This window comes from Canis aureus, chromosome 8 (genome assembly GCF_053574225.1).
Source record: "Canis aureus isolate CA01 chromosome 8, VMU_Caureus_v.1.0, whole genome shotgun sequence".
NCBI lineage: Eukaryota > Metazoa > Chordata > Mammalia > Carnivora > Canidae > Canis > Canis aureus.
Window position 1 is genome coordinate 60,648,283 of NC_135618.1, and position 135,308 is coordinate 60,783,590.

At 49.8% G+C, this 135,308-nt stretch overlaps 11 protein-coding genes and 1 pseudogene across 29 annotated transcripts in view; 5 read left to right on the top strand and 7 right to left on the bottom strand.

The window, feature by feature from the left end:
* Window positions 1–11,255: 11,255 nt before the first annotated feature.
* On the bottom strand, window positions 11,256–19,943 carry ZNF668 (zinc finger protein 668). 4 transcript variants are annotated; one of them, XM_077907385.1, is made up of 3 exons: window positions 19,398–19,943; window positions 13,161–13,824; window positions 11,256–12,697 (listed from the first exon to the last, which is right to left on the bottom strand). In XM_077907385.1, exons 1-3 carry the CDS (start codon window positions 19,429–19,431, stop codon window positions 11,485–11,487), a joined length of 1,911 nt encoding a protein of 636 aa, XP_077763511.1. In that variant the 5' UTR covers window positions 19,432–19,943; the 3' UTR covers window positions 11,256–11,484. The 4 variants fall into 4 exon arrangements, with proteins under 4 accessions (XP_077763511.1, XP_077763513.1, XP_077763512.1 ...); XM_077907387.1 differs by having other exon boundaries at window positions 13,161–13,829; window positions 19,398–19,942; XM_077907386.1 differs by lacking the exon at window positions 19,398–19,943 and adding an exon at window positions 19,214–19,351 and having other exon boundaries at window positions 13,161–13,829.
* A 26-nt stretch (window positions 19,944–19,969) lies between these two features.
* Window positions 19,970–28,748, top strand: ZNF646 (zinc finger protein 646). 2 transcript variants are annotated; one of them, XM_077907383.1, is made up of 3 exons: window positions 19,970–20,265; window positions 21,445–26,840; window positions 28,147–28,748. In XM_077907383.1, the coding sequence occupies exons 2-3, from the start codon at window positions 21,527–21,529 to the stop codon at window positions 28,266–28,268; spliced, it is 5,436 nt and encodes a 1,811-aa protein (XP_077763509.1). In that variant the 5' UTR covers window positions 19,970–20,265; window positions 21,445–21,526; the 3' UTR covers window positions 28,269–28,748. The 2 variants fall into 2 exon arrangements, with proteins under 2 accessions (XP_077763509.1, XP_077763510.1); XM_077907384.1 differs by having other exon boundaries at window positions 20,228–20,367.
* On the bottom strand, window positions 28,615–34,919 carry PRSS53 (serine protease 53). 6 transcript variants are annotated; one of them, XM_077907392.1, is made up of 11 exons: window positions 33,458–34,919; window positions 32,521–32,541; window positions 32,256–32,418; window positions 31,899–32,164; window positions 31,622–31,776; window positions 31,240–31,459; window positions 30,340–30,490; window positions 30,006–30,250; window positions 29,780–29,925; window positions 29,333–29,549; window positions 28,615–29,115 (listed from the first exon to the last, which is right to left on the bottom strand). In XM_077907392.1, the coding sequence occupies exons 1-11, from the start codon at window positions 33,513–33,515 to the stop codon at window positions 29,006–29,008; spliced, it is 1,752 nt and encodes a 583-aa protein (XP_077763518.1). In that variant the 5' UTR covers window positions 33,516–34,919; the 3' UTR covers window positions 28,615–29,005. The 6 variants fall into 6 exon arrangements, with proteins under 6 accessions (XP_077763518.1, XP_077763516.1, XP_077763517.1 ...); XM_077907390.1 differs by having other exon boundaries at window positions 29,819–29,925; window positions 32,256–32,541; XM_077907391.1 differs by having other exon boundaries at window positions 28,615–29,057; window positions 32,256–32,541.
* Window positions 34,920–35,060: 141 nt separating this feature from the next.
* VKORC1 (vitamin K epoxide reductase complex subunit 1) lies at window positions 35,061–37,098 on the bottom strand. Its single transcript, XM_077907395.1, has 3 exons — window positions 36,854–37,098; window positions 35,977–36,086; window positions 35,061–35,501 (listed from the first exon to the last, which is right to left on the bottom strand). The coding sequence occupies exons 1-3, from the start codon at window positions 37,024–37,026 to the stop codon at window positions 35,293–35,295; spliced, it is 492 nt and encodes a 163-aa protein (XP_077763521.1). The 5' UTR covers window positions 37,027–37,098; the 3' UTR covers window positions 35,061–35,292.
* Window positions 37,099–44,769: 7,671 nt separating this feature from the next.
* BCKDK (branched chain keto acid dehydrogenase kinase) lies at window positions 44,770–49,058 on the top strand. Of its 2 annotated transcripts, none has more exons than XM_077907396.1 (12): window positions 44,770–44,897; window positions 45,475–45,857; window positions 45,977–46,045; window positions 46,137–46,247; window positions 46,574–46,621; window positions 46,702–46,821; window positions 46,904–47,002; window positions 47,195–47,268; window positions 47,573–47,701; window positions 47,791–47,891; window positions 48,351–48,509; window positions 48,603–49,058. In XM_077907396.1, exons 1-12 carry the CDS (start codon window positions 44,792–44,794, stop codon window positions 48,860–48,862), a joined length of 1,659 nt encoding a protein of 552 aa, XP_077763522.1. In that variant the 5' UTR covers window positions 44,770–44,791; the 3' UTR covers window positions 48,863–49,058. The 2 variants fall into 2 exon arrangements, with proteins under 2 accessions (XP_077763522.1, XP_077763523.1); XM_077907397.1 differs by having other exon boundaries at window positions 47,791–47,880.
* Window positions 49,059–52,390: 3,332 nt separating this feature from the next.
* KAT8 (lysine acetyltransferase 8) lies at window positions 52,391–62,924 on the top strand. Of its 2 annotated transcripts, none has more exons than XM_077907398.1 (11): window positions 52,391–52,631; window positions 53,994–54,068; window positions 54,148–54,323; window positions 58,203–58,256; window positions 58,357–58,521; window positions 59,296–59,385; window positions 61,598–61,738; window positions 61,836–61,929; window positions 62,023–62,173; window positions 62,313–62,467; window positions 62,753–62,924. In XM_077907398.1, the coding sequence occupies exons 1-11, from the start codon at window positions 52,421–52,423 to the stop codon at window positions 62,815–62,817; spliced, it is 1,377 nt and encodes a 458-aa protein (XP_077763524.1). In that variant the 5' UTR covers window positions 52,391–52,420; the 3' UTR covers window positions 62,818–62,924. The 2 variants fall into 2 exon arrangements, with proteins under 2 accessions (XP_077763524.1, XP_077763525.1); XM_077907399.1 differs by lacking the exon at window positions 52,391–52,631 and adding an exon at window positions 52,692–52,779.
* Window positions 62,888–67,193, bottom strand: PRSS8 (serine protease 8). The gene is made up of 5 exons (XM_077907400.1): window positions 66,823–67,193; window positions 64,910–65,072; window positions 64,326–64,597; window positions 64,072–64,238; window positions 62,888–63,944 (listed from the first exon to the last, which is right to left on the bottom strand). The coding sequence occupies exons 1-5, from the start codon at window positions 66,905–66,907 to the stop codon at window positions 63,636–63,638; spliced, it is 996 nt and encodes a 331-aa protein (XP_077763526.1). The 5' UTR covers window positions 66,908–67,193; the 3' UTR covers window positions 62,888–63,635.
* Window positions 67,194–69,765: 2,572 nt separating this feature from the next.
* PRSS36 (serine protease 36) lies at window positions 69,766–79,579 on the bottom strand. Its single transcript, XM_077907077.1, has 13 exons — window positions 79,449–79,579; window positions 79,237–79,331; window positions 78,755–79,126; window positions 75,894–76,060; window positions 73,345–73,594; window positions 73,117–73,246; window positions 72,542–72,798; window positions 72,294–72,457; window positions 71,747–71,984; window positions 71,474–71,615; window positions 70,970–71,235; window positions 70,771–70,892; window positions 69,766–70,295 (listed from the first exon to the last, which is right to left on the bottom strand). The coding sequence occupies exons 1-13, from the start codon at window positions 79,577–79,579 to the stop codon at window positions 70,017–70,019; spliced, it is 2,613 nt and encodes an 870-aa protein (XP_077763203.1). The 3' UTR covers window positions 69,766–70,016.
* Window positions 79,580–106,382: 26,803 nt separating this feature from the next.
* On the top strand, window positions 106,383–117,543 carry FUS (FUS RNA binding protein). Of its 3 annotated transcripts, none has more exons than XM_077907401.1 (15): window positions 106,383–106,516; window positions 108,087–108,111; window positions 108,205–108,359; window positions 109,488–109,632; window positions 109,825–110,015; window positions 110,213–110,420; window positions 112,030–112,064; window positions 113,535–113,567; window positions 114,631–114,734; window positions 115,249–115,378; window positions 115,855–115,956; window positions 116,094–116,217; window positions 116,523–116,623; window positions 116,937–117,084; window positions 117,343–117,543. In XM_077907401.1, exons 1-15 carry the CDS (start codon window positions 106,504–106,506, stop codon window positions 117,380–117,382), a joined length of 1,554 nt encoding a protein of 517 aa, XP_077763527.1. In that variant the 5' UTR covers window positions 106,383–106,503; the 3' UTR covers window positions 117,383–117,543. The 3 variants fall into 3 exon arrangements, with proteins under 3 accessions (XP_077763527.1, XP_077763529.1, XP_077763528.1); XM_077907403.1 differs by having other exon boundaries at window positions 109,825–109,991; XM_077907402.1 differs by having other exon boundaries at window positions 109,491–109,632.
* Window positions 117,544–124,149: 6,606 nt separating this feature from the next.
* Window positions 124,150–135,308, top strand: part of TRIM72 (tripartite motif containing 72) — a 22,141-nt gene continuing 10,982 nt past the window's right edge. Inside the window, exons 1-2 of one of the 5 annotated variants that reach the window (XM_077907407.1) lie at window positions 124,150–124,576; window positions 134,871–135,030. In XM_077907407.1, the coding sequence (XP_077763533.1) occupies window positions 134,873–135,030 (158 nt within the window). In that variant the 5' untranslated portion in view covers window positions 124,150–124,576; window positions 134,871–134,872. Of the gene's footprint in view, window positions 124,577–125,253; window positions 125,422–126,602; window positions 126,788–134,870; window positions 135,031–135,308 lie in introns of those variants that run through there. The other 4 variants (XM_077907405.1, XM_077907404.1, XM_077907408.1 and 1 more) reach the window with 4 other exon arrangements.
* Window positions 126,118–127,934, bottom strand: LOC144319394 (apoptosis-associated speck-like protein containing a CARD). 2 transcript variants are annotated; one of them, XM_077907411.1, is made up of 3 exons: window positions 127,491–127,918; window positions 127,154–127,207; window positions 126,120–126,637 (listed from the first exon to the last, which is right to left on the bottom strand). In XM_077907411.1, exons 1-3 carry the CDS (start codon window positions 127,762–127,764, stop codon window positions 126,378–126,380), a joined length of 588 nt encoding a protein of 195 aa, XP_077763537.1. In that variant the 5' UTR covers window positions 127,765–127,918; the 3' UTR covers window positions 126,120–126,377. The 2 variants fall into 2 exon arrangements, with proteins under 2 accessions (XP_077763538.1, XP_077763537.1); XM_077907412.1 differs by lacking the exon at window positions 127,154–127,207 and having other exon boundaries at window positions 126,118–126,637; window positions 127,491–127,934.
* Window positions 129,280–130,008, bottom strand: LOC144319395 (ORM1-like protein 2 pseudogene; annotated as a pseudogene).

The window sequence follows — 135,308 nt, forward strand, 5'->3', positions numbered from 1 at the left end:
CCTTGTAAAGCAGAAAAGTGAAGGGCATGGCTTGTCCTTTACCCTAAATTGCAGAAGTTGTACCCAGAATTTCTGCTCTAATCCTATTGGCCAGAATGTAGTCACATGGCCAAGAAATAGAATCTTCACCCTGGGCAAGCTTTTTGTCCAGATAAAAGTTCTAGGGGAACAGGGGAACTATTCCCAGGAAACAATCTAACTGTGGAAGAATGAATATTGGGGGGCCACCAGCAGTTACAGCCATACACCATTGGTGTTAGCCCATCCCAGTTGTAGGAGTTTCCTATTACTGCTGTTACAAATTACCATCAACATAGTGGCTTAAAACACCATACATTTATTCTTTTATATTCCCGAGATCAGAAATCCAAAATTAGTTTAACTGGACTAAAGTCAAGGAGTTAGCAGGGCTGGCTCCTTCTGGAGGAAACATTTGCTTGCATTTTTCAGCTTCTGTTGGATGCTGTATCCCTTGACTAGTGGTCTCATCCTCCATTTCAAAGAACGTTATTCCATCCTCAGCTTCCATTGTCGCATCACCTTCTGCTCTGATTCTGACCTTCCTGTCTCCCTCTTATTTTTTTTTTAAGATTTTATTTACTTATTCATGAGAGACACAGAGAGAGAGGCAGAGGGAAAAGCACACGCCCTGTGGGGACCCCGATGCGCAATTCTATCCCCAGGGCCCCGGATCACGGATCACGACCTGAGCCAAAGGCAGACGCTCAACCACTGAGTCACCCAGGTACGCCCCCTGTCTCCCTCTTATAAGGATGCTTGTGATTACTTTGAGCCCACCCAGATACTCCAGGATAACTTCCCATTTTACAATGCTTAATTACATCTGCAAAGTCCCTTTTGTCACATAAAATGATATTCTCAGGTTCCAGGGATTAGGATGTGGACATGTTTAGGAGGTCATTGTTAGCCTACCGTACTGCCTCATTCTACATTTAAGTCATTCATTCACTTATTCATAAAAGGTTTATTGAGCAAGAGTTACGTACTTGGTATTATGGAAAGTGCTGGAGAATCAAAGGTGAAAATACAGACAAGGTCTCAGCCTCTCATGGAGTTTATATTTTGGAAGGACAAAGAAATAACTAAGAGAGACACCTGGGTGGCTCAGTGGTTGAGCGTCTGCCTTTGGCTCAGAGTGTGATCCTGGAGTCCTGGGATCAAGTCCTACATCAGGCTCTCCACAGGGAGCCTGCTTCTCCCTCTGCCTATGTCTCTGCCTCTCTCTGTGTCTCTCATGAATAAATAGATAAATAAAATCTTTGAAAAAAGGAAAGAAAGCACTAAGGTATCAAAACCATGACATGTGTTATTAAAAATTAAGCAGCATGCTATGACAAAAAATGACAAGGAGTTGGAGATGTCTGTGCTAATAGGTAGTCAGAAATGGTTTCTTAGAGAATGTGACTAATCCAAAGGGCAGACCTGAGAGCTCAGTGCAGAATAGAGCTATGGAGGATTCCTTCTAGGCCTGGAAACGTAAGGGAATTTGCTTAGCTGGATTCTGGAATTGCTTTGGATCAGTGACTCCTTTTTACCTTCCATTTCTCCTAATTTTGAACCAGAATGTCTATATTATCCTATACATGTCCCACCATTGCACATTGGGAGTACATGACTCGTCTCTTTAGTGTCAAAGGTCCACAGACGGCAGGAATAGTGCTCCAGGAAGGATTATACCCAGAGCCCTCATCTGCATTTACTTTTAGGTAATGAAATTTAGAACTTTGGGCTTGATAATATTTGTATGGGATTTTTTTGGACTCTGACTTCATACTGTAATAGGATGAGACTTTTTTTTAAAGATTTTATTTATTCATGAGAGACACAGAGAGAGAGGCAGAGACACACACAGGCAGAGGGAGAAGCAGGCTCCTTACAGGGAGCCCGATGCGGGACTCGATTCCAGACCCCGGGATCATACCCTGAGCCAAAGGCAGATGCTCAATTGCTGAGCCACCCAGGAGTCCCGAGACCTTTTTTTTTAAACTATTTTTAAAAATTTATTATTCGACAGAGAGAGGAGGTAAAGAACACAAGCAGGTGGAGCAGCAGGCAGAGGGAGAGGGAAAAGCAGGCTCCCTGCTGAGCAGGGAGTTGGTTGTGGGGCTCAATCATAGGACACCGGGATCACAACCTGAGCCGAAGGCAGACACTGAACTGACTGAGCGGCCCAGGTGCCTCTGGAATGAGACTTTTAGGGACTTGGGAGGAAGTGAATGTATTTTGCATGTGGAACAGATACAAAGCTTTGAGGGCTAGAGATTGAACTGTAGTAAGGAGAATAATGGCCTCCAAAGATTCCATGCCCTAATCTCCTGTGAACATATTACCTTAAATGGCAAAAGGGACTCTGCACATGTAATTGAGTTTACTAATTGGTTAAACTTAAGGAGAGCATCCTGAATTATTCAGGTGGACCCAATGTAATTACACGAACTCTTAAAAGCAGAGAAGCTTCTCCAGCTAGCAACAGAAGAGGAAGACAGAAGTCAGAGAAATTCAAAACAGGAGGATTCGATGTGTCATTGCCAGTTTTGAACCACCTCCCCCAAACACACACCAAGTAATGTAGACAGCCTCTAGAAGCTGAGAACACCCTCTGACTGGCAGCCAGCAAAGAAAATGGACCTGAGGGGATCCCTGGGTGGCGCAGCGGTTTAGCGCCTGCCTTTGGCCCAGGGCGCGATCCTGGAGACCTGGGATCGAATCCCACGTCGGGCTCCCGGTGCATGGAGCCTGCTTCTCCCTCTGCCTGTGTCTCTGCCTCTCTCTCTCTCTCTCTGTGTGACTATCATAAATAAATAAAAATTAAAAAAAAAAAAAAAAAAAAGAAAATGGACCTGAGTTCTATAGACAAATGGAGCTGAGTTCAGTGAATAAGCTGGATAAATCTTGAAGTGGACTCTCTGGGAGAGCCTCCAGATAACAGCCCAGATTGGCCAAGACCTTGATTTTGCCTTTGTGAAACCCTAAGTAGAGGGCCCATCTGAGTCAGCCTACACTACTGACCTTCGGAACTATGAAATAAGCGCCTGTGTGGCTCAGTCAGTTAAGTTTCCGACTCCTGATTTCAGCTCAGGTCATGAGCTCAAGGTCTGGGGATCAAGTCCCACGTTGGGCTCTGCACTCAGCGGGGAGTATATTTCTCCCTCTGCCCCCCTGCTGGTGCTCTCTCAAGTAAATAAATGAATCTTTTTTATTTTTTAATTTATTATTATTTTTAAAGATTTTGTTTATTTATTTGACAGAGAGGTAGAGCCACCAGCAGGGGGAGCTGCAGAGAGGGAGAAGCAGGCTCTCCACTGGGGATGGACCATAGATGGGGGCTCAATCACAGGACTCTGGGATCATGACCTGAGCCAAAGGCAGACACTTAACCGACTGAGCCACCTAGATGCCCTGGGTAATGTTCTTAAAATGCTAAGTTTGTGGTTATTTAATATGTAGGAATAGAAACCTAATACAGTGTGACTGGAGCTGAGACTTGAATGAAGAGAAAGAACATCAGGGATGAGCAAATCTAGGGCAGTGTGTTCTATCCCCAGGGAAGAGCAAGTGCAAAGGCCCCAAGAATGGGAAGAAACAAACAAATTTCTTTGTTTGCTGGAGTCTGCTAAGTAGTAGTAGGTAGGTAGGTCAGAGCAGGGATAGGGGCTGAAAGGAAGGATCCCAGGTGGAAGGATTTCTGTTGAGAGTGGACTATGTGTAGATAATTGAGAACTGGCCTCCAAATTTCCTTGGTTGAATCCAGAATGACTGCCCCACCTACAAAGCTTGATGCCTTCCCCTATTTCCTCCTTGGCTCTGGTCCTGGAGCATTCTCTTGTGAGAAGCCTGTAATTCATCCAGCCATTTGGCCGGGAAGGGGATGATGACCGTAGTCCATAATACAGACTGAGAAGTGATGCTACTGCTCCAGCTGCAGGGCATATGATTTTGCATTCCCAAGGTATACTCACTACCTGGGACCATCCTGGTAGATAGCCAGGGAGGCAAATGAAGTTAGGACAGAAGAAAAATGAAGGCCAGAAGTTAGACTGGACATTTTCCATATAATAAAACTGGACAAAGACATCACAAGAAAACTACAGATCAATATTTCTTATAAGAATCCTCAACAAAGGGATCCCTGGGTGGCGCAGAGGTTTAGTGCCTGCCTTTGGCCCAGGGCATGATCCTGGAGACCCGGGATCGAATCCCATGTCAGGCTCCTGGTGCATGGAGCCTGCTTCTGCCTCTGCCTATGTCTCTGCCTCTCTCTCTCTCTCTCTCTGTGACTATCATAAAAAAAAAAGAATCCTTAACAAAATACTAACAAGGGGATCCCTGGGTGGCGCAGCGGTTTGGCGCCTGCCTTTGGCCCAGGGCGCGATCCTGGGATCGAATCCCACATCAGGCTCCCGGCGCATGGAGCCTGCTTCTCCCTCTGCCTGTGTCTCTGCCTCTCTCTCTCTCTCTCTCTGTAACTATCATAAATAAATTAAAAAAATTAAAAAAAAAACAAAATACTAACAAACCAAATCTATCAATATCTAATAATTATTATACACCATGACCAAGTGGGATTTTTTTCCTCAGGAATGCAAAGTTGGTTTAACATCCAAAAATCAATTAATGTGATTTTTTAAAGTTTTATTTATTTAAATAATCTCTACACCCAATGTAGGGCTTGAACTCATAACTCTTAGATCAAGAGTTGAATGCTCTTCCAACTGAGCCAGCCAGGCACCCTTCAATTAATGTAATTCTGAATATGTTTTTAAAGATTTTATTTATTTATTTATTTATTTATTTATTTATTTATTTATTTATTTATTTATGAGAGAGAGAACATGAACGGAAGGGAGGAACAGAAGGAGAGGGAGAAGCAGACTCTCTACTGAGCAGAGAGTCCTACATGGGGCTCAATCCCAGGACCTCAAGATCATGACCTGAGTCAAAGGCAGACACTTAACTGACTGAGCCGCTCAGGCACCCCTAATTCTGAATATAATAAAGAACAACATTTGACACAATCCAACACTCTTTAATTACAAAAATAAAAAGGCTTAAGAAACTAGGAATAATATGAAACTTCCTTAGCTTTCTAGGTATCAAAGGGCATCTATAAGAAATTCATAGTTATTATCATACTTAAATGATGAAAGACTGGATGTTTCCCCCCTGAGATCAGGGTATCTGTTCCCTTTAACATTGTACTGAAAGTTCTAGCTGGAGCAATTAGGCAAGAAAAAGAAATAAAAGACATCCAGATTGGAAAAGAAGAAGTAGGGATCCCCGGGTGGCGCAGCGGTTTGGCGCCTGCCTTTGGCCCGGGGCGTGATCCTGGAGACCCGGGATCGAATCCCACATCGGGCTCGCGGTGCATGGAGCCTGCTTCTCCCTCTGCCTGTGTCTCTGCCTCTCTGTCTCTCTCTGTGTGACTATCATGAATAAATAAATAAAATCTTTAAAAAAAAAAAAAAAAAGGAAAAGAAGAAGTAGATTACCCAGATGACGTGATCTTGTATATAGAAAACCCTTAGGAATACACATACAAAAACTATTAAAGCTAATAAGCTAGTTTAGCAAGGTTGCAAAATATAAGACTAATGTACAAAAATCTGTTTTACTTCTCATTACTAGCAATGAAACAATCCAAAAATGAAGTAATAATGCCATTTATAATAGAAACAGAGGGAATAAAATACTTAGATATAAATTTAACAAAAGGAGTAAGATTTATATACTGAAAATGACAAACACCCTGTGAAAAGAAATTTAAAATTGAAATAGATTTTTTAAATCTCAAGTTCATGGGTCCTGTGACCCATTAAATGACCCATTTAATATTGTTAAGATGGCAACACTTCTCAAACTGATCTACAGATTCAATGAAATCCCCATCAAAATCCTGGCTTCTTTTTCTTTTTTGAAAAAGTTGGCAAGTAGATCCCAAAATTCTTATGGAAACGCAGGAATCCAGAAAAAAATGAAATGGAAGAATAATTTGGAGGAATCACTTGATAAGACTTACTACAAAGCTACAATAAGCAAAGTAGTGTGGTACTAGCATAAAGAAAGCAAAGATATAGATAGGTAGATGATTGAGATAGATAGATAGATAGATAGATAGATAGATAGATAGATAGATTCACTCATTCATGGAATATAGTTGAGATTCCAGAAATAAACTATGTGTGCAGTTACTTTATCTTCAACAAGGGTATCAAGACCACTCAATGGAGAAAGAACAGTCTTTTTAACTAATAGTGCTGGGACAATTGGATATCCATGTACAAAAGAATGAAATCAGACTCCTCTCAAACACATACAAACATTACCTCAACATGGATCAAAGATCCAAGCATAAGAGCTTTTAGCTATAAAACATTTATAGTTTACAAAATATTTTATAATTTTTTAAAAGATTTTAGAGAGAGAGCATGTGTGCAGGGGGTGGGGGTGGGGGGAGGGGCAGGTGGAGAAGGAGAGAATCCTCAAGCTGACTCCTGGAGCTCCATCCCAGGGCTCTGAGATCACGACTTAAGCCAAAATCAAGAGTTGGCTGCTTAACTGACTCAGACACCCAGGTGCCCCCAAAATTTTATAAATTTTTTAAGCTTGTAACTTTATAACTAGATTGTAAACTTTATAAATGTTTCTAACACTCTTAGATAAAAACATAGGCATAGGGATCCCTGGGTGGCGCAGCGGTTTGGTGCCTGCCTTTGGCCCAGGGCGCGATCCTGGAGACCCGGGATCGAATCCCACGTCAGGCTCCCGGTGCATGGAGCCTGCTTCTCCCTCTGCCTGTGTCTCTGCCTCTCTCTCTCTCTGTAACTATCATAAATAAATAAAAATTAAAAAAAAAAACATAGGCATAAATCTTCATGATCTTGGGTTAGGAAATGGTTTCTTACATATGGCTCACAAAGCAGAAGCAACAAAAGAAAAAATAGGTAAATAAGATCTCAAAATTAAAAACGTTTGTGCTTCAAAGGGCATCCAGAAAGTAAAAGTTGGTTAAGCAGCCAACTGTTGATTTTAGCTCAGGTCATGATCTCAGGGTGGTGAGATCGAGCCTCTTGTTAGACTTAGGTGCTGAGTGTGGAGCCTACTTTAGATTCTCTCTCTGTGACCTGGATGGCTCATTAGTTGAACATCTGCCTTTGGCTCAGGTGGTGATCCCGGGGTCCTGGGGTCAAGTCCTACATCTGGCTCCCCGCAGGGAGCCTGCTTCTCCCTCTGCCTATGTCTCTGTCTCTCACGAATAAACAAAAAATCTTTTAAAAAAAATCTCTCTCCCCCTTCTTTTGCCGCCCCCCCCCAAAAAAAATAAATTAAAAAAAATGTATCTTCATGCAATGGACTATTATTTGACAATGAAGAGGAATGGAGTACTGACATATGCTACAGCATGGCTAAACCTTGAGAACATCGTGCTAAGTGAAAGAGGCCAGTTACAAAGACCACATATTGTTTGATTCTGTTTGCATGAAATGTCCACAAGGGGCAACTCTAGAGGGAGAAAAAGTAGATTAGTGATTGACTATGGCTAAGGGAAAGGAATTGCGGGGAGGGGGAGGTTGGTGATAGGTAGTGACAGCTAATGGATATGGAGTTTTTCAAGCGATGGATCTAATTCTAAAATTAGATTGCGATGGTTGCATAATCCCATGAATATACTAAAAACCACTGAGTTGGATAATTTAAATGAGTTAATTGTATGGCATGTTAATTATATCTTTATAAAGCTGCTAAAATAATTTTTTTAAAAAGTCAGATTGTCTGAGTCCTTAGAAAGCAGGAACTGGGGCTGGGGTATGGGATGTCTGGGGTATCAGAGAAGGACCAAGGGATGGGTGCGCTGTCTGGTCCCAGGAAGGGAGCAGAGGCTGTGGACCCCTTCTAAACATTTCATAGGACCCGGTTCATCCTTCTTTGTAGATACTCATGGGTATATGTTGATCAGGGTATATGGTATCTCCATTCCAACTTTTAAAAAGGTGCCTAATCATTCCCAACATAAATCACCCTGCTCAAGGTCACAAATCAAGTTTGCTAATTAGCAAAATCCCCGTTTCCAATACCCCAGTCCAGTCTGTTTCTGTCCTGGACTCTTGTCAGCCTTTGGGTCCAACCTGGACAGGTAGAAGGTCTGGGGTCAGTGCTTATCCTGCTTTGGGCAGTGAGTGTCCTTGGACAAACTGGTGTCTCTTCATGCAGCCATGACACCCTAGTCCCTGCTCTTGCCATGTGGGCCCTCTGTCCTGCCATGGGGAGCAAGAATAAGAACGTTTTCTAAAGCTACCGTCTGAGGACTGGGCATGACAACCCTGAGTGAAGTCCCTGACATCAGGGAGATCCTTGATACTTCTGCTCCTGAAAGCCACCTGGTGTTAACAGTCCTGACTCTCCCAGCTGCAAAGTCCCCTACGACTGGCATGTGGGCCTGGAGATGGGCTGTGCACTGGTCACTTCCTGAGGCTGCCAGCTTGGTCTAGCGCTGATAAGAGCATGGAAAGGAGGATCTGCTTCACTCTAACCTTTGACTTCATTTTGGCTTACAAATTGGGAAGGACCTTGTGGCTGAGCTTTATAATCCAAAATCAGTTCTTGAGTGTTCTTCTAAAGATACTCTATAGGAATTTGAGTACTAATGTGTAATTTGGCCCAGATGGGAGAATACTAACCACCTTATTTTTCTCACTTGACATATTTTTGGGGTATCTTTCAACAACATGGGTTAATAAGTCTCATTTTTTTTTAAACAGCTGCATAATATATTTTAGAGTGGCTAGCCTTCATTAGTCCTTTGCTAATGGACACTTAGGGTATTCCTGGTTATCACAAATTTTGCTGCACTGAACAATGTTCTCTTCAATTTTGCCATGGAAGTGGAAAAAGAACTCTGGTGTAAATTCTTTGACGAGTGCTTGCCGAGTCAAAGGGTATATGCATTTAACTTTTTTTTTTTTTAAGATTTTAGGGATCCCTGGATGGCGCAGCGGTTTAGCGCCTGCCTTTGGCCCAGGGCGCGATCCTGGAGACCCGGGATCGAATCCCACGTCGGGCTCCCGGTGCATGGAGCCTGCTTCTCCCTCTGCCTGTGTCTTTGCCTCTCTCTCACTGTGTGCCTATCATAAATAAATAAAAAATTTAAAAAAAGATTTTATTTATTCATGAGAGACACAGAGAGAGAGAAAGAGAGAGGCAGAGACGCAGGCAGAAAGAGAAGCAGGCTCCATGCAGGGAGCCAATGCAAGACTCAATCTCAGGACCCCAGGATGACGCCCTGGGCCGAAGGCAGGTGCTAAACTGCTGAGCCACCCAGGGATCCCCTGCATTTAACTTTTTAATACATGATCAAATCATTTTCCCAAATGGTTGTACCAATTTACACTAAACATGGGGCTTCTTTTTCTTTAGTTATGTAGCAGTCCAGAAAATGGATATGATTGTAATTTAACAGCCTACTTTCCCCTACTGATTTGAATAATCATATTTATCATAAACTCCCCAAAATAAGGCTGTTTCTAAATCTTTCCCCCCACTCCATTGGCTAATTTATTCTTGTGCCAATAATAACCTGCTTTAACTTCAGTGTGTTGGTGTTTATCTAGTATGTCAAATACATCACCCCCATTTGTTCTTAAAAATATATTACATAGGAATTTTGGGTGTTCAAGTTGTGTTAAAATACTTTTTTGGGAGTGCCTGGGTGGCTTAGTCCGTTAAGCCTTCGACTCTTGATTTAGGCTCAGATCACAATCTCAGGGCTGTGGGATTGAGCTCCATGCTCAGTGCAGAGTCTGCTGGAGATTCTCTCCTCTTTCTCTGCCCCTCTTACCCCCTCCGCACTCATGCAATGCTCTCCAAAATTTAAAAAAAAAAAAAAAAAAAAAAAAAAAAAAAAAAAAAAGGACACTCCGGTGGCTCAGTGGTTGGGCGGCTCCCTTTGGCTTAGAGCGTGATCCCAGATTCCCGGGATTGGGTCCCACATCAGGCTCCTTCCATGGAGCCTGCTTCCCCTCCCTCTGCCTGTGTGTCCGCCTCTCTGTGTCTTTTATGAATAAATGAATAAAATCTTTAAAAATAAAATAAAAAATTTTAAAAATCTTAAAAAAAAAACCCTTTTTGGATGATACTGAGTTTAAGGATTAAAATTCCTTTTTTAAAAAAAGATTTTATTTATTTATTAATGAGAGGCCCAGAGAGAGAGAGAGAGAGAGAGAGAGGCAGAGACACAGGCAGAGGGAGAAGCAGGCTCCATGCAGGGAGCTACCTGGGCTGCCTTTTTAAAAAAAAAGATTCTACCCATTTATTTGACAGAGAGAAAGTGAGAGAGCACAAGTGGGGTGAGCTGCAGGCAGAGAGAGAGGCAGAAGCAGGCTCACCACTGAGCGGGGAGCCTGATGTAGGGCCTGATCCCAGGACCCTGGGATCATGACCCAAGTCAAAGGCAGACGCTTAACTAACTGAGCCACTCAGGGACCCCAAGAATCAACATTTTTTGATAATGTCTTTCCATTCAGGTACATGGTATGTCTCCATTCAGTTAGGACTTAGTGATAGGGGCAGTCCAGGTGGCTCAGTGGTTTAGCGCCGCCATCAGCTAAAGGCATGATCCTGGAGACCCTGGATTGAGTCCCACATTGGGCTCCCTGAATGGAGCCTGCTTCTCCCTCTGCCTGTGTCTCTGCCTCTCTCTGTGTCTCTCATGAATAAATAAATAAAATCTTAAAAAAAAAAAGACTTAGTGATATACATTTCTTCATATGTGTTTTGCATATTTCTTATAAGGTTTATTCCTTCACCGTTTATGGGTTTTCTTGTCACTATGAATGGAACCCTTTTATCCCACGAGTAGATTATTGCAGTATACAGGAAATGTACTGATTTTGGACCTCAGTGTATTATCTGTAAAAGGACAGAAATACTCAGTAAAAGGTTTCCATGATGAAATAACAATGGACTAAACAAAGATAAGTAGATTTGTTCATTTTTGGACTTATCAGTGACTTTAATACACTTTTGATCATCAATAATCCCCAAGAAGGGCACAGGGAATTTCCTGCACTTCCCTGACCAGGGAACCTTTTGTCAAGATATTCTGAAAATATATTTTGGGAAACATTGCAGCCAAAGACCCTCTAGTTTCTAATCTGTCATTCTAGCAGTCTCACTGAACCTTATCTGATGCCCAAAATCCCACTCCCTTTCCCCCAACTGAAACACAGAAGACAACTCAGTGTCAAAGTAAATGCTTTAATGAGTGTTACTCAGAGTGACACGTGTCTCTCAACAGCTGCTGCCCGCCTCCATTGTCCCCAGCTCTTTGTTGGCAAGGAAGAGCTAGCGGCCTGGGGGGGGGGGGGTGGGCAAGGATCTGGAGTTTAAAGAGTGAGCTGGGGCAGAGAGGTTCAGGAGGCCTCCTAGGAGGTCTGGGCTCCTGGGAGTGAGGTGTAGGGGACATGGGCCTCAAGCTGGTCCCTCTTCAGGCATTCCTAGCAAAGCCACAAGGGGCTCGAGGGGCGTGGGGGTCCCGATGGACACAGGGTGGGTGCGCTCGTGCTTGCGCAGGTCGCTGGCACTCAAGAAGGCCTTGGGGCAGTGGGGGCAGGTGTAGGGGCGCACAGAGCTGTGGGTGCGGCTGTGTTTGCGCAGCCCTGCCCGGTCAGAGAAGCTCTTGCCGCACTGGGTGCAGGGAAAGGGCCGGAGCTCTGGGTGTGAGCGCTCATGCCGTCGCAGCAACGTCAGAGTGGAGAATGTCTCCTTGCACTCCCGGCACACAAACTGCGGTGGCTTCTCATCCACCTCCTCGCCCCCCACCTCGCCTGCCCCTCCCAAGGGACCAGGAGCCTCCCCAACCCCAGCATCTTGGCACTCCACGTGTTCCACCGTCATGCCCACCACTTGCCACTGGGTGGCCATCACCCCACCTGATTCCGGGGGCAGCCCCAGCAGCCCTGCCGGAGGGTCCCCTAGGCCTGCACCTGCCCCCGGGGCTGCAGAGCCCTCGCCCGCCACGCTGACCGGCAGTGCCAGCCCCACTACCAGCTCCTGTTGCGGGGGAGCCCCTGCAGCCTCACTACTTCGATGGGTCCGCTCGTGCTTCCTCAGGCTTGAAGATACCACGAAGGACTTTCCACAGGCATTACAGTGGAAGGGGCGCTCACCTGAGTGCACCCGGCTGTGCTTGGTGAGGCTGGCTCGCTCGGCAAAGGCTCGCCCGCACTCCTCACAGCGGAAGGGCCGCTGACCTGAGTGCACCAAAGCATGGCGCTTGAGGTCCCAAGACGCCACAAACGTCTTGTCACACTGCAGGCACTTGAACGGCCGGTCACCCGTGTGCACCCGCCGGTGCATGGCCAGGTCTGCAGGCTGCCGGAAGTCTTTGCCGCACTTCTCGCAGCGGTATGGCTTCACGCCCTCGTGCGCCCGCTGGTGGCGCCGGAAGCTCGAGGGGTCGGAGAACATGCGGCCGCAACGTGGGCACAGGAAGGGCTTCTCGCCGGAGTGCGTGCGCTCATGGCTCTGGTAGGAGCTGAGCTGCGTGAAGCCCTTGCCACAGGCTGGGCAGCGATAGGGCTTCTGTGCCGCATGGATGCGCTGGTGGCACGTGAGCGAAGATGAGCGGGAGAAGCTCTTCCCACACTCCGAGCAGAGGAAGGGGCGCTCACCCGTGTGGGACCTGCGGAGTACGGAGGACGGGACGTGAAGGTGGCAGGCCTATCATCTGACCCCTGCTGCCTGTCTGCACGGTACGGCAGGGGCTCCCGACATCCCTGGGGACCACGAGGCTGCACCCCAGAGTAGGAAACCTTCAGGATGGGTGCCTAGGTCCCAGAGAAGACCCCGCTCTGCACACCACAGCCAGGCTCCACTCCCACCTACTGGCCTCCACCAGCGATCCTCTGAGCTGCACAACTTCCAGCCCTGCCCTCTCTCCAGCTGTCCAGGGACCCAGGCCAGTTAGGTCCCAGCAGCTCCCTCCCGACGCAGTCTGCCCCGCCCCGCCCACCTTCCCATTGGCTGAGACTGAGGCTCCGCCCCAGGCCCTATTGGCCACAGGGCAGCCTTGCCCCGCCTCCGCCCCACTGGCCAGCTCTCCCCGCACCCCCAGGGCCCGGTCACCCCAGTTCAGGTGTTCTCACCGCTCGTGGTTGCGTAGGTCCTTGAGCTCGGCGTAGGCCTTGCCGCAGCGCTCACAGCTGTAGGGCCGCAGGCCTGCGTGCGTGCGCCGGTGTTTGCGGAACACCGAAGGGTCAGCGAAGCTCTTGCCGCAGTCGGCACAAGCATAGGGCCGCTCACCAGTGTGACCGCGCTGGTGAATCTTGAGCTTGGAGAGCGCGCCGTAGGCCTTGGGGCAGTGAGCGCAGCGGAAAGGCAGCTCACCAGCGTGTGAGGCCAGGTGCACGCGCAGGCACACGGGCTGCATGAAGCGGCGGCCGCACTCAGGGCAAGGGAAGGGCTTTTCGCCAGTGTGGCTGCGACCGTGACTGCGCAGCTCGGGTGCTGTTTTGTAGGCCTTGGGGCACAGCGGGCATGCATAGGGCCGAGGCTTAGCCGATGCACCTGACACCTTGTCCCCGCCCGCATCCTCTGCTTTGGGTTCTGTCTCTGGCTTCAGCATCGCATCCGCCACCTCCTCCGCGCAGTCTGCAGGACCATGTGTGGCAGCATGTCGCGCTGCCCTGGGCGCATTTGGAAATGTCTTAGTACAGGACAGGCACTTGTAGCGGCGGCCGGAGCGCTTGTAGCCAGGGGCAGAGGACGGGGCCTCCGCAGACTCCACCTCCATGGCTTCAATGGGCGGAGCTTCTCTAGGAAAGAAGCAAAGTGAGACACAAGCCACATCTCTCTGCAATTTGCTAAGGCCTCAAAGGGGGAAAATTCTGTCTTATCTGCATTTCCTGCCAGGGATGGCCATATCCCTCCTTCCAAACATTCCTGGCTTGTACACTCTGCCCTGGATGTCCTCCCTGGTCTGTTCATTGATGAAAGAAGTTGGTCCAGGTAACCTCAGAGGGGCTCTAAACCCCGTTGCATTCCCCGACAGCCCAGATTCCATCCATCTCACCATCTTCCTCCTTCAGCTCAGGGTCTAAGGCCTGTGCCAGGGCACAGGGTCCTATACAGGCTGCAGGCACAGAGGCTACCCAGATGCGGGTCTGCCCTGAAGGCTGTCAAGTGCCCAGGGAAGACAGAGGTAGGTCCAGAAGAAGGCAGAGCTAGTGGGCTAACTGGCGACTGGCACTGTCTGTCTGAAGTGATAGGTCCCCAGCGGATGTATTTTGTCTTTCCCCTCTGGTTAGTCAGAGGCAGCAACTGTTCCCACTGAATTCTGGCCTTGCACAGCTGTAAGGGACTCCACCCCAGACAGGAATCCTGGTCCACCCTCTGCTCTGGCATCGCTGTTGGGCTCCTGCTCCCATAGCTCTGGTAATGGGGAGCTCATTACTCTCAAGGCAGCTTGAGCCATTTCTAGAAGTTAGAAGTGTCTCAGTCATAATCAATATATCTGATTTAGCCTGGTCTCCTGGGGCACTTGCTCTAGCTAAAGCAGCTTCTTTCTCATTCAGTGCCCAGACACCCCCCACCCAGCTGCTCCTGGGGATCATGGCTGGGAGGAAATAGGATTAATGGATGCATTAGTCTTAACACCAGCTCATCCTCCCTAGGGGATGAAAAGAAGAGGATTATGGGCAGATCCACTTAGGGAATGCTCAGCACCAGCTGCTGGGGGCGGCCAGGGTGAGGGGGAAGGATGCAGCTATAGGCAGGGGAGGGAGCCAGGTGTGTCCAGAAGCTAGGCTGGGAGGCAGAAGGCCTGAATCTAGTGCTCCTTTCTAGACCTCTTTCCTCAGCTGTATACCTCAGAGGTGGGTAGCTTCAAAATTATGACCCACAGGAGCCCTTGGGGTAAGTGGCAAGGGCTGCTGCATCTTTAAAATCAGCACTCTTCTACCTAGTGGCCCAGCATCAGTCTTCTGCCCCTAGACACATACATGCTATGTATACAGGCAGCCAGAATCTTCTTCGTAAAGTTTCATGTATCCCCTGCTCAATAACTTTCCATGACTTCCATCACATCATGCAAACCCTTAGGTCCTTCCTGTCTATTACAAATCCCACCAATCCTTCCTTTGAGCCCCACTTTCCCCAGGAAGCTCTTCCTGCATCTCCTCTATGGTTTTCGGCCCCAATCCCACACAACTCTGTTCCAACCTCAGCTTGTTTTTTCTTTTGTTTGTTTGTTTTGTTTTGTTTTATGTTCCCTCCCCCACACTTTTCCCACTAAATGCTGGGGCTGGAAGGTGAGTTAAAGGGCATGAGGCTTAACCTTCCCTGGGCTTGAAACCCCCTAGAGTTTCCAGAGGATCCTTCGCTATCTCTGGAGGAGGCAGTCACTACCTCCTTTCCAGACATCTCTGGACAGTCTGACTGGTGAAGTTTCTCTTTAATAAAAATGATAGTTCATATTTACTGAGCACTTGCTAAATAAAAGGCAGTATCCTAAGCTCTTTATATGTATTAACTCAAACTTCATGTCAACACCATGAGAGTTCTGTTATATATATTCCTTTTTTACAGAGAAGGAAACAGGCCCAGAGAAACAATGTAGCTTTGTGGTTAAGTGTCCCATCTCTGAAGCCAAACTGCCAGGCTTCCAATCTTGTCTCACTCACTTCCTAGCTGTAACCTTGTGCCATTTACTTCATGCCATAGTACCTCAATTGTCTCATCTGAAAAATGGAAGTAATATTAGTACTTACTTCACAGTGTTGGGTGAGTTATATCAATAACTGCCCTAAACTATTAGGAGTCTTCTTAGAGCCAGACACTTTGCTGAGTGTGTTGCTACATTATTTAATTCTCTCACAGTTTCCTAAGATGGAGGTTCTTGTCCTCATTTTATGAACAAATGAACTGAGGTTCTAAGAGGTTTAGTGACTAGCCCATGGTCACAAAGCTAGACTCATAGCTGGGACTTGAATCCAACTGCTTAACTTGCCTTGAGTTGCTGGGCTCTTGATTGGCTTTCTGGGCTTCCCACACTTGTCTGCTGCCTGGGCCAGCCCTACACTTACCAGAACACTGAGTTCAGGCCACATCTTATCTTCTCTCATTCCCAGGGAACTGCCTTGAGACCAGAACCAGCACCCTTTATGCTGCTGTTTCCCTCTCAGAAGGCTTGACCCCTGGGTTCCAAGCTCCAAGCCTCAGTATTTCTCTGTGAACCAGAAACCAGATAGCTAGAGGTATACATCTCTCCTCCTAAAGCACTTCCCTGAGGAAAAGGAAGGGACACACCAGGTGCCCAGCTCCATGAAGAGCAGAGGACCACATAGGCGAAGCCCTAATTAAAATCCTACCATTAGCTCACTTCATTGTTCACTAAGGGCTCTTCCACCCATCACTCCCTAGACTGATGTTTCTCCAAGTCAGATCTGTGACCCCCCTGCCCCCGCATGAGAATAATCATCAGGGAATCTGGGGTTAGATTCACAAATCTGTACTTCAGATACACTCTTGGGGTCATGCCAGCCAACACAGAAGACTTAAGAACCAAAGACTTATCCTTAGGTCTTCACAAAGCCTCTGAGAGAGGCATTTTTACTACACCTCTCTTTCAGATATGGAGATTAAGGCCCCCATAAGGGACAATACTTGTTCAAGGACACCTAGCTAGTCAAGAAGCCCAGACTCAAATCCAAGTCTTCAGGTGCGTGGGCTGGGTTCTTTCTCTACCAGTCTGTATTCATTTGGGTTTTATGAGTCAACTCAGGAGACTTTCCACTGCTCCTAGGACAAAGGCCAGGATCTTTTCCCTGGCCAGCAAGGCTCTAACTCTTGCCTACCTCACTCTCACTCCTCTTTGTGGTCTCACTAGGCCTGACCTACACAGGCTCGCTTTCCCTTCCAAAAAGAGCTAAATTCTTTTCCACCTCAGGGCCTTTGTACCAGTAGTTTCCTCTGCCAGAAACACTGTTCCCGGAGGATCACTGTGTAGCTATCTCTTTGATTTCATTTGGGCCTCAGCCCTGTCACCTCCTCAAAGGATTTCCTGACCACCTTTCTTAACGCTATCTGCATCCTTGTTCATCACTGTCCCCTCCTCTTTAGTCTCTCTTATGGTGCTCATCTGGATAACATTCCTTGCAAGCTTATCACGGGCCAGGTATCATTCTATGCATTTTGTTTGTATTACTCAAGCTAAGCTTCACAATTGCCTAGAAATTTCCAATGGACTGAAGGTGCACATGCATGGAGAAGACCATGTGAGGACATAACAAGAAGGTGGACATCTACAAGCCAGAAAAAGACTCCTCACCAGGAGCTAAATTGGCCAGCATCTTGATCTTGGACTTCCCAGCCTCCAGAACTGTGAGAAATAAATTTCTGTTCCTTAAGCCCCTCAGCCTGTGTGGGGTTTTGTTGTTGTTGTTATGGTTGGCCTGAACAAAGTTAAACAGTATTATTTCCCCCATTTTATAGACAGGGATACTGAGGCACACAGAAATGAAGACTGGTCATGGCCATAACTAGTTTTCAAAGCCAGGTGGTCTGGCTCTCAAACTTCTTCGTTCTCTCCTGATTGTTGCTTTGGTAGCACTTACACATTTTATGGCTGGATTATTAATTCTTGGTCTCCAGCAGCACCAGAGTCTAGGCTGGCAAAGAGCCAGGAACCTTTATTATTTTGTATCCCCTACACCTAGAACTGTGGCTAATGCCCCAGAACAAAGTAAATGAATCAAGCTCTGAGACAGAATTCAAACTCAGGTGGGGTGGTATGTTCTCTGCCTCCCCCATAGTAGGGGTTTGTGAGAATATCTGTCAACAACTATTTATTAGCTGAATTTCTCTGCTGATCCAAGTTCACAAGGTCCAAATATCACCCCAATATCCCACGGTGGCTTCATTGCTCTGGTGAGGGAGGCTTGACTTTGCTTCCTTCACTACTGGCTTAGAAGGGAGATGCAGGCCTGCTGCCTGCTGCCAGAACAGCCTGTAAATGCCAGAGATGCACTGATTTCATTCCCAGACAACTTAGGCTAGGACCCTGCAAGCTGGCATGAAGTGAAAAAGGAATCACTTTTTATCCCTTCTGCACCTTGGTCTCCCCATGTGTACACAGGTAGCCCTGAGACCTGCTGAGATGAATAGGGAACTGTGAACCATGCAGAAGTGAGTGCTAATCATCTCCTAGACCTCCAAACTGGCCAATTCACAATCTAACCCTAACCCACTTCTTCAGCCTCAGCTCCCGCAGCAGTGTCTCCGTCCCAACAGCAAACTAAGCTCCAGCCTCAATTCTCAAACTTTGTCACCTAAACGCACCTCCACCTGCAGTTCTCTCTTATCTCCGGAGCCTCGCTGGCCTTCTCCTATGGGGAAACTCTTTTGCATCCTTCAAATGCCCCCCTTCCCCAGTGCCCTCAAGAATACTTAATAGGCAGTAGAGGTAAGGGTGCCACGGCGTTCTGGGCCTCAGTTTTCTCATCAGTAAAATGCGGTCTCTGAAGTACGTGGGAGTTTTTGAAGGGCGTTAGGGCCTAGGAGACGCGCTGAGAGGGGGCCTAGGGCTGCAGAAACCCTGCGCCTCCCGCTCCCTGCAGCTGTCCACACGTCGCCGCCCCCACTAGACAGACCCGCAGGGCACAGCCCTGGGCGGACTCGTCTCGGAAGGCTAGCAAAACGTTGCCTTGGAGAACGAGTCAAGAAAGAGCGAACGAAGAAGAGAACGAGCAAATGAATGGGCCAAGGGCCGGGCGCTGGACAAAGGCCTGCAAGATGGCGTTCTCTAGGACCGCGGGAGGGGCGGCCAGGACCTCGGCCGGGGAGGGGTGGCGCAGACGCCGGGGACCTGGTTAGGCAGCCCGCGCGCCTGGGACAAAAGCCCGCAACATGGCGGGCTCTAGGACCCCCAAGGCCCGCACCGCGCAAGGCGGGCAGCCGCGCCGGCCGAGCCCCGGCGTCCGCAGCAGCCGGCCCGCGGGGACAGCCGGCGGGTTCTAGGACCCGCTGGGCCGGAGCCCGCCGGCGCCCTCCCGGGGCCGCACTCCTCCCGCCCCGCCCGCGCTGCTCGCGCCAGGCCAACCCCATCCGCCCTCTGCAACCACAGAGAAACTGAGGCCTCTCAGACTGCGTCCGGGCTGGGGCGGCCCGGGGGTCCCCGCGGCTTCCCACTGGCATTTCCTACCTTAACGAACTTGGGCTGGCTCCGCGGCGTCAGCGGCGGCCGCTCTCGCCGACGGAGCCCGGGACACTGCCAGGGAGAGGCAGGCACTAGGACCCAGCGGGGGGGGGGGGGGGGAGGGGGAGGCGGGGCTGGCAAGCGGAAGTGGGCGGGAGCTCTTCTCGCCCGGGAGGAAGGCAAAGTTTACCTGGACACAGCAGGCGAAGGTGGCGGAGAAACATCTTGCAAGGGTTTCTGTGGGTGCTAATGACAGGGGACGCCAGGCAGGTTTACGGTATATACCGGGCCATTGCTAGCTTGGGGCCAGATCACCAAGAACTGGAAGGCGGGAGGACAGAAGGGCCATGCGCAAGCTTTGTAGTACCCAAATCCGCTTATACTCCACCACGTTTCCCTCAGTACACGGAGTGAATGAAACTCCCTCCATCTGCCTTGGGAAGTTTTTCAGGGAGCCGCACGAAAAGCGTCGCTAAAGTACCGAGGCTAGCGCAGCAGAACCCTTTTTTTCCTCTTCTGCTTTGAATCAATATGCACCGGAACAATTTTAGCAGCTCTTGCCGGAAGTGTGGCTAAGACTAGCGCAAAACAGCGCCGTGTTTTGACCCTCGTGGGCGGGGTCAGAATCGCGCTTCGGCTCCCTCTCCCTTAGCCCCGGAACTGTGTCTGTGTAGAAGCGCTGCTTGGAGGCGGCACAGGAAGTGTTCTCGAGGCAGAGGTTTCGGGGGGAACCTTTTGCGGCTAGGACACTTCCTGTTTCCTAGTAACAATAGGAAGTGTCCGCGGAGCTGGGGGTAGACTCTGGCTCCGGCCAGCTGCGCCCTCTTTCCTTTGCCTCCTTCCTTCTCCCTTTTCTCCTTTCCTTCTTTCCATCCCTTCCCGCCTCCCAGGAGCCCTGGCGAAGTGTGCGTGTGTGGGAGCGCGAGAGCCCCCCACAGCCACCCCTTGGGGCGCGCGGCTGCAGTTAGGGTGAGGGTCCCAGTGCGCAGGCGCGCTCCCGTTCGCGGTCCCCAACGGACTCACCCGCGGCGGGAACGAAAAGGGGCCACCCGAGCGAGGTAGGGGTCCTGAGAGGAAATTGGCCGAGGAGATGAGTGAGGGGAGAACACCTGGTTGGTGGTTGATCAGGAGAAGGGGCTCGAGCGAAGGAGCTTTGTGAGGTGAGAAGTCGCGAAGCAGGTTGAGTGAGGGGGTTTAGATCCGGAGGTTTGAGTTGTAGGCGCGTAGGGGTCCCATGAGAGTGAAGAATCAGAGTCCGCGAAGGCCAAGGTGATGGAAGGGGCATGGGGGCCTGCTATGGAGAGAGTAAGGGCTCCGGAGAGAAGATCGCCGGAGTCACTGGGTTTGCTCCTGTGAAACTGGGATAAGAGGAGCAGCAGTGTGTTGCGAGGATTAAGTGACACAAGAATATTCTTTACTTAGCACAGGACCCCGCGCATGCCCAGTAATGCCCAGGTAATGCCCAGTTAGCGTGAGTTGATGTCAACATAAGTATTTTAAAAGGGGATAGGAGAAAAAAAATGAAAAGGGTATAGTGAGGATGTGTAAGAAAGAAAACGGTAGGGGGTGAAGACCAACCAGAAATGGGTTGGAATTTTCCAAGATGTAAGATAATTTGGGTTCAGGGGCAAGTAGGTGAAGGAGGTGGCTCACATAGTCTTTCAGTGACCCTGAAGGAATAAGAGGTTGGGGGAACAAGCCAGCCCTTTCTCTGAAGAGGGCTCCTACCCTACTTCTCAGGTCCTCCGCTGTCACCTGGAGAAAAAGGCTGCTTTTCAGTGTCTCTAGGCTGTGTGCTGTTTAGCTGAGGGATCAGGGAGAGAAGACTGAACTTCTCATATTGAAGGTCCTAGAAAAGGTTCAGGTTTCCTTGAAGAGCTCTCAGGAGATAGGTTGGTTGGTTGGTTGGTTGAGAAGTATACAGAAAAGAGGGTTAGAGACAGTAGGTTTTTTTGGATTCGGTCTGTGAACAGAGGTAGGTAGGACTGTGGTCAGAGATAGGTTGCATCCCTCTAGACTCGTTTCCTTATCTATATCTCTAGGGATGAGTTAGGCCTAGGAGCTTGTGTGCAAGGAGGCCTTAAATGATGCTTTTAGATTAGATCCAGAAGAAAGCAAGTCCCTGGGGATTACTGCTTGGGGAACATCTCTGTGACCTCTCTGAGCTTGTTGCTTATAGAGCCAAGAGGCAAAGTTAACTGAGGCCTGCCTTCTGACCGCTGCCCGCCTCTTCCTAGGCCTTGGTCCCACCACCAGAGGAAGATGCTGTTGCCACCTGCCTGCTCTTCCTGAACCTCCAGGTTTCTGCCACACTGCCCCATGGAGGACACACCCACCTCACTCAGCTGCTCTGACTGTCAGCGCCACTTTCCTAGTCTCCCAGAGCTGTCCCGGCACCGAGAGCTGCTCCATCCATCTTCCAAGCAGGACAGTGAGGAGGCAGACAGTATCCCTCGGCCCTACCGCTGTCAGCAGTGTGGGCGGGGCTACCGTCACCCAGGGAGTTTGGTCAACCACCGGCGGACCCACGAGACTGGCCTTTTCCCTTGTACCACCTGTGGCAAGGACTTTACCAACCCTGTGGCCCTCAAGAGCCACATGAGGACTCATGCTCCTGAGGGCCGCCGGAGGCGCAGGCCTCCCCGCTCCAAGGAAGTTGTTCCACGCCTGCAGGGAGAAACAACATCCTCTGATTCCAGGGACCAGAGGCTCAGCCCTGGGGAAAGCTGGACAAGCCAGGAAAAACCTGTTGAAGAGACATCTGGCTCTGGGCCTGAGCCCAGGGAAGATCCATCCACCAGACAAAGAAGCTGGGAAAGCCAGCCAGATTCCGAAGAGGGTGCGGAGGGCTGGGGGCCCACCACCAATTCTGCGAGAGCCACCCCGCTGCCCACCCCAGCCAGCAGCCTCCTTAGCAATTTGGAACAGTATTTGGCTGAATCAGTTGTGAATTTCACAGGGGGCCAGGAGCCGGCTCAGCCACCTCCTGCTGAGGAGGAACGGCGGTACAAGTGCAGTCAGTGTGGCAAGACTTACAAGCATGCCGGGAGCCTCACCAACCACCGGCAGAGCCACACCCTGGGCATCTACCCTTGTGCCATCTGCTTCAAGGAGTTTTCTAACCTAATGGCTCTGAAGAACCACTCCCGACTCCATGCCCAGTATCAGCCTTACCAGTGTCCCCACTGTCCCCGTGCCTTCCGGCTCCCCCGAGAGCTGCTGGACCACCAACAGTCCCATGAGGGGGCAAGGCAGGAGCAGCTATGGGAAGAGAAAGGGATGCCCACAACCAATGGGCACACAGATCAGAGCAGCCAGGACCAGCTCCCTAGTACACAGATGCTGAACTGCTCCGGGGAGCTCAGCACCTCTGGGGAGCTGGAGGACTGCGGCCCTGAGGAGTACCGGCCTTTCCGCTGTGGGGACTGTGGCCGTACATACCGCCATGCCGGGAGCCTCATCAACCATCGTAAGAGCCACCAGACAGGTGTCTACCCCTGCTCCATCTGTTCGAAGCAGTTGTTCAATGCAGCTGCCCTCAAAAACCACGTGCGGGCTCATCACAGACCCCGGCAAGGAGCTGGGGAAGATGGGCAGCCATCAGTGCCATCAACTCCCCTGCCTCTGGCAGATAGAACTCACAAAGAGGAAGAAGTCCCCACCACCACCCTGGACCACCGCCCCTATAAGTGCGATGAGTGTGGTCGGGCTTACCGCCACCGGGGGAGCCTGGTGAACCACCGCCACAGCCATCGGACTGGAGAATACCAGTGCTCCCTCTGTCCCCGCAAGTATCCCAACCTTATGGCCCTGCGCAACCATGTACGAGTCCATTGCAAAGCCGCTCGCCGCAGTGCAGGACCAGGGGCTGAGGGACCCCCCAGCCACCTCAAGGTAGAGCTCCCTCCTGACCAAGTGGAAGCAGAGGCAGCCCCGCATATGGATCAGGGGCATGGGTGCAAACATGAAGAGGAGGCCACAGGTGTCTCCCCAGCAGCAGAGAGGACAGCACCACAGATGTGTAACCTCTGTGGGATGCTCTTTGAAGACCCTGAGAGCCTTGAACACCATGGCCGGACTCATGGGGAAGGGGAAGACAGTAGGACAGAGACCAGGGTGTCCCCTCCTCGGGCATTTGCCTGCCAAGATTGTGGGAAGAGCTATCGCCACTCAGGGAGCCTTATCAACCACAGGCAGACCCACCAGACAGGGGACTTCAGTTGCGGGGCCTGTGCCAAGCACTTCCACACCATGGCTGCCATGAAGAACCATTTGCGACGCCACAGTGGGCGGTGGAGCAGGCAGCACCGGAGGAGGGCTAGCAGTGCTGGCAGTGGCGGGGAAGCCAAACTCCCATCAGGCGGGAACTGGGCGCAGGAGTTGGTGGAAAGCAATGAGGGCCTGGACGATCCGCAAGAGCCTCCAGGCGGAGGTCCTAACAGAGCCGAAGGCAGCTTGGAAAGCGACAGGGGCTCTTTGCAGGTTGAAGCCGAAAGAGATAGATGTGGGCTTGAGCGGGCTGAGGCCCATAGCCAGGGTGATAAAGAGAGCAGCGGTAGTGAGGAAGGGCTGGAAAGGAAGGAGGCATGTTTCCTTGACAACTCAGACATCCCAGGCCATGAGGAGAGCAATGGGACTCGCTTCTGTGATGGTGCCACAGGGGTGAATGAAGACCAGAAACCAGCCACTGGCCAGTGCAGCTCCCCTCGCCGACCTCCTGAAGCTGTCACCAGCTGGCAGGCTGAGGTCTCCCACACGTGTTCTGACTGTGGGCATTCTTTCCCTCATGCCACTGGCCTGCTGAGCCATAGGCCCTGCCATCCACCAGGCATCTATCAGTGCTCCCTCTGCCCGAAGGAGTTCGACTCTCTGCCTGCCCTGCGCAGCCACTTCCAGAACCACGGGCCCGGGGAGGCAGCCCCTGCGCAGCCTTTCCTCTGCTGCCTCTGCGGCATGATCTTCCCAGGACGGGCTGGCTACAGGCTTCACCGACGCCAGGCTCATGACTCTTCTGGTCTGACTGAGGGCTCCGAGGAGGAGGGGGAAGAGGAAGGAGCCTCAGGGGCAACCTCCACCCAGAGCCCTCCGCTACAGCTCTCGGAAGCAGAGCTATTGAATCAGCTGCAGCGGGAGGTGGAGGCACTGGATGGAGCTGGTTATGGGCACATCTGTGGCTGCTGTGGTCAGACCTATGATGACCTGGGGAGCTTGGAGCGTCACCACCAGAGTCAGAGTTCTGGGAACACCACAGACAAAGCTCCCAGCCACTTAGGAGAGTCAGATGATGCCATGGGAAGGATTGCAGATGGTGACTGTGTCTTTGAGGGCACAGCAGTGGCTTCTCTCTCTGGGGAGGGTGGGGACACAAAGTCTGGAGAGGGAGCAGGTGCCATGGTTGTAGACAGCGTTTGCCTGCAGGGCGGGGAAAGCCCACCTGAGACCCAACCCCGCCCCTTTCGCTGCAATCAGTGTGGTAAGACCTATCGCCATGGCGGCAGCCTGGTAAACCACCGCAAGATCCACCAGACTGGAGACTTCATCTGTCCTGTCTGCTCCCGCTGCTACCCCAACCTGGCTGCCTACCGTAATCATCTGCGAAACCACCCACGCTGCAAAGGCTCTGAGCCCCAGGTGGGGCTTGTGCCAGAGGCCGGAGGTAGCAGAGAGCCTCCGAAAGTGGCAGAAGGACCGGGGCAGGCAGACATGGGAAAATTCCAGGAAGAACTTAAAGCAGAGCCCTCAGAGGAGGAGGCAAAGGTGAAAGAGGAGGAGTGGGAGGAGGCCTCTGTGAAGGCGGGCGAGGCAGAGCCGAGGCTGGAGACGGCAGAGAAGAGCTGCCAGACTGAGGCCAGCTCAGAGCGTCCCTTCAGCTGTGAGGTGTGTGGCCGGTCCTACAAGCATGCTGGCAGCCTCATCAATCACCGACAGAGCCACCAGACTGGCCATTTTGGCTGTCAGGCCTGTTCCAAGGGCTTCTCCAACCTCATGTCCCTCAAGAACCACCGGCGCATCCATGCAGATCCTCGGCGTTTCCGCTGCAGTGAATGTGGGAAGGCCTTCCGCCTGCGGAAACAGCTGGCCAGCCACCAACGGGTCCACACCGAGCGAGGTGGGAGTGGGGGCGCCCGGAAGCTGACTCGGGAAGATCGACCCTTCAGGTGTGGGCAGTGCGGGCGGGCCTACCGCCACGCGGGCAGCCTTCTGAACCACCGGCGCAGCCACGAGACAGGTCACTACAGCTGTCCCACTTGCCCCAAGACCTACTCCAATGGCGTGGCCCTGAAGGACCACCAGAGGCTGCACTCAGAGAGCCGGCGGCGGCGAGCAGGGCTGTCACGGCGGATGGCCGTGCGCTGTGCCCTGTGTGGCCGGGGTTTCCCTGGCCGGGGATCTCTGGAGCGGCACCTCCGGGAGCATGAAGCAGAGACTGAAAGGGATCAGAGGGGCCTGGAGGGCCCAGAGGGGAACCAGGCTGATGGCCAGGGACTAGAAGACAGATCAGGTGATACTGAGGCAGTTCTCCAGCTGGAGGACAGACCCGGGAGGCTGGAGGAGCAGAATCAGAGCCCCATTGGGGCAGCAGGTTCAGAACCCACTGAGCTAGTATCCAGGGACATGGGGAATGTCGAAGGGAGGCAAGGAGATGGGGGACAGGTGAATCATGGTGAAGGTTGGGTTCCTCTGGGTCATGTACTGACCAAGCCAGAAGATGAGTCAGGGGACAGTATCCCCAAGAGTTCTTGCCACCTTGGCAACAGCCAGCCCAATGGCCCTAGTCTGAGTCCTGTGGAGAGCTGGGACAATGGAGATAGCAAACCTCAGCTCCAGCCAGAGAGTCACCCCTTTTCCTGCAGCTGTTGTGGCAAGATGTACTGCAAGTCAGAAGGCCCTCTGAACTGCCACAGCACCCCCAAGACAGACTGCCACCATTGCCTGCTCTGCTCCAAGGAGGTCTCAAATCCTGTGGCCACAAGGAGCCACAGCTGCAACCACATAGCTGCCCAGACCTTTGCCTGCCCTGACTGTGGTAAGGCTTTTCAGTCCCATCATGAACTAGCCAGTCACCTGCACACTCATGCCAGCAGCCTCAGTCAGGTGCCACCCCAGACACAGGAGGCCAGAGGTACTGCCAGTGGGATTGTGGAAGCTGAGGCAGATCCCTCTGGCCAAGGGGGAATCCAGAAGTCCCCATCAGAACCCCACACAGCCCCAGGAGAGAATGCTGGGAGAGCTAATGGGGGCCAAGGAGTAAAGTCCACGGTGGCTGAAGACGAGGAACGGCCCTTCCGCTGTGCCCAGTGTGGGCGGTCCTACCGCCATGCCGGTAGCCTGCTAAACCATCAGAAGGCTCACACCACTGGACTCTACCCATGCTCCCTCTGCCCCAAACTTCTACCTAACCTGCTGTCCCTTAAAAACCATGGCAGGACCCACACAGACCCCAAGCGCCACCGTTGCAGCATCTGTGGCAAGGCCTTCCGGACAGCTGCCCGGCTGGAGGGTCATGGGCGGGTCCATGCACCTCGGGAGGGGCCCTTCACTTGCCCCCATTGTTCCCGCCACTTCCGCCGCCGAATCAGCTTCCAGCAGCACCAGCAGCAGCACCAGGAGGAGTGGACAGTGGCCAGCTCTGGTACGGGGGCATGAATGGCTTGGGCAGAGAACGGAAGGGTCCCAGAGGAGATGGGCACAGAGTGGGGGGGCAAGGAATGAGGGGGGGAAGGTCACATGACTTCCTAGCGGGGGTGGGGCAGGTGCAGCTTGGATATGGAGAAAATCAGTTTGAGGATGCCACCTTGGGAGGACTGACATTGGAACCTCTGGGTCAGGTGAACAGCCTGCTGGGCTGAACTGTGGGGTGGGGTAGGGTGTGGGCAAAGGCTGAGGCAGCCGCAGGGCAGGAACCAAAGAAGAAGGGGTGTTTTGTTTGAGGAGAGGAGGCAGCTATCTGGCTACTACATCTGGAAACTCCTGATCCAGCCAGTCAAAGAATGATTTCCAGAGAGAATGGTCTCCAGAGAAAGGTGGTGCTCTTTCCTTGAGGCAGGTAGCAAGAGTGAGGAATGGGGTGTGGGAGGCACCCCCAGACTAGACTGCTCTGTGGGTTTTGTGGCTTTTGTGTTGACTTGGCCAGGGAAGCTGGGCCACTGGTTAGCCCCCCAGCTTGCTGTCCCTCTTCCCTGCATCTTGTCTCTGGTCCCCCTCCTCATTGCTTGGAAACTAGATCTCTGGTCATTTGCTACTGATACTGCCCCCTGTCTCTTCTCCCCTTTATTGAACCCTTTCTTCTCTCTGCTGTGCATCTCCTTTTTAGGAGCCAACCAAACCACTCTTTCTACCTGCATCCCCCCTTCCCACCAGCACACCTTTAACTGGAGGACTGAGTCACAGATAATTGTTTCTTTGAAGCCAGGCCCAGCTGTAGCAACAGCAGCCATTAGCCCCTATCTCCCATCGTCTATCAGGGAAGATTTCCATGGAAAGCCACCCCACCCAGCCCTGCTGGAGGAGGAGGCTATGGGGGAGTGGGGCAGCCTGTTTCCTCAGCCTGTTCCTGGGCCCTCGGCTCATGCCGTCAGCCTCCTCTAGAGATCTGTAGGCCTTGTCCCAGAACCCCTCCATATAGTGGCCACCAAGGGCGGGTGTCCCTGAGATGGCTGGTCTTTGACCAGGGACTCAGGGAAGGAGGGGATGGTGAGTGAGAGTGCCCTGAGAGAGTGCTGACACGATGGCTTTCAGAATAAAAGATTTCTCGTGACCTCAAGGGAATGAGCGAGAGGCCAGTCAATGAGGCCTAGAAAAATAATTAGGAGTTCTCACGCAGGCCTCTGGGGCCCCGCGGGGTGCTGTCAGGATGGCCTGTGGGGCTAGGGAACAAGGGGTGCAAGCTGTGTGGGGTTTGCTGCCCTGAGTCAGTGATTTCCTTTCTTTCTCCCCAGGAGCCCCAAAGGCACCAGCAGCAGGCAGAGGGGGCTTGTCATTGCCCCCTCCACCCACCCCCACGACCTCACTTCTGGATCCTTCACCCCAGTGGCCTGCAGACCTCAGCTTCTCCCTCTAAACTTCAAGTCTCCAAAGATCAGAATACGGGCGGGGAGGGGGGGCAGGTTGCAGGGAAAGGCTTGATCTCCATGTTTTGCTCAGGAGTAGTTAGGCTTCCCCATCTCTTATTCTCTCCCACTGTGCAGAGGACCCAGATCTGGCTGCTTGCATTAGGAGGGGGTGAGGTATCCCTCATGTCCCTGTCCTTGAAGGCTTTCCTTTCCCCATTCTTTGTCACTATGCTCTTCCTTATGACCAGCCCTGCAAGAAACCCGGTGCCAGGCTCTGCCATGATGTGGGGCCACTGTCACCAGCCAGATTCCAACACCAGGGAGAGGCCATTCAGAGAGCCACAGGTGGGAATGTTGCCTGTGGAAGGGGAGCCTTTTGCTACAATTTGTAACTTATTTTCTAAAGTCTATTTTGTAACAATTTATTTAAGTTTTAAAAAAAAGGAAAATTGCTCCCCCAACCCCCAAAAAATGAATTTTCAAAGTAAGTGGCTGGTGTGATTGTATCTGAGGGGGTGAAGACTAGGGAAGGCTGGGGACGCCTGCGTCGGACAGCAGAGCTGGGTGTAGGGGAGCATCCACAGGTGACACCTCCCTGTCCTGCAGGGTAGGGAGTGAGGGCAGCAGCTGGTCTGGGCAGGCTTCTTCCCAGAGCCCCCTGGGCTGTTGGGCCTGCCCCGTGCCTGGCGTCACATGTGGGTTGGGGAAGTGGGAGAGGGACAAGGGCAGTGACGCACGGATTGTCTCACTGTGTCTGCAGTATCCCAGAGCCACCTGTTAACAGCCAGTTGGTTTGCCTGTCAGGAAGAGGAAGGAGGACGGGGTTGGCCTCATCCTCAGAACTTTCCTCCCTCCCTGGAAGAAGAGGAAGAAGATGCTACTTAACCCCCATGACATGAGAAAACTGAGGTTTGAAGTTGAGAGGCCTGCTCCAAGTCATAATAATGAAGAACCAGGATTCTGTCCTATCCCAGGGCAACCTAGAGGTGGGTCAGAACAGATCTTTCCCTGGATGGAGAGAGGATGGGTCTAAAGAGGGAAGTGTCAGCAGGGAAGCCCTAGGGCCACGTACTCATGTTGGCCAAGCAGCTTCCAGGCTCAGTCTCAGGCTCCGGCTCCTCAGCAAAATAGACCTGCCAGTCCAAACTGCTGACCCAGCTCTCATAGGCGGGGAGTGCCACGAAGACTGCGGGCCTTGCCGGGCCTTGGCAGGCATCTCCAAAGCTGTGTAGCCCAGCCAGGAACCATGTGCCCCTCACCTCATGCACCAGTGGTGTCCCAGAGAGACCCTGTAAGGGGTCAGGTGACAGTGGGTGACTTCCTCTTCTCCCTAGGCAGCGGTGGGGGCAGAAGGGGCTAGGGGCTGGGCCGAGGCTCTGGCTGCTTGGGAGCCAGCTGGCAGAAAGGCCCGATTTCAAGTGAGAGGCAGGCCTGGAGGCCAAGCCTGGCAGAAGGTCTGTGAGTTACAGGATAAAGATGCCGGGGTCTGTGGAGTGAGGTCTGGGGGACTGGGGCTCACCTCACAGTGGGGTGGCTCACCCACAACACTGGTACACACCATCCCTGGCAGAATGGGGATGTTGTCGCTCCCAGGAGTTGTATGCAGCCGGCTGCAGGCCCTGGGTCCCAGGAGGGTCACAGGCACAGTCTGAGGGGAGCTGATGCCTGTAGGGTGAAGGTAAAGACCCAGCTGTCCCAGCAGCCTCTAGGATGGATGGACAGCTGCTGGGGCCTGTCCTACATACCTGCTCCTTGGCGGGGCAGCCCCAGGACCCAGCCACGTTCCCCGTCAGGCAGATGGTGGTCAGAATAGGGCAGGCAGAGGGGCCGAAGGCTGGGGCCTAGTGTCACAGGTTGGGCCAGCAACAGGAAGGCCACATCGTAGCCCCCCTCTGGGTGGGTATAAGCCCCATGCAGGATGAGTTGCTTCAGGCCTCGCTCCTCTGCTCCAGTCCCCAGTGCTATGGTCCATTCCTCTGGGGTCTGGCGCCTGTGTAGAGGCAGCATCGGGTGGTGGGGCTGCCAGTGAGGGCAGGAGAGGGGGTGGGGGTGGGCACAAAGGCAAGAGAGATGGCTCACCCAATGAAGCAGTGGGCAGCAGTCAGCACTACCTCCTCTGACACCAGGGCTCCACCACAGGCCAGCTTCCCCTGGTGCTTCAGCCTGGCATCCCATGGCCATGGGGAGGGGACTCCTGCCTGGGGACCTTCTCTCCTCAAGGATCCACAGGCTGGAACAGACGGATTACATCACCTGCCTTCTTGCTAAGTGCTTACTGCATGCCTGGCCCTGTGCTAAGCACTGCCCACAATATCCTTTAAGCTGGATCTTGTTACCCTCGTTACCGACATAACCAAAGTTCCAGAGAGGTCAAGTGACTTTCTAGCTCATTAAACACAGGCAGGTTGCTGACTTGAGACTCAAAAGCTAAGACCTAAGCTCTTAAACCCTGATGGTCTAGCCTCATGGGAGTGGCCCTGCTCATCATTCTCCTACCCCATCTGTCTGTACCCCTCCAGGCTTGGACTGGCCCCAGAATTCTGGCTCACTAGTACTGCTCTTACCATCAAGACACAGCTTCCATCCTAAGAATTACTTTTCATGAAATTTGCATGTTAGTCACTTAATGCTAGAATTCTGAGTGGGAGCCCTGCCCTGTCCAATCTCACTGGGTCCCTGCTTGGAAACTTGCAGCTTACCCCTACAACCTTCAATTAGATCTCAGATCCCTCGTATCACCTAAACTCTAAATGCACAGAGTTCTGAAGTAACTATGCCTCTCAGCCCTAAATGGGGGTGTTACTATCTTAGGGGCTGAAAGGGGCCTTAAAAGCCCCCTAATTAGTACATGAACGTTTTGTCCCAATTTTCTATTCTGAGCTGAAACTTGCTTCACTGTGCTTCTGTCTGCTGCCCAGAAGTCCTTATGCAGGCCTGGGTGTCCCGACATGCCCCACTCCTAATGCGCCCTGCTCATACCTACACAGCTGTCCTCATCACTCATCTCTGGGGTCTCTGGGTTCTGGGATAGGAAGACTGCCCCCTGAGCCTGAGCCTGCAGCCAGGAGCTGTAAGCAGCTGTGTTGGTCAGCAGCACGGGAGTGTCTTCTTGGGCACAGCTTGATGCAAAGCTGATGATCCCAGCCTGGACCCAGTATCCGTCAGGCTCGCGGCACAGCACGGGGCCCCCGGAATCTCCCTGGAGCCAGGCAAAGGAGTCAAGGATAGACACTTGAGCCCCAGCCATGGGCAGACACCCTCTAACAGTGGCACTGCCACCCATCCCTATGGATTGAGTACCAAGCCCAGGGCTAGGTCCCCCCTCCCCTTCTGTTCCCTTCCCTTGTCTTCCCCATCAGACCTGACAAGGCCCCTGCACCCCAGGCTGGGCGCCCCCACACAGCATCCCAGGCCGAGCTGGGCTGGCCAGCAGACGCTGGTGCAGCCGGTTGTAGAGACAGTTACATGTGGGGCGGCTGATTAGACGCAGGCGCAGATTTCGCAGAGTCCTGGGAGCTGGCAAAAGAAAGGGGGTTGGGAGACCAAGAGACGTTGAGTAGAGGGACAGTTGGCAGCTGAGGCTATGTGACCTTGGGCAAGCATAGGGCCTCTGGGCTTCAGTCTGGGCCAGTACTTACCACCATTGGTGTCCTGATCCCAGCCAGTGGCCCAGCAGGAGGTCCCAAAAGGAAAGCGATGGGTAGGTTGGGGCAAGCAGAGGGGTGTGTGGGCCATGGGGTGGGCAAGTTGTAGCAGGGCCAGGTCTGAGCCCTGGCTGTAGTGGCTGTAGGCCCGTGGCAGCTGCAGAGCCGTCACTCCTACCTCCTCAGCCCCTGGGCTCAGCCCCTCACGTTGCAGAGAACCCAGGACAACCGACCAGGAGTTCAGTTCTGTCACTGCTGCCCTGAAAGAGGAGGGACAAGGCCGAGGCACTGAATGCAAAGGGGGACAGTGGCAAAAGCCAGAAGCTCTGCCTGACTCCAGCCACGACTCACTTTTCAAAGCAGTGAGCAGCAGTGAGGACCCAGGTGTCCGCCACCAGGGATCCGCTGCAGATGTGGACTCCCCGCCTCCTCACACTCACTTGCCACGGCCACTCGCCAGGTACCGTGATGCCCTCCTGAGGCTCAGGGGGGCCAGGGCCACGCTGCCCACACACTGTGAAGAGGGGCAGATCAGACTGGCAGAAGGCCTGTCCTGTCCTCCCCAAGGCCAGACGGAGCCCCAAGAAAGGCCTGGCCCCATGTCCCCAGAGCTTACCATGCTGAGCTGCTCGAAGACCTGGGAAGAGAGAGACACAGGTGAGACCTGGGGGAGCCTTACCTGCCTAGCCCAGCCTTGGTGGAAGGCATAGGTTTTGGGGGTCGGGCCCTGGGTCCTTGCCTATGACTGCAGCTACCTCACCGGCCCCTCCCAGAATGAAAATATATGAGGTCAAGAAACAGCTTTTATTGGAAGCTATTCAGAGTGTACACTTAGTAATTAATTCTCCTCCCTTAGCTGTGCTCAGCACTCCTGGGCCAGGGTTCAGCTTGGGACCAGTCCAACCCTCCTCCAGGCTTCAGAACCCCCAACTCCAGCCCCCGCCACTGAGTCAGGGAGGCGGCCCATAAATGTGGTGAGCATTAGCTTAATTGTGCTTTCAGCCGTGATGCCTAAGAGGAAGGATTAGAGGCCAACGTCACGTCCAAGTGGGGGAGGGCTCCAGGAGATGGAGACTCACCCCACCCCTGTTCTGACAACTCAGACACCCCCACTTTTCCCAGAAACTGCCAGAAATTCTACTAAAGGATCCCCTGCCTTCCCTCTTTCCCGTCACAGGCATATCAACATCTGGGCCAGGAGAGATGGGACATACGGAGAGACAGGGAGACAAAGGAGCCAAAGAGCTCCCAGAACTCGCCAAAGGTCATTCTGGAAGAGGAGAGGCAGAGAGGGGAACAGGGTACACGCACACGGGCACATACAGATACAGACTCAAGTCTAGCCCAAGAAAGTCACTCCTGTTCTGACATGAGTGGCCGCATACACCTCCCCTGCTACACAGCCAGACACAGTTACATCACCACAGACAGCCTGTCCACCCCACTGGCATGCTCCCTCACACGCACCAAGATGTGAGGCGGCCGGGGCAGAGGGTGGCCCCTGAACACCCACTGCACCACTCCCCTACCCACACAAACACAGGGGTGCTCACCCTTCATGAGGACCACTGCTCCCAGGATGAGCAGCCCGGGTCCCCAGCTCTGCTTCATGCTGCTCCAGGCCACTCTGCTGCCTAAGCTCTGGGTTTCAGAGAGGCCACCTGGGTTTCCCTAGCTCCACCTCTGCTCCGCCCCCAAGTTGGCTCAGAGTCAGGTGTCCTTGCTTTTCCTCAGCCCTGGAAGGGAGCCTGAGCAGCTCCCAGCTCTGGGGCTGTGGCTGTGTTACCCTGGGCTATTCGCCACCCCCCTCTGGGCTGTAGCCATGGCCACATTTTGTGGATTCAAATCCTAGCTGCCCCCATTTACTGCTTGAGTGACCTTGGACAATTAGCCTGTCTGTGAACTCAGAATTGTTGAAGGTCAAAGGGCTTGGACCAGAGTCTGACATAGAGTAGACTTGCTCCCAGCATGGAAGCTGTCCTCTGGGAACTGGGAGGGGCACTCACTTGATTTCAGCTTTCCCACCTCTCTCCCAGGCCCACTCCCAGAGGCCATGTGTGCAGGGCTGGGTATTGAGGCCCGGGGCTCACTGTTACTTGCTGGCAATGAGACTGACGAATCTCAACACCTCTCTGCTGCCTTCCCAGAGACCAGGGTCATAGTGGTTCCCACCTTTCTTGCAGGTGGTGGAAGACTCAGTTGGGAGGGAAGAACACTCAGAGTGCACTCTTTTTTTCTTCCCAACTTCTAACTCAGGTCAGCCCAAACTTCTAGGGAATCCTGACCCCAACACAGATGCAGCTGTGTTAAGAACATAGACACGAGGGATCCCTGGGTGGCGCAGTGGTTTGGCGCCTGCCTTTGGCCCAGGGCGCGATCCTGGAGACCTGGGATCGAATCCCACGTCGGGCTCCCGGTGCATGGAGCCTGCTTCTCCCTCTGCCTGTGTCTCTGCCTCTCTCTCTCTCTCTCTCTCTCTCTGTGACTATCATAAATCAATAAAAATTAAAAAAAAAAAAAAAAAAAGAACATAGACACGAGCCAGATGGCCCCTGTGGATCCAAATCCTAAGAGCCCACTAATCCCTGGCACTAGCTGTGTGGTCTTACATAAATTACTTACCCTCTCTGTCCCCATTTCCTCATCAAGATAGGGATAATACAATTGGATATATAAGGGTTACATGAGTTAACATATGTTCTTAAGCAGTCCTTGGCATGTGGCTAAGTGCTTGGTATATATTAGGAAAAATAAAACAAAAATACTCAAAATGTGTCCCTGGTCTTCCAGGGCTGCCAAGACTGACTTGGGGTGATAGATAAGGCAGCTGAAGGGGTTACAGTTAGACCACAGGAAGAACTTGCCAGCAAGCATGTGCAGAAGTAGAAAAGTAGTTTGCCCATGCAGGCTGTCCCCGAAGAGAAAGTCTGGCTCTCATTGGGCAGCAAGGATGAGCTGCCAGCTTGTTTCTTAGGGGTGGGGCTGATGGTACACCAACTCTTACTGACTATACACGCTGAAGAAGGGACTAACCATCCTTTCTAGGTAGGTCCTCCACTCTCCCTCTCACTCATATGCTTCTAGTACTGAGGAGGCAAGACGGGGGGAGGCCCAACACTAGGGTCCCTCGCAGACAGATGGCTCAGACTTAGCCAATTTATTTAAGAAATTTTATTGCTCAGAACCTTCCCTCCTTGGGCGATGGCAGGAACTTTGGAAACCAGCCCTTGGGGACAGAGCCAGAGGCACTAGGGTGGAGGAAAGAGTGTGGCACATTTGGTCCATTGTCTTGTGTGGGAGTATGGTGGTGTTAGGTTGCAGACTCTTCTAAGGACCCAGACATGGCCCCCTTGGCAGGGCATGAGGTCAGCCTGGCTTGGGTGAGGGCTCAGTGCCCCTTGACCTTGCCCTGCGGCTCCTGGACCTTCCGGAAGCTGAGCACAACCAGGCCCACATTGATGGCATAGGTGGTGATGCAAACGATGCAGAAATCATAGAGTACGAAGAATAGGATCCAGGCCAGGTAGACAGAACCGATAAGAGACACCAGGGAACTCAGCACCAGCAGGATAGATGCCCAGCGGGCCCGGAGGCAACCTGCAAGGCAGACAAGGCTCAGGCATGGGCTTCAGGGACTGGCCACCTCTAGAACACTGCTTTGACTTCAGGGTACCCCCCTAGACTCTGCTGGGTAAGAGTCTCTAAAATGAGAGGCTCTGATGGGCCTCACGAAGGCCTTTGTTCTCCTATCAGTTCAATGATCCCTAGAACCCAAATAGTGAATTTTCCCGCTGAGCTCTACATGAGATGAAAGAGAAGCAGTCCTTGGAGTCCCCTCAGAGAGTAACTACGGAGTCTTTTCCACAAAAGTGTGGAGTCTTAGGATCCTTTAAGAGCCCTGCTGGCTTTGACAGTACCTAAACCAAGTGAGACTTGTTAGTTCCCGCCCCCAGGTGCTCAGCCCGTCTGGGTCACCAAGATTGCCAGGGATGGGGTTGAGCTGGGCTGGCCAAGGGGGAGGGGGCCTGTCAGGAAGAGGCGGGGCCTACAGGGAAGGGGCGGGACCACTCACCTAATAACAGCTGTAAAGTGTAGAAGATGCAACCGAATATGCTATTGGATTGATTGAGGATGCTGTCCTGGCCGAGCACCTGTTCCACCAGTCCAAAGCCCCGGCCCCACCTGGTGGAGGGAAGGGCCCAGGTGAGGAGTGGTAACCCAGTGCCTTGGCCCTGTCCTGGACGGGTGATTTTCTAAAAGCCACCTAGGCTGTACTTCCCCCTTCCCTCCCCATGCCCTCCAGAGTCCAACGGTCAATGACCTCCTCGCTAGCCTCCCTTTGGCCAGATCAGGATTCCATGTCACTCCTGTCCTCCCCTACCTCCAGGCCAGGCCAGCCTGGCCATGGCTCCACCATACACGCCCCTCTTTGCATCCTAGACCTTTAATAATTCTTAAGATGGCAAGGTAGATAGAAAGTTGACCTTGCTTTTACAGAGTTACCAGAGACTGGGCATACAGTGCAGAATCTCTCCGTCCTGGACCTCTAAATCTCCAGCTCCCTGTCCGCCCACTCCCCACTTTGTATTCGACCAACCCCAGGCCCTCATGCATAGCCAGCCCAGCCCTTATCCCCAGTCACAGCCATCCTCAAGCCCATCATCAGTCGCTCTACGCTATTCCATTCCCTCTTCTACCCGGTTACCCTTATTCCTTGTTATCAGGATCTACGTGCTACTCCCCGGAATAAACCCAGTGCCCAACAACACTGTCTACACCCCCTCACCCCAGGCCCCACACTTCCATCTCCAGGCAACGACCCTTCAAGCAGCCCCGCCCCCACGGGTCCGCTCACGGGGCATCCCGATCCCAGGCTCCAGAAGCGGTTGGCAACCTGGCCGCCCAGCCGAGCAGCCCCGTTCCCCCAAGCCTTGCACTCCCGCGCGCACCTGGAGGAGAAAACGCGCGAACAGCTGATGGCGGTGCCCACGTCGCAGAGCGCACGGTAATCCCGGTCCCGGGCGCGCGCCGCCTTCACGTGCAGCGCGTACAGGGAGAGCACTAAGCCCGCGAGGCACAGCGCGAGCCTCACCCATCCCGGGTTCCCCCAGGTAGCGCTCATGTCTCCTGGTCACGCCCGAGGCGCTAGTCCGCAGGGAACGAGCCACGGAGCAGGGGCGGGGCCAGGGTGTGGCCACGCCTTCTCCCGCCCCTCCGGCGAGGCGATTGGCCTGCCTGGCCTTGCACTCCTTGACCCAATTGGTTGTTCCGGCAACCCGTTTAGGCGTGCGGGCAGGGTAGGAAAACAGGGAGGAATGCTGGGAGTGGAAAACCAGATTGGGGGACCAGGGAATTTCAGCGCACACGGCCTGCCTGGCATGATGGGACTTGTAGTCGGAGCGGCCGCAGTGCCTCAAGGGAAATGGAGTCTCCGAGTTTTAAAAAATTATATTACTGCGGCTAACAGTTTAGCGTTTACGCTACGCCAAACTGTTTTAAGCCTTGGCACATCCAAGGCTTAGGGACCGAGGGATCAGGGAATCCAGAAAACGCTGCGATCCAATTAAGAACCAGCATTTTCGCTGAAATTATTATTTCAGATACTATTAGGTCTATAATCTCCAATCCTCATAGTTTGCTCAGCCATTCCCTCCTGCCTCATCAGCGCCACCTGCAGGCCAATCTCCCTCCCTCCCTCTCCTCCGCCTCTCCCTCCTCTCCTTCCCCTACTTCTCTCACCCTTAAATTCCCAGGTCCATTACCACCGCCACACTCTTGACATTATCCTAACTTCTTTTTTCTTTTTAAGAATATTTTATTACTAAAAAAAAATAATATTTTATTACTTATTCATGAGAGACACACAGAGAGGCAGAAGGAGAAGCAGGCTCCAAGCAGGGAGTCTGATCCTGGGATGGCGGGATTATGACCTGAGCCAAAGGCAGAAGCTCAACTGCTGAGCCACCCAGGCGTCCCAGACATTATCCTAACTTCTGTTCTACTGTCGTGCCAGCCTGGCAAACCTGAGTCTAGATCGACCCAAGGATACCTCTTTTCCAAGCCTTCCCTGGGTTAGCTGCACTCTTTCCCTTGCAGACATCACATCTAATGAAGACCCATCTCTCCTATACCTCTCCTTCCTTCTCCTCTGCATTGAAACTTGCTTCTCTTTCCTCATTTTAGAAACAGTAACAAATCTCCCTTCACAGTCAAGTTTTGGGGAAGATTTTACACTTCTACTTTGTACTTACTCACTTCTTCCTTGCTGCCCACCACACCATAAGTTAGTTCCTGCCCCCAAACTCTTCCCTGACAACTAATAGCTGATGTCATCAGAATGCTAAATCCAATGGATGTGTGTGTGTGTGTGTGTATAGTAATTTCTGCATCCAATATCGAGCTCAGATTCACAAACCCAAGATCAAGAGTCTTATATTCTTCCTACTGAGCAGCCAAGTACCCCTCCCATGGATATTTTTGAGTGCTTATCATGCTTGACCTATCAACAGTATTAGTCACTATTGAGCACTCCTGCCCAGGAACTTTCTCTGGATTCTGTGATATTTCACTCTCCTGCTGGCTCTCCTGTCTCTCTGGCTGTTCCTTCTCAGACCCACTCTTCTTCCAGGGAGCATGGTCAACAGAATAATGGCTTCCAAAGATGCCCATGTTCTAATCCCAAGGACCTATGAATATGTTTGGTTCCATGGCAAACAGGAATTAAGATTGCAGATGGAATTAAGATTACTAATCTGCTGGTTTTAAAACAGATTATCCTGTGCATCCAATATAATCACAAGCATCCTTAAAAATGATAAAGGTTGAGGGGCGAAATGAGAAAGGGTATTAGAAGAAGAGAATCAGAGAGGGGACTACAGAAAAAAGGCATAGAGAGGTTGGAATGTTGTTGGCTTTGAAGATGGAGGAAGGAGGTCATGAACTCAGAAATGTTGGGTGTCCTCTAGAAAAAGCAGAGAAATGGACTCTGCCCAAAAGTGTCTGGAAAGGAACTGTTGATATCTTGGTTTTAGCCCAGTGAGACACTTGTCAGACTTCGGAACTGCAAAACTATGAGAGAATAAAGTTGTGTTTTTTTTTTTTAAGTTGTGTTGTTTTAAGTGACTAAGTTTGTGGTAATTTTTTTAATAAAGATTTTATTCATTTATTCATGAGAGACACAGAGAGAGGGGCAGAGATGCAGGCAGAGGGAGAAGCGGGCTCCATGCAGGGAGCCCGATGTGGGACTCGATCCTGGATATCCAGGATCACGCCCTGAGCTGAAGGCAGACGCTCAACCGCTGAGCCACCCAGGCATCCCAAGTTTGTGGTAATTTGTCACAGCAGCCTTAGGCCATTGTCTCATCTCCATTACCCTGTGGGGACACATCAGCCCTAGTCAGTTCTGGAAGAGAATACAGAGTAGTGTGAATACCAGAAGGTGGGAATCATTGAGGGTGTACTGCTGTTCAACAAATCATCACAAAAAAGAATGGCTTGAAATAAAAATGGTCATTTTCTTTTCTTTTTTAAAAAAAGATTTATTTATGATAGACTTAGAGAGAGAGACAGAGAGAGACAGAGAGAGAGAGAGGGAGAGAGGCAGAGACACAGGAGGAGGGAGAAGCAGGCTCCATGCAGGGAGCCTGACGTGGGACTCGATCCCGGGACTCCAGGATTGTGCCCTGGGCCAAAGGCAGGCGCTAAACTGCTGAGCCACCCAGGGATCCCCTCATTTTATTTTCTCTTACAGATTTTATAGGTTGGGAATTTGGGAAGAGAATTTTGGCTGAGAATGCTGGCTCCCATAGCTGCAGTCAAATGATGGCTAATGCTGGAACAATGGGAGTTTGAAGCAGCTGGGGGCTAACCTAGCAATTCTTTCTCTTTTTTTGTAGTCTCAGGATCCATATAGTCTCTCTGTATGGGCTAGTTTGGGCTTCCTCACAGCATGCAGTCTCGAGGCTACAATAGCCAGCTTTCAAAATTGTCCTGAATGAGTTCCATTTTCTAGTATTCATTTCATTCATTATGTAGTCTCTTTCTACACTAGACAGGGCTGACCTGAGCCCATAGGATAATACAGAAATTATGGTGTATTGTTTTAATGGCTAAGTCATAAAGATATTGCGGCTTCTATCTTGTGCCCTCTCAGATCACTGGCTCTGTGTGAAGCCAGTTGCCATGTTATGAGGACACTCAGGCAGTCTAGGGAATGGACCACTTAGTAAGGAACTGATTCCTTTTGCCAACAACCAGCATGAACTTGTAAGGCATGTGAGAGCCACCCTGGAATTGGATCCTCCAGCATCAGTCAAGCCTTCAGATGACTGTAGTTTTAACCAACGTCTTGACTGGAACTTCATGTGAGATCCTGAGCCAGAACCACATAACTTAGCTGCTTCTAGATTCCTGACCCAAAGAAACTGTATGAGATACTAAATGTTTATTGTTTTGAGCCGGGATGTTGTGGGGGTGATTTGTTACACAGTGATAGGTGATTGATACAGGACAGTCAAACTGCCTGCATAGCAGCTCAGGATTCTAGTACAAGCGCTCCAGGGAGTGAAGTGGAAGCTGAATCATCTTTTATGATGTAGCTTTAAAAGTCATATAGTAGGGCACCTTGCTAAGTTAGTGGAGCATTTGACTCTTGATCTTAGGGTTGTAAGTTTGAGCCCCACATTGAGCATACATATTACTTAAATATAAAATGTTTAGGGGATCCCTGGGTGGCTCAGCAGTTTAGCGCCTGCCTTTGGCCCAGGGCGTGATCCTGGAGTCCCAGGATCGAGTCCAGCATCGGGCTCCCTGCATGGAGCCTGCTTCTCCCTCTGCCTGTGTCTTTGCCTCTCTCTCTTTCTCTCTCTCTCTCTCTGTCTCTCGTGAAAAAATAAAAATAAAATCTTAAAAAAAATAAAACGTTTAAAACAAAGTCACATGGTATCCCTTCCACTGTAACACAAGCCTCCTCAGTTCCAAGGGAAGGAACATAGAATTGCATTTTTTAAAATATTTATTTATTTATTTATTTATTTATTTATTTATTTATTTATTTATAGATTTTGTTTATTTTTTCATGAGAAACACAGGGAGAAAGGCAGAGACATAGGCAGAGGGAGAAGCAGGCTCTCTGCGGGGAGCCCAATGCAGGACTTGATCCCAGGACCCCAGGATCACGACCTGAGCTGAAGGCAGACACTCAACCACTAAGCCATCCAGGTGTTTCAGATTTTATTTATTTATTTAAGAGAGAGAGAGAGCAAGTGTGCACATGGGGGACGGACAGAGAGAGAAGAGAATTCCAAGCAGACTCCACGCTGAGCATGGAGTCTGACTTGGGGCTCCAACCCAGGACCCCAAGATCATAACCTGAGTCAAAAACTAGAGTCAGCCACTTAACCAACTATGCCACCCAGGTGCCCTAGAACTCCATCTCTTGATTTGAGAAGTGTCAAAGTAATATTATAAGAAGTTCATGTGCAGTGGGCCATTCTTGGAAATACAGACTGCCACATGGGACAGCGTTATTTTCTCCCATCTCCTCTTACTCCCTACAGGTCACAGCCTCCAACTTCTGACCTGAGCCTAGATCTCTCTCCTCGGCTCCAAACCCCATAATAGAAATACCTCTTGGATGTCACCACCTGGATGCCTCAAGGTCATTCAGATGTAATGCAATTCACCCAAAAGTGAACCCCTTAAACTTCCCCAAACCTGTTCTTCCTATGGGATTTCCCATCTTATTTTTTATTATTTCTTTTTTTTAAAGATTTATTTATTTATTTATGATAGACATAGAGAGAGAGAGAGAGAGAGGCAGAGACACAGGCAGAGGGAGAGCAGGCTCCATGCCGGGAGCCTAACGTGGGACTCGATCCTGGGACTCGATCCCGGGACTCAAGGATTGCGCCCTGGGCCAGAGGCAGGCGCTAAACCACTGAGCCACCCAGGGATCCCCGGGATTTCCCATTTTAAATATGCCCCCTTCATTCACCCAAGCCACTCCTCCTGGACCACTCTCTCAATCCCTGTAATCTATGCAGACCACTACTCTGGTTCAAGCTATCTTCATCTCCTTCCTAGATAAATGCAGTAGTCTCCTTACTATTCTCCTGGGTATACTTGTTCCTCATCCACACTGCAATCAAAGTGATCCTTTCAAAAAAGAATGATTGTAGGGGTGTCTGTCTAGCTCGGTTGGTAGAGCATGTGACTCTTGATCTGGGGGTCATGAGTCCAAGTCCCACGGTTGGTTTAGAGTTTACTTAAAAAAAATAATGAGGGACGCCTAGCTGGCTCAGCGGTTGAGCGTCTACCTTTGATTCAGGGTGTGATCCCGGAGTCCCAGGATCAAGTCCCACATCCGGCTCCCTGAGTGTAGCCTGCTTCTTCCTCTGCCTGTGTCTCTGCCTCTCTCTCTCTCTGTCTCTCATAAATAAATAAACAAAACAAACAAACAAACAAAACTAAAAAAAAAGAGAAAAATGAGCAATTAATATAATCAACACATAAAGTATGTAGTATGTTGGTGACAAATGCTACAATAAAAATAAAAAATTAAAAATAAAATAAAAAATTGAACGGGGTGAGGGGAATGGAGGTGACTGCAAGTTTAAATAGGATGGTGAGGGTGGGCTTCATTCAGTTGACATTTGGGCAAAAGCTTGAAGGAGGGGAGAGGTAAGCTATGTGGATATCTAGGGGAAGGGTGTTCCCGGCAGAGGGAACAGCCAGTGCAAGGCTCAGAGGCAGAACATACCTGGTATGTTTAGGGAGCAACAGGGAGATGAGCCTGGCTGGAGCCGTTGCGTGTGGGGTAAGGACAGAGGGAGACAAGAGGGGGAGGAGTCTTTGGATCTTACTGTAAAGTGAGAATAGTGATCGAAACTGCCTCAGAGGGATCCCTGGGTGGCGCAGCGTTTAGCGCCTGCCTTTGGCCCAGGGCGCGATCCTGGAGACCCGGAATCGAATCCCACGTCGGGCTCCCGGTGCATGGAGCCTGCTTCTCCCTCTGCCTGTGTCTCTGCCTCTCTCTCTCTCTCTGTGTGACTATCATAAATAAATAAAAATTAAAAAAAAAAAAGAAAGAAAGAAAGAAACTGCCTCAGAGAGTTGCTCCGAAGATGAGATTAATCCAACAGGAGGCCCTTAGAGGAGGGCCGGACCAGTCTGAACTGTGACTATTAGGAACCCCGTGGGTGCATGGCCCACCTCCGCCGCCGGGTGACAGCAGCGAGTTCAGGCCGAGCGCGGCTGGAGCGCGCCGGGTCAAATGGGGTGAAGTCCTGCCCAGCCTCCGGGCCGTCTCGGGCCACGCCGCGGCCGCGTGAGCGCGGGTTCTGGCACCCTGCGAGCCCGGCGAGTCCCTTGCGTGTCGGCGGGTGCTGTCCTCCCCACCGGGGCCACCCACCCCTCTCCCCTCGTCCCCCGCTCGAGGCGCGCCTTCCTCCAGAGCTCAGTGGCCTCCTGGCCTCGCTCCCGGATGTCGCCAGGCTGCTGGGAAAGAAAGGGTGGGAATGGTGTGCGGATGCGGCGGAAAGGAGGAAATCCCGAGCCTCAGGGAGCCCTCTCCTCCTGCGCCGCATACAGACCTCCCCAGGCTTCCCCAGGCCTGCTGGCCGGCTGTGGTAAAGGGCCCCACCTCTGCTGAAGTTTAAAGACGGCTCCGAAGATGTTCCCTGCTTCAACTAGTCCTTTTTTTTAATTTAAAAATTAAAAAAAAAAAAATTTAGAAAATACATACCTACTATGGTAAAGAAAAATCTGATCAGTGCAAATACAAGTACACACACACAGTCTTACACGCTGAAAAGTCTCTCCATCAACTCCTTGGAAAAAGTAAATTGCTTTTTCACTGGTTTCTCTGCATTTGGTTTCAACCACCCAAACACTACAGCCACAGGGTTCTAAGGAGCAGATCAAATTAAATCCCTTCAGTGACTTCTTACTGTCTCAGGACAAATGCAGACTCCTTGCCCTTGGTGATCTGGTTCTGGTCGCCCCATTCAGCCCCTCTCCTTCCTAGCCTCCACATGGCTGCCCTCAGATTTTCCAGGCTATCCTCTGTCTTGTCATGCCCTTCCCACTCCAGCTTGGGCACCTGGGCTCCTCCTACTCATTCTGCACCTGTACCAATGTCCCAGATCCTATTTGAGGCTTCCATCATGTGCAGCCTTCTTCAGGATTAATGACGCTGAAGCTTTCCTCTGGGGGAGGGAAAAAACACTCACATAGTGTTAATTCCACCTTGGCGCTGTTCTAGGCACTTGACATACATAAACTCATATATCCACACAACCCCAGGGTTGATACATCCTCATTATACCAACACAGCTATTAAAGCATTCAGTTTTTTTTTAAAGATTTTATTTATTTATTCATAGAGACACAGAGAGAGAGACAGAGGCAGAGAGAGAAGCGGGCTCCATGCAGGGAGTCCGATGTGGGACTCGATCCTAGGTCTCCAGGATCACGCCCCGGGCTGCAGGCGGCGCTAAACTGCTGCGCCACTGGGGCTGCCCCATTCAGCAGTTTTTAAGTAAATTGCCCCGGATAGTAAAAGGCTGAACTGGGATTTGAACCAGCAGTCTGATTTGCCACAAATCAGTCAAAAAATGGAAGGATGGGACCACAGGGAAGGGAACCAGGTAGGGTTTGGTCTGTGTGCTTTACATCGAAGGGTCTTTCCGCCCTCTCCCATTTCTTTCCCAGGAAGCCCATTTTATAAAGCAGCAGACAGAGACCCAGGGAGACCACAGATAACTCCGAAAGAATTGTAAAGGGAGCTGTGGAATTCACTTGGGGGTCCAGGAGCCTCGAGAGGAGTAGCTGGGATGGTCTGGCTCCGAACTACAACTCCCAGGAGGCACCGGGCCCCCAAAGCCCACATGACGTCACGGCGGCAGAGGGCGCAGGCGGCTCGGCTAGCCCGGCCGGTCGACTGTTGGGCCGTTCCGCTCGGACCTCGGGCCCGGCCCTGGCCCTGGCCCCGCGGTAAGTGGAACGACCCGCGCAGACCCTGCCTGCGGAGGCTCGGCGGCGCGTGCTCGTAGCCGCCGCTATTGAGCGGGACCGCGGCGTGCGCGTGGACCGGGGTGGCATCTACCATACAGGGGGGATTCGGGCCGAACCAAGTGACCCTGCGGAGGGGGAGCCCAGACGGCGACTCCAGGGCTGCCGCTTCGGTACAGCCGGCCCCCGGGGGCACGAAGCTGTGTGCCTTGCACGCGCGGGCCACGCTTGTGGGGGGCCCGAGCCTGAAGGCACTAAGTAGGGGTCAGCCCCGCCCCCTGAACGAGGGTGCCCAGGACCACAGGGAGCGAGGCTGGTGTTTTCCGACTGGACGGGTCTGAGGATCCCCTCCCCTCCAGGCACCGGGTAGAGCCTCAAGTTGAAGAGTAGCCCGGGCAAACGAGGTTGTGCAGGCTCGGCCTGTAGGTGTTTGGGGAGGTGGTTGGATGGGTGGGTAGAGATTACCCAGGTCTGATGGTACCCGTGTCCACGCGGAGAGATGGTGCGGATTGTCTGGATTCAGACCCTTACAACTCCCCCTTCCCCGTCCACTCCGCAGATGGGAGCTGCTCCCTGGGGGCTGAGCTCGTCAGCATCCTTGACCTGCCGTCACTCCTGAAGTCGGAGAAGAGCCCCTTGCCCACCCACATAGCCCCTTGCTCCGTTTTGGGGTCGCCTCCGTCCATCCGGTCCTCTGCCCTAGCGGCTGCCCAGTCTAACAAAGAAACAAAGGAACAGGGCAGGAAGATGATACTGGCGTCCGTGTTGGGGAGCGGTCCCCGGAGCGGACCTCCACTCCGGCCCTTGCTGGGGCCTGCACTCTCTCTCCGGGCCCGCTCCACGTCAGCCACCGACACGCACCACGTGGAGATGGCGCGGGAGCGCTCCAAGACTGTCACCTCCTTTTACAACCAGTCGGCCATCGATGTGGCAGCGGAGAAGGTGCGCAGCTGGCCAGGGGCCAGTCTGGGCTGGAGTGGGTGTCCAGGGAAGGGGTGGAGCTAATGTGGTGGAGGCGGGGTGTTGCAGATACAGTGCTCAAAGCCCATCTGCCCCTCCAGCCCTCAGTCCGCCTCACTCCGACCATGATGCTCTATTCAGGCCGCTCTCAGGATGGCAGCCACCTTCTGGTAAGATTCCAGCCCTCTATTTGTGTCTTGGTTCCTGGGGCTCTGGTGCAGCCACTGAGGCCCTGTGCCTGACTTCCCTCCTTTTTCCTAGAAAAGTGCCCGGTACTTGCAGCAAGAGTTGCCAGTGAGGATCGCTCACCGAATCAAGGGTTTCCGTAGCCTTCCTTTTATCATTGGCTGCAACCCCACCATACTGCACGTGGTAAGGTGGCCTCAGGAGGTGTGGGGTTCTGGGTTTTTCTAGACAGGACTGTAGATCAATGTCCCCACTGCCCAAGGGGCACATTGGGAGATGGGACTTGGGTGGCAGAGACTTGCCTGCCATAAGGTTTCAGGGCCACAGAGGGCTCAGACCCAAGCCTTCAGAGGCTAAGGCTGCATATTTATCGAGGCTTGAAAGGCCATGATGAGGATTTAAACCAAGTGAGTTGGGGTGGCTGGCAATCTCTATGGGTAAGCTTGGTGGGTGGCTGTTCTCTATACAGTGCCCACAGCATCCCTGTGAATTCCCACACCTCTTTCTTGCAGCACGAGTTGTACATCCGTGCCTTCCAGAAGCTGACAGACTTCCCTCCGGTGAGGGCTGGGCCAGGGCAGGGTGAGGGGCTGAGAGGTCAGGACTGGAACGTCCATGCTCATGACTCTGTGGCCTGTAGATCAAGGACCAGGCAGACGAGGCCCAGTACTGCCAGCTGGTGCGACAGCTGCTGGACGATCACAAGGATGTGGTGACCCTCTTAGCTGAGGGCCTACGTGAGAGCCGGAAGCACATACAGGTCAGGGGCAGCACAGTGGGCACCCGGGCCTACGGGGGGACTTGGGAAAGGCATGGCATTTCTGAGGCTCCACTCTTCACAGGATGAGAAGCTTGTCCGCTTCTTCTTGGACAAAACACTGACTTCGAGGCTTGGGATCCGCATGTTGGCCACACATCATCTGGCGCTGCATGAGGACAAGGTGGGCTGCTGGGATCTGAGATCTACTAGGTGGGGCAGAAGGGACTGACCCAGGGTCCCCCTTGGACTGAGGACTGGACCAAGGGCCTGGGGAGAGGCCTGGGCTGCTTCAGAGGTCCAGAGATTGCAAGCATTTGGAGGCTGAGGTGTGGGTCGAGGTGCTGCTTAATCCTAACTTTCTTTCTCCTGCCAGCCCGACTTTGTTGGCATCATCTGCACTCGCTTGTCACCAAAGAAGATTATTGAAAAGTGGGTGGACTTTGCCAGGTAAGGCGAGAACAGCTAAGGGGGTGGATATCTTTGGCTGGGAAGGCTTGGGCCTGAGCCTTGCCTACGGCAGGGATTCTCCAACGTGGCACTCTTAACATTTTGGGTCAGATTATTCTTAGGGGCTACCCTGTGCTTGTTAGGGTCTTTAGAAGAATCCCTGGCTTCTATTCAATGCAACTCCCAGTTGTGGCAAGGAAAAATATCTCTAGAAATTACCAAGTTTCTCTGGGCATAGTTGGGGCAGCATCACCTTCATCTGAGACTCACTAGTCTAGGTTTGAACCTTTGCTCCTATCCACAGACGCCTATGTGAGCACAAGTATGGCAATGCCCCCCGTGTCCGCATCAACGGACATGTGGCCGCCCGCTTCCCCTTCATTCCTATGCCGCTGGACTACATCCTGCCTGAACTCCTCAAGAATGCTATGAGGTGGGCTGGCTGAATATGTTGGAAGGGGGCAGACAGGAACTGGGATGAGGCTGGGGTACCACCACCTACTGGTCTTTCCTCCTGCATAGAGCCACGATGGAGAGTCACCTAGACACTCCCTACAATGTTCCAGATGTGGTCATCACCATCGCCAACAATGATATCGATCTCGTCATCAGGTTTGCCCTGAGTGAGAGTTAGGCTGGGATACATGGGAGTTCCAGGCACTGTCTCTGACTTCCTGCATGACCTTGAGCCAGTACCTGCCCTACTCTGAGACTTGGTACCTGGTGGTTCTAAGAATGCCATGAGCTGGATGTGAGTGGATCTGGGGCCAGCTGCAGGTCCCAGAGTGCTATCCTTGTCAGCAACCGAGGGACCTGGAGTGGGGAGTTAGGGTAACTAGTCCACGATGTTGAGTTGACAATAAGTGTAAAATCCCATGAGAATGTAAAAGCAGCCAGTGGCCCAGGTAGAAAAGTGAGGATGGAAGGATGTTACTTATAAAAAAACAAGGCCCAAGGGTCTAGGTAGATCACATTCCATCTTTGGGTGGAAGGGGCGGGAAGGCAGACCTAGCACTATTTGGGAAGTAGTGAGGCCCCCTCACCGTAGCTGAGCCAAGCCCATGTTATTAACAACTTGCCAGGATTTCAGACCGAGGCGGGGGAATCGCTCACAAAGACCTGGATCGGGTTATGGACTACCACTTCACTACAGCTGAGGCCAGCACCCAGGACCCCCGGATCAGCCCCCTTTTTGGCCACCTGGACATGCACAGTGGCGGCCAGTCGGGGCCCATGCATGGGTGAGGCCCCACCTGGCCAGGGTGGAGGGCTGGGGGGATGCTCAGGAGGCTTAAGCCTCTGAAGCCTCTCTCCTCTTCCTCTGCCCATCCCAGCTTTGGCTTCGGGCTGCCCACCTCACGGGCCTACGCAGAGTACCTCGGCGGTTCTCTCCACCTGCAATCCTTGCAGGGCATTGGCACAGATGTCTACTTGCGGCTCCGTCACATCGATGGTCGAGAGGAAAGCTTCCGCATCTGACCCCACAGCCCTTGGCCCACTTGCCTGCCTAGCCTGGGCTCCACACCCTGCCAGGACCTTCTGGGCAAGGCAGGATGCCACCCTGCTCCACATGCTGCTGCATCTTGGGTCTTAGGGCCCCAAATAGATGGAATTACATGGAGCCCGGTGCCACCCCTCCTCTACAGAGGTCCCCTGCTTCCCTGCCTCCAGGCCTTGGAGGAGAGGAAGTGGGGGCCCCTGAGGCCTCCAGCACCAGCTCCGTTATTCTTGTTCCTGGGGAACCCCACCTTGACCTGCTGTTTGTTATTAAAGTTCACATTTTGAATGCCCTTTTGGGCCCCATGTGTGGGGAGGGCAGGTGAGCTTTTGTTTCCACCCTGTTTTGGTTCCCTGGGCCCTTGGGTTTAAGTAGCTTATGTCCCAGTCTCTAACTGTCCAGACAGTCTAGTAGGCCAGGTATAGAATTGCCCCCAAATCTCTTCATTTAACAAATGTTTCTGGGCCCCAGGCAGTATCAACAGCCCAAGTTGGCACAGCTTCCAGGCCTCAGTTCTGACCCTCCCTTCCTGGCAGTCACAGGTTCTGGAGGTGAAGGTTACCAGACTGGGCAATCTCCTGAGCCACCTGATTCCTGAGCTTGAGTAAGATTAAAAATACTGCCTGCCAGCTGTGCTTGCTTCTGCCAAGGAAAAGGAACACATAAGATTATACCCTGGCAGGCCCTGGGGGACAGTGGGGCCCTGGTAGGGAAGGCAGAAGGAAAGGGCTCCAGACAGCAGGTGTGGACCCAAGGGAGGGGAAGAAAGGCCTGAAATTCTGCTTGGTGGGACTGGTGATGAGGTGGCGGATTGAGGAGAGACAGGAATTGTATCTGGAGGTCAGATGCCACGTGGCGGAAACCACAGTGACCAGGATGAAAATCCTGCTGGCTGCAGCCCAGGGGGTAAGGTTGGAGTACAGCCAGGAAGCATGGGATTTATCCCGTAGGCAGCAGGAATCCATGGACAGATTTTCAGCTAGGAAGGGATGTTTACAGTTGGATTTCCTAGAAGCAGACACTGAAAGGAGGTTTATGTCCATGTGATTTGTTGAAAAAAGGCTCCAGTTAGGAAGTAGGGGGAAGCAGGAAAGGGAAGGGCAGGAGGCTAAACAAGGATGTCATCTCAGGCAAAAGTTCAGAGTTTGCTAGTAAGTTCTGCCTTAGAGTTGGAGGCAAGAGAGCTATATGTTCCACAGTCATGGATGAACTCTGCTTGACAATGGTTCGTTAATGTCTGTGTTGGGAAGCAGGGGTGGGTAGGTACTTAAGCTTCCAAACTGAAAACTTCCCTTTGCAGCCTTTTAAAATATTATTATTTAATGATTTTATTTATTTGAGAGAGAGGAGGAGGGGGAGAGGGAGAAGGAGAGAAAGAATCCTAAGCAGACTGCGCTGTGCTCTGAGCAGAGCCCAACATAGGGCTCAGTCTCACATCCCTGAGATCATGACTTGAGGCAAAATCGGGACTGGATGGACACTTAGACAACTGAGCTACCCAGGCACCCCTACCCTCTTTTCAATTTTGTGGGGGGCAAAACAGCTCTATTAGCCCAAAGGATAGTTTGACAAAAAGCATCTGGCTTTTGAAAGCACATCAAAGGTAATGTAGATCTGAAGAAGCAACAAAAAGATTTCAGAGGGTCTGGGTAAAGCATCTACACAGCTCTAGAAGGAACAGGGAGATTTGCACATTAGAAGGAGGATTAGAGGGAGAACAGTGAGGAGGTTGGTGTAGTAACCTGGATCAGGGATTTATGAAGCCTAGGCTAATCCTCAACTAGCAAGGACAGCCTTGTAACAAGACGTTGAGTGAAGTCAAAAGTGAGGCACCAGAACCCTGGGTGGAGGAAATAACAGTCTTGAAGATAGGGGATGGGATAAGGAGTGAGAGAAAGCATTACAATTCTTTTTTAAAAAATTTAATTATTTATTTTAGAGGGTGGGGAGAGGGAGAGGGAGAGACTGTCATAGGCAGACACTATGCTGAACATAGCCCTGTGCAGGGCTCCATCTCACAACCCTGATATCATGACCTGAGCTAAAACCGAGTCCAGTGCTTAAACGACTGTGCTACCCAGGCGCCCCAAGCTTTACAATTTTAATTCATTTTTTAAAAAATTTTTTTAAAATTTTAATTCTTTCTTGCCTGACGTACTTCTTCCAATTCTTATCCAGCCAGACACTTGGCATTCACTGTCCACCCCCAATTCTTTCTAATTTTCCCCAAAGCCAAATTACCAGCACTTCGCACTGCCATCACCTCATCCCCCACCCCAACAAACTCCTCTTTTTCCTTTTTTTTAAAAAAAAGATTTATTTATTTATGATAGACATAGAGAGAGAGAGAGGCAGAGACACAGAGGAGGGAGAAGCAGGCTCCATGCACCGGGAGCCTGACGTGGGACTCGATCCCGGGTCTCCAGGATCACACCCTGGGCCAAAGGCAGGCGCTAAACCGCTGAGCCACCCGGGGATCCCACTCCTTTATTTCTTGATCTGGAGCCTGGCCCCCATCCTTAGGCCTTGAGCATTCCACCTCCTTAGAATTGCTTTTAATCCCAGTAACCGTTTTTTTTTTTTTTTTTTTTAAGATTTTTATTCATGAGAGACACAGAGAGAGGCATAGACCTACGCAGAGGGAGAAGCAGGCTCCCTGCGGGGAGCCCAGTGGGGGAATCACAACCTGAGCTCTAGGCAGACGCTCAACTACTGAGCCACCCAGGCGTCCCTCCAATAACCAATTTATAAGTCAAAAGAAGATTCAGAGAATGGCCAAAAAGAATGTTTATTAAGCGCCAACCCTTTTTGGCACTGTGCAACACGCTTGTCGTATATACACACGAGATAGGTAAATATATGGCTTGCCCTTTATATAGTTATATGGATCATATAGTTACTATAGTTTAACCTTTACCACGCTGAGAACGGACGCCCTTGTACAATTTACCCAAAGCAGGGTCCGTATCCGGGATTCCTCAGTCACTAAGCCCAAGACGCTCTCTAGTATGTTCATCCACTGCCTTTGACTAGTTTGTTTAGGGGACGTTTGCGGGGGGGGGGGGGGGGGGGGCTGGTTTCCTTAGGAAGGTTTTATTCTAGGAGAGCAATTTACTGGCGATCCCAAAACACAGCCGTCCTGTTTCCCTCACCTTGAACAAGCAAGGCAATTTCTTCAATCTTTATAAAAGGGGTGATCTGGCCTAGGGTGGCGGAATGAGCGGCGCAGAGGTGCGTGCTAAGCGCAGGCTCAAGGCCCTAAGGCCCGGCCGCCAGGGAGGCCGCTCTGGCCCATCCCGGTGCGGGTAAAGCGGGGGCAGCGCCTCGGGTAACTGACATATCCCGGCTTCCTCAGGTACCAGGCCCTTTAAGAAGATCGAGCTGAGTCATCACATCAGGAAAGTCTTTCTCCTCTTTCCACGCAGAGTTCAACCGTATTTCCGTACGGAAAAAGAAAAAAAAAAAAATTCCAGGGCAATTCGCTCAGAAAGGTCAAACTCGTCCCGGGGCCGCTGGAAGGCTGCACCGACCAATGAGCTCCTGCCACGTCACAGACCCCACCCTCGAGCCGGCAGCGGTCTCCGCCACGCGTCTCTGACCCGGAACTAAAAGTGCTGCGCGGCGCGGGATTCTGGCGTCACCTGCAGTACTGCTATGGCGGCACAGGGAGCAGCTGCGGCGGTTGCGGCGGCGACTTCAGGGGTCGCGGGGGAGGGCGATCCCGGGCCCGGGGAGAATGCGGCGGTCGAGGGGACCGCCCCGTCCCCGGGCCGAGTCTCTCCCCCGACCCCGGCGCGCGGGGAGCCGGAAGTCACCGTGGAGATCGGAGAAACGTACCTGTGCCGACGCCCGGACAGCACCTGGCGTGAGGGCGGGGCCCACGGCCTGGGGGTGGGACCTGAGGGGGGCGGGGTCTAAGGGCGGGTTCTCCGAGGGGCTGGGCGTCATGAGGGCGTGGCTTGAGGGTAGAACGCAGAGTTTCGGCCTCTCCGGGACGCCACCTCCAAACTCCGGTGAGGACAGCAACCAAGTTCCTTTAGTGCTGTGTAGAGCTCCCAACCCACTTGCTTGTCCAGCCGTAGGCTCCCCTGCCTTTGCAAACAAAACCGTGGTTTCTTGCTGGTGTCTGTCGTGTCTGCGACTTCCTCTTCCAGCCCTCTTCTACAACCGCCAGCGGGAAGGCCCTCCGGAAACAGAAACGAGCTTCCCTTTCCCTTCCCTCCCGTTCAACATAAGCCGCAAATTCCTTAGAATGGCGTGCCTCTTTGCGACCTCTCTGGTTTCTGCCCGCCCCCCCATACCCCGCAAAGGCCATTGCCAGACCAGACCACATGGTGCCCCCTGAAGACCATATGCTTTATACGCCGGTGCCCGCTGCTTTGAATGCCCCTGTCCCCCTTTCTCCCGCCTCGCCCCGCCCCGCCCCGGCCGGCCAGCTCCTACTCCGCCTTTTAACATACCATAGCTCCTGTGATGTCATTATGGGCTCCCTCCAGGCAGAGTGAGTCGTTCCTTTCTGTATGTGCCTGCAACATTTTCTTCATACCTCAGTCAGCCACAGTGTATTTGACATGATGTTGTCATTGTCTGTCTGCGTCTTCTATCAAAGTGCGAACTTGGGGAGGGCAGGAACTCTTGTGATTCACTGCTGTGCCCTCTCTGCCCAGCAATAACGAGCATAGGGCCAGACACACAGTGGGTGCCTTACTCATCTGTTGAATGGGCTGCTGGTTGTCAGGCACCATGCTAAAAGCTTAAAGCTTTAGAGTCATTAACTCACCCTCCGAGGTAGCACTATTATCTCTGTTTTGTAGGCAAAGAAACCGAGGCTCAACCAGAATAATTTGCAGTTAAATAAAAGAAGTGAGGAGCTAGGATAATGTATAAACCCAGAGCCAGCCCTCATGACTCCTGAACAAATGAATAGATGAGTATAAAACAAGCATTGAATTTGGAGCCAGACTTAAACTCAGTTAAATATCAGCTTCTTATTCCTTTTCAAATATGTGAATGTGGGTAAGCCTCTGATTTTCGTCTGCAAAGTAAGAATAACAGCTCCAACTTGGCCCACTTTGCAGGCAGCGATTGATGAAATGGCAGATGAAGCCATGTGATGTTCACTTATATGTGGCCCTGGAATCTGGAAACCGCTCTTCCATGTCAGGGATCCTTTTTGTTCCAGTCCTGCCTGCCTTCCTGATGATCCTAGCCTTTTTTTCTTTCACAGATTCTGCTGAAGTGATTCAGTCTCGAGTGAATGATCAGGAGGGCCGAGAGGAATTCTATGTACACTATGTGGGCTGTGAGTGACTTGCGGGTATCCGGGCCTGGGTGGGGGTTGGGAGGTAAAAGGGCAGCCCCCTCATGGCCCATCCTCACAGTTAACCGGCGACTGGACGAATGGGTAGACAAGAACCGGCTGGCGCTGACCAAGACAGTAAAAGATGCCGTGCAGAAGAACTCGGAGAAGTACCTGAGTGAGCTGGCTGAGCAGCCTGAGCGCAAGATCACTCGCAACCAAAAGCGCAAGCATGATGAGATCAACCATGTGCAGAAGGTCCGGGCCCCCTCCCCTTCTCCAAGGCCCCAGGAGGCTCAGCTCTGCCTCTGCCAACTCCCTTGGGTCCCAGGGCCAAAATCAAAGCAGCTCCCATTTCTTTCTTTCCCTCTTTTTTAAGACTTAATTTACAAGAGAGAGAATGAGTGGGGGGAGGAGCAGAGGGGGAGAGAGAGAAGACTCCCCAATGAGCAGGAAGCCCAACTCAGGGCTTGATCTCAGGACGCTGGGATCATAACCTGAGCTGAAGGCAGTCACTTAGCTGACTGAGCCACCCAGGCGCTTGGCGACTCCCATTTCTTAAGCTCCTACAGGGTATCAGGGACTTTACCTGTGTTTTATCAGATACTCTTCACAGAGAAGAAAAGTGAGGCTCAGAGAGGGCAAATACTTGGCTACAGTCTCACCCAGGCACAGCTGGGACTGGAACTTAGACCTGTGCACCAGTAGCCCCCTTTTTCTCCTATTTGCTGGGCCACCTTAGACAAAGAATTGAAATCCAGAAAGAAGGAAGAGAATGAATGATATTGGGCACTTGCTTCTGCTAAACACCTTGCTAAGCCATGCACATACATAAGCTCATCATATTCTTCCTAACAAGTCAATGCTACAGGGATAATGGTTTCTTTCTGTAGATGAGGAAGCAGGATTGGAGAGGTTAGGTAACATGCTCAAGGTTACACAGCTAGTAAAAGGGTGGGTTGGAATTAGAATAATAATGGCAAATATTTATTGGCTTGCGAGCCAAAGTTATAGGCTAAGTATTTGAATACATGATCTCACTGAAGTTTCACAGCAACCTTGTGAGGTAAGCATCATCATTATCTCCAGTTTATAGGGGAAGAACAGAGAGGTTTAAGAACCCAGTCAGGAATTAGATTCTCCAACTGGATTGTCCTACTTCGGCCCTTAACCATTACTTTGCCACATCCTAGAAGCTTGGGCCACTTGTTCCAAAACCTAGAAGGATTCTTCTTGATCCAAAACCTGGATTCTTTTCCCCAATCCATGTTGCTCCTAGGGGTTATGTCCTCCCGACTCTGAGCCTCAGTTTCTTGATTTGTAAAATGGGGAGTGTAAACAAGACCAGGGTTTATTGAATTCTCAAGGCACTTAGACATTCATTAGTTTCATCCTTCTGAGTGCTCATTGTGTGCTTTGGGGCAGTGTTTTTCCAACTGTGGGGCACAACCAAATTAGTTCAGTGGGCTCTAACAGGCTTTGAAATTTAGAAATGAAAGAAAGAGGGGTGCCTGGCTGGCTCTTCTGGTGGAGCATGCAACTCTTGATTCCATGGACATGAGTTCTAGCCCCATGTTGGGTGGAGAGATTACTTTAAAAAATATATATGTACATGTATATATACACATATATATGGTGCCTGGATGGGTTGGTCAGTTAAGTGATCTCAGCTCAGGTCTTGAGTTCAAGCCCCATTTTGGGCTCCACACTGGATGTGGAGCCTACTAAAAAGAAAAGAGAAAGAAAGAAAGGCTAAGATAGGAAATATCAGAGTACATCGTAGTTTATTAAAGGTAAGTGTTGTTTTTGAGAAGCTTTTATTTCACATACAAATACACGTAAGGTGTATATACAAACATGTCAACTGGTTTACAGGGCTTCCTACTGTGGGTTGTGATTAAAAAAAAAAAAAAGAAAGAAAGAAATACCCTGAGCTAGAAAGACCCCTTGAAGTCTAAGGCAGCACTGTCCAATTGGCCTTCCTGTGATAAGTGGAAATCCATTTGTACTGTCTGATGGAGTAGCCCCACTAACCATATGTGGTGCCTGAGTACTTGAAATGTGTCTAGGGTGGTTAAAAGTTAAATTTGTGTTAAACTTAATGAATTCAAATAGCCACATATGGCTGGGTCTCAATTTCTCTCAGTTCCTCAACCAGGTTGCACTGGCAAATCTCAAAATGTACCTCAAAGCTGGTAGTCAGCAGGGTGGATGACAGTGGCCTGGTGGTGATAAAATCAAAGGAAGGACAATCTGCGAGTTAATAATCAGCAAGGTTCATCAGAGCCTAATTAATGTTTAATTCTAAATAAATTGCAGCATTTAAGAAAAGTAGTGTTTTTGTAGTTCTTTAACTCATTTGCAGAAGAGGATTGGCTTTTGTGAGAGTTGGGAAGTGGGTTTTTAAAGAGGCATATGAGGAGGAAAATCTTTCTTCCCTCATCTTTGCTAGGGTGAGACTGGGAGTTGGACCAACCAGAGGCCTGTGCTCAGCGGTGCTGTGCTCAGCGGTGCTGGTTACCAGTTCTGTAACCTCACCTCTCTGTGCCTCAGTTTCCTCTTTGTGCAGTGTGGAGAATGAGCACTCTTGTCTCAGGCTCTTTGTGAGGACTAAAGGAAATAATGCCTGTGGAGTGTTTGGCACTTAGAATAAATGGCAGCTAGCTAGTCCCCAAGGGCAAGTGACCTCTGTGCCTGTTTACTTCTCCTCTGTAAACTAGAAATAAGAAGGCTACATCTCAGGGTGGCTGAAAGGTTATGTGAGACCATACAGGCAAAGTGCTTGGTGGAAGGGGGTCTGGGTAAAATTCTGGGTCCTTTCTCCCTTCTCAACTGCAGGGCAAGGCTGCTGTCTGCTCTGGTATAGGTCAGAGACCTTGGGTCCCCTCTCTATTATCAGGCTGTGGTTGCTCCTACAGAGTCTGGCTTAGGAACAGGATGTGCTGTGAGTGACATGACTTTAAGTCCCTGCTTTCTAAGGACTTAAGGGGAAGCAAATGGGAGGAGGCAGAGGGGATCATGGTTAGCCACCGCTGCTTGGGAAGGAGAGGGTGTATTCTGTGTCAGAAGAGTTCAGTCAGGCCTCCCAAAGGAGGGAAGGGGGGGCGGGGGCAGGGCACGAGGCCTTGAAGGACAGGAAAGAGCACAGTTAGACACCGTGGCTCACAAAACTGCCTCATCCCACCCTCCGCTGGCTCACACTCTGTTTGAGGTTGAGGATGCAGTTTTTGTTGGCAGCCGGAGAGGGAACTGCATGCTCAATGTGGAAAAACCACAAAAAGAGGGGTGTGGAAAGTGTAGACATGAAGGGGCTGCGACCAGAGGCTGGGACTCTGCAGAGGCTTAGTTCATTATCCGGACTTGAGATGGTGGTGGTGGCTATTTGGAGTTGGACAAAAGAGAGTTCCAGAGAGGGACTGATAGCAGAGACATCAAGGAGGTAGAATCAACAGACCCTGGCCCTTACTTGAGTGCTGGGTTGGGAAGAGGAGGAGTCTTAAGAGCAGACCTGCAATCGGTCTTGGGAAGTTGGACTGGGGGTGACACACCCAGTGAGACGGCGACCCCAGGAGGATGAATAGGTTTGTGCGGGTACAGATTGAGTTCCTTTCTGGACACCTAGAGCCTGGGATACCTGTGGAGGGAACGTCGGGGAGCAGGCCCAGGAGCAGGCGGATCCCTGGATCTGGTGCTCGGGAAAGAGATCCAATCACGCTGGGGAGTCCAGCATCAGTTCCTGCTTTGGGGACAGAAGATCCAGTCTATTATTCATGTGTCTCATGGCAATTTTGGCAGAGCTGGATTGATCCTTTTGTATAGCCGAAGCTTTTACCAGCCCAAGGACTGGAACCAGGCCTTCTGATCCCGCCCTGTTCATCTAGCAAAAGGTTCACACGTGGGCATCAGGGATGCAGGGGTGTGAGAGTGGATGGGAAGGTAGGAGAGGAGCCTGGCCTGGCCAGCTTCAAAACCAGGTAAAACAAGTTAGCTGTTCCTGTGGTTCCACTGCCAATCGGGTGCTGAGGCCTGGAAGACAGGAGGGAAGCACTGGGTTCGGGCACGGGGGGTACGGGGGTTGGGGAGATAGCTCAACCGCCACTTCTGTTCACCTCTGTTCATGGCTCTGTCCTTGCCCAGACCTATGCCGAGATGGACCCCACCACTGCAGCCTTGGAGAAGGAGCATGAGGCGGTAAGCTGGGGCAGGGCTCTGACTGTGGGCGGCCCCTCGCCGGCTCTCCTGGCCCCTGGGCTGAGCTAGCTGCCGCCCTCTGCTCCTGCCCTGTCCGCAGATCACCAAGGTGAAGTATGTGGACAAGATCCACATCGGGAACTACGAAATCGACGCCTGGTACTTCTCCCCATTCCCTGAGGACTATGGGAAACAGCCCAAGCTGTGGCTCTGCGAGTACTGCCTGAAGTATATGAAATTTGAGAAGAGCTACCGCTTCCACTTGGTGAGCCGGTGCTGGCCCAGCCTGGCGAGAGAGGCGGGTGTGGAGGCTGAGGGGCTGAGGCTGCAATGATAGGGGGGAGAGACAGGTCCAGAGGAGCCGGGTCCGAGGAAATGCTAGAGACCCGGGTGCTAGGCCTGGCCTGGCCTTTGCCAGGTTGACCTTGGCTAGCCTGCTGCCTTTGCGCAGGCCTCAGTTTCCTCCTCTGTGGAATGGGGACAATAATTCCTACCCTTCCCGCCTCCTCAGGTCAAGCCCAACACTACATGTTTATCAAGGCCAGCCCAGTGCCAGATTCCTCAGTGCAAAAGAGGAAACAAGCACAGCCCCTGAGCAGTGGGGACTGGAAGGTGTGGACAGATGGGAGGCATTGGCAGGGGTGGGATGGGGCTGGGATGCCCGGGGCTCGCAGCACTAGTGTGGTAGGCTGTGTCCCAAAGGGGTGACCTGAGGCCAGCCTTTACGGTGTAGGCATTGCCATTGTCATGGATCAGAGCCCTCCAGAGCCAGGCTGACCTGAACTTGATACCATCCAGCCGTGTGCTACTCAAGCCAGTTACTTAGCCTCTCTGTGCCTCAGTTTCTTCATCTGTAAAATAGGCTCTGTCTCCTCAGGTAGCTGGGAGGGTTGCTTGATGTAGGTAAGGCATGGAGCCCAGGGTCTGTAGATTGGGAAAGAGCAGTGGAGACCTGTTGCAAGCCACGCAGGGTGGGATGGGGACACCTAGCAGAAAACCTCAAGGTCTCCAGCCTTTATTTCCCCATCCCCACCCCCAGGGCCAGTGTCAGTGGCGGCAGCCTCCAGGGAAGGAGATCTATCGCAAGAGCAACATTTCTGTGTATGAGGTAGACGGCAAAGACCACAAGGTGAGTTAGGTGGCCGAAGTGCTGTGGGGAGATGGGGAGAAGCTCTAGCACCTCCTGAACGATCCTCCTTGTCACTAAAGGGTAGAGGCCAGTCTTAGGACAACCCCCCCACCCCCCGCCCCAGGGAAAAGCCTGTAGGATCATGTTTAGCCTGGCACTTGGCCTGTGGTTGGTGCATGGTAAACATATGGGCCTGTGGTACCAGCCTTGGGGACTAGGTTTCTGTTCTGTCCCTGAAGACTTTTCTCCTAATGGGCTAACTTACTAGTTTTGGGCGGTTCTGGCACCCAGGGTAGAAATTGTCACGCCTGAGGCTGCTTCTAGAAGTGCTTTCTCTTTCTGCCTGAAGGAAAGGTTTTTTTCCTGGGAGGGGACTGCTTTGTGCGAGACTCTGCCTGAGAGCTGTGTGGCTCTGACCGCCCTTCGCCCTTCCCGCCCTTCCCTTTGCCCTTCGAGTTCCTTGTTGCTGGCAGGACTTCCATGGGGCAGGGTGGGGCATCTGGGGCCTGCATTGCTGCCACGGAGCACCTGGCCTTGCCTGGTCAGTCTGGGAAGGCCTCACCAGATCTCCTTGTTTCCCATGGAAGGGCAGTAGAGGGTAAGGCAGAGAGGGCAGGATTCTGAGTGGCTCCTGCTTCAAATTGTGCTGTCATTTACTAGCTGACCTTGGACAGGTTACTTAACACTGTTTGTTCCTGTTTCCTCATCTGTAAGATAGGAGTCATGATAATGTTTACCTAATAGGACTGTTGATGGCACAAATGAGACAGCAATGTCAAGTACTTAACACTGTGTCTGACATCAAGTAGGTGCTTAGTAAACATGGGCCTTTGTTATTATTGGTGACCTCCTTCGGTCCAGTTCAGTCAGCCTTGAGTTAAATAACTCAAGGAGAATATTTGCTCTTAGCCTGGAGTGGGTCCCCTGCTTTGCCTTTCTGAGCATGAACAGGGGGAGTGGCAGAAAGGGTTCCAGCAGGAGGTGTGGGTCTTCTTTCTAGCTCTGCAACGTTGTCCCTCTGCACGTTGAAGCCTCAGCCAAGTACTTCCCCTTTCCAGAACCCTCAGTTCCCTCCGAGTAAAATGGGCTAGCAATGTTGGACTTGATCATCGTTGGGTCACATAAGAGTGGATGTGAAAGATGTCATAAGCCAGAGGGCCTCAGGGTCTTCTTGTCCCTCCTGCTGTTGGTCTCTAGCCTGGGTGAGTGTCTGGGCCTATAGGAAGGCTGCTGAAGTGCAGCAGAGGAGTACAGCCAAGTGGGGAAACAGCTCATCCTCTGTGATCAGGTTTTTTAAAACTCATCCATTCAGCAAACATTTACCAAGCACCAAGCTTCATGCGTAGCCTTGTACTAGGTGTTGGAGATGCAGCTGTGAACAAAACATAACTCATATACCAGTTTGAATCTGGTCCTAGTAGTCCCCAGCCATGGGACTTTAGACCAGCCACTTATCTCCTCTGAGCCTATTTCCTGATCTGAAACATAAGAGTTAATGTCCCTGAAGATTGAACTCCTATTTAGCACTCAGAAGTGATTGTGACACTTGGCTGGCTCAGTCGGTGGAGCATGGCTCAGCGGTGACTCTTCATTTCAGAGTTGTGAGTTGCAGCCCTTTGTGGGGTGTAGAGATTACTTCAAAATAAAATCTTTAAAAAAAGAGAGTGAGAGAGCTTTTTCTGTCCATGGGTCCTGTCCCATGCTATAATTAAAAAAACAAAAACAAAAACCTTTGGGGCACCTGTTAGCTCAGTTGAGTGCCTGACTCTTGATTTGGCTCAGGTCATGATCTTGGGGTAATGAAATCAAGCCCTACATCGGGCTCTGCCCTCAGTGTAGAGTCAGCTTGGGCTTCTCCCTCCCTCTTCCTCTGCCACCACCCCCCATCACTCGCACACTCTCTCTTAAAAACAAACAAACAAACAAAAACCCACCTTTTTGCACCAGAAAAAAAAAAAGCCGTGGTCACTGTTTAATCCAGCTCTCTGGTTTTTAGCTTCCTTGTCTATCAGATAATGACTATAAGAGTCCTTTCAATTCTGAATACTCCTGTTCTGGGAAGGCGCCCACTTTTCACCGGCCCAGCACCAGCTGCCCTCTGGAGCCTGGCATTTGCAGAGCAGGATGGCAGCCATTGCCAGGCCTCAGTGAAGCCAGGTGGGGGTAGTTATACCCGCTCCCTGAGGCTGCTTCCACCTTCCCCACTGCTCAGATTTACTGTCAGAACCTGTGTCTACTGGCCAAGCTCTTCCTGGACCACAAGACGTTGTACTTCGATGTGGAGCCCTTCGTCTTTTACATCCTGACTGAGGTGGACAGGCAGGGAGCCCACATCGTTGGCTACTTCTCCAAGGTGCTGGGTTGGGAAGGCCAGGCTGAGGGTGGGTGGGGACTACGGACTGCAGGAGGGGCTGAGCCTCCCCAGAGGTCCTGACCACACACCCCTGTAGGAGAAGGAGTCTCCAGATGGGAACAATGTGGCCTGCATCCTGACCCTGCCTCCATACCAGCGGCGCGGCTATGGAAAATTTCTCATTGCCTTCAGTGAGTGGTTCCCGGCCTGTAGAGGGAGGGGTACTGCAGGGTGGGTGCCAAGGGGGGCTGGGCCTGCAGAATCCTCCTTTCTATCACTGCCAGGCTATGAGCTCTCCAAGCTCGAGAGCACAGTCGGCTCCCCGGAGAAGCCGCTGTCTGACCTGGGCAAGCTTAGCTACCGCAGCTACTGGTCTTGGGTCCTGCTGGAGATTCTGCGAGATTTCCGGGGCACACTGTCCATCAAGGACCTGAGGTGAGGGTCTTGGGACCCTTTGAGAGGGAAAGACTCTTCTAAGACTGGCCATGATCCTGGGTCCTTGTCCCTTTTTGCTGTCCCAGTTAGAGCCCTCAAGAGAACTCTCCTCAGCATCTTCTCTTGTCCCTCTCTGCAGCCAGATGACCAGCATCACCCAGAATGACATCATCAGCACCCTGCAGTCCCTCAACATGGTCAAGTACTGGAAGGGCCAGCATGTGATCTGTGTCACACCCAAGCTGGTAGAAGAACACCTCAAAAGTGCCCAGTATAAAAAACCACCCATCACAGGTAAGTGGGGGGCTGCCCAGGATGTGTGTGGTGGTAGTGGTGGGGGGGTGTTGAGATCTACTGGGAGCCAAGGCTACCTTTTTGCTGTTACATGATCCCAAACCTGTCTGACCAGCTCCCCAGGAAGGACAGACGGAAGCCTGAGGCAGGCTACTCATTCCCAGGCTTCCCTGCCCCCTCCCCAGGACTCAGTATGTCCTTGTTCTCACCTAGAGGTGAAACCTGGCCTGGGCCCAGAGGCCCAGCCCCGCCTCTAACGCCTCTCCTCCCCCCACCCCCCCGCAGTGGACTCTGTCTGTCTCAAGTGGGCACCCCCCAAGCACAAGCAAGTCAAACTCTCCAAGAAGTGAGCAGCCTGTGTGCCCCCGCTGCCGGACCTGTGCCTCCTTGCCCCCTTGCCTGTAAATATGTACAGACCTATTTCGTCATTTTTTTAATAAAGTGAGTTCTGCCAGTGGTTCTGGACTTTGGAGGTGAGAGGGAGAGGCCAAGAGCTGACATTCTTCGTGGAGGGTCACACACACAGCAGTTGTGCTCGAAAACATTTTACTCCTGCTTGTTCCTTCTAGCCCTCACCCCAGATCCAAGCCCAAGCCCAGTTCCGGTGGGGGCTCAGTCCTCCGGAGTCTAGGAATCGAGGTTCAAGAGCATGGCAGCCGATGGGGCAAGATTGGGGCCTTTTCTCTGCTTGCAAACTTGCTGCCCAGAGGCAGCCCCAGTTCAGAAGATAGGAAGAGGGTGAAGTGATGGGGCTTATCAGGCAGGACTGGTGGGGCGCTGGGGCCAGCCTTTCAGCAGCAATTAGCCTAGTCTTCTGGAAACAGCAGGGAGCCAGGGCTCATTTTCATAGTTAAGGGTCCTCAGGGGCTCCATAGAATCCCAACCGGCAGGCTTGTGGACAGCAGGTGGAGGCGGCCAGAGGTTCTAGCCAATGCCACAGGTAGTGAGCCTCCCGACTGTGGATTGTAGTCCCAAAGAACCAACCCAGAAGAGGGGGCTCAAAGGTCAGGATGTACTCCCACAGGTCCTGGGAGGAAGGAGTGAATCAAGCCGGTCCCTAGGCCCAAAAGATGTCAGGGAAGGGCCAGGTCCATTCCCAAGGCAGGCATCTGTCCTTGGGTGCAGTGTGGAAGTCCTGGAAGCAGGGTCAGCTCCTTAGATGACTAGCTTAGCAGAGGAGGCTGAGGGTCAGGCCTAGTGGCAGCAGAAGGATGAGCCCCAATAAGTTCTGGGCTGGGGCAGAGCTGAAGGCCTGATGGTAGACACAGAGATTGCCATCGGGCTGGGACTCCTGGATTTGGGGCACCACACGAGGCTGGAGCTCTGTCACTTGATGGTGAATCCAGGAGGCATAGCTGGAGGTCAGAGTGTACACGCCAGGCCTGTTGGGGGCCCCACAAGCATCGCCCCAGCTCACAATGCCTGCCAGGTACCACAGGCCCGCCACAGGGCAAGAGAGCGGGCCCCCAGAGTCACCCTGAAGAGAAGAGCCGTACAGTAACTATCAGGATGAGGCCCCAGGCCTCTAGTCAGCCACACCAGCCCCATTAGGCCCTCATCTCCCCCCAAGACGCACTTGTCTCACTGGACCCCCCTGCATTTACCTGGCAGGCATCCTTGCCCCCTCTCACATAGCCAGCACACACCATGTCCTGCTGGATAAAGTGGGGCTCCTCAGGCTTAGCGTTGATGTTGTACAGGCAGTTACAGGTCTCGCGGCTGATCAGCGGTACCTCGAGTTGCTGTAGTTGCCGGGGTGCCAGGAGGCTCACTGGAGGAGCAAAAGATGCTTGCCTGGGGCCTTCTGCCCTGAGTTAGGCACCACCCCCATGGCTCTGGACATCAGTGCCCACCTCACCTGAGGGCGCCACGTGGCCCCATCCGGTGACGGTACATTGGAGACCATTGGGGAACGAAGCGTTGGCTGCAGGGAGGCAGATGGGCCTGATGTAGCGGGAGAAGGTGACCGGGCTACTGAGTTGGAGGAGTGCGATGTCACCCTGGGAGCCCTCCTGCTGGTAGCTGGTGTGGGAAATGACCTGTGCCACGGTGCGGACCTCGGCCTCAGGGGTATAGGAGTCCAGCTGGTGGGCACCCAGCTTTACCTCATAGTCTTCCTTCAGGTGCTCCCTGCAGGTAGAGGGGCCAAGGCTGGGACCCAGGAGACCTCTCCCACTTCCCTAATCCTGCATTGCCCTGTTCCACCCAACCCCAGTCTGTCTGGTCCCAGGCAAATGGCCTTTCAGGTCACAGACCACAGTTTTATCCTGTGACCTGTGACCTCTGGCCTTCACTCCTCACTGATCCTTTCAGACTGAATCATTGATATCCCTAGATCCCACCCAAGGACCCCAACCTCTGGCCTAGACTGATCCCTAACTTGGACCTCAGCCCACTTTTGACTCCCCACCCCATGCCCCTCGCCCACCACCCAGCTGGTACCTTGGGAAGCAGTGAGCAGCTGAGAGCACCCACTGCTCAGAAACAAGAGAACCGCCGCACACGTGGACGCCATCATAGGTGATGCTGACCTGCCAGGGCCACTGGCCAGCGGCTGCACCGCTGCCGCCTGTGATTCGTGCTTGGGAGGCCACACCGCAGAAGGCTGTCCAGGGAGGAAGGTCAGGAGGTCAGGTCCTCTTGGGGCCCCTGTACCTCCTGGGGCCTCAGGCCTGCTACTTGCTAACAATCTGGTTTGGAGTCTGGGAAGTGAGTTCCCAGGAGCCAGCCACCGGTTTGTCCTCATCCCACTGCTCAGCGGGCATGGTTAGTTCTGCCCCCCCTACCGAGCTCATTACCTAACTTGGGTTTCTTCCAGCTTCCTTTCTTTCAGGCCCTCCACTCAGGCCACTGAGTGCCTTCCACTCAGTCCACTCCTTACACATCAGAAGATCTTTATAAGCCACAAATCTGATCAGGTCACACCTCAGCTTAAATCCTTTCCGGGCTCCACATGGTCCTTAACATACATTCCAGACCTTCCATGACAGGACCATCTGCTCCAGCCATCCCTCCAGACACTTCCTGTCACACACACAGGGCCACACACTTGTTTGCCTCTAGACCTCTGCTCAGCCAGGCCACTCTGCCAAGCATCCTCCATCCCTCTTTCCTCATCCTACTCCGCTCAGCAAACCTATTTGCCTATGGAGGTGATTCAAATGCCAGCCTCTCCTTAACCTGCCCTGACCCTGCTGGCTGGTTGGACAATGGCAGGAACGCCCAGAGCCCCCATGCTCCCCCCACCCCCAACTGCCCTATCATACAGCTATTGTGCTGGTGTCTGTGACTGCTTCATCTGCACTAATCTGGGTAAGTCCCTGGTGACAGGGACTGGAGCACAGGGCTGGGCACACAGATGGAGTCGTGGATATGTGTCGAACAAACAACAGGACTCCCACACTGAACATCTGATTTCCAGGACGGCCTCACCCCACGGAGGCCTCCCCTCTGTTTGGAGCAGGACCCAACAGCCCTTCACAAAGTCACCTCCCCCCGAGCAGAGAAAACTGCCCAGCCAAGCTCCTCCTTCGCTCCTCATAATAATGACAATAGCTACTATTTAGTGACGGTCCAGCAATGCCAGGCTGCGGGAGGGCTTTCACTTCCTTTATCTCCAGGAGTCCTCCCTGGGCCCCAGGAGACAAACATAACTGACTTCATTTTTGAGGGGAGGGGACTGGCCAAGAATCCACAGCCAGTGGTTTGCGGTGAAGTGGGGACTGAAAACCGGACTCAGAGTCGAGTGGTGTGCCTTGCAAGGAAGGAAACCCCTGGTTTGTTTTCCTGAAAAGATGTACCTTTGGAGTCAGACCAGGGTTTAAAATCCCAGCTATGCCTCTTATTGGCTGTGTACTCTTGGGTAAGTCACTTCTCTGCATCGGAGTTTCTTTCTCCATAGAATGAGGGCTGTAACCTCCATCTCACAGAACTACTGGGAGGATTTACATAAAGCCGTAAGGGTAAGGAAGAGGGCCCTATAGAGAGAGGCTCAGGCACTCATGAAACATTCCATTGGAATCTGAACCCACGTCCCCTTCCTTCCCCCTCCCCCACACAAGCCTCACCTTCATCCCCTCAGCTCCAGGAGGGAGAGAAAGAGGGAAGGGTAAACAGGAAAGACCCTGAGAAAAAGTTCCCAGATCCCTTAGCACCTACCACTTCTCCAGAGGCTGTCCCACCCCGCCCTGGGAGGCCAACGCCGAAGGGAGAGGGAGAGGCCCGGAGCTAAGTTGCTGAAACTGGGGGTTCTTGAGTCCAGGATAAGGGGTGTGCCCAAAAAAGGGTTATACCCCAGCCTATGTATATCACCCCTCCCTTGAGCCCCACACTGTCTGACCACCGCACATACTCACCAAGTCCGGACCGGAATAATCCAAGTAAAAGCAGAATGGCCACAGCCTCCAGCCACCCAGGCCCCAGACCTGCCCTGTGGGCCATGGCCCAGGACCAGGGCCCCCGGGGAGACACCAGGCACCCAAGGGAAGGTACCTAGGGCTGGTTTCAACGGCAAGTTCCTGGTATTGGGCCCAGAGGGAAGAGATCCTGGAATCCGCGCTGGGAAGGGAGAAGAGATGTCCAAGACCAGATTTGAAGGCAGAGGTAAGGCGCAAAGGGAGACGCTGGGGTCTCCACAGCCGTAAGGACACGTCTGCAACTCGGCCTAACTACGCGGAGACCTTCCAGAATGTGGATCCTTGGAGAAAGGCACCTACCTGCCTGCCCCTCCCCTGGCCCCGCCCTCCACACTTAGCTCCACCAGGTTTTCTGGATTACATGGTCCTAAGTCCTCCCAGATCCCCAGGCTCTGTGTGTGTGTGTGTGTGTGTGTGTGTGTGTATGTGTGTGTGCCCTCCAGGCGGGACTGGAAATCCCTGATAGCTAGGCTCCCTAGAATGTGACCCAAGTGGCATCTGGCCCAGGTCTTTCAGGTCTCCCAGACCAGTTATGTCCCCCAGGGCTTGGCCCAGCCTTTCTTGTCCTGGGGCCGCTGTGCTCCTCCTTCCTGCTCTCCCTCAGCCTGGTCTCTGAGCCCAGGACCCCTGTCTTTTCAGGCCCTCCTGTAGAGACTGCAGCATCATCTGTGTGCAGCGTGACTGGCCATGCTGATCATCTCACAAATATTTCCTGAGTGCCTACTATGTTCCAGGCACAGGAGACAAAGCAGACACCATCTCTGCCTTCACTGAGCTCACAGTGAAATAGGGGTGACAGCTTCGAATCAAATCATCACACAGGAATTCTAGAATAATTTCAGGCTAGGCACGGGGGCTCTGGAGGCCTGATCACAGGAGATTGACATCGGCCGGCACTGAGAAGGGCTCCCAGAGAAGGTGCTATTAGGACAGAGGCCCGAGAGGCGATGGGAAGTGGCAAAGGTAGTCGAAGGATGGTCCGGGAAAGCGTTCCCGGGTCGAGGTTGCAGCGGGGAGGAGGCACAGGCTCAGGGGGAGAAGGAAGGCCCAGTGGCCCAGCCAGGGGACAGGTTTGTCCTCGGGTTTGCACCTGGGCATGTATGTTGGCTTCAAGCCTCAGAAGAGAGCCCCACTCCCCCACCTACTTTCCCTAAGACTGGGACCTCATAGCCAAAATTTTAGGGCCCCAGAGGGTAGGGAACTCCTGGAGTGGAGTGGGAAGGGGTCTAAGCTGGGGAGGAGGGGATGACATTGGACACTGTGGTGGGTTTGGGTCGAGGGTGGGTGTTTATTTATTTATTTTATTTTTAAAAAGATTTTATTTATTCATGAGAGACACAGAGAGAGAGAGAGAGGTAGAGACACAGGCAGAGGGAGAAGCAGGCTCCATGCAGGGAGCCCGACGTGGGACTCCATCTCGGGTCTCCAGGATCACGCCCTGGACTGAAGGCGGCGCTAAACCGCAGAGCCACCCAGGCTACCCGAGGGTGGGTGTTTAAATGTTTGTGGGGGATGGCATCCGGGTACTGGTACAGGTGGGCTATCCTCTTGGGGCTCTGGCAGCCAATGACAACCCTGGCCCTTAAAGAACCTCTGCCATCTCCTCTATCTCCCAAGAACTTCCTCCCTCCTCTCCCATATACTCTGCCCACCCCACCCAGAGATGGTGACTCTGGCCCCAAAGGTGACCCCTCTGCCACCTTCATCTGTGGCTTGCACCCCAAGCACTGCCCCCTTCCTGGGTCTCCATTTGCTCTTTTTCTGTACTCAGACATAATCTCTTCTGTGACCCTTTCTTAATCCCCAGCCAGGGATGTCCCCATATGTGTTCCCTGGACACAGAGCACTACTTCATGGGCTGATCCATCAGACCCCAGACCCCCTGACTTCGGAGTAAGCAGGGAATGCGGTTGTATTCATGCTGGGAGGGCACTAATACTTGAGGAGTGAGGGGGGCTGGCTCAGTTGGTTAAGCGTCTGCCTTTGGCTTGGACTTGGATCTTGGGAGTTCAGGGCTCCCTGCTCAGTAGGGAGCCTGCTTCTCCCGCTTCCTCTGCCACTCCTACCCCCCCTCTGCCACTCCTACCACCCCATCCCCGCCTGTGCTCTCTCTCTCTCAAATAAATAAAATATATATTTTTTAAGATTTTAATTTATTTATTCACGAGAGACACATAGAGAGAGGCACAGAGACACAGGCAGAGGGAGAAGCAGGCTCCACGCAGGGAGCCTGATGCGGGACTCAATCCTGGGACTCCAGGATCATGCCCTGAGCTAGAAGGCAGACACTCAACCCCCGAGCTACCCGGGCATCCCTCAAATAAATAAAATCTTAAAAAAAAAAAAATGGTGAGTGGGGTAGTGGGATGTACACACACAAGGACACATGATGATGCCCAAACTCTGGGGACACTGGGCAGGATGTGAAGGTGGGGAACTGTTAAGCGTGTGTCATGTATGTATTGGGGACACTGGAGGTGTACACTCTGGGTCACTCAACAGGGTGTATATATGAGGGGGCATCTGTCTGTGGATACAGGATATGGTAGCCCCTGGACTCCCAGACTCCAGGACCCTTCTTCAACCCTCACCCTAGCCCTTGCTCTGGGTTGGGGGGAGGACAGTAGGGTCTGAGCCTGGGCTGAGGTGTCTGGCAGGTGCTAGGGATGCTGATTCCACCGGGGAGGTGACACACACCCAGCTGCCACCCCACCTCCCCCGCCCTGGGGCAGGAATGAAGGACAGCTGCCACGTTATCAGGGACACATTTCCTGGGAGCCCAAAGCCTGACTCACAGAGCCCCAGCAGGGATGGGCCCTACCCTGTGGGCTTCCCCCAGCCCCTTGGCCTGCCCCCAGCAATGACATAAGGCCATGTGTCCGTGTTTACACCTTTATTGTCCGCTTCCCGGTGCCCCCAAGGATTCCGGAGCCCAAAATAGCTGGGGAGGCCCAATTACCCAGAGCCAGAGCCGCTGCAGTCCAGGTGGGTGGGGCGGCCTGGAGGTTCGGTGCCAGTGGCGGGTGAGGGAACAAAGCCGGTTGGGCCACATTCCAGCTGTACTGGGTGGGAAGTGGAAGGCTGGAGGGAGTGGGGGGAGGAGAAGGAGGGGTGGCTCTCGGACCCAGGCCCCCTCAGCCCTGGATCAGGGGGGTCAGGAGCAGCAGGAAGAGGGCAACCCGAGGGGAGCCTGAGGCCCTGGCCATTTCAGGGGGGCAAAGGTTGCTGCCTTCAGGGGGCCAGTGGGGGTAGCCATTGGGAGGCAGGAAATGGGCTTCCTCCACCATCTGGGAGATCCAGGCCTCTTCAGGGCCAATGGCAGCGAACAGCTCCCGGCTCCCTCGAACAGCCATGCCCATGAGCACCCAGGAGCCTCCCTCCGTCTGGCACAGGAGCGGAGGTGCTGAGGTCACCTGCAGTATCAGAGCCAAGCCCCAAAGGGTCTCTTACCCTTCCTCCTGCTCCTCTATCTCTTCTTAGAGTCCAGCCACAGAGCGCTGCTTGTCCCTATCCTCAGGCATCCGGGCCCCTGGTCTCTCTCTACAGTCCAGATGGGAAGCACTGCTTCTTCCTATTTGGGGCCCAGCACTCAAGAATTCCAACCCAAGGGCGCCTGGGTGGCTCAGTGGTTGAACGTCTGTCTGCCTTTGGCTCAGGTCACAATCGCAGCATGATCCCATGATCCCCACATCAGGCTCCCCGCAGGAGGCCTGCTTCTCCCTCTGCCCATGTCTCTGCCTCTCTGTATCTCTCATGAATAAATAAATAAAATCTTAAAAAAAAAAAAAAAAAGGAATTCCAACCCAGCTCACTCTCTAGGGTCCTGCTGGGCTGCCCAGTGCTGCCTGGTTCCCCTCTCCCCGGATGGGGATGTCCAGGCCCCTTTACCTCACATCTGTCCTCCTGACCCTCCGAATACAGAACACAGAGAGTCCCAGGGGGCAGGATGCCCTGATAGAGACAGTGACAGAGTCGTGGCATCAAGATAGAGACAGCTGCAGCCACGGGGACTAGAGAGAGGAGAGAGGGTTGTCGCAGGGCTTCTGGCCTTCAGTCACTCCTCACCCCCAGGACCCTGGGCTCTCACCTCGGTCCCGGGGGTCCTTCCAGCCCAGCACCCAACAGCTGGCCCCCAGGGGGATACCCCCTGGATGAAGGCAGATGGGCAGGGCTGATGGGGAGGGTTCCACCCTGGAGTTCAGCTCCAGGAGGGCCAAAGGGGGCCGAAGTCCCAGGTGCCGGGGCAGGCGGATGCTGGTGACCACCCGGGATACCTGGTGGCCCTGTGGGAGGGGGCTGGCCCCCGCCCGGCCCAGGTACACTTCGATATAAGGCACTGTCGTGGAGCCTGGCCTGTTGGAACAAAGCTCAGTGTCATCCCCTGCTCTCCCAGTGGCCGTAAAGTCCTTCCCAGGGCAGAATGGGTCGTTCCATTGAGTATTCCTCCTGCCAGATCTCTCTTCTACCTCAAAACACTTGAGGCACTCCCCTGCACCGTAAGAGCCCCAAATGGAGAGTCCCACTATTGTTAAGAGCCCTTAGGCCCATCTCTCCATTTTTCCTTCTTGTCCAAGAGATGGGTGAGACCCACCTGAGGACACAGTGAGTGGCTGCCAGAACCCAGCCTGGGGCCACCAGGATCCCAGTGCAGACTCGATCTCCAGCCACGTGCACTTCTGCCAACCAGGGCCACAGGACCCCCACCACAGCGGGCTCTGGTCGCAGGCCACAGGCTAGGGAGAGGAGGTGACCACTTAAACGGGGGCTTCGCAGCTGACCCATGAAGACCTAACCACGGGTCTTAGCTCATGTAGGAGCCCCTAAGCCCCAAAGCCTCAGGAGACATTAAGCCCTGAGCCCTCACCACCATGTTCTGTGTGCGGGGGACAAGTCTGTGTGTCAGTCTCCTCCCCCTCAGAGCCCCAGTCCCAGGTCAGCTGGTCTTCTAGGTAGGCTCCGCGAGTCACGTGGCTGATCCACGGGCCATGGGTCTGCAGGGGGTGGAAGACTCTGGGACGCAGGCAGCCACTGGAAAAGTCGCTGATTCCAGCCAGGAACCAAGTCCCCTCCTCCTGGCACAGGAGGCTCCGATGAGAGTAGTTCTGCAATCAAGAGTGTGTGCGCGCCAGTGAGAGGCTCTCCAAGGTCCTGGGGCTTTCCTGCACCTCCCTCTCTCCCTCCTCTCTCTCTCCCACTCAGACATGACAAGCCCCACCTCCTCCACGCCACTCGCCAATACTAGTCTGCACAAGAAGTCAGCCCTCGCCTTAGGATTCTCTGTGAACCTAGGTGTAGCAGGGCCAGACGTCGCCCAGGGCCCATCTCAGGCCCCTCCCCGAAGTGCTCCAGGCGGCCTTCAGGGCCCGGGCGCCCCGCCCCCGCCGCGCCCCCGCCGCGCCCCCGCCGCGCACCCAGCAGCCGCCCGCCTCCTCCTCCTCCTGGTACGCGGGGCAGAGCGCGCGCGGCGGGTCTCCCGGCGGCGGCACGGACGCCCCCTGGCGGCCGTACAGGCAGTGACACCACCAGCCGCCCAGCAGCTCGGCCTCGAGCTGTGCGTTGGGGCCGGGCGCAGGTTCTGGAACCGAGAAGAGAGCGCGCCAGCGCGGCTTAGGAGTGAGTCCCGCCGCCTCCGTCCAGCCCGGCACCGCCCCCTGCTCACCCCCGCGGCCCCAGCGAGCCAGGCGGCAGCGGCTGCCGGGCAGGAAGTAGTGTTCTGGGTGAGGGAGGCACACTGGCCGTGGGGCCGTGCTCAGGTTCACCGGCGCTCGCAGCTGCAGCAGCGCCAGGTCCGAGGCGTCGTCCCACGAGGCGTTGTCGTGCGGCACGAGGCGCGCCACCAGCTCTGCGCGCGGACGCGAGGGCAGCAGCACGCGCCAGGTGTCCAGGTCGCGGGGCGGGCCGTCTGAGTTGATGGGGCTGCGGGATGGGGGAAACTGGGGCCGGGGGCCGGATCCTGCACACTCAGCTCAAAACCACACACACACACACACATCTGGCTTGGACTCGTGGCATCCCGGATCAAACTCATACTACCCCCTACCCGCCCCAGGTAGACTAGGATCCTACTCTGCGAGCTGGATCCTACACCTGCCAGTGAGACCCCACACTCCAGATAGATGTGCCCCTCCACCCCTACTCCTACCCTACACAGGGGAAGGGCTGAGGACAGGTAAATAGTGTCTCAGGTCGGGGGAGGAGGGGCAAGAATTTGTCTGAGACTGGGTTTTCACTCACTCCAGAAAGCAGCTGGCAGGTGCCAAGACCCAGCTTTCAGACACCAACGCCCCATGGCAGGGTCTGGATCCTGGCACCATCACCTGGGCCTCCCAGGGCCAGGCCCCTGGCCTTGGGGCCTTCCCGCACTCTGAGGGGTGAGAGGCCTGGGTCAGGGGGCCTCCCAGACCCCTACCCCAACTCAAATCTCCCATGTCCAGCTGCCATCTAGGGGTCCTGCTCCCTCACCTGGCAGAGCAATGCTGCAGTTCTGATCCGTGGGCTCCCAGGCACCTGACTGGGGCTCCCAGGACTGGGTGGGAAAGGCAGGCCCAGGCTCTGAGCCAATCACCTGTTCCCGTATCCATGCCTCATAAGGAGCCACAGCGGTGAAGATTCCGGGGCGGTTCCTTCGTCCACAGCCAAAGCCAAAGCTGGTGACTCCTGCCTGGAACCATCGGCCATCTTCCTCACAGACCAGGGGGCCCCCAGAGTCTCCCTGAGGATAGATAATTCAGTGTCAAGGGATCAGCCCAGGGACCCAGCAGCTTACACTGGGTCACCTCACAAAGGTTCTAGACCTCTTCTTGTTGCCCAACAAAGAGCCACCTTCTAGAAATATGCCCTGTCTGAGCTTTGTCCTCTGCATTCCCTACAACTCTAAGCAGAAGAAAGCCTTGTAAGGCAGAAAGGCTGATGAGCAGCCAAAGTCAAGGGCACCAAGCTAATGCATTCAAGACCATGCTAGAGAGACCTGCAGGGCCCATTCAGAGCCAAATGATTCTTGTTCAATAAATGCCTCAAATCCCGTTCTGGATTTCTAAGTGCAACCACTTGTTGAAGCAAATCAGAGATGCCACAAGTCAGGAGGAAGAGGCTGTTAGAAATAAGCTGTTAGAAAGCAGCAAGCGGGGACGCTTGGGTGACTCAGCAGTTGAGCGTCTGCCTTCCGCTCAGGGCATGATCCTGGATCGAGTGGGGCCTGCTTCTCTCTCTCTGCCTACGTCTCTGCCTCTCTCTGTGTGTCTCTCAAAAACAAACAAACAAACAAACAAACAAACAAATAAATAAGGAGGCAGGGGATTATGTCCATGGGTCCTGGAACCTTATAACTGGGGGGAACCTGGAAGGAAGGCTATCTAGCGTGAATCCATTGCCACCATGCATGCTTGAGCATCCTCAAAAATGTGTGCCATTGGGGGTGCCTGGGTGACTCAGTTAAGTATCTGACTTTTTTTTTAGATAATATTTTAAAAGAGTTATTTATTTATTTACTTGAAGATTTTATTTATTTGAGAGAGAGAGAGAGCACATGAGTTGGGGGGAAGGGCAGAGGGAGAGGGAGAAGCAGACTCGCCAGCTGAGCAGGGAGCCCAGATGCCAGAGATCTCCCAGCAGGAGATCATGACCTGAGCCCAAACCAGGAGTTGGACACTCAACCATCTTAGTCATCCAGACACCCCAAAGCATCTGACTCTTGATTTTAGCTCAGGTCATTATCTCAGGATGGTGGGATCAAGTGCAGAGTCTGCTTGTCCCTCTTCCTCCCCCCACTTGTACTCTCTCTCTCAAATCAATCTTTTTTTTTAAGCTTTTATTTATTCATGAGAGACAGACAGAGAGAGAGAGAGAGAGAGACAGAGACAGAGACACAGGCAGAAGGCAGAGGGAGAAGCAGGCTCCATTCAGGGAGCCCGACGTGGGACTCGATCCCCAGTCTCCAGGATCATACCTGGGGCTGCAGGCGGTGCCAAACCGCTGTGCCACGGGGGCTGCCCTCAAATCAATTAATCACACAAAAAAATGTGTGCCATTGGAGGAAAGTTTCTGGGGAAAATAGTTAAAATATAGTATGTGTTCGCTTTCGGCAAGATATCTGGGAAATTCTCTTTTATAAAGGATTAATCCTTCTTTTTTAAATTTTATTTTTAAATAATTTCTGCACCCAACATGGGGCTTGAACTCACTACCTTGAGATCAAGAGTTGTACACTCGGGGCACCTGGGTGGCTTAGTGGTGGAGCATCTGCCTTTGGATCAGATCATGATCCTGGGGTCCTGGGATTGGGTCCTGCATCAGGCTCCCCGCAGGGAGCCCGCTTCTCCCTCTGCCTATGTTTCTGCCTCTTTCTCTGTGTCTTTCATGGATAAATAAATAAAAATCTTTAAAAAAACAAAACAAAATAGAGTCATACATTCTATGGACTGAACCAGTCAGGCACCCCAGATAAACTCATTTTTTAAAAAAAATAACTATGTGTTGAATATTTACTAAGTAACAGGTGCTGTATTGTGGACTGGGATGTGGAATAATAATAATAATAATAATAATAATAATAATAATAATAGCTAATACTTGTTTAAGCTCTTATTAAAAACCAAACACTGTCCTAAGTGTTTTTATATCTATAAATTCATGTGATCATCATAATTACCCTATGAGGTCAATAATGCTATCATCTCCATCTGCCAGGTGAGAAAGTCTGGACATCCAGAAGTTAAATAACTCAGCCAAGGTCACAGAACTAATAAGTGGTGGTGCTGGACTTCTAACCAGGCTGACTCACTCTAGAGTCTGACACGTAACCTCTGCACGGTGAACTGCCATAAGTAACAGTACCCTCTTGTCAAGTTCCAAGTTCTGTCCATTTATAATCTTCTCATCAATCCTCTTTAGCAATCATTAACAATCTTGCCCTCTTTTTGCAGAGAGAGAGATGAGATTTGTCTATTCCCCATGATTCCTATCAGGGTTTTGCCTGGCCCTGCTGGGCAGATGCAGGCCTCCCCCCTCCATACCTGGCAAGTGTCCCTGCGGCCCTCCGGGTAGCCAGCACACAGCATCCCTGGCAATAGCTGGAAAGTGAGGTTGAAGGGGCCAGGCCGGCTATAGAGACACTGACAGGCAGCCTCTCCCAGCAGCCTGAGCTCCACTTCTTGTAGCACCCATGGGAGAGGCAGGGGGTCTGCAGGCAGAACCAGAGAGCAAAGGCTGTGAGGCAGATATGAAGTCCTCTGTTCCCTAGCTCAGCTCTATGTCCTCCAGGTGCCTCCTGGGCATCTCTATCTAGACGCCCCAGGACACCCTCACCTGCTGAATTCAAAACCAGTTATTAGAGAACTTCTTCTTACACCCTCATCTCAGGAGTGGCCCCATCAAGCACCTGGTGAGAGCTTCCATGGATGGTAGTGCAGTGGAGAAAGGTATCCAGACAATAAATGATGCATGTGGGGCTAAAATCACTGAGCTCTGTGCCCCGATATGGGTTGTGCCAATCTTGAGAGGGTACCCTTTTCAATAAAGGTGCCATAAAGACTAGCATGGCCCTGTACCAAGTTACAGAGCATGGAGTCTGGGTGTCAGCTTTGACCCCTGACTCAGCTTCCCCTCTCCAATCAGTTCCCAAATCCTGAAAACCTCTCATTGTGACTTCTTGCAATTTTCACTGCAATTGTCCTGGTTTAGAAAGCACAACTTTGGGTCTGGATGATTGGCCCAGGTTCCTCACTGGTCCATTCCTCACTCACCCTTCAGTTGTTGCTGACAGAGAAATGTTCTTTTTTTTTAATTTTTAATTTTTAAAAAATTTTAGGTAGGGGGGATCCCTGGGTGGCTCAGCGGTTTAGCGCCTGCCTTTGGCCCAGGGCGTGATCCTGGAGTCCTGGGATCGAGTCCCGCGTCAGGCTCCCAGCATGGAGCCTGCTTCTCCCTCTGCCTCTGTCTCTGCCCCTCTCTCTCTGTGTCTATCATGAATAAATGGGTAGAATCTTTAAAAAAAAAATTTTAGGTAGGTTGCACACCCAGCATGGAGCCCAACTTGGGGCTTAAACCCACGACACTGGGCTCAAGACCTGAGCTGAGATCAAGAGTCAGATACTTATCCAACTGAGCCACCAGGTGCCCCATGACAGAGGAATGTGTTTAAAGCTCAGCTCTGATCTTATCAAGAACAATCAATGGATCCTACTGTCTACATCCGAGGCCTACCCCTTTCCTGAGGTAAACCTGCCTTTTTTTTTTTTTTAAACCTGCCTTTGATGGAAACAACGTCTCAGAATCCAGGAACGTGTGGTGGAGGGTGTGGACAGAGCTCGTTGCCTCCCCACCCAGAATCCTGAGAGGTCAGGTGATGGTGAGGCTGTACTTGAGGGCTATCCAGGCAAGTTTGGGGATTGTCCTAGGGATCCTGGGAGCTGGTGGAGTACTCTGGCCCTTGGTTTGACCTTAGGGCTTTCATAGTCCAGCCCTAGCAACTTTTGTGACCTCTGTTGCCTATGCCTCTTCCATTCCAGCCTGGCAAGCTGGCCCTTCTCCATGTCATGTCTCATGTGAGTCCCCAGAGTGGCCTCCATCTCCCCACACTAGCCTGTTATGCTAACTCATGTCCTCTTTACAACAGCTCCCCAGAAATCTCCTGTTCTGGATACCCTTTGTCAGGATGGTTTGGGGGCCCATCCCCATGGACTTCCTATGTCCTCAGAATGACCCTTTCATGTCATCTCCTGCCCTGATGGGGCCCCTCTAAGCACAGGCTGTGGTATCTCCTCCTGAAGCACCCTTGCTAAAGCCCTGGGCACTGCACAGCACAGGTCTGATCACAGTAAATGCATTGTGGGGGCCTTGTTAACATGGAAAAGTAGCATTGGATAATAGGGATGATAGGGAATGGGAAAGTGCTCTATTTCCTCTCAAACCTTCTTCTTCTTCTTCTTCTTCTTCTTCTTCTTTTTTTTAAGATTTATTTTATTTATTTATTCATGAGAGACACAGAGGGAAGCAGAGATACAGATAGAAGAAGAAGCAGGCTCCTCACAGGGAGCCAGATGTGGGACTCCATCCCTGGACCAGGATCACGCCGTGAGCCGAAGGCAGACGCTCACCACTGAACCACCCAGGCGTCCCTCTTCCAAACCTTCTAGTGTAATGTTTGCTCAATCTACTGAATGTATAGCTTGTCTACCTACTAGAATTTAAGCTCTGAGGCAGGGACTTTTGCTAGTTATGTTCACTGGCGTATCTCTAATGCCTCAGTGCCCAGCCCATTGAGAAGGTGCTCAAGAAATATCTGTTGAATAAATGAAAGATGAGCTGAGTGAATGAGGGTGAGTAGGGAAAAGACAGGAGGTGAGTAAGTAGAGGATGAATGAGAGAAGGGTAGGATGGGGGGAGAGGGACCGGAGAAAGGAGGGCAGAAACGGACATTTGCTGAACGCTTAGGATATGCCAGGCGCTGTGCTTTAGTGCACGATTATCTAGGGTAAAAGTACCTAAAGTGCATTAATTAGTATGTTCGGCACCGTGCTATCAACTTTACATGGATTTCCTCACTTAATCCACCCGACAACCCCATGCACTGGCACGATTTTCCTCAATTTTCAGAGGAAGCAATGGATTGGGTGAAGCGCTTTGTCTGAAACAGCCCAGCTAGGATGGGAACCCTGGTCGGATCCTAAATCCGGGAAAGAAAAAAACTGGCAGGAAAGGTGAAGAGGTAACGGGTTGGGTGAGTCAGTAGTCCTGGTCTGCGAGCCCTTGGCGGGGAGATAGAGGGAGACGGGCGGGGCGCTCACCGGGCCGAGGTCTCCACCTCCCGAGGCCCGGCCCCGAGGACTCCTCAGCGGGCTCCGCGGCCGCCGGGACCCACGTCCCCGACACTCACCCGCTTCCTGGACGTCCCCCCAGCCGGTGGCCCAGCAGGTGGTGCCGTGGGCGAAGCGGTGCGAGGCGCGCGGCAGGCAGACGGGCCGCACGGCGGGGCCCAGCCTGGCGGGCGAGGCGAGGCGCAGCAGGGCCAGGTCGGCGCCGCGGTCCACGCCGCTGTAGTCGCGCGGCACGAGGATGGCGGCCACCGCGCGCACGTGCGCGCCGTCGGGGGCGGCGGCCTGGGAGTGCGCGCCCAGCAGTACCGACCACGCGGCCGCGGGCTCCAGGGTCCCGTTCCTGCGCGGAGGCCCGGGCGGGAGGGGGGAGGCCGGCTGTCGTGGGGGTCCCGTGGCTCGGAGCCCGCGGGAAGGTGGGGCCGGCGGGAAACCTGGGTCGGGATTCGGGGCTGGAGAGATCCGGGTTCAGATAGGCTCCCAGAAAGAGGGAGGCGTGGACCCGATTCCCAGCTGGTTGGTTGGCTGGGGGACCCGGACAGACGGGATTCAGGGTCGGATGTCTGGTGGAGTGGTGGCGCGGGCCTGCAGGCGGCGCCCACCGCATTGGGAACCAGGGCGACCCCGCCCCGCAGAGCCCTTGGGGCCGGGGGGGGGGGGGGGGGGGGTAGGGCGGGGACCCGCGCCGCGCCGTCTCAAGCCGCGGGGCAGGCGGGGCTGGCTGTGGACCCGGGTGGGCTGCGGGCCGATACTCACGTCACGAAACAGTGAGCCGCCGAGAGCACCCAGGAAGGCGCGACGAGGGAGCCCCCGCAGATGTGGCTCCCGCTCTGATGCAGGCTCACCTGCCACGGCCAGCTCCCCGGCCGCGCGTCCGAGCCCCCCATGATTCGGGCAGAGGGCTCAGGGCGACCGCAGTCTGCATGGGGGCACCGAGGAGGCTGTCGCCTGCCGGCCGCCCGACGCCGGGGCACCCAGGGAGCTCAAGACGAAGCCGTCTCCCACCCGGCCTCAGTTTGCCCCTCTGAACAAGAACAGTGAGGACCTTGGCACGTCTAATTTTCCAGTGACTTCCACCGCCCTCCTCGCCTAGCCAGCCTTGACTCTCCTTAGGATCTGAGGAACTCCCCACTCTTCCTTACCTAGATCTTCAGGTTCTTCTTGGGTGGAACTGAGAGCTGAGGGTTAGAAGGTAAAGAGAGGAAGGTACTGGTGACTTCCAGCCCGCGACACTGCTCAGCCCCACCTTCCTGTTCTTAGGCCCCTGCCCCCTACCCTTCCCAGTCCCTGGGCGTTCAGTCCCCTGCCAGTAGGCATGTTACCCCTCCTGTCTTCGCTGCCTCCCACATGACTCCCCACCACCCCGCAACTGCCTTACCTGAGTTCTGGAAAGCTCCTGGGATGGGGCTGATGGCTAGAAAGAGGGAAGCAGGGAGAGGCTAGAGATCTACACTTTGATAAGCCCTCCCTGATGCCCTCCCAGCAAGCTCCATCTCCCTATGACACCCAAGCCTCTTTCCCCTCTCAAACACTATTCCTCTCCCTTCTGACATCTCACTCCCTCCTCCCCTTCCTCCTCTGACCCCCCCATTACCCACACAGAACCCAGGAGTCCTGGTTTCCAGCTCCCCAGATACTAGGACCCTGGCCCATTGTAGCCATCTCCTGTCTCCTGAAGTTACCGAGGATCACCAGTGGAAGGAGCAGGTGGTGGGACATGGCACATTTGAGTCAGCTGGAGGCACGGAGATGGGTGAAGGTCTGCTCCCAGTCACAGCTCTGTCACTGCCTAGACAGCCCGTGTGACACCTGATGGTCCCAGGAGCAGCCCCACCCTCCCTGGCTGGAGCCCATCTCTGGCAATCTGAGAGGATCTGGGGCTGGAAGGGGAAGTTAGGGAGCCTGTAGGCCCCACCCAGAGCCCTGTGAGCATCTCACATCACTGGAGGCCCAAGGTGGGGGTGGGAGGCAGATGTCCTAGCTCCACGGCGCTGTTGAGTGGGCGATGGAAGAGTGGAGAACCCTGTGGGCAAAGGTGGGAGGAGAGGACAACCAAGGTGCTGGGAGGCTGATGTATTGGCTCCTTGGTGAGGCCAGGCCGTGGGTGAACCCAGGCCCTGGGGACAGAGGAGGTGGCCCCTCAGTGGCGTGACTCACCTGAGACCTCACCTCTGTTCAGGGTGTGCCTTACCCCAAAGGCTTGGTCCTTTCTTCTCACACAGCTCTGGTTACTGGAGTTGCTGGCCAGGTCTGGGAAGGGAGCCCTAGGGAATTCAATCCCATCCCAACAAAAGGATCACAGATTTCCGGCAGGTTGGGCAGGGCTGAGGATTCTGGGAGGGGGCTGGGCAGGCTGGCAAAGCCAAAAAGATAGCACCCTTTTCTGTGTTAGAGTACTCTCAAGTGTTGTCACTCTTTGTGTGACCTTGGGAAAGTCACTCAACCCCTCTGTGTGTTTCAGTAGGAGGCCACCTAAGAAACATGTGGTGCCTCAAAGAGGAATTGAGAGGAATTTAATGAAGGAACTATTTACAGAGGTATAGGCAGGGTTCAGGGAACCACCAAGGGATGGTGAAGCATCTTGAGGTTAGCAGTAATGGAGACGCAGAGAGGGAGCACACGCTGGAAGCCCAAAGGGAGAGCTGTAGCTGGAGGAGAGGCTGATGAGTCGGGAGCTCCCTCCATGGAGGAATGCAATCTTTATCAACCTGTGGCTCAGTAGGCAGAGAGCTGGGAAATAAAAGTCCCCATCTCACTTTCCTCCTACCCTCTGATCACCTGCCAGCTCCTCCCGTCCCTGAAACTTCCCAGAAGCCAAAGTGATGGGGAGCCTGCGATGTGGCCTGTGAAGGTCGCTCTGGGGGAGCAGATCAGGATAGAGAAGGGGTGGAGAGTAGACCTGGAGAGTCACAGAATAGCCACACTCAGGTTTCCCCTGCTACCCACAAGCAGAGCATTTCTTCTTCTTCTTCTTCTTCTCCTCCTTCTTCTTCTTCTTCTTCTTCTTCTTCTTCTTCTTCTTCTTCTTCTTCTTCTTTCTTCTTCTCCAAGATTTATTTATTTATTCACGAGAGACACACAGAGAGAGGCAGAGACAGAAGCAGAGGGAAAAGCAGACTCCTCAAGGGGAACCTGATGTGGGACTCGATCCCGGGACTCCAGGATCCCGCCCTGAGCCGAAGGTAGACGCTCAACTGCTGAGCCACCCAGGCTTCCCAAGTAAAGCATTTCTACAAAAACTTTTGGGGCAGGATCCTTGGGTGGCGCAGCTGTTTGGCGCCTGCCTTTGGCCCAGGGCGCGATCCTGGAGACCCGGGATCGAATCCCACATCGGGCTCCTGGCGCATGGAGCCTGCTTCTCCCTCTGCCTGTGTCTCTGCCTCTCTCTCTCTCTGTAACTATCATAAATAAATAAAAATTAAAAAAAAAAAAACTTTTGGGGCAGCCCTGGTGGCTCAGTGGTTTAGCACCACCTTCAGCCCCAGGTGTGATCCTGGAGACCCAGGACTGAGTCCCGTGTCGGGCTCCCTGCATGGAACCTGCTTCTCCCTCTGACTCTCTCTGTGTCTCTCATGAATAAATACATAAAGTCTTTAAAAAATAAAAAATGTATAAGTATATTTTTAAAAAAGAAAACTTTTGGAAGCAGAAATGGCATAAAGCAAAGAAACAATTACTATCAGTTTATATGGAAAATATTTTTAACATTCCCAGATCCAAAGATCACCTCTCTTGGGCTCTTTTTTCTTTTTTTTTCAAAGATTTTGTTTTGAAATGATCTCTACACCCAACGTGGGCCTCGAATGCACAACCCCGAGATCAAGAATTGCACGCTCCACTCACTGAGCCAGCCAGGCACCCCTCTCTTAGGCTTTTCTGATACCTTAGGACATATCTTGGTAACAAATGCACAGTATAAATTGAGATCAAGCACAGGTGCTCGTACAGTTCAACACTATGACAGCTTGCTGCTAAGATGCTGAGTGTAGTTCCCAGGGTAGGAGATCTCAGGGTGCTTGCTGCCTCTGTACAGCTGGCTGCAAAACAAACACTGAGGGCTATTTTCACTTTTCACCTTTTTTTTTTTTTTTTCGAAAAAGTGAAGATCCTCTTTGGATTTCTTTCGGTTAGCGAAAACAAGTACTCACGTAGGCCTTTCCTAAAAGCCAAGTGGAATAATGCAAACTTTTGAAAAGCATGGGATACCCATATATTGATTTTCTTACCAATAATATAGGCTAATAATATACAACTCTAGTAGTCCAGTTTCCCTAGAAAATAGACGTCTGGGCAGAGCCCACATGTTTGTGCCTTACTGGGAGGTACAATCCCAGGGCAGCAAGAGCAGAGGGGATGAGATGTGATTAGGAAGGGAGGAAATACAAACACAGGGATGCACAATCCACTGGAGTTAATTGATAAACTTGCTAACTTTAGCAAGTCCACGGAGACAATGAAGGTAAACTTGGTGGCAGACTCATTAACACAATCCTGGAGTTTCCTTTTTTTTAATCCTGGAGTTTCGATTTGCTTGTTTAAAAGAAGCTCTATGCCCAACGTGGGGCTTGAATTCACAACTCCAAGATCAAGAGTCGCAATTCTTGGGGTTTCTAAGTCCCCTCAGACATTCATTCGTAGGCATTTGCCTCTCCAAGGATAAAGGACCATTTATACAACAAAACACTCAGCAAAATGAGGCAATGGACAAAGATAGGAAAGAAGAGAGAGGGTATAGTTTGGTGAAAGCAAAACACGCATGCCATGAACACACTAGCCTACAAACTACTGCAATTCAGTAGTTCTCAAACACTTTGGTTTCAGGACCTCTGTACAATCTTAAAAATTATTGAGGAAACCAGAATTTTTGTTTATTTGGATTCTATCAATGTTTACTGCCTTTGAAATTAAAACTCAGAAACACTTAAAATTACTTATTAATTCACTAAAAAAAAATCTGTTACCGGTTAATGTAAGTAACATTTTTAATGAAAGATATTTTTTCAAAAAAATAGTGAAAGAATGACATTGTTTTAAAAGTGAAAAGAGCAGGGGAGCCTGGGTGACTTAGTGGTTAAGCATCTGCCTTTGGCTCAGGTCATGCGGAGCCTGATTTTCCTTCTGCCTCTCTCTCTCTGTGTCTCTCATGAATAAATAAATAAAATCTTGGGGATCCCTGGGTGGCTCAGCGGTTTGGCACCTGCCTTTGGCCCAGGGCGCAATCCTGGAGTCCCGGGATCGAGTCCCATGTCGGGCTCCTGGCAAGGAGCCTGCTTCTCCCTCCTCCTGTGTCTCTGCCTCTCTCTCTCTCTCTATGTCTATCATAAGTAAATAAATAAATATGTAAAAAAAAGTAAATAAAATCTGTGAGAAAAAAAAGTGAAAATAGAGACATTTTTGCAAACCTCGCTAGTGTCTGGATGAATAGACTACAGCTGGATTTCTCATATCTGCTTTTGCAGCCAGCCTTTTGAAATATCATTAGTCAAGTAGCCTTTTGAAACCTGTATTGTACACTTGACATCATGAAAATACTTTTGGCCTTAGGCACCCCTTAAAATGGTCTTGGGAACCGCTTCAGAAGTTCCCAGACCATATTTGAGAACTGCTGCTCTAAGACAACAATTTTTTTCTTTTTAAGTAAACTACATCCAATTTGGGTCTCAAACTCAAGCCCCTGAGATCAAGAGTCACATGCTCTATTGTCTTAGTCATTTCAGAAGCCCCTAAGACAATAATTCTTAGCCCTTTCTCCAACTCAGCAGACCTGAAAAATAGGGTTTGTTCCTTTAAGTATGTTGATGCAAAATGAACAAACCTTTCAGAATCCCTAAAAGTAAGAAAGAGAATTTTATTTGAGCCCAAGTTAGGACAGCAGCTTGGGAAAGGCTTCCCAGTCTTCACAGGGAAGAAAGTGCTCCAGAGAATGAACAGTTCTTACAGGGCTATCTACTTTTTTACATCTATAGAAGTCAAAAATTATAGATTAATATTTAGGCAGAAATCACAAGTTTTAATGTCAAGAAATTCAAGGAGTAGGAGCACTGACCATATCTTACGAATAAGATGGCTTTCTTTTAGGCTACTCATTTACAAAGGAGGTGTTCTATTATGCTGTGTGGGCCATAAAATAGGCTTTTGTTTATTTGTGTTAATCTTTATAAAGATTTTATTTTTGAGTAATCTTTACACCCAACACAGGGTTCGAACTCACAACTCCAAAATCAAGAGTGATATGCTCAGGGTACCTGGGGGGTGGTTCAGTTGGTTGAGTGTCCAACTCTTGATTTCAGCTCGGGTCCCAATCTTTGGGTCATGAGATGGAGCCCCATGTAAGGCTCTGTGCTCAGTGAAGAGTCTGCTGAAGATTCTCTCTCCCACTTTCTCTTGCTCTCAAATAAATAAATAAATAAATCTTTTTCTTTTTTAAGATTTTATTTATTCATGAGAGACACAGAGAGAGGCAGAGACACAGGCAGAGGGAGAAGCAAGGAGTCTGTGGGGAGTCTGATGCAGGACTCAATCCCAGAACCCTGGGATCATGACCTGAGCCAAAGGCAGATTCTCAACCACTGAGCCACCCAGGTGTCCCAATAAATCTTTTTTTTTTTTTTTTAAAGATTAGTAACTCTTAAAAACAAACAAAAAAAGAGTCTCATACTCTACCACCACCTGAGCCAGCCAAGTGCTCCTGGTTTTGGTTTAAATAAAATTTATGTAGTCATGCTGACTTAGAAATCTAAAATGGCTTCCCTTATATATCAAGCCTTTAGAGAGTTTTATCTGTCATCAAATAGCACAGTGGCTCACCAAAGCCATGGATCTTGTGAGAGGAAGGGGAACACTTTCCTCTAGGGAGACAGATTGAAATTTCTGAGGGGTGTAAGCTGTAAGCACATTTTGCAAAAGCTGCCCAGAGGATTGAGAATCACTGCTCTAAGCTTCCTAACAGCCAACAAACACAAATACGGAAACCCAAGCAGAGTCTTTCTTCCAGATACTAGGACAGAAAATAATTTTCTGGGGTGCCTGGCTGGCTCAGTTGGTTGAGTGTCTGCTCTTAGCTCAGGTCCTGGTCTTGGGATCTTGGGGTCCAGCCCCATATTGGGCTCAGCCAAGAGCCTGCTTCTTCCTTCCCTGCCTTCCACTTGTACTCTCTCTCTCTCTCTCAAATAAATAAATAAATAAATAAATAATCTTTATTAAAAAGATAATTTTCTCCTGCAGGTTCAAATGGAGAGGAAACTGATGTAATGAAATCTTCCCCAACAACACCATTATGGCAAAAGCAACAGAGAGTTTCATGAAGCTGGTTTTCATAGTGCCGCTTAATGGCAGCCAGTAACCCCATAATCAAACCACAAGTCAATAAAATAATTGTATGGTGGTTGCCTCTGGGTAAGAGGCGATACATAGACACATAACGCAGTTCTCTGCTGGTCGGATCAGTGGAAGGGGAAATTACACATCAGCTAATATATTCATTTTCTATTGCCGAGGTAACAAATAACTATACAATTAGTGGCTTAAAGCTACGCAAGCTTGTTATCCTAATTCAGAGGATTAGGAATCTAACATGGAGCGGCGCCTGGGTGGCTCACTTGATTAAGCATCTGTCTTTGGTTTAGGTCATAGTCCCAGAGCCCTGGGATTGAGCCCTGCATCAGGCTCCCTGCTCAGCAGGGAGCCTGCTTCTCCCTCTGCCTCCCCCACCCCACCTATCATGCTTGCCCTCTCTCTCTCTGAAATAAATAATTAAAATCTTTAAAAAAAAAACATCTGACATGGATCTTGCTGGTCTAACATCACCCTAGGTGTCATCACGGCTGAGTTCCTTCCTGGAGGCGCTAAGGGAGAATCCATTTCCTTGCCTTTTCAGCTTCTAGAGGCTGCTCTCATTCATTGGCTCCTTGTTCCCTTTCTCTTTGGAGCCAACAAGGTTGCATCTCTCTGACCCTTTTTTATTTTTATTTATTAAAGATTTTATTTATTTATTCATGAGAGACACAGAGAGAGAGAGAGAGAGGCAGAGACACAGGCAGAGGGAGAAGCAGGCTCCATGCAGGGAGCCCGATGCGGGACTCGACCCCGGGACCCCAGGATCACGCCCCGAGGCCAAGGCAGACACTCAATCACCGAGCCACCCAAGGCGTTGTCCCTCTGACCTTTTTTTTAAAAGTAGGCTCCAGGGACCCCTGGGTGGCTCAGAAGACCTTTCATTTGTCTTCACATCTTTCTGTCTGACCAAATCAGGAAGGGTTCTCTGAGTTTAAGGATTCACATGATTAATGGGCCCACCTGGATCCATACTCTCGGGACGCTTGGGTGGCTCAGTGCTTGAGCATCTGCCTTTGGCCCAGGGTGTGATCCTGGAGTTTTGGGATCGAGTCCCACATCAGGCTCCTGTGAGGAGTCTGTTTCTCTCTCTGCCTATGTCTCTGCCTTCTCTCTGTGTCTCTCATGAATAAATAAAATATTTAAAAATAAATAAAGATCCATATTCTCAATCACATTTGCAAAGACCTTTTTGCCATGTAAGGTAAAATATACTTTAAAAATAAATAAATAGGGGCAGCCTGGGTGGCTTGGCAGTTTGGCGCTGCCTTCAGCCTGGGGCATGATCCTGAGACCCGGATCGAGTTCCACATCAGACGCCCTGCATGGAGCCTGCTTTTCTCTCTGCCTGTGCTTCTTTCTCTGTGTGTGTGTGTCTCTCATGAATAAATAAATCAAATCATTTAAAAATATATAAATATATAAATAAATAATAAACAGGGAAACCTGGGGTGGTTCAGTTGGTTGAGTGTCTGCCTTCAGCTCAGGTGGTGGTCTTGGGGTCCTGGGATTGAGCCCCACATTGGAGTCCCTGTTCAGCAGGGAGTCTGCTTCTCCCTCTGCCTCTCCTCCCCGCTCATGCGCTCTTTCAAATAAGTAAATAAAATGTTTTTTGAAAATTAAAATAAATAAATAAAATGTAAAAAAAAAAGAAAGAAAGAAATGTAGCAGTATTGGCTAAAGCTAAGTGCAAAGCTGTATTATGATCTCCAAATACTTCTATGATTACATATAAGAGAAATGAGTGCACCAAAAGACATGAACATAGCATAGTGCCCATAGCATCTTTATTCACAAGAGCCCAAACCCAGAAACAACATAAATGTCTAGTAACAGGAAAATTGTCAATTTATTATTGTGGTGCATTCATACAAAGGAATACTATGCAGCAATAAAAAAGAATCACTGATATGTGTGACAATATGAATGAATCTCACAGAAATTATGTTCACTGAAGAGAAGTATCATACTGTATGATTATATACAACTTAAGAAAAAGCAAAGCTAGGACACTTGGGTGGCTCAGTGGTTGGACGTCTGCCTTTGGCTCAGGATGTGGCCCTGGAGTCCTGGGATCGAGTCCCACATCAGGCTCCCCTTGAGGAGCCTGCTTCTCCCTCTGCCTGTGCCTCTGCCTCTCTTTCTCTGTATGTCTCTCCTGAATAAATAAATAAAATCTTTAAAGAGGAGGGGAAAAAAGGGGCAGCCTGGGTGGCTCAGGGGTTGAGTGTCTGCCTTGGGCTCAGGGCGTGATCCCGAAATTCTGGGATCAAGTCCCACATCAGGCTCCCTGCATGAGTCTGCTTCTCCCTCTGCCTGTGTCTCTCATGAATAAATAAATAAATAATCTTAAAAAAATAATGAGGGGGAAAAAAAAGAAAAACTAGGGGCATCTGGGTGGCTCAGCCTGTTAAGCGTCTGTTTTCCGGCTCAGATCCTTATCCCAGGTACTGGGATTGAGCCCCTAATGGGGCTTCCTACTTAGTGGGGAATTTGCTTCCCTCTCTCTCTCTGTAACCCCCACTTCCGCTCTCTCTTCCTCACTCTCTCTCCATCTCGAAAAAATAAATAAAATCTTAAAAAACAAAAACGAAAGAAAGAACAAACAAAACTAATTGATATTGATAAAAGTCAGAATAGTGGTTACCTCCAGTGGAAGTATTGACCAGGAAGGAATATAAAGGAACTTGCTAGAGTGCATGAAAATTCTATATCTTGATCTGGGTGTTGGCTACACAGGTGTACACAAATGCAAAATTTCATTAAGCTGAACCTTTAAGATTAGTACACTTTATGCGCTTTACTGTCTGCTTATTATGCCTGAATGAAAAGAGACAAAACACATTTTGCAAGTAAGTGAATTCCAAGGTCAGTTAAGGATAAACTGAACCAGATCCAAAAGTGCTTTCCTAGACCACAAACTTTGGTAGAAGGTGGCACATTCCATCAGATACACAGGGGAGTATGTTATATAGTTTCTGAAAGTTTAGCCAAAATCATGAGACCCTTTAGCAACTGGAGAAACAATAAAAGCATGCTCAAGGGGGATCCCTGGGTGGTGCAGCGGTTTAGCGCCTGCCTTTGGCCCAGGGCGCGATCCTGGAGACCCGGGATCAAATCCCACATCGGGCTCCCGGTGCATGGAGCCTGCTTCTCCCTCTGCCTATGTCTCTGCCTCTCTCTCTCTCTCTCTGTGACTATCATAAATAAATAAAAAAAATTAAAAAAAAATAAAAGCATGCTCAAGCAAAATTGTTGCTATTACATTCTTGATAAAAAAAGATAATTTCTTTAAAACAATTTGGAAACATGTTACTTATTTTCTGAAATGGCTTTCTCATTAAGAAGGTTGTTATTATCACTGACCTAGAAAAAAAAAAGACCTTCTTCAGACAATCCTTTAAAAATATTGTTTCTCTTGTAGGTCAATTACTTCTCAATAAAACTGGAAGAAGAATATTCTTTCTCTCAGCCAAGCTTTTGAAAGGTGCTGAATGGAGGGAGCAGGAGACCGTTTCACAGGTAAAGGGCAGAGCCACATCTAGGTCACATAAGCTAAGGTGGGCAGCACTGCATCTCCTTGTGAAGAGAAGATGTGCACAAATTTGAAGTTATTCCACTTCTGGTCAGGGTTGCTATGTGAAAATCCTGTGGGCAGGACCATATACCATATGTCTTCTCAGAAAAGAATCTGGAATATCTGCTCCAATTAGTCCCAGAATGAGTGTCATTAGAGAGCAAGCCTACAAATATTCCAGTTTGGAAAATGTTAAAGCATATGTAACCCCATTGAAGGCTGCTAGATAAGATAGAGGATATTAAGTTAAACCTCAGGTAATCAATTAATAATTTTTTTAAGACTTTATTTATTTATTCATGGGAGACACAGAGAGAGTCAGAAACATAGGCAGAGGGAGAAGCAGGCTCCCTGTAGGGAAGCCTGATGCAGGACTTGATCCCAGGACCCCATGATCACTCCCTGAGCCAAAGGCAGATGCTCCACGACTGAGCCACTCAGGCGTCCCTAGATGTAATTGTTGTTCTGTGTTTTTATTTGCTAAATCTGGCAATGCTATTACGTTGGCCATGATATTGTCATGCTGAGTTACTGTGTTGTCATTTCTGCTTGGAAGAATGAAACTTTCTGGAGTGGGCTCCAACATTGCTTGAGGTAGGATCTAAAATGCACGGTCCATGTCCATGTTCCTCGGTGGAGTGATCCTCTGAATGGGGATATTTGAAAAATTATTGATAAAGTTGACATATTGACTGTCCTCTGAAGCCTAGTTAACTGGTAGGAGCCTCCTCGTGCTCCCTCTTGTGGCAGGAAGAGTAACTACTACTTCCATTTCACTGTCACACCAGCACCACCTGCCTCCATCACCTGGTCTCCAGGGATCTTGCTGGTACCACATCCCCAGGAGTCTCCCAACCTTTCTCTCAATATAGCCCCTGAGCAGCTGAGGACTATTGAAGCCAGAAATTGCCCTAGGACTCAGCATTTTGGTCTCCAATGAGTTGCCCTACTTTAAGAGTACCTCACTTTGGGTCACCTGGGTGGCTCAGCGGTTGAGTATCTGCATTGGGCTCAGGGTGTGATCCTGGGGTCCTGGGATAGAGTCTTGCATTGGGCTCCCTGCGGGGACCCTGCTTCTCTGCCTCTCTCTGTGTCTCTTATGAAAAAATAAATAAAATCTTTAAAAAAAAGAGTACCTCATTTTATTTATTTTAAAAGATTTATTTATTTTAGAAAAGGGAGGAGAGGCAGAGGGAGCCAGAGAGAAAGGTTCTCCTGCACAAAAGGGATGAGTGTGGCTGAGCCAGTGCATTCCCTGGGGGTGAGAGAGGAAGCCAGGAGAGGATGGAGGTGAGGGTGAGATTTTTTGAGAAGTGGCTTGAAGCAATAGGGCCCTGACTTGGAGACCTGAGCCAGGAAGATTTCTGGACTCCTCTGGTAAACATGGGGCATGAGGCATGATGGAAGCTCAGATTCATAGCATAGCAGCTCTCTCTCCTGCTGATTGTTTTTGTTTTCTGAATTCTAAATGTCTAAAATGAGTGTATGAGGGAGCACTTGCCTGGCTCGGTCAGTAGAGCATGGGACTCTTGATATCAAGATTGTGAGTTCAAGCCCCACGTTGGGCTTAGAGCCAACTTAAAAATAAATAAATAAAATGAGTGTATGAGGAAGAAAGCTGTAGGTAACAGAAACCCATTCAGACTATCTTACTACAGAAACAGGTACAGGGATGCCTAGGTGGCCCAACAGTTGAGCGTTTGCATTTGGCTCAGGCGTGATCCTGGGTCTGTGATGGAGTCCCACATCAGGCTCCTTGCGGGGATCCTGCTCCTCCCTCTGCCTACGTCTCTGCCTCTCTGTGTGTCTCTTGTGAATAAATAAATCTTAAAAAAAAAAACAGGTACATCATTATCAGGATATTGACGGTGTCTCAGTGAATCCCAAGAGCTCCCCAAAGACTAGAGCTACATTTGCTGGACTTCTAGACCTGTACTATCCACTACAGAGGTCACCACATGTGGCTGCTAAAATTAAAATTAAAATTGATTAAGCGGAAATTGAAATCCATTTCCTTAGTCACACTAACCACATCTCAAATGCCCAATACCACATGTGGCTAGTGGTTCCCACACTGGACAGCAAAGATGTAGAATATTTCTTTCCCTTTTTTTTTTTAATTTTTTAAAATTTATTTATGATAGTCATACAGAGAGAGAGAGAGAGAGAGAGAGAGAGAGGCAGAGACATAGGCAGAAGGAGAAGCAGGCTCCATGCACCGGGAGCCCGACATGGGATTCGATCCCGGGTCTCCAAGATCGCGCCTTGGGCCAAAGGCAGGCGCCAAACCGCTGCGCCACCCAGGGATCCCTAGGACATTTCTTTATTGCAGAAAGTCCTACTGGACAGCGACTGTTCTAGATTATCTATCCAGCCTACAATAACCATTGTTCCAATCCACTTCCGTGGTCCACAGGAGTGGGATCTTGGCTATGACATAAAATTTTAAAATTATTTGCCACTGCTTAAAACATTTTCTGTGGGTGGAGGGCCTAGCTATGGCATTTGGAAAAGCATGTGACTCTTGATCTGGGGTTCCTGATTTTGAGCCCCATGTTTAGAGATTACTTAATTAAAAATTAAGTAGAGATTACTTAAATAGGGATCCCTGAGTGGTGCATTGGTTTGGCGCCTGCCTTTGGCCCGGGGCGCGATCCTGGAGACCTGGGCTCAAATCCCACGTCGGGCTCTCGGTGCATGGAGCCTGCTTCTCCCTCCTCCTGTGTCTCTGCCTCTCTCTCTCTCTCTCTTTCTATCATAAATAAATAAAAAGAAATTAAAAAAAAGATTACTTAAATAAAAAAGATTACTTAATTAAAAAAATAAACTTTATGGGATGTCTGGGTGGCTCAGTTCGTTAACCTTCTGACTTTTTGTTTCAGCTCAAGTTGTGATTTCAAGGTCATGAGATCAAGCCCCATGTAGGGCTCTGCACTCAGTGTGGAGTCTGCTGGTCCCTCTCCCTAGCCTCCCCCTAAAATAAATAAATAAAAATTTTAAAAACCTAAAAAAATAAATAAACTAAAAAAAAAATCTTCTGTGGCTACTCAAGGCTCTTATAATTAAATTAAGTGCCTTAATATGGCCTACAATGCCCAGAAGAAATGTCCTTCACTCCTTTTTCCAATATCATACTATCAGCCATTTTGGAAGACACAACCTTGGGATGTCTGGGTGGTTCAGTGATTGAGGGTCTGCCTTCGGCCCAGGACATGATCCTGAAGTCCCAGGATCGGGTCCTGCTTCGGGCTCCCTGCCTGGAGCCTACTTCTCCCTCTGCCTGTGTCTCTGCCTCTCTCTCTTTGTGTCTCTCATGAATAAATAAATAAAGTCTTTAAAAAAAAAAAAAAAAAAAAAAAGGAAGACACAACCTCTCTTCCCTGGCAAGTTATTGGCCCAGAACTATTGACTCAAGCTGGGCTGATCAGAGTGTTAGAATGGATGGTGTTCTGCAGCTGATCTTGGCTGGCTCTGCCCTCAGATAGATCATTATTTCTCATAGTTCTTTACAGAAGAGCACCTGCTTTGTATCTTGGTTTTGGAATTCGGTTAGCTCCTTTGGTAGTTGACCTATCCTAGAAATGATCTTAAATTTCTGATCACTGAAGTCCACTGCCTGGATTAAGTTAGTACAGGAACTGTCTAGGGTATGACAGGCCCATTTGTACTTAGCTCCAATTAGCTCATAGCAGAAACCATGTGGCTTTCTGATCCCGTTTTGCTGTTCCACAGAGGACGTCTCTTAAGAGATTTGGCTATAATCAGGGATTCCAACTTGATTTTTGCCCTACTTTCAGATTGATTAAAAAAAATTTATTTATTTATTCATGAGAGAGAGAGAGAGAGAGAGAGAGAGAGGCAGAGACACAGGCAGAGGGAGAAACAGGCTCCATGAAGAGAGCCTGACATGGGACTCAATCCCAGGTCTCCAGGATCACACCCCGGGCCGAAGGAGGCACTAAACCACTGAGCCACCCGGGCTGCCCCAGATTGATTTTTATAATATATCATAGTTCAGGGACACGTGGGTGGCTCAGTGGTGGAGCGTTGTCTTTGGCTTAGGGTGTGATCCGGGGTCTGGGATGGAGTCCCACACCAGGATCCTTGTGGGGATCCTGCTTCTCCCTCTGCCTGTTCTTTGCCTCTCACTCTCTCTCTCTCAGTGTCATTCATGAATAAATAAATAAAATCTTTAAAAAATTAAAAAAAATATAGGCCACAGCTCACTGGTTTTAATTCTAGTTCAGGAGTTGGTAAACTGGCTCTCTGGCCAAATCCAGCCATCAACCTGTTTTTGTAAGTAAAGTTTTATTGTAACACAGCTACTCCCATTCATTTACTTATTGCCTCTGGCTGCTTTTGTGCTACAAAGGCAAGGTTGAGTACTTGTGACAGAGATCTTTACAAAGCCTAAGATGTTTACTATCTATGCTTTACAGAAAAGGTTTAATATACTCTTATTCTTGATGGTCAACTTGTAGACCAAATTCCTATTTGTTTATTTATTATTATTATTATTTTTAAAAAGATTTATGTATTTATTTATGATAGACACACACAGAGAGAGAGGCAGAGACACAGGCAGAGGGAGAAGCAGGCTCCATGCCGGGAGCCTGACACAGGACTCCATTCTGGGACTCCAGGATCGCGCCCTGGGCCAAAGGCAGGCACTAAACCACTGAGCCACCCAGGGATCCCCTATTATTATTATTATTTTAAAAGATTTTATTTATTTATTTGAGAGAGAGAGAGAGAGAGTATGTGTGAGCTGGAGGGAGAGGGAGAGAGAATCTGAAGCAGATCCTGCACTGATTGTAAAGCCCAGCTTGGGGCTTGATCCCATGACCATGAGATCATGACCCGAGCTGAAAACCAAGAGTTGGCCTCTTAACCAACTGAGCAACCCAGGCACCCCTAAATTATATCATTTCTAAAGATTATCAATGAATAAAACAAAGATCACCAAAGTTTGAAAGAGCTTTTTTAGCTGAATATGTTTGACAGAAGAAGAAATTCACTGGGAGGGTTGCTGAGTGGGAAAGGTCAAGAGTTTTGTGTATTAGGAAGGGGTTTTCATGGTAATATGCTAATTATGAATGAAAAATGAACACTTTGGATAGAATGGGATGAATCCATAGGTCTGACCCGGTTGGTTAAAACAAGTCCCATTGTTCATTAATCAGGAAGGAATCTTCAGTTTGGTCCCATAAGGGTCTGGCAACTGGAAGTCACTCAAAGTCTACACCTGTTTATTAGCTTCAGCTATTGGAACCAGTTGTGGTGAAACACAATATTCAGTTTTGGTATCTCTTAGACAAGTATTGCTCTAAATGGAAATCTTCCTTTTTAAGAGATATGCCTCAGGGATCCGGCAGACTCAGTTGGTAGAGCATGTGACTCTTGATCTCGGGTTATAAGTTCGAGCCCCACATGGGGTTAAAGTTTACTTAAAAAGAGACAGAGAGAGAGAGAGAGAGAGATACCCTAAGTATGTTTCCTGCCTATTTTAAGATACTATTTGAGATTGCTAGTGTGAGAGCCGACCAAGACAAAAAAGAAGAGGGAAGACGGTGATAGCTATTTCTTTCCTTCTTTCTTGCTAATCAGACCCCAATTTTGTTCAGCTACTGGGTAGGCAACAATATGTTCATGAATGTAGGTCCCCTAACTCTGCCCAGGAGTACATGACTATGGCTCTGAGCCTCTTGGGGTTGACGCTGTTCCTCTTTACCAGAAATTGGTCAAATTCTAACCCATGGAAAGTCTGCTGGGGCTTCTGAGAAAGACTTTCTTCTCCTATTGAAAAGAAAAGTCTTGGGACGTCTGGGCATCTGCCTTCGGCTCAGGTCGTGATCCTGGAGTCCCTGGATCGAATCTCACATCGGGCTCTGTGTATGGAGCCTGCTTCTCTCTCTGCATATGTTTCTGCCTTTCTCTCTGTGTGTCTTTCATGAATAAATAAGTAAAATCTTAAAAAAAAAGAAAAGAAAAATCTTTTCAAGCAGAAAGGATCATTTTCACATGGCAAAATAATACTTCCTGGCATTGTGATTGAGGAGAGCCATGTGACTAATTCTGGCCAAAGAATTGTGAATTCTGGGCCAAAGCTTTAATTCTGAGACCTTCTGGCGCTTACTTTTTCCCCCTCATTCCAATAACCAGCAACGTTCCAGTATGGCCCCATAATGAGGATGATACTGAACAGAACCCTCAGTGGACATGAAGCATAAGCAAGAAGTAAACTTATATGTGTTAAACTACTGAGATTCTGGAGTTGTTTATTACTACAGCATAATAATCTAGCTCCGTAGATTTCAAAGTGAGGCCTGGGGACCTTTCTAGGTTCCCAAACCCTTTTAGAGGGGCTGTAAGATCAAAACAACCTTTATAATAATACAAAGAGGGAAGCCCGGGTAGCTCAGCGGTTTAGCGCCACCTTCAGCCCAGGACGTGATCCTGGAGACCTGGGATCGAGTCCCACGTTGGGCTCCCTGCATGGAGCCTGCATCTCCCTTTGCCTGTGTCTCTGCCTCTCTTTCTCTCTGCGTGTCTCATGAATAAATAAATAAAATCTTAAAAAAATAATAATACAAAGAGGTCGTTTGCCTTTTTCGATCTCCAGAGTATTTCAGAGACTACATAATGTGTAATGATAATTAAAAATTTATCAATTTCTAATATGGCCATAGCAGTAACCTACCTAAAGAGAAGCTTTTTGGAGTTACTTTGTTCTTCCTTCCTTTTCCTACTTTCTTTCCATACATATATGCATTTCCCTAAAACATTTGTTTTATGACATATCACACACAAGTCTATCTTTATCTATTTGCTTTTTATTATTTTAGATTTTATTTATTTATTCATGATAGACACACACACACACACACACACACACAGAGGCAGAGATACAGGCAGAGGGAGAAGCAGGCTCCATGCAGGGAGCCTGACGTGGGACTCGATCTCGGGTCTCCAAGATCACACCCTGGGCCAAAGGTGGTGCTAAACTGCTGAGCCACCCGGGCTGCCCACAAGTCTATCTTTAAATTACTGGGCCATCCAGAGCTTTGTATTTTATCCATAGGGGAGCATCTTTGCCATCACTTTGGGCTTCTGAAGCACTAACATAATTTACAAAGAGTAGATGGCCAACACATCTGTTGAAGCAGAGCAATGTTCCTGTGGTCTGTGCATCCTGAAACGCTTCTGCAGTGTTCAGGGCCCCAGCGGTGCTCCCAGCCAGCACATCAACCACTTCTGGCTGTCACGTCGCCAGCATGCTCACTGGAATCCGCACTGTTGGAAGCTAATTTTGTATTATCTGATTTATAATATCGTAGGCTCTCTCTGTTACAGGATAATTCCTATTGTTCCTTTCCCTACATTTAGGGGGGCGGAGTTTACACCCTTGTGTTTTATTTTTCCATCTCTGTGTAAAGGTTTCACTCACTTTTCAAAATCAAAACATGTTTTGTTTTTAAGCCTGTGCCCGTTTGCCCTCTGTGTTTCCTGAGTACAAAGATTAAAGATTAAAGGTTTTATTACTCAGGTATTTTAGAAGGTAAAGTAAGGGACACCTGAATGGTGCAGTTGGCCAAGCGTCTGACTCTTGGTTTTGGCTCAGTTCATGATCTCAGGGTGGTGGGATCCAACCCAGGCCGGGGTCCGTGCTCAGCACAGAGTCTGCTTGAGATTCTCTCTCTGTCTCCCCCTCCCCCAACTTGTGTGCATGTGCTTGAGTGCATGTGCCCTCTCTCTCTCTCAAATAAAATAAACACATAAAATCTTTTTTAAAAAATGATTATTTATTCATAAGAGACACACAGAGAGAGGCAGAGACTTAGGCAGAAGGAGAAGCAGCTGCCGTGGGGAGCCCAGTACAGGACTTGATCTCAGAACCCTGGGATCACGACCTGAGCCAAAGGCAGACGCCCAAGCACTGAGCCACCCAGGTGCCCCAAATAAAATCTTTTTTTTTTAAAGACGGTAAACTAAAAGTATGAATTATTGAGAATTACTAGGTAAAGCAGGTCCTGTACATCTATTTGCTTTTGGTAATAGTTAAATAGCTTAGACCAAAGCTGGAACAAAGGTATCTTTGGAGTGCTTGGCTGGCTCAGTCAGTAGAGCATGTGACTCTTGATTTCTGAGTCATGAGTTTGAGCCCCACGTTGGGTGGAGGTATCCTAGATTATCCTGAGATTTTCCTGATAAATTCCAATTACTCTCTGATATTTGGGTATTTAAATGGTTATTACATTCCTTAGGTAACACCACTGAAAAGAATTCTGGAAACGAATTCAAGATTATACAGGAAGATTCTCACCCAGGGAGTTTACTTGAACCATTTCAATGTAAATACTACTTGTCTTAGATCAGTAGAAGGAAGCTCTGAAATATGAAAACTGGGTGAATTACAAGCCTGCAACTCCCCTACATTTGGGTACATTTTGATACAATTGTCAGCAAATTTCTACACAATTTTGGTATTGTTCTAGAGAGTTTTGCCTATTCTCATAGAAAAGTAGCAATTAATTCCATTGAGCAGGATTATGTTATTTTTCTCTGTGGACTAAAATAAACCATGCCTGTATCTCGTTTTATACTCAGTGGTGGATAGGCTTTTGGGGTAATGTCTTTCTTCTCCTACCACAGAAAAGAAACACATCTTCCACTAAAAATTACTAAGGCCAAATACCCATAAAAATATCTTCTTACTTCAGTAAGGACAATCAGGTAATAAAATGCCTGAAACGAGAAGCAAATCTTCCAGTTTTATTATGCCACGTTTTTCAGACTTATTTGTTCAAACAAGGCTTTCCTGAGTTATATGAAGTTTTCACTAAAGAAAGGAGTTGCTGAACTATCTGGTTTCTAATCAGCTAAAATGTCAGAGCTTTTTATTTTTTTACGATTTTATTTATTCATGAGAGACACAGAAAGAGAGAGAGAGAGAGAGAATGAGAGAGAGAGAGAGAGAGAGAGACAGGCAGGGATAGGCAGAGGGAGAAGCAGACTCCATGCAGGGAGCTCGATGCGGGATTGGATCCTGGGGTTGGATCCTGGGACTCCAGGATCACGCCCTGGGCAGAAGGCAGGTGCTAAACCCCTGAAGCACCCAATGTGAGAGCTTTAGGACAAAATTCTTAAAAACAACAGCAACGTTGGAAAAACGACTCTTTAGTAGGAAGCAGAAAAAGCCATCATGGAAATTATCAGGGATGACCTCCTAGGTGTGTACTTGTGTCTGTCTGTGCTTTCTTGGTGTGTGTAGCCTTCCCAGGCTCATCTTTGGGGACCACCTGACTTCAAACAGTTAGTAGGGGAAAAAATTATGTAAACTATCTCACTGATTTGTTTTACTTTGTCACTCCTAGGGGCACTTGGGTGGCTCAGTTGGTTAAGCTAAGCATCTGATTCTTGGTTTTGGCCCAGGTGGAGATCTCAGGGTCCTGAGAGGGAACCTGGAGTCGGCCTGTCCCTCTCCCTCTCCTCCTCCCCGCTGCTCTCTCACTCTCTCTCCCTCTCTCTCCCTCTCACTAAATAAATAAAATGTTTAAAACAAAATAAATAAAATATCCCTCTTAGAAAATGTAAAGGGTGTAAGCGGATCACACTGCTCTAGATAGTTCCCTTGAGCATCTGTTCAAAAAGAAAAACTTTTCATATATATAATTTTCCTTTTTTGTTGCCCCACAGAGAAAGTCAGAAGTCTTATCAATGGTTTTACTTGTATCTTTCTGTCAGAAAATGTAAATGAATCTGAAATACATATACATTTTTGTCCTGTGCGTGTTCAAATCTTCTTTGCATGAAGTGAGGCATAACAAGTTTCGTCAGGTTCTTTTGCATATTTGTCAGGAAGCTTCTACACTGTTCCTCTTTCCCTTCTTCTTTTTCCTTTGTCTTTAGAGCTGAAGACCCTATGGTGTGCACCCTTGAAAAAGGCAAAGATGCCTGAATGCCCTCAGAGCCTTTTTTAAAAAAATTCATTTATTCATGAGACATACAGAGAGAGGCAGAGATGTAGGCAGAGGAAGAAGCAGGCTCCCTGCGGGGAGCCCAATGTGGGACTCCGTGCCAGGACCCCGGGATCACAACCTGAACTGGAGGCAGACACTCAACCACTGAGCCACCCAGGTGCTCCCCACCATAGCCTTTTATGTTACATTTTTCATAAACCGGATACCAGAATTTGGGGATGCTCAATGTGTTCCCCTGGGACATTTAACCAATTTGGAAGTGATTATGGCACAATGATGGGACAAGTTCCCACTGTCCCCAGACTCCTCACTCAGTATCTGCTCAGTTCCCTGGCCCTGCCTGCTGGAAGGCGTTGCCCTTTCTGCTCAGACCCAGAGGTCTGTGTGGCCCTTCAGCAGCTGGTGCAAACAGCTTTTCTCTTAGCGGAGCCCAATTATCTCACCAGTATTTACTCTCCCAGTTCTGTTTACCATGACAACCTCTCCTAGAGACACAAAACCTGAGTGGGCCCCATAGGGGCACTTCCTATCCTGCCCAAGGAAATAATAAAGCAGTTATTTCTTTCTTGAAGCCATATATCTTTAAGGATGGGTGAAAGAGAAAAGGACATTTATTCCCTCCCACTGTGTTCCAAGCCAAGTTGCAGGTGATTTGCAAATGGAAATATCATTTGATATTTGCAATTGATCTTCAAGGTTTCTTTTTTCTTTTCTTTTCTTTTCTTTTTTTCTTCTTTTCTTTTCTTTTTTTCTCTTCTCTTCTCTTCTCTTCTCTTCTCTTCTCTTCTCTTCTCTTCTTTCTCTTCTTTTCAAGATTTTATTTATTTATTCATGAGAGATACACAGAGAGAGGCAGAGACATAGGCAGAGGGAGAAGCAGGCTCCATGCAGGAAGCCCGCCCGATGTGGGATCCGAGGACCCCAGGGATCATGACCTGAGCCAAAGGCAGCCGCTCAACCACTGAGCCACCCAGATGCCCCAAGGTCACTTTCTTCTCTTCTTGCTTTGAGTGATAGAAAGTAGCAGTCTTTTCATGCCTGGAGGTCTCTGCTTAGGATGGTGTGGGTTTTGTTCTACAGAACAGCTAATTGGGGATGAATAAAATTCAGTTCTTGGGATGCCTGGCCGGTCAGTCGATAGAGCATGCAATTTATGATCTCGGAGTTGTAATGTCGAGCCCCATGTTGGGAGTAGAGATTACTTACCAAAAAAAAAAAAAAAAAAGGACAGAAGTTAAAAAAGAAAGAAGAAAGAAGTTCAGCTCCTGCTCCTTTCCCCAAGCCTTGAACCCCCCATTGGTTGCATTGGTCTGGAAAAAAGGATGACTTTCTCTACTTAGCACTGCAGGATGGAAGTGGCCCAGGTCTGGTTTAATGTCTGAACACCATCCCTCCACGCTGTTCCTCAGGATCAGTAAACACTCCTGAGATGAGAGACATTTTCAGCTATGCTTTCTGGGCTCTGTAGAGAGGGCCCAGTCAAAGTGCAAGGCCAAGACAAGAGCTTAGGCAAACTGTCTCCTCCCTCCTTCTCAGGTTCTTGCTGGTTTTGGGCTGACAAATCCTTTTTCATCTGGGAGTTTATCACCTCAGAGGAGGCTGGCCAATCCCATGATACTCACTGCAAAACTAATCACCCTGCCCACCCTGGTGGTCCCACCTTGTAACATCCTTTTACCACATTGCTGTGTTGCTCTGTAAGAGTCCATTTCTTTTTTGAATTGGTCAATATACATTCAGAGTAAGAAATTAAAATATAAAAGAGGATCCGGGGGAAAAGTGAGTTTCCTTCATATACTTGACCCCAAGTTTCTCAGATTCCTTCCCCAGAAATAACCACTGTCACTAGTTTTTTTCTTCTTCCAGATATTTTATAAACATATATTTATATACCTGTATATCAGTAATTAATTCCCCACCCCAAAACCCAAATAATAGCATAGTACCCACATTGTCCAGCAATTTGCTTCCTCCTCCCATTAATAATAGAGCTCGGGTATTCTTTGTATCTGTGCATTTAATCCACTTCCTTTTTTTAACCTCCTGGTATAGCTGTAAGACGGTGTTTCTCATTCTGGGGCGATTGCATTCTGTTCCTCTATTCCTATCCCCAGGGATATTTGGCAGTGCCTGGAGACAATTTTGGTTATCACAACTGGAAATTGTTATTAACATTTAATGGGTAGAGGCCAGGAATGCTGCTAAATATCCTTCAATATGCAGTCCCCCCACAACAAGGCCCAAGATACCAGTGGTGCTGAGCTTGAGGAATCTTGCTGTATAATAAAGTTGATCAGATCCCCTATGGATAGGCACATATGTGACTTTTAATATTTTGTTATATAGACCATGCTGCAATGACAGTAGTATAAATTGGAATTCTTAGTTGCAGATGATGTAATCCACTTTAATCAGAAAAAAGATTATGATGAGTGGTTATCAAATTTCAGATAGGATCAAAGTCAAGCTTGGATGCTTTCTACCCAGTAACACATACCAAGCCAAAGGTCCAACGATACCACAGAACTTTTCTTTCTTTTTTTTTTTAAAGACTTTATTTGACACAGAGAGAGTGAGAGAGCACAAGCAGGGGTAGTGGCAGAGAGAGAGAGGGAGAAGCAGGCTCACCACTGGGAGGGAGCCCAATAAGGGGCTCAATCCCAGGACCCTGGGATCATGACCTGAGTGGAAGCAGATGTTTAACCGACTAAGCCACCCAGACACCCAGAACTTTTTAAAAAATATTTTTATTTATTTATTCATGAGAGACACAGAATGAGAGAGAGAGGCAGAGACACAGGCAGAGGGAGAAACAGGCTCCATGCAGGGAGTCCGATGTGGGACTCGATCCAGGGACTCCAGGATTACGCCCGAAGGCAAGTATCAAACCGCTGAGCCACCCAGGGATCCCCCAGAACTTTTCTAATAGAAATAAATTCCAGTGCTGTGCTTCATGCCATTGACATAAATTATACTAGGGATGTTATAACCTCTGTAAGAGCTACCTACCTGTGAAGGGCCAAAGGCTTGAGCTACTATGCTGGCCAGAATATCTGAACTTTCCACACATGGTTGCTATCTCCAGTTTGTGGGTTCTGGGCTGCCCTATTTATTTATTTTAGAGAGAGAAAGAGAGGGCATGAGCAGGAGGAACAGAGGGAGAGGGAGAGAAAAACCCAAGCAGACTCCACATTGAGTGCAGAGCCTGATGTGGGGCTCAATGCAGGGTTCAATGTGGGTTCATTGAACCCACATTGGTTCAATCTCACAACCCTGAGATCACTACCTGGGCTGAAACCAAGTCAGAGGCTTAACCAACTGTGCCACCCAGGTGCCCTGGACTGGGGTGATCAGGAGACAGGCATGAAATTGGGAGTGTTATGGCTGGACATATACATCAGGGAGCTGAAGGCATGATGTGGTTATGATTGTCTAGACCCAGTTTTTTTTTTAATTTTTGTTTTTTTCAAGATTTTATTTATTTGAGAGAGTAAGCTAGCCCAAGAGAGAGCACAAGCAAGAATGGGGGAGGGCAGGGGAGGGGCAGAGGGCAACGGAGGAGCAAACTCTCCACTGAGCAGAGAGCCTGATGCGGGGCTAAATCCCAGGACCTGGAGATCATGACCTGACCCAAAGGCAGATGCTTAACTGACTGAGTCACCCAGGTGCCCCTAGACCCAATTTTTAAATTTAACTTAATTTAATTTAATTTTATTATAAAGATTTTATTTATTCATGAGAGATAGAGACAGAGAGAGAGAGAGAGAGAGAGAGGTAGAGACACAGGCAGAGGGAGAAGCAGCACCCCCCGCCCCCACAGGGAGCCTGATGTAGTACTCCATCCCTAGGGGTCACGCCCTGAGCTGAAGGTGAGCCACTCAGGCGTCCCAAAGAGTAAGATTAAATTATACTCAGAGCACTTAGAACAGTGTTTGATACTTAATAAGCCTTATCATAGTATTACACTATTTCTTTTTAAAGATATTATTTATTCATGAGAGACACAGCGAGAGAGGCAGACACATAGGCAGAGGGAGAAAGAAGCAGGCTCCTTGCTGGGATCCCGATGTAGGACTCAATCCCGGAACTGTGGGATCATGCCCTGAGCCAAAGGCAGATGCTCAACTGCTGAGCCACCTAGGTGTCCCTATAGTAATACACTATTATAAATATATTTTATATGTATATCTAAAATTATAATTATTAGGGATCCCTGGGTGGCGCAGCGGTTTGGCGCCTGCCTTTGGCCCAGGGCCGGATCCGGGAGACCCTGGATCGATTCCCACGTCGGGCTCCCGGTGCATGGAGCCTGCTTCTCTCTGCCTGTGTCTCTGCCTCTCTTTCTCTCTCTGTGACTATCATAAATAAATAAAAATTAAAAAAAAAAATAAAATTATAATTATTAAATGTTAATTATTAAATTGCGTATTTTGTATACTAATGCATCCTCAGTGCCCAGAACAATGCCTGGAACACTGTAGATGTAGATGTTTATTAAATATTTGTAGAATGAATGAATGAATGAGTCATAGGCTTCCCTTTGCCTTACTCCAGAGTCACACTGTCCTTCCAATGGGGTGGGTTTCAAAGTGTTCAAGAACAAACTGGTCAAAAATCAGGAATTGTAGAAGTTTGTGGACAGGCCTAGGGCATAGCCCTCAATTGTTTCTTTAGGAAAAAGTGTTAAACCTACAAAGGAATCTGGAACCCAGGTCAAGGGTGATTTGGGAAGGAATATCTGCATGGCACGTGTAACAGGAATAACTCCATTTGTCTTGTTTTAATACTTTTCTTTTTAAAGATTTTATTTATTCATTCATGAGAGACACAGAGAGAGGGAGAGAGAGAGGCAGAGAGAGAAGCAGGCTCCATGCAGGGAGCCTGATGTGGGACTTGATCCCTGGTCTCCAGGATCAGGCCCTGGGCGGAAGGCAGGGGCTCAACTGCTGAGCCACCCGGGGATCCCCAATACTTTAAAAAAAATTTATTTATTCATGAGAGACAGAGAGAAAGGCAGAGACACAGGCAGAGGGAGAAGCAGGGAGCCCAAAGTGGAACTCCATCCCAGGTGTCCAGGATCACACCCCCGGCTGAAGGCGGGTCTAAACCCCTGGGCCTGCCCTTGTTTTAATACTTTAAAATTTCCTTCTCTAGGCCAGGCTGATTCGAATGCAAGTTGCAAGTTAATTTGAATTCAACTCTCTGTCCTTGCTCTCACAGAGAGTGAACAGGCTTCAGGACACTATAAATTGTCCATGTAATCAACAGAAGCAGTATTTTGGGGTAGCTCGGGTGGCTCGGTGGTTTGGCTCCGCCTTCAGCCCAGGGTCTGATCCTGGAGACCCTGGATCTAGCCCGCATCAGGCTCCCTGCTGCATGGAGCCCGCTTCTCTGTGTCTCTGCCTCTCTCTCTCTCTCTCTCTCTCTGTGTGTGTCTCTCATGAATAAATAAAATCTTAAAAAAAAAAAAAAAAAAAGCAGTATTTTGCAGCCACACAGACCTGGACTGGAATCCGGTCGAACCCTTAGCCACCCTATAATCTGGATTGTGCTTGGCCTTTGTTGGATGCTTTCTTGCCTATAAAATGGGAGATACCTTTTCTTCACAAGATGGTGATGGGAACACAATCAATTAGCGTTGCTTTTTAAAAGATTATTTATTTGAGAGAGAGAGCGGGCACACCGCAGGAGCAGGAGCAGAGGTGGGAGCAGGGAAGAGGGGCAGAGGGAGAGGAAACCTCAAGCCACCCCCAACTGAGCGAAGAGCCAAGAGAGGGCTCAATCTCACCACCCTGAGATCACCACCTGAGCGGAAATCGAGTCCGATGCTTAATCAACTGAGCCATCCAGGCGCCCCTGAAGATTTTATTTTTAAGTCACCTCTACACCCAACGTGGGGCTGGAACTCATAACTCTGAGATCAAGTCACACACGCTCCACTGACTGCACCAGTCAGGCGCCCCTGATTGTACATTTTGAAACCACTTACACTCTCTATAAATATCAGTTATCACTGACCCTCCACGTTGGTTCCTTGGTAGGGCTTTAGGAAAAAAAAAAGTTCTGCATCAGTAAAAGAAGTAAGGGAGACCCTAATCTAACTCAACGGCTCTGACGTCCAGGAGGGCCTGGGCTTTCCCGTCCCACCGCTAAGTCAAGGGCAAAATCCAGAAGAGGTCTGGTGGGCGATCAGGGCTGGGGTCCGGGTTAAGCTCCTTTCAGGTCGGACGTCACGATCCACAATTGCTGGCAAGGACCAAGGGAGACGCAAACCAGAAAGATGATGGCAGGGGGAACCTGCGACGCGGGGCGTGTGTTGTCGGGGGGGAGGGGCGGGGGGAGGAACGTTTGAGCCGGAGAGGGAGGTTGGCCCCGCAGGGACCAAGCATCTGGTGCAGTGGAAGGGCACCGGGGCGCAGGGGCTCGCCGTCCTAGTGAAAGTGGGGCCCAGTGAAAGGGGCCAGCCGGGAGAATTTCGGTTCCCGCCCCGCGACTCCCGGCTTCGACTACACTTGCGTCCGCAGACGCCCTGGGCCCCTCGCTCCACCCCCAGGTGGGAGGGGTCAATGGACCGTACCATGATGCCCTTCTAGGGGTGGAGGTGAGGCTTGGGCCAGTCCTGCAGGGAGAGCCAGAGTACTTTGCTAGGAAAAATAGGGTTATGTATGTTGCCTGCCAAGTTTCTTAATCGCTATGCTTCCCCTCTGTCTATGAGGATCCTCGGTACTCCCTGATGGGTTGCAGAGTCCAGCCACGCTCCCCCCTTCCCTCTCCGCACTTCGTGCATTCCTCCGCGGTACGTAGGCGGGGGAGGCGTACATAAGCCTCGACGCAGGAGGCGGGGCCGCTCAGTCCTCGAGGCGTCGGTGCTCTGCGGTGTTGGAACCTTGTTGCTTGCCGGCCTGTGCGCGCGTGCGCGGACATGGCCTCCAACGGTATGTAAGGGCGCGAGGCGGCGGCGGCGTGCCGGCCTGGGGCTTCGGTCCCTCCCAGCTGGGCTTTTTTTTTTTTTTTTTTCTTTTCTGATGGGACCCGGGTGGCGGATCGCGTGTAGGGTTTTCTCGCACCGCTGTGGCGGGAAGCAACGGGAGGGGTGGGGGGGGGGGAGGCCTGTGTCGCCATTTTGTTTCGCTTCTCCGGCGCCTTGCGCGTGGTAGGGGATCTTGCCGTCTCAGTGCCTTTACTTGAGGTGAGATTTGACACGGACGTTTCTTGGTAATTTGAAACGTGAGGCACGCATGGAAACGCTCGGTCCCGAAGCCTTCCCACCCCCCCCCCTTCCCAGCCGCGAGCTCGGGCCCCGCTTTGTCGCAGTGCTGCATCCGGGCACTCGGTGCGCGCACGCGCCCTGCTGGCCCCTCCCCCCTTTCTCGCGGCGCGAACCCCCCTCCCGCCTCGTGTTAGCCCTGCTTTTTGTCGCGATACTCTCCGCTGCAGGCTCCGCAGCGCGCGTCGGGTGTGGGCCTAGCCCCGGGGGTCCCTCGGGAAGGGGCGGGACCGCCTGCTTCCCGCCTCGGTTGCCACGCGGCCGGGGGCGGAGGCTCGGGATCGGGGCCGTGCGCCCGCTTAACGGTTTGGGGGAGGCCCCTAGGGGGTCGTCTAACGGACTTGGGACAGGGCCCGAGGGTTTTCCCGCCTAAATTTCCGCTTTCCGTGGTGGGAGCCGAGAGGAACGGCCGCCCGAGGCCACACCCTCTCCCGATCCTTTGCCCTTTTCCTGCGGGGAAGCGCCTCGTTTCCTGTACTGAGGAGGTGATGAGTTGATCTGGGTTGGTGCGCCTTCATTGGGGGCGATTTAAAAGCGCTTTCGCGACATTTGGTTTGCCGAGACTCCCAACAGCCCTCGAGGAAGGCAATGCAGATGAGCAGACGGAATCGTTTGGAGGCACGGGGCTTGGCACTTGAGTCCCAGTTGATTGACCTCCGAAAGCGAACTCTGTGATGATCTCTGTTATTTGGGGTCGGAGAGTTCTCTTGGTTACGTGGCTTTGTACTAAAAAAGCCCACGTTGTCATTCTCCAAGATTAGGCAAAGGGTGAAGAATGGCCTCATTTGAGACCTATCTGTTCTTTGGGCTTGGTTGAGAGAGTGGAGGCCGCATCCCCCTCACTGCTGCCTTTGGCTTGCATCAAAATCTGTCCCCAGTTTGTGACTTTAGCTCGACTGTTGATGATACCTTTCCCCTAGAGTAGGTAAGAAAATAAAATGTTATGTAGGTTTGTGCAGTTCCTGACATCAGTTGAATTCACAGAACATTGTAGTTTACCACCAAGATTCGTTTTTTTTTTGTTTTTGTTTTTGTTTTTGGTGAGACTTCTTGGTATCCATTGGGAGAAAACTTGATTATGACCTGCCATCTTGTCCTTCCTGTCATGAGGGAATTTCTGCCTTTTCTTGCAACATTGTTGATACTATCTGAAGGCCCCAGGGCTTGAGTTAAGAAATTTAATTCTGTTATACTCTCAAGGATGGCTGAAGGTAATGTAATTGTATTTTCTTTTGCAGACTATACCCAACAAGCAACCCAAAGGTGAGTGTTGTTTCAGGACTTCCAGTTCGTAGGGTGGCAAGGGTGGCTAAGGTATCTTTTCTTGATTCCACTGGTTTTTTTCTTTTTTTCCAGCTATGGGGCCTACCCCACCCAGCCTGGGCAGGGCTATTCCCAGCAGAGCAATCAGCCCTATGGACAGCAGAGTTACAGTGGTTACGGTCAGTCAGCAGACACTTCAGGCTACGGCCAGAGCAGCTATGGTTCTTCTTATGGACAGACCCAGAACAGTGAGTCTCTTTTAGTGGGTTACCCCGCCTCTTCCTGCTCTTTGAATGTTGCTTTTCTTAAACATTGCTGAAATGTTGAAACTGTATTTCTTTATTAGTAGTCTGTAACCCTTGAACTTTTTTTGGAGTTTGAATCTTTTCAAACAAATATTTAATTGGTTTGTAATTCTGGTTCCTTTTATTTCTGACTTTGAATTTTTCTGTTTATATTCTCCTTCCCATTTCCCTTCAGCATGACAATGAAATGTGGAGAGGAGAGTATTCCCTAAATGGAGAAAGTTTTAGGTTTTTTTTTTTTTTTTTAAAGATTTTATTTATTTATTTATTAATTGAGAAACACAGAGGAGAGAGAGAGAGGCAGAGACACAGGCAGAGGGAGAAGCAGGCTCTGCGCAGGGAACCCAACGCGGGACTCAATCCCGGGTCTCCAGGATCACACCCTGGGCTGAAGGCAGCGCTAAACCACCAAGCCACCTGGGCTGCCCAGTTTTAGGTTTTTCATACAGGGAGGAAATGATTTGCTTAAAGATGTTTGAAGTCAGATTACTATGTATCATGGTGATACACAAACGGTAGAATGTACCTTGAGATCCTAATATGTACATAATGTGGGTTTCCCTATTTGTACTACACCCTTCTGAGAGGGTTAAAATACTTAATGAATAGGAATAGGAATCTCTTGGGATGGGATGCCTGGGTGGTTCAGCGGTTGAGCGTCTGCCTTTGGTTCAGGGCGTGACTCTGAGATCAAGTCTCATTGGGTTCCCTGCATGGAGCCTGCTTCTCCCTCTGCCTACATCTCTGCTTCTCTCTCTTTGTGTCTTGCATGAATAAATGAAATACTTTTTTTTTTTTAAAGGAATCTCTTGGGTTATGAATAGTATGGTCCTGGAGACTGGCTTTGGGATAGGTGTGATGAGATTAGAACTCTGAAGTTGGTGGAAGTTAAGAATATTAGCCTTAGGGTGGGAGGGGAAGGGCATCTTTGACCTTTAATTTAAAAGATTTCCAAGCAGCTTCCAAGAGGCTGACTTTTCAAGTGTGGGTAACAGTAGTAGTACATAAAGTTTTCTTTAACTTGTTTCCTGCCTTTTTTCTCAGAGTCTTTATGATTTCTTTTACTTGTAGCAGGCTATGGCACTCAGTCAACTCCCCAGGGATATGGCTCAACTGGTGGCTATGGCAGTAGCCAGGGTTCTCAGTCATCTTATGGGCAACAGTCCTCTTATCCTGGCTATGGCCAGCAGCCAGCTCCTAGCAGCACCTCGGGAAGGTAAGGAGTTTGAGGGGGAGGTTTGGAATATGGTTAGAGGTGAATTGATAAGGAATGATGTGATCAACAGGAGCAATTAGGTGGGGGGAGAGGGAGGAGTCTTTGTAATGGAGTGGGGTAGGGAATGGAATGCGCCAAAGATGAAGTCTTGGACATGCTGCATTCTGATTCTGTTTGTTTCTCTTTCCTTAGTTATGGTAGTGGTTCTCAGAGCAGCGGCTACGGGCAGCCCCAGAGTGGGGGCTATGGCCAACAGTCTGGCTATAGTGGACAGCAGCAAGGCTATGGACAGCAGCAAAGCTCCTATAATCCCCCTCAAGGCTATGGACAGCAGAACCAGTACAACAGTAGCAGTGGAGGTGGTGGCGGAGGGGGTGGTGGAGGTGAGGGGTCTTGAGCTTTGCATCATTCCTACTTTTTGTAGAGATTTATATATACTGCTTGGCCCCTTAACTCTAAAAAATTCTTAAAATTTTTTTTCTTGTTTCTTAGCTGTCTTTATTTTCATCATTCTTAATCTTTTGGTACTGTTTAATGCCACGTGTGTTTTTTCTTTAAAGAATCCTTTGTTTTCTGACAGGTAACTATGGCCAAGATCAGTCCTCCATGAGTGGTGGCGGCGGCGGTTATGGCAATCAGGACCAGAGTGGTGGTGGCGGTGGCTACGGGGGAGGCCAGCAAGACCGTGGGGGCCGCGGCCGGGGCGGTGGCGGTGGTTACAACCGCAGCAGTGGTGGCTATGAACCCAGAGGTCGTGGAGGTGGCCGTGGAGGCAGAGGCGGCATGGGGTAGGTGTTCTTGTGAGCTAGGGCGTAACATCAGTGGGGAGTGTGAAGGGTTGCATGAATCTCCCTTGAAGCTCAGTTCCTTAGTGCATGGTTAGTTTTTTTTCTAGGGGTTTGTGAGGGCTTAGAGTTGGGGGTATTGATGGTTTCTTTGTACATTCCCATTTTTTTATGAGAATTGGGGAGCCTGAACTCCCACCCACACCTCTGAATAGAGATTTGAGTACTGACACTTGTATTTCCAAAGAAGAAGGGAAAATATACATGGGTGTATGTGGATTGGAGTCATTGATATCCTAGGCAAAAAACATGGAAGTAAAGTCTTCTTTCGCTGCAAGGGAAACCGATGATCCCACTCCTGGTAATAGGGAAACTTGTTTACATGTATTCCCATGTGTCCTCTAAAGGAGTTGCTAATGCTTAACCTCATGACTTCAGCTTCCAGGAATTGGCTACTCTTCCCGTATATTGTAGTCATTTGAATCCATGAGCTTGATTTGCAGTAATTTGACTGGCAGTAATGATTTTGTGTGTGACTTGGTTTATGGAGCTGTCTGAAGTGTGCAGGCCTTTTGGACAAAATATGCTTGACAGTGGTGTCCCATCTCTTTGCTCCACTGTCCCCCTCCCCTGGTTACTTGTCCAGCTGGACCTTCTCTTTCTTCCCCTTCCCGCTGTAGTTGATTGAAGTAAAACCTTAGATTTGATGTTAAAGCATTGGTCAAATCTGTTGGTAAACATGATTTGAAGGACCCTCCTCTGTCTCCCTTTGAAAGGGGAGGAATGTCAGTGTGTTACTCCTTTTTGGGAAAAAGTAGGTTTTTTAAATGAGAGTTTGTATATGGTAAGTATTCAGAGGTGGGTGGGGGCAGTCTCAAAAACCATACGAAAATAAGGAAAACTCTGTTGTGTGCGTGTGTTTAATGCAAAACTTTAAAAGAAAAACAACTGTTATGTGACTGTTAACTTGCTCTGCATTTTATGTGCCACAGGTATGAAAGGTGACATTGCAAAATACTCCGCTCTTCTCGCAGTGTAGAAGGGGTGACCCCGGGGGTGGGGGGAGATCAAAAACAGCTCAGTAGTTAGGATAGGGCTTAGCTAAGTTTGTCTTGCTTTAAGGGGAAATTGCCTTTGGTTTTGACTTTTTATGGAATGGGGTTGGGTCTGCTTGCTGCTTTCAAAGCAAAAACCACAAAAATGTGTTCAGGGCTACCCCAGCCTGGTGTGAAATGTCTTCTGGGTGAATTGGGGGTAGGGTTTTTAAACCAACTACTGGGTTGTCCACCACTCACGACAAGAGGAAAAAACATCTGCTACATCGGAAGAACGACCAAGGAAAATGGGTCATTTTTTTTTCCAGAGGAAATAGATCTATAACCTTTTAAAAAGCAAAATCCTTAAAAACTGTGTGAGAAATTGCACACGTGTGTGTGACATGCTCAAAGGTCAGACAAGGGGTGGTCAGGAAGGGAAATGTATTTTAGTAGCCACTTGTATCTTTTTCCCAAAACACCTACCCATGTTTGGGGAATGTTAAACAAAATCAAAAAAACGCCCTTTTGTAGCCGTTGGAAGCTTCATGTCCTTTCTTCTAACTTGTCTTCTCCAGCGGAAGTGACCGTGGTGGCTTCAATAAATTTGGTGGTAAGTGAACAGAGTTTCCAAAATTCCCAACTCCCAGCAATGCTTTGTCTGATTGTTCATTTGCAGATGTTTTAGCGTGTTTTAAGTGTCAAAAGGTTTTGAAGTGTCCAGAACCACCTCCAGAAAGGGGTGGGGGAGAATGCCACCTGCTGCCAGTTGTGTGCTAACCTGGAGGCAGGGGAGTAAGACTCGGCAGTCGTCTGGTGCCAAATTGGTTTGACCCAGGTTACTAAGAGGTGTTTAGTAGGCCTCTGACAGGAGTGTTGCCACACCTGGCACTTAGTGACCACCATTTTGAGAAACTGGAGAGTGTGCTGGAACACGTGGTGCCAACTTGGCTTTAGGATCCTTTTGATCATTGTGTCCAAGGCTAGTGTGTGTGTATTTAACAACCTCCAAATGTTTTAATTCTGGAAGGGGGATGTGAACTATTGCCCTGCCCTAGGGATGGTGAAGTTGGTATATACGTATCTATATATTAAATACTGAATGGTGTCAATGCAATCCTACATATACATACTTAACTCAGATGGGCAAATAGAGACTAGCTCTGGGAAGGAAGGTGTGGACAACTACAAAGAAAGGTTGGGAGCATGTGTGGCTCATGGGAAATAACCAGGTCTTAACAGCACAAACTGAATTCATGGAAAAATGGCAAATTTGAGAAGTCTCCCAGTAAGCTGGAACTTTTCTGGTTTGGTTAACTAACAAAAGGTTTCTTGATTTGTCTCAACATTTAAAGCCAAAGGCTTGGGTTCATGATTTAGGTGTCATTGAGTGTGGGTACAATATTTATATATGGTGAATTCAGATAAACTTTGGTCAAAGATGGTCTCTGGAAAAAAAATAGAGGCTGCATTATGGAAATAAGATTTCTGGTCTGTTCCCTGGGACATGCTTTAAAAATACAATAGTTATTATGTATGTTTTTTTATTTTCATGTGGTTGGGGAAACAACATGGTTTTAAGAATGGTTTGTAAAGATGAAATTAAAACTTGTTCCACAAGGGATAAATAAGTGTCTTTGGTGTTAAAAGTTTGGAGAAACTGGATGGATGCATATCACATTGCTGGTGGTGAGCCCCTTTCTCTCTGGGGTGAGAGAATAGGGCCAAGCTATGAGTTGGTTTTGTTAACTGCAATGGGTCTCCCTGCTGGCCCCCCAATCTGTGCTGAGGACATTTCCCAGCCTGAGCTGGGGGAGGCAGAATTTCCTGGACTGTGGAGTTGTCCCTGTGGGGACTCAAGTTACATACAGATCTTAAGGGGCCTGTGTCTTCCCCAGCCCTGTCTAGGAGTTTCTCTGGGTAGGCAACCCAGGACAGGGTTTGGATGAGGCTGTGAGCATTTACTGATCATTTTGCAAGAGTTTGGATTGGTGTTAAATTTTTTCCTTGTCTGTCTCTCCTTCTTGACTAACAGCTTCTCTTTCCTTGTTTGTTTTTTTTTTTTTTTTTCATGTCACTTAAGGCCCTCGGGACCAAGGATCACGTCATGACTCTGGTGAGTCTACAGCTGGCATGAAAGAATGGCTAATGTGGCATCAGGACTTAGGTTGGCTGTTCTTTGACACTTGAGGAATCTGAAAAAGCAGGTGTGGGGGTGTACCTGGGTGGCTCAGGTTGTGATCACAGGTCCTGGGCCCGAGCCCCACAATGGGCTTTCTGCTCAGTTGGAGAACCTGCTTCTGCCTCTTCTATCTGCCACTCCCCTTGCTTGTGCGTGAGCGCTTTGTCAGGTAAAAAAGTAAAATCTTTTCATAAAAGGAGGTTAAAGAAGGAAAATGAAGGGAAGGGAGTTTAGGTGTTAGAATTAACAGTGATCTATAAACAAGCATGTATCAGAAATAATCTCAGTGGTTTATTTCCCCAGCAATTTAGTAGGTTTGGGAGGAGCCTGATAATCTGCATTTCTAACAAGTCTGAGGAGATGGTGATACATCTGTGGTGTAGACCATGTTCTCATACTGCAGTGGATTTTAAAAATGTGGATCATGACCAAATTAGTAAATGAAAAGACCTAAAGGGAAGGATTTGGATTTCAGTGTAAAAGAGGTTTTTTATCTTGTTTGCAGTTGAAAATTGACAAACGCTAGCGTGATTATTGTGTGATCTTAGGCAATGAACTCCTGAGCCTCTGTTTCTTTTATGGATGTTAACAATTTTCCAAGGAGTGTTGTAAGACTAAATTTAAATTTGTGAAATGGCTAATATACAGGCACTCAGATAATAGAAGGGAGGTGGTTTTCTTTCATTTGACCTTAAGATTTGTTTCTTGAATTTTATTCTCTCAATAAAGATTTTTATTTATTTGAGAGAGTGAGTGAGCACAAGAAGGAGAGAGAGAAGCAGGCTCCCTGCTGAGCTGGGAGCCTGATGGCAAGGCTCCATCCCAGGACCCTGGGATCATGACCTGAGCTGAAGGCCAGACATTTAACTGAACCACCCAGGTGTTCTCTTAAAATTTCTTTGTAAGCTTAATTAATATCCAGTGTTAAAGTTGGATTTAGAGTCACTTGTTTTGTCTTTGCTTGTTTACAAATTCACATTGTTTTTTGTTCAAGCAGAACAGGATAATTCAGACAACAACACCATCTTCGTGCAAGGCTTGGGCGAAAACGTTACAATTGAGTCTGTGGCCGATTACTTCAAGCAGATTGGTATTATTAAGGTACTGTGGAGCATAGTGGCTGCTTTTTCTGTTGGTACTTCAGGTTTTTGGATTTCCCATGTTAGTAAAAATAAAAATCTTAACTATTGCCAGCCTAATTTGTTGAGGAAAGAACGCTAGCTGTTGACATTTTCTAAAAGAAAGCACATCTTCATACAGAAAAGCACACTTTAGGGATACCTGGGTGGCTTAGTGGTTGAGCGTCTTGCCTTCGTTCGGCTCAGGGTGTGATCCCGGAGTCCCAGGATTGAGTTCCGCATTGGGTTCCCTGCATGGAGCCTGCTCCCTCTGCCTATGTCTCTGCCTCTCTCATGAATAAGTAAATAAATAAAAAGAAAGGCACACATGATAAAGAATGTCCTAAACTTTTGAACTTGTAGATTATAATCTTTAGTTTTAGCCGTCAAGTGAGATCATTATGATGACTTAAAATTCCAGTTAATGTGAGAAGGAAACAGTAGAAGGTGGGTAGTGCTATCTTCTGAGACTCATGCTATCTCGTTTCTTTTTTCAGACAAATAAGAAAACAGGACAGCCCATGATTAATCTGTACACAGACAGGGAAACAGGCAAGCTGAAGGGAGAGGCCACGGTGTCGTTTGATGACCCACCTTCTGCTAAAGCAGCTATTGACTGGTTTGATGGTGTGTATGAGGAGGCTGGGGGGGATGGGTTGCACAGGGCAACTAGCCTTAGAAAACAGGTCACATTTTGAAGGTTCCTTTTAGGTTTTCAATAGTTTTTACTTACTACTTTAGTATATACAGTTGGTCCTCGAACAGCATGGGGATTTAGGGCCACTGACCTCTTGTGCAGTTCCAAATCTGCATATGACTTGACTTCCCGAAACTCAGTCATTTGACTACTGTTGACTTGAGCCTTACTTGATGAATTGGTAAACTTGTTTTGTATTTTGTTATTAAAATATAAACAGGAAGTTCATTTAATATGCCGTATTTGTTGTAAAGTCCACATATAAATGTGCACAGTTGTAACCTGTGTTCAAGGGTAAACTGTTGTCTTTGACTTACGTGTTTTCAATTATGAATGTTTTCAGGAAGGTGTAGAGTCTTGGTTGTACCAAACTTAATAGTATCTTTTTACATCTTTATTTCATTAGGTAAAGAATTCTCTGGGAATCCCATCAAGGTCTCATTTGCTACTCGGCGAGCAGACTTCAATCGGGGTGGTGGCAATGGTCGTGGAGGCCGAGGGCGAGGAGGTGAGGACCTACTTTGCTGTTGGTAAAAAGAGGTGATGGGTAGAGTGGAGAGGATGGTAAAGGGCTTGTGTAGGAAAAGGAGATTGGGTTAAATTAAACCTGGAAGGGGAACAGACCCATATTTCTGTCTACACTAGGACCCATGGGCCGTGGAGGCTATGGAGGTGGTGGCAGTGGTGGCGGTGGCCGGGGAGGATTCCCAAGTGGAGGTGGTGGTGGTGGCGGCCAACAGCGAGCTGGTGACTGGAAGTGTCCTAATCCGTGAGTGAAACTTTTTCTTTTAGTCCTTTAAATGTGGTGTTGTTTGATACTAGGGCAGAGTCAGGGATCTTCTAGACCTGTCAAGGCCACACTGATGGAGACAACTTTGGTTGAAAGCATACCTAATTAAGGCTGTTAGAGTGGGTACGATAGTGGACCAGGTCCAGTAATCTGTTCCTGTTGCTCCTCCTGGGAAGTGTTTTGGCCTGAGGTCCGTTTCCTCCCTCTGCTCTCTTAGGTCACTGGAATCTTTTCCTAATTGTTGGTTTACTCCCACTTTTCCAAATTTTCTGTCTTTTCCTCAGTATATGTGAGAACATGAACTTTTCTTGGAGGAATGAATGCAACCAGTGTAAGGCCCCTAAACCAGATGGCCCAGGAGGGGGACCAGGAGGCTCTCATATGGGTAAGAAGGGACAGAACTGGTAATAAGAGGTTGGGATCACAAAGCCCTTTATTTTTTTAAAGATTTTATTTGTTTGCTTATTGGTGGGGGTGAGGAGGCTGGGGAGAGGGACAAGCGGTCTCCATACTCAGTGTGGAGCTCGAGGCAGGGCTCTATCCCACAATTCTGCTTGACCTGAGCCAAAACCAAAAGTCAGATGCTTAAACTGAAACACCCAGGTGCCCAGAAAGCCCTTATTTTTAAGCAGGGAGGTTTGAGGAGGGAAGGTAGGACGGATTTAGGGGTGTATGATCTCATATTTCTTTTGTCCTAGGGGGTAACTATGGAGATGATCGTCGTGGTGGCAGAGGAGGCTATGACCGGGGCGGCTACCGAGGCCGAGGCGGGGACCGAGGGGGCTTCCGAGGGGGCCGGGGTGGTGGGGACAGAGGTGGCTTTGGCCCTGGCAAGATGGACTCCAGGTAAGACTCTTAAATTGAAGTGAGCTTTGAAGAGAGGTCATATGATAGGAAGGTTTCATTTTGAGGGCTAGTTTGTAAAGCTGAGATTATAACCATAGTTGGGTGTGGAAGGAGGGTAGGAGAATTACCTTGGGGAACTTCTTTGTAGATCTCATTTGCATTGTAGAGATAAGACTTTCCTGGGGGAAGATGGGGTTTGGGGGTTGGGTGGGTGGAGAGGTTGGCGACTCAAACCTAATTAGATACTCTTTTTTGCAGGGGTGAGCACAGACAGGATCGCAGGGAGAGGCCGTATTAGCTTGGCTCCTGAGGTTCTGCAACAGCTTTTCTTCTTGTACCCAGTGTTACCCTCATTATTTTGTAACCTTCCAACTCCTGATCACCCACGGGTTTTTTGTGTCGGACTATGTAATTGTAACCATATCTCTGGTTCCCATTAAAAACCATCGTTTTAGTTAATTTTTTTCCTCTTCCCCCTCTTCACTCCACTGGAGGATTGATACCTGGGTCAGGAATGTGGGCAGTTTTTCTCTTTCAGATCATCCTGCCTAGCAGGAACTGGAAAAATTTGTTCCTGCTTAGCAGGAACTGGAATAAAGTGTTTGATAACTTGGTCCAGGGGAGAAAAAGTCAAGTGGCATCTTTGAAAGTAGAGATTAAAACTTCTGTTTGGCAAAAATTGGATGTATGAATGGGGTAAGTGAATGTGTGGGGTCATGACTGTGGCTCAAAATATATGTTCAACTATATGCGAGTTTTTCTTTTCCCACGTTTATTTACATGCTGGTCTTGATATACTGTTGTATCAATTTTACCTTTTTTAAGATCCTTGGCTTTTTGACAGTTTTCTAAGGATGGGGCTCATATAAAGCCCCCGATGTGGGACTCGGTCCCTGGATCCCGGGATCATGTCCTGAACCGAAGGCAGACGCTCAACCACTGAGCCACTCAGGTGTCCCTGGGGCAGTATTCAGATTGGCTGGCACATAACCTAGCCAAATTGGGTCTTTGGTAGGAAGGAGTGTATACCTACGTCATGGCAGATGATGGAGTTGCATGGGTTAGTTACATGGCTCTCAGAATCAGAAAATGGTAGAACCAAGACTGAGGCCTAGCCTTAGGACTTAATTTTCATTTCTTAGCATTTTCATTCTGAAATCAGTGTTCTCCAGGGGACAAACTCCTGTCCAAAAACCTTTGTTTGCTTAGGTCTTAAGAGGTTGCTAAATTTGAGGGAAGAGGGACAGGAATCAATTGGTGGTAAAGAGAGGGAAGGTTAGATGGTGAATGTGTCGTGTGTTCCCCCCCCCGTTTTCTTGAGGTGGAGCTTGGGTAGGTAGGTGCTGTAAGAGGACAGTGTCCTCACTTTCATATCCTGCCTAGACTCAGGGCTGTGATCATGGTATTTTTTTTCACTCTAAATTCTATTTGACAGCACAAGCAGGGGGAGGGGCAGGGAGAGGTAGCAGGAGGCTCCCTGCAGAGCAGGAAATTTCTTGGGACCAAATCTCAGGGACTCCCTGGGATGACCTGAGCCAAAGGCAGACACCTCACCATCTGAGCCACCCAGATGCCCTGATAGTATTTGGAGATTTTTAGGCTTGAGCCTTGATGGTGGATAGCCCTCCCTTTTCAGTGAAGGGTTTTGGAGATGAAGGGTAGGACCAATGAGTTAAAACCTTAGACATTTCTCCTCAACTTTACCATATGCCTTTCCTCACCCCCCCTCCAATTTTTGATTTTAAGTTTTCAAGTATGAATTTAAAGGACTTAACTTTACCTGCCAGTGAGTTATTGAGTATGAATATTTTAGTCAATACAGAACTGAAAATTATAGCCAGTAGCAAAATATTTTGCTGTCAGAAGTATAGCTTGTGGAGTCGCTGGGACTCTTCTTTCGGAAGTGCTTTCCTCTCTTGAAAGTTGTCAAGTATGTTGAAGGTGTTCTCTGGGGAAGGTTGCTTCATCAAACTGGGTGATGAGACAGGGAAGTGATTGCTTTGTCGAAAGAAATAGTTGCTTTACTGTCTCTGAGTGGGGGTGCTCAGTAATCCAAGAGTAGTTTGTGAATGGCTAAGGTTCTCCCAGGCAGTCCTTTGGTTTGGCTGTTGAATTTGGTACATGTGAGAAGCCTTCATTTAGAGCCAAGGATGTGCCTTTACTATTTATTATTTGATCTGCTATTTGCTCTGCTTGCTTAAGTGATTGATTTGAGTAACCTTATCCATGTTAAGTTTGTTTCTGCTGCACCTGCTAGAGTTCTGCTGTCTAGGGTTCAGTTACGGTTTCTTGATCCCTGTTGAAAGGGATGAAGGAGGTTGGAGCTCCTTGTGAACTTGATTACTGACTTGAGACTTACCATTACAGTCATATCTTTAAAAGGGTTTAGTGATCATTTTTTTTTAAAGATTTATTTTTATTTATTTGAAAGAGGGATAACAAGAGCATGAGCCCCAGGGGGAAGGAGGGAGACCAGTAGATTCCCCCAGAGTGAGGAGCCAGATGTAGGGCACAGTCCCAGGACCCCGAGACCGTGACCTGAGCTGAAATCAAGAGTCAGACATTCAGCTGTGACTGAGCCACGCAGGTGGCCCATGAGTGGCCTTGCTTTTAAAGGAAATAGGGTCCCAGGTTTCTGGTGAGTTGGTAGATCCAGTTTGGAGGCTTTTCCAGGACAATGGATGGAGATGGAAATACCAGCAGAGGGAATTGGTTCAGTTCCGAGCAGCTTGTTTTGGTTGCAGGTGCGTTGGGTCAAAATATGAGATCCATGGGGTTTTGGAATTTGGACCCTCTTTCTTTTTTGCAAAGCCTGGCCAGCAGCAGCTAGTCTTGTTTCTCTGGTGAGGGTTTTAGGTTTTTTAGTCCTTTATTTTCTAAAGAATACATTAATCTTATTGAAGTATGGAAAACCATTTGCTTTTTTACTTTTATTTTTTTTAAAGATTTTATTTATGACAGACAGGCAGAGGGAGAAGCAGGTTCTGTGCAGGGAGCCTGACGTGGGACTCAATCCCAGCTCTCCAGAATCCCACCCTAGGCTGAGGGTGGTGCTAAACCGCTGGGCCACCGGGGCTGCCCACAGTTTGCTTTTTAAAATTTTATTTTTTATTTATTTTTAAATATTGATATATTTATTCATGAGAGGCACAGAGAGCCAGACCGGCAGAGGGAGAAGCAGACTCCCTCTAGGGAGCCCGAAATGGGACTTGAACCTGGAACTCTGGGATCATGCCCTGAGCCAAAGGCAGACGCTGAACCACTGAGCCACCCAGGCGTCCCTTTTTAAAATTTTGAGAAAAAGCAAGAGCAGGGGTAGAGGCAGAGGGACAGGGAGAAGCAGGCTCCCTGTTAAGCAGGGAAGGCTGATACTCGAGGCCTAATCCCATGACCCTGGGATCTTGAGCTGAAGGCAGACACTTAACTGAGCCAACCAGGCGCCCCACACAGTCTGCTGTCCTGCAGCATCTGACAATTTTGTTTTGGGATCAGGGCTGGCTAACTAAAAAGAGGGGAGGTGAAGGTAGATGTTGGGTGAGGAAAGGTGTGTTTGCTGCCTGCTTTGATGTAGTCTTTAGTTTGGGTCCAGCCCCTACGAGTAAACACGTTGCATCTTTGTTTCTGCAGGTTTCTTCCCACTCCACTGCATCCTCTTGGCCCTTGATCATTTGCTTTGGGTTTTGTCACTAGATCTCACTTTGACGCTAGTCTGCAAGAGAACCTAACCTTGACTGTTAGCTAGGGTTGGCGGGGGGTGTCCCATCTGCAACCATTTCTATGCAGTTTTTACAGAACTCAGATTGTTTCCTTCCTTTGAGCCCTCAGTACTTAGCCTCCTTTCTCCTATCTTTATTACTTTAAAATTTTATTTTTAAGTAATCTGTACATACAATGTGGGGCTTAAGAGTCCCCAGGCATCAAGAGTCACATGCTCTTCTGACTGAGCCAGCCAGGTGCCCCCTTCTTATCTTTAGCTTTTTATTTAGGAGTAGTTTTAGACTTCTAAGGTATTAAAAATAATCTCTTTATCTCTCTGTGAACTTAAGATCTTAAATGGTGCATGCCTAAGAGCTAAAGAAGTAATGTCAAGTGGATCTTGCCAGCACATTGACTTTAGGGCTTGTAGAAATAATTGGGCCCTTGATTCATAGTGTTAATAGTTAGAAAAGCTTTTGGTGGGGGGCATGTTGGTGGCTCAGTCAGTTAAGTATCTGCCTTTAAGCTCAGATCATGATCTCTAGGTTCTGGGATTGAGCCCTGCATTGGCCTCTGCTCAGCAAGGGAACTGCTGCTCCCCTTAACTCTTCCTCTGCTCCTGTGAGCACTCTTTTTCAAATAAATCCTATTAAAAACTTTTGGAGGCTGTCCAGTCTAACCCTCATTGAGGCAGGAATAGATGAGGGGAAAAGTACTTAATGAGCAGGAGTTTGGGTCTGGGAATAGTGCTCTCACAGCTCTTCGGACAGTGATGTATTTGGGGCTGTAGTGCCGGGGAGAAGGGCTTTTTTTTTTTTTTTTTTCCCTCAAAGATGATTCTTAGAGTGAGGTCATGTGTGCTTTTGAGTGCAAGGTGGGAGGGAGGGGCAGAGGGAGAGAATGGCATGCAGACTATGCTTATAACTCAGAGGCTTCAACCCTGAGATCATGACCGAGATGGAGTTTGATGTCCAACCGACAGCCATCAAGGGACCCCAGAAAGAAGGTCTTTTTTTTCCTCAAAGATTTTATTCATGAGACCTAGGCAGAGACCTAGGCAGAGGGAGAAGCAGCAGACTCCCTGTGGAGAACCTGATGGGGGACTTGATTCCAGGACTGCAGGATCATGACCTGAACCAAAGGCATTTGCTCAACTACTGAGCCACCCAGGTTCCCTCAGAAGGGCTCCTTTAACAGAACAGAGCCACTAGTGTGAGGAGAGGAGAGGAGCTGGAAGTATTGGGTTAAGGATTTGGGATTCTCTGTGCTGCAGTGTGAACCAAATTAGGTGGCTTTAAGTGTAGAGCTCTGGAGGAACCTCAGTGGGATGAGTATGGGAAGAATAAACATTGAGGGGAACAGGAGCCAAGCATTCCAGGTAGCATCCTGCACACACCTCGGTGGCAGTGTTGTACAATTGTACCAGTGCCCTGTAGCTGATTCCATTGTAACTTGTTCACTTTTGTGTCCTTAGAGTTTAATTGTAGCGCCTTCAGGGAGTGAGAACTTGTCTGATAGAGATTGACAGGACTTTTTAAAGGTTTTTAATTTTTATTTTTCCAGAGTTTCAGAGAAGGACAGCCTATTTACTGTCTCCCTGAGTAAAAAAGTACATGTACATCCTGATATGGGATGGCCTCTGCAAACAAACTGAGATGGAGCCAAATCCTCTCTAGCAATGTGTCTAAGTTGAACACATGAATTATTTGGGGATTTTGTTAGCATGTGGATTCTAATTCACTGTGTAGGTCCAGGTGGGACATGGATTCTGTGGCAGTGTTGGAAGTTCCTTGTTCAACTGCACATTTAGTTTATAATTTTAGAGATTCTTTTTCTGCTATTTCCCTCTACCTTACCCCTGTGAAGGGGGGAACTTTGTAAAGCTTTCTGTATAAATAGTGCTAGCTAGGAGCTAAGCTAAATGTCACCCTATGGAAGGTTGAGTTCTGCTTAAAGATTTTGCTAAATAGCACAGGTTTTGCCTTTTTTCAGAATTCTTTGTTCTGGGCTTAGTATCAGGCATGGTACTGGGTAGGGGCATATTCAAGTTTGCAAGGAGACCAGTAATAACTTTCTTTAAAGACCATTTTTAAGTAATTTCTACACCCAGCATGGGGCTCAGACCTAAAACCCTGAGATCAAGGATGGTGTGCTCCACCAACTGAGCCAGCCAGATGCCCGTTATTTTTTCAGTCTTCTGTTGATTGGTGGTTAGTGCAAATGTTGATTAAGGTGTTTTTTATGTTAAGTCACTGGGGAGCTTAGGAACAAAAACATCTTAGAGGAGGTATTAACACTAACGTGTACTGGCTATGGACCAGTTGTTGCTGGTGATGAGTTATATCCTATTATCTCTATAAGATGGGAATGCTGAGGAACAGACTGGCCATAGGCTCATAACTGATGTGAAGTGGAGCAGGGATTGAGTTTATATCCTTTGGCTGTAGAACTTGTGTCTTTGACCATGATGATGTGTTGTAGTTAAAGACTTAAGCAGAAATAAGTTCTTCAGAGCATGGGTGGCATAGTAAAGTGTCTGACTCTTGCTTTGGGATCAGGTTGTGATCTTAGGATTGTGAGCCCCTGTGTGGGGTTTGCTTGAGGTTCTCTTTCTCTCCCTCTGCCCCACCCCCTGCTCTTGCTCTCTAAAAAATAGTCTTAAAAAAGTTCAGTTGTCCTGTGCCTCCTCCCACCCCAGTATCCCCAAGGAAAAAAGCTCCCAAGAAGTACTAAAAGAATAGTTTCCTAGAACTATTTCTTTTGCCTCAGGCCTGCATTGTTTTTTTTTTTTTTTTTTTTTTTTTTAAGATTTTATTTATTTGGGACCTCTGTGTGGCTCAGTGGTTGAACGTCTGCCTTCAGCCCAGGGCATGATCCCAGGGTCCTGGGATCGAGTCCCACATTGGGCTCCCTGCATGGAGCCTGCTCCCCACTCTGCCTACGTCTCTGCCCCTCTCTCTCTCATGAATAAATACAGAGAAGGGCAGGCTCCTGGTGGTGAACCTGATGTGGGATTTCCATCTCAGGACCCTGGGACCACAGCGTTGAGCCAAAGGCAGACAGTCAACTGCTGAGCCACCCAGGTGTCCCTGTAACTGCTCTTAGGATATCTGTTGTGTAAGAAAAGTGTTAGCTTGGTCCTATCATCTGAGAAAGTTTCACGTGTTTTTTTTCTTCCCCTAAGAATTTTATTGAAAGTGAGAGCCCTAGCAGGGGAGAGGGGCAGAGGGAGGAGCAGCAGACTCCTGGCTGAGTAGGGAGCCCAACGTGGGGCTCAGTCCCTGGACCCCAGGATCATGACTTGAGCTGAAGGGAGACTCAGTCACCCAGGAGCATCTTCATGTGGAGTTTTTTTTTTAATTGTTAGACGCTAGAGATACACAGTAGCTATCAATTGATTACTTTTTGCATGCAAAACACTTGTACAGATCTTGAAAAGCTTGCCTTTTTATGAGGGCTCAGTCCTGTGTAAAATAGACCCAACATGGTTTGCTTTATGACAACGGTCCTGGGAAGGATCACTGGAGTCCAAACAAAGATCAGCCTGTGGGCATGTTAGGACATGTATGTTTCAAGGTGTCCAGAGTTAGGGGACAGCATGTCCTAGGAAATAGGATATGAGCAAATATTGCTGGAATCCTGGGAGATGTGAAAGGAAGATAGAGGTTGGAATCCTTAAAGATCAGGCTGAAAGAACTGTTCGCATGTCCTAATGTTAGAAATGAGTGTTCTTCCGCGATCAATTTTGATCACACCAGCCCTTTAAGGTAGACTACAGATAAAAAGCTTGTTGCAGGTAAGACATTAGGCATAAGCCAGGTGGCAGCAGTGAGCTTGAGAAAAGGTGGTTAGATGTAAGTTGGATGAGCTAGCTAGCACAAACGTTATTAGTCTTGGATATTAGTCGTTCTTTTTTCTTTTCTTTTTTTTTTTAAAGTAGGATCCATGCCCAACATGGGGCTTGAACTCAAAACCCCGAGATCAAGAATCACATGCTCCACTGACTGAGCCAGCCAGACACCTCTGGATGATAGTCTTGGAAGTTAGTTGGAAGAGCTAGTATCCGCAAGACTGATTAAATCGGGGCTTTGTGGAATGTGTTAGGATTTATTATTTATTTTCTAGTTAAGATGATACCGCCTTACGTCAAGATACAGGGATGACGAAGGGTGACCTCTTTTGGACATGGCAAAGTCCTTGCAGAACATATAAGTGAACGCATTTCAGCATTTTATGGGGAGGCTGGCTAAAGGACAAGCCTACAGGAAACAGTGGTTTGACTGATTGCTCTTTTTGGAAAGCTCTGCTTTTCCAAGTAGCATTAGGAGTAGTTAGTCCCATGTGATGGCAGGGTGGCCTTCATGGTGGCCACATCTTACCTTAGTAGCTTAGTAACACTGCATTTGCTAGTTCTTGTGTCCTCTAGGTGAGAGATTCAAAGTGAAGTCTGCACAGTTCATTGTGAGCTGGTGCATCATTGTGAGTGGTGCAGAACCACTCATGGTGCACCTGTATGCCTGGATCCCCTCTATCTGATGATCTAACCCCTAAGAATAGAATACTGGTCTGGTGTACCTGCTTGTTGCTTTCCCTACCTACCTCCATCCTGCTTCAAAGCCAGAAAGAATCTGGGTGCGAAAGGTATGTAGAATGTGATCCTGGGATCCTGGTTCCCCAACAGCTTTTGCAAGGCTCCTTAAGTGCTGTTTCTTGGAGAAAAATACTATTTCCCTTTAGGCAAAAATTAAATCGAGAAGAAACTGCTCCTAGACTCATTCCCAAAGTTTTAGTTTTGTGGTTGGCTTGTTTTCTGGGCAAAGTATAACCTGTAACTCCTCTAGGGGGTGGCAGGGAGCAGAGAGAACAATTAAGCCAGCTGAAGTCAGTGCCACAACGAATCCTAGAGTTATGCTTGATTTCTTGTGCTCTTCTATGTTTAGAGGATACGGTCTCTCCTTGAAAATTTCAGTGCTCTAATTTTACTTTTTTTTTCCCTAAAGGAAAAAGTGAAAGAAGATATGTAGACTTCGTTTGTTGTCAAATGTCTCTGACATAGCTGGCCTGTTACAGTTCCAGACCCTTTGTACATACCTCTTTATTTTGGCTAACTATGGTCTCAAAGGCAGACTCTGGGGTAGCACTGGAGGAGCTTCCAAATGGTAAATGAGGGGATAATCCATGGTGACTGAGGCAGAAAGGATGAAGTGTTTGGGGGCCTGCTGCCTAGGAACAGGCAGTGAAGTACAGCTTCACTTGGCCTCGGCAGCATTTACATACATAGCATAGCTCTGCATGTGCTTCCAGGCTAGAATTGGAAAAAATACACAAATATGAGTGGGCTTTTTTTTTTTTCTTGAAGATGATTTATTTACTTATTTGAGAGAGGAGTGCATAAGCAGGGGGAGTAGGAGAGGGAGAAGCAGGCTCTCTGCTGAGACCCTGGGATCGTGACCCAAGTGGAAGGCAGTCGACCAACTGAGGCACCCAGGTGCTCCCCAAGGTGGATTTTCATGTACTGTGTATATATAAAGAGATTCGGGGTGAGTCGGCTGGAACTGCCAGGGATTGTATGCAGGGCTGCTGCTGGGGAAAACACCTCAGCTTTTCTCCAGGTCGGCCACCAGGTAGGGCTGGGTGTTCCTCAGGGCCGTAAGGAGAAGATCTTTGCAGGTGGTGTTCCAGGCTGGAGCAAAGCTGAAGAGCTTCCTCATTTTCCCTGGATTGGTAGACTCTGCCCGCACTGCCTGGTACTGCTGCTCTGACAGGACTTTCCCATACAGGGCATCCAGCACCTCATCCACCTCTGTGACACGTGTGATGAGGGCGGCCCGGTGCTGGTCCACAAAGTGTGATGCTCCTGGTAGAATGGAAGAGGGCAGCTGAGCCAGTTCCAGGGTGGATACTGGGGCCCAGTCCTGCTGAGCACTGCTTTCTTCGGAAATTGGCTCTGTAACTCTAAAGGGTGGGGCTCAAGGTGGGCAGTCCATAGGTGCTACAGATACAGTGGGTTGAGTATAACTTTCTCTTTTCCTTTCAACCCCCCCCCCCCCCCAGGTGTGGCCCAAGTGGGTAGGAAGGGTATGCCCAACTTTGCTCTCCCAGTGTTCCTGTCTGTGTGTGGGTGTGTGTATGTGATGGGGTGTGGCTGGAGAGATTGGGAGTGAAGGTCTCACCTGGTTTACCTACCATCTGTTAAGCCTGGAGCTCAGCAGGTGCCCCCCCCCCCCCCAGGCGTGGCCCAACAGGTGTGTAGGTGGGTAGGAAGATTAGGCCCAGCTTTGCTCTTCCAGTGTTACTGGCTGTGGGACACAGCTCCAGGTAGTGCTGGGGTGTGGTGGGGTGTGGCTGGAGAGGCTGGGAGTGAAGGCCTCACCTGGCTTGGCTGCTGTCTGGTAATCCTGGATCCCAGCAGGCCCTGGAGTGTGGCCTGTAAGGAAATTAGTCAAGTGATCCCTTGCCCTTACTGCTGTGTCTCCAGTCTCTGGGGTCAGGGGCCCCTTGGTCCGGAAGCCAAGGTCTGGGCAGAGCAGGGGAAACTTCCCTTCCTAGCAGGAGGAGCTTTTTTAATTTTGGAGGGTATGAGGAACAGAAAGTGAAAGAACCCTAGGGACAAACGTTGAGGTGGGGGCATGGGGGCTAGTATAGTGAGAGGGTATAGGAGGAGGCACAGGGATCTGGGCCCCTGCAGGGTGTGGAGGGGTTGTGCTTACCTTTGTGTGAGGTCTCCTGCAGCCGCTCTGCTGTCTCCTGCATGCCAATGTCCCGCAGCACGACCGCAGTGAGCTCAGCACCGTACTCTTCCAGATAGAAAGAGACGAGCTTGTCTGTGAGATCCATGGCGTCCATAGGCAGCAGCGTCCCCCGAGGGATGCGCCCGTAGCCTTCACGCAGGGGCACTGAAAGTAGCTTCATCTTGAATTTCTTGAACTCCTCTGCAGTTAGGTTCTCCAGTGCATCCAGGATGGCGTCGCGAATGCGCCCCATGGCTCTGGGGTCCCCTGCTGCTGTCGTTCACCCGGGATGTCTGTGGAGCAGGAAGTCTGCTCCGGGGCGGGACCTGGAACTCCCCGCCTTCTCCCGATTCCCGCCTTTGCCCCAGCCCATTGCCCGGTGGCAAAGGGGCCCCAACTACCCCATTGGTTTCCACCCACCAAGGTCTCCAGACTGAATAGTCCAGCCATTGGGGGGCGCCAGGATTGCATCCTCAGCTGATGTGTGAGGTGGGACCTGGGAGACTGGGCAGAGAAGGGCTTGTGGGGCAGCACCTGCATTTCCAGACTTCTAGTAACTGGCACAGACCAGGAACCTGGTTTATTGAAGTACCAAGGTTTAGAACCTTAGAATTCTAGAATGCTAACACACATTTTCCCTGAGCCTTAGCATCCTCTCTCACACATCATAGAATCTTAGAATCCTAACAGCTAGAACCTTGTAGCTTACCAAATTCCACATAGTGGAGAGAAAAGGTGTAAAAAAAGGATGGAAAGTAACTGTGCTTTTTCTGTTCCTCAGTTTCCTTATCTGTAAAATGGGATCATTAACAGTCACTAATTCTTAGTAAATACTTCAGCATAGCATTGGCTACCTGATGGCCTCTGAAACCTTGCCAGATATTTAGCACCTGGGACAGCCAGATTTGGGTCCCAGGAGCTGAATTTCTAGGGAAGTGATGATGAGACACTTGTAATGAATGGTTGAGAAACTTCTTGAGGGAAAGTCATGAGTGGAGAGCCACTCTGGGCCCAAGAGATTTGATCTAGAAGAGCAAGTGAAAGGTGGCACGAGTAGGTATTGGAGCCCAAGCTGTGCCTGAAATCCTTAACTTGCCTTTGACATGGCTGGGAAGGCCCTGTTGGTCTGGTCCCTGTGGGCCTCGTTGGGCTTGTCTGGTGCCACACCCTGTTCTCCCTCTATCTGAGGGAGTTCCAACCACTCTGGCCTCTCATTTCCTCAAATGTGTCACACTCCTCAAATGTGCCACACAGCAAAGGAGTAGACTCCTTTCAACATGCTGTCCCCTTGATCTGGAAATCTCTTCTCTTTGCCTGATATATTCTTGAGACTTTAGGTCTCCAGTTAAATGTCACTTCCAGGCATCCCCTATTAGAATGTGAGGTTGGTGAGGGCAGTGACCTTGTCTGTCTTGTTCATTGCTGAATCCCCAGCATCAAGAGAGTACTTGATACCCAGGAGGTACTCAGTGAAGATTCGCTAAATGAAGGAATAAATAAGGCCGTGTTACCCGCAGCATGTTATATTGGAGAGCTTCCAGCAGGGTAGCAGGACCTAGTCCCCATCCTTGTGCATGTTGCCGCACATGGTCCGGGTGTATTACCATGGGTGGCACCTGTGGTCCGACAGCCAGTGTTCCTTGGCTTATGGCTGTTTGTTCTTTTTTTTTTTTTTTTTTGGAAAAAAAAGTATTATAAGGAAAATACACAGCAAAACAGAGCTGGAAAGTGGTATGGGTAGAAAGAAAAAAATCACAAAACAAGCTGCTCAGTTACCAAATAAGCTGTTTAAACATGGCTTCCTGCTGTGAAGGAGAGTGATTTAACCCTTATCTTTCCCACCTTTCCTGATTCAAAAAAATCTGCTCTTAGGGCTGGGCCCCGGGAGCCCCATTTTCCAATCTGTTCTCTTCCTGGAGTTTGGGAAAGGTTATATGGTTCTCAGGCTTTCAAGATACAGAAGACAATACGGAGAAGGAAAGGATGTTCTAGCCCTTTGGTCCAGTGTTATCCCCAGCCCTATCCCTCAGTATTTGTTGATGCCAAAGAGACGAACCCCGTGGAATTGGGGTAACTTAGGCAGCAGTACACTAAGCAATGAGGCTGTGTTGATGAAGTGAGCAGCATCATACTTGGTGTAGAAGCTGGCCAGGAGGTGGTAGAGTATAATAGGAGAGCTGCTGAGGAATTGGTGGGAAGAGGTAAATTGGAGCCCGTAGTCCATCTGTTCCCAGTGTCAGTAGCTGAGCCTTCCCTTGGTCAGGGGTCTCAAGGGGTGGCCCTTTCACTGTATGTAAGAAGACATACATAGCCAAACTATGGATGACGTTGGTCAGGGTCCTGACAACAGGTATGCTGAAGAAGGGGATGCTGAGTAGAACCACATGCAGCAGTCCTACCAAGATGATGTAGGCCAGCCAGATGCCCTGGCTATTCATCACGCGAGTGTTGGGGTTTACTTCGCTGTGTGCCACCCCCACATTCATCCTGCGGCTTCCCCAGTTATGGTTGTTTATTCTTGTGCCTCTTCACTGGTCTTTATCCTTTTAGAATCTCCAGCTCATTTTGTACACAGTGGCCAAAAGGCTACATCTTTCTAGCCCACATACTGATCTCATCCCACCCCTGTTCAGAAACCTTTGACTCCCCAGTGCCCTCAGAATCAAGTCCAAGCTCCTTGGGTACACCTTTAAGCTCATTGGCCTCTGGACTTCTTTCCACACGTGCCACCTGTTCTCTGCTTGGCCTCTTTTCCTTTCTGGCCTACTTGATGAGGTACTGCTTGTCCCAACATCAGGAGTCACTTCATTGAAATAATAAAAATTTGAGCTCCCTCTTTAGACTGTGATCTTTTACATGCATTATTTTGAAGCCTGGCAACAGTCCTTTTTGTAAATAGTAACCCCATTTTACCAGTGAGAAGACAGGCTCAGAGAGATTAAAGGACTTGCCCAAGGTCATATAGCCAAGAGGGTCATATAGGTTGTTTGTCTAGCTTTTGAATTTGTTCTCTGTCTACTCCTTGTTGACTTTTCTGTCCTCTATGCAAAACGAATTATTCCTTCACATGTCTGGAGGATGCCTTTACGAGGCCTTTATCTTACAGTGTCTGTTCACTCTGTTTTCCCACCAGACTCAGAGCTCCTTGAGCACCCACTGTGGTCCATAGCAACTACCACAGGGCTTGGCATAGATCCAGCCTTTATGGAATGACGAAAGAATCCTAGCATCTAGAATCATAGAAACCTGCTCTTTTCACATTGGTAGAATATTAAATGCTTTTTTAAAAAAGATTTTTTTATTTTTTTTAAAGATTTACTTATTTATTCATGAGACACACAGAGAGGCAGAGACATAGGCAGAGGGAGAAGCAGGCTCCCTGTGGAGAGCCCGATGATGTGGGACTTGATTCCTGGACTTGGGATCACATCCTGAGCCGAAGGCAGATGCTCAACCACTGAGCTACCCAGGTGCCCCATCTTAATTTTAGAGCGAGTGTACACCAGCAGGGGGTGGGGGGAGGTGCAGAGGGAGAGGGAGGGGAAAGAATCTCAAGTAGACTCAAGACCACGTGGAGCTCTCTCTCCCGGCCCTGAGATAATGACGTGAGCCGAAACCAAGAGTTAGATGCTTAACTGACTGACCTGTCAGAGCATCCCAGTGCTTTGGATTTTTGAACCATGGAATTTTAAAAACGACTGCCTGACTTAACCCCCGTATCGAGCAGGGACGGACCCCTTAGCTACATGGCCATTTTTCTATAACTCTTAAATCCATGTTTGGATGAGATGGCCGTGGCCTTGAGGATGGGCTTTTTACAGCTGGTGTTCTGGGGGTGATGGCACTGAGAATGTGTGCCATGGTGGTGTGACACTGTATCTTCCCTCGTCCTTGCATATCATCACTCAGGACCCTTCTGGGCCTAGCTTGTCACTGGCATCCAACTCCAGTCACATTTCTGCTCACACATTCAGACTGGGACACGGAAGATCAGGCTGTGATTTTCGTCTGACATCTCAGAGCAAGAGCTATCCCTTTGGTGGGATGTCATAGGGAGCCAAGGGACAAGGGGCTGGAAGGACAGCTATTCCTTTCATAGAAACAGAAGCTTCACTAGCCAGTGGACCCCAGTGAGAACAAGTGACACTTTTTGGCAGGTGGATGTGCTCTATGAACATATTGTAGACTCTGAACTCAGAAGGGAAGAAAGGCTTTCGAGAATCTATTTTATTCTGTTTAAAAAATAAATCACTTTTTTTTTTTTTTTTTTTTAGAGAGAGTGTATGAGTGGGTTGGGGAGAGCAGAGTGAGAGGGAGAGAGTCTGAAGCAGGCTTCATGCCCAGCACGGAGCCCAATCTCATGACTCCGAGATCATGATCTGAGCTGAAATCAAGAGTCAGAGGCTTAACCAACTGAGCCACCCAGGTGCCCCTATTTTGTTCTAAATAGATGTATTAAGGATCTTCTAGAGACCTGTCTGCATGATAAGTGCTGGTGGGAGATAGTAATAATAGCTTTCATTCTTTAGAATTTACTGTTCTAGGCACTGTACTATAAGCACTTAACATGCATAATCTCATTTAAACCTCCCAACATTGGGATGCCTGGATGGCTGAGTAGTTGAGTGCCTCCCTTCAGCCCAGGGCATGATCCTGGAGTCCCAGGATCAAGTCTCACGTCAGGCTCCCTGCATGGAGGCTGCTTCTCTCTCTGCCTGTGTCTCTGCCTCTCTCTCTCTTTCTCTCTCATGAATAAATAAATAAAATCTTAAAAAAAAATAAACCTCCCAACATCCCTGTGAGGTGTGTGTATTTATCCCACCTTACAAAGGAGAAAACTGAGGTTTTCAGAAGTTGCTTTGGAAGCCAACAGTGGTAGTAAATGAGGAAACACATTGAACAGATTGAACCATCTGACTCCTAGGCCCAAATTCCAACCACCATCTTAAATGTTCCCACTCTCCTCAAACATTGACAAATGGCTTGGAGAGATTATGTATATGGAAATTCATGCCTCCTCCAGACTGTCCACAAACATCTTAGAAAGGTTGATGTTACAATGATAGTAATGATAATATTGCCTCCTCTTTGCAGAAAGCTCTAGAACTTACAAAGTACATTCAGAAGATTGTGGAATAATGGGAAAAGCAGGAAATGAGTGTGTCAGACCCAGCCAGATTTGATTCCCAGATCCTCTTGGTTGTGTGACTTAGGGAGGTCACAGCCCCTTTCTGGGGTCCACATTCTATAACATTAATTCATTCACCTCATCAGCCCAGAGAGAAGCAGGACCCCAAGAAGGGCAATGATTTGGGCAAGATCCCCTAGGGAGGTAGGGGCAGAGCCTACTTGTTCCTGGACACTGCCAGTGTGATTTCCATTTGGGGAGGTAGGGAGTAGGAACTTTGGGCAGCTCTTTGGGAAACCATGATAATTCCTTCTCCCTCAACACCTCCATTTCTGGGGGGAGTACTAAGAGATTTAAACTTTGATCCCTGGCAAGGAAAGAACTTTCAGGTGGTACTTTAGGCCCACCTTTGCCCCCTGGACTAGAGCCAGAGCTGTTGGTGGTGGTAAGATGCTTCCTGGGTGTGATTTTCCCCACCCAACAAAAGTAACCCTTGATAGCTGGAACCAGATTGCTTCTTCTGTGGCCAGGACCACAGACTGCCAGAGGATTGGGCAAGCCACTTAATCTCACGCCTCATGGCCTCTATGTAAAATAGGAACAATGCTGGGTTATTACATGAGGTTATAAATGAGATTATGAGGTTATAAATAGATTAAGAACATTTAAATGCTTGGAATAGGCCTGGCATATGGTAAGTGATTTGGTCATTTTAAAGTTTTTGAGTTTCAGTTTCCCAGTCCCTAAAGTAGGAATGATGTTATTGACCTTACAGAGTTGTAGGGAAGATTCCTTGGAATACTTATTAATAAAAATTGTTATAATATCAATAGCCAATATTTATTGAATTTTTCTATGGGCTTGGCATTGTTCTAAGAGCTTTATATGAATTAGCTTGTTGAATCTGCATAACAATCCAAGAGACTTTTTTCTTTTTTTAAGATTTATTTATTTGAGGGATGCCTGGGTGGCTCAGCGGTTGGGCGTCTGCCTTTGGCTCAGGGCATGATCCTGGAGTCCCACATCGGGCTCCTTTCATGGAGCCTGCTTCTCCCTCTGCCTGTGTTTCTGCCTCTCTGTGATTCTCATGGATGAATAAATTAAAAAGATTTATTTGAGAGAGCACACTCGCCAATGGGCAGGGTGGGTAGGGGATGGGGGAGGTAGAAGGAGATGGAGAATCTCCAGCAGACTCCCTACTGAATGCACAGCCTGACATGGGGCTTGATTTCATGACCCTGATGAGATAAAACCTTGAGTTGGATACTCAGCTGATTGAGCCACCCAGGTGCCCCAATCTAAGTCTTTTTTTAAAAGATTTTATTTATTAGTTCATGAGAGAGAGAGAGAGAGAGAGAGAGAGAGAGAGGCAGAGGCACAGAGGGAGAAGCAGGCTTCCTGCAGGGAGCCTGATGCAGAACTTGATCCCAGGACCCTGGGATCACGATCTGAGCCAAAGGCAGACGCTCAAACACTGAACCATCCAGGTACCCTGCCTCTAAGAGTCTTAATAAAAATCCTTACATGATTCCCATTTTACAAATGAAAAAATCAGGTTAAGTGACTTGCCCAAAGTCACATGAGGAAAGAGTGGAGTCAAGATTTGAGCCTGGTGGTGGCAGTCACTACCTTATAGGCCCTTGGGTGCCAGCACACTGTCTCTGGCATGTATGTATGTATGTATGTATGTATGTATGTGTTTATTTATTCATGAGAGACACCGGCAGAGAGAGAAACAGGCTCCGTGCAGGGAGCTCAGTGCGGGACTTGATCCCAGGTCTCCAGGATCACACCCTGGGCTGAGGGTGGCGCTAAACCACTGAGCCACCCGGGCTGCCCTCTGGTATTTATTTAATATAATATCTAGTTTAATCCTCATAACAACCCTACAGGGATGGTATTATTATCCTATTTATCTTCATATTGTAGCTGAAGATCCTGGAATTCAGAAAGGTAGGTGATCTTCCTGAGAGTAGCCAGCATGAGTTTGTGACATCAGCATTCAGGACCTGCTTTTGCTCTGGTCCTGATTGGGGGATTTCCACCTTCTTTCAGCATTTATCCAATACAAGGAGCTTTCACCTTCTATGGCATTTCTGACTTCAGCCATTGGGAAGATCTGCATGATAGGACAAGGACAAGCTGCCCCCTTTGAGCCTCTGGGCCCCAGGGACTTCATAGAGTTCCATCTTACAGTTAGCAACACAAGTCTTTATTTCCTCCTCTCCCAGATATGGTTCCTCCAACTGGCTGTAGACATGCAATGTCCCTCCATGGGTCAGAGATCAGATCTGGCCCATCTACAGCGAGAGATGTCATCTTCTGTCCTGGGCACCCACATCCTATTGACCATAACCCTCAGCCTCAGCCTGCCAGTGATGGAAACTCCAGGTGAGATCGACATTCAGGATGTTGACTTTTTGAGTGGAAGTAAAGTGGTTTGTGGTTTCAGAGATGAGCTCCAGATACACTCTAATCCCTACCCTCTCCTGTTTGGGGAAATCAAACTCCCCTGGGTTTCTCAGGGTTCTGGTAAAAAGCTCTAGTAGCTTCCTGAGACTTTCAATATCCTGAGGGTAAAATCTGTAGTCATTTGTGTTGTCAGTTGCTCTGATCCAAAAGAATAATAAAACTTATCTCTTCCTCAGGGGCCTAAATGATGATAGCCT

Bases quoted from the DNA above. Each gene is read 5' to 3' on its own strand.
- BCKDK (XM_077907396.1), top strand. From the start codon at position 44,792: ATGACGTCACGGCGGCAGAGGGCGCAGGCGGCTCGGCTAGCCCGGCCG. The intron at 44,898-45,474 runs GTAAGTGGAACG...TCCACTCCGCAG, and splicing joins GCCCTGGCCCTGGCCCCGCG to ATGGGAGCTGCTCCCTGGGG. The intron at 45,858-45,976 runs GTGCGCAGCTGG...CTGCCCCTCCAG, and splicing joins TCGATGTGGCAGCGGAGAAG to CCCTCAGTCCGCCTCACTCC.
- FUS (XM_077907401.1), top strand. The intron at 109,633-109,824 runs GTAAGGAGTTTG...CTCTTTCCTTAG, and splicing joins CCTAGCAGCACCTCGGGAAG to TTATGGTAGTGGTTCTCAGA. The intron at 116,624-116,936 runs GTAAGAAGGGAC...CTTTTGTCCTAG, and splicing joins ACCAGGAGGCTCTCATATGG to GGGGTAACTATGGAGATGAT.
- PRSS36 (XM_077907077.1), bottom strand. From the start codon at position 79,579: ATGGGGGGCTCGGACGCGCGGCCGGGGAGCTGGCCGTGGCAGGTGAGC. The intron at 76,061-78,754 runs GTGAGTGTCGGG...TTCTGCCTGCAG, and splicing joins GGGGGACGTCCAGGAAGCGG to ACCCCCTGCCTCTCCCATGG. The intron at 73,595-75,893 runs GTATGGAGGGGG...ATCTATCCTCAG, and splicing joins GCCGCAGGGACACTTGCCAG to GGAGACTCTGGGGGCCCCCT.
- VKORC1 (XM_077907395.1), bottom strand. From the start codon at position 37,026: ATGAGCGCTACCTGGGGGAACCCGGGATGGGTGAGGCTCGCGCTGTGC. The intron at 36,087-36,853 runs GTGCGCGCGGGA...TCCCTCCACCAG, and splicing joins TCGCGCGTTTTCTCCTCCAG to GTGGGGCCGGGGCTTTGGAC. The intron at 35,502-35,976 runs GTGAGTGGTCCC...TCTGCCTTGCAG, and splicing joins CACTTTACAGCTGTTATTAG to GTTGCCTCCGGGCCCGCTGG.
- LOC144319394 (XM_077907411.1), bottom strand. From the start codon at position 127,764: ATGGGGCGCATTCGCGACGCCATCCTGGATGCACTGGAGAACCTAACT. The intron at 127,208-127,490 runs GTAAGCACAACC...ATTTCCTTACAG, and splicing joins GCAGGAGACCTCACACAAAG to GCCACACTCCAGGGCCTGCT. The intron at 126,638-127,153 runs GTGAGGCCTTCA...CCATTCTACCAG, and splicing joins CCAGACAGCAGCCAAGCCAG to GAGCATCACACTTTGTGGAC.
- PRSS8 (XM_077907400.1), bottom strand. From the start codon at position 66,907: ATGGCCCACAGGGCAGGTCTGGGGCCTGGGTGGCTGGAGGCTGTGGCC. The intron at 65,073-66,822 runs GTGAGTATGTGC...CTCCCTGGACAG, and splicing joins ATTATTCCGGTCCGGACTTG to CCTTCTGCGGTGTGGCCTCC. The intron at 64,598-64,909 runs GTACCAGCTGGG...CTCTACCTGCAG, and splicing joins GCTGCTCACTGCTTCCCAAG to GGAGCACCTGAAGGAAGACT.
- KAT8 (XM_077907398.1), top strand. From the start codon at position 52,421: ATGGCGGCACAGGGAGCAGCTGCGGCGGTTGCGGCGGCGACTTCAGGG. The intron at 58,257-58,356 runs GTAAGCTGGGGC...CCCTGTCCGCAG, and splicing joins TGGAGAAGGAGCATGAGGCG to ATCACCAAGGTGAAGTATGT. The intron at 62,174-62,312 runs GTGAGGGTCTTG...CCCTCTCTGCAG, and splicing joins CTGTCCATCAAGGACCTGAG to CCAGATGACCAGCATCACCC.
- ZNF646 (XM_077907383.1), top strand. From the start codon at position 21,527: ATGGAGGACACACCCACCTCACTCAGCTGCTCTGACTGTCAGCGCCAC. The intron at 26,841-28,146 runs GTACGGGGGCAT...CTTTCTCCCCAG, and splicing joins GTGGACAGTGGCCAGCTCTG to GAGCCCCAAAGGCACCAGCA.
- PRSS53 (XM_077907389.1), bottom strand. From the start codon at position 33,515: ATGAAGCAGAGCTGGGGACCCGGGCTGCTCATCCTGGGAGCAGTGGTC. The intron at 30,491-31,239 runs GTATGAGCAGGG...CGTCTGTTCCAG, and splicing joins TGATGAGGACAGCTGTGTAG to CCTGTGGATCCTTGAGGAGA. The intron at 30,251-30,339 runs GTGAGCCATCTC...GCCTCTACACAG, and splicing joins GCTGCCCACTGCTTCATTGG to GCGCCAGACCCCAGAGGAAT.
- ZNF668 (XM_077907385.1), bottom strand. From the start codon at position 19,431: ATGTTTCTCCGCCACCTTCGCCTGCTGTGTCCAG. The intron at 13,825-19,397 runs GTAAACTTTGCC...TTCCTAGAGAAG, and splicing joins CCTTCGCCTGCTGTGTCCAG to CTCCGCCCATTGAAGCCATG. The intron at 12,698-13,160 runs GTGAGAACACCT...CGTACTCCGCAG, and splicing joins GACCTACGCAACCACGAGCG to GTCCCACACGGGTGAGCGCC.